At 50.6% G+C, this 140,915-nt stretch overlaps 2 protein-coding genes and 1 long non-coding RNA gene across 7 annotated transcripts; 2 read left to right on the plus strand and 1 right to left on the minus strand.

Annotated features, from left to right (window-relative positions):
* The first annotated feature begins 3,057 nt into the window (after nucleotides 1–3,057).
* LOC119872560 lies at nucleotides 3,058–8,060 on the plus strand. The gene is made up of 2 exons (XR_005362326.1): nucleotides 3,058–3,308; nucleotides 7,275–8,060. It is a non-coding gene; the product is annotated as an uncharacterized LOC119872560 (long non-coding RNA).
* A 12,215-nt stretch (nucleotides 8,061–20,275) lies between these two features.
* TP53BP2 (tumor protein p53 binding protein 2) lies at nucleotides 20,276–76,218 on the plus strand. 5 transcript variants are annotated; one of them, XM_038542892.1, is made up of 19 exons: nucleotides 42,695–42,829; nucleotides 45,281–45,390; nucleotides 45,977–46,039; nucleotides 49,384–49,497; nucleotides 52,414–52,496; nucleotides 56,118–56,219; nucleotides 58,493–58,667; nucleotides 59,345–59,526; nucleotides 59,836–60,000; nucleotides 60,267–60,495; nucleotides 61,659–61,769; nucleotides 62,273–62,421; nucleotides 63,150–63,609; nucleotides 64,925–65,700; nucleotides 68,220–68,357; nucleotides 68,989–69,122; nucleotides 70,775–70,941; nucleotides 73,717–73,916; nucleotides 75,518–76,218. In XM_038542892.1, the coding sequence occupies exons 3-19, from the start codon at nucleotides 46,006–46,008 to the stop codon at nucleotides 75,557–75,559; spliced, it is 3,261 nt and encodes a 1,086-aa protein (XP_038398820.1). In that variant the 5' UTR covers nucleotides 42,695–42,829; nucleotides 45,281–45,390; nucleotides 45,977–46,005; the 3' UTR covers nucleotides 75,560–76,218. The 5 variants fall into 5 exon arrangements, with proteins under 5 accessions (XP_038398818.1, XP_038398819.1, XP_038398822.1 ...); XM_038542890.1 differs by lacking the exons at nucleotides 45,281–45,390; nucleotides 45,977–46,039 and adding an exon at nucleotides 20,276–20,515 and having other exon boundaries at nucleotides 42,682–42,829; XM_038542893.1 differs by lacking the exon at nucleotides 45,977–46,039.
* A 3,559-nt stretch (nucleotides 76,219–79,777) lies between these two features.
* On the minus strand, nucleotides 79,778–117,887 carry CAPN2 (calpain 2). Its single transcript, XM_038542895.1, has 21 exons — nucleotides 117,574–117,887; nucleotides 113,366–113,435; nucleotides 98,188–98,306; nucleotides 97,006–97,139; nucleotides 95,976–96,144; nucleotides 95,155–95,238; nucleotides 93,593–93,678; nucleotides 93,019–93,093; nucleotides 92,380–92,540; nucleotides 91,024–91,193; nucleotides 90,247–90,258; nucleotides 89,181–89,392; nucleotides 88,030–88,066; nucleotides 87,006–87,071; nucleotides 86,195–86,252; nucleotides 84,559–84,623; nucleotides 83,790–83,858; nucleotides 83,218–83,296; nucleotides 82,081–82,197; nucleotides 81,789–81,847; nucleotides 79,778–80,596 (listed from the first exon to the last, which is right to left on the minus strand). The coding sequence occupies exons 1-21, from the start codon at nucleotides 117,808–117,810 to the stop codon at nucleotides 80,573–80,575; spliced, it is 2,103 nt and encodes a 700-aa protein (XP_038398823.1). The 5' UTR covers nucleotides 117,811–117,887; the 3' UTR covers nucleotides 79,778–80,572.
* Between the last annotated feature and the right edge of the window lie 23,028 nt (nucleotides 117,888–140,915).

Here is a 140,915-nt window from a genome sequence, read left to right on the forward strand (position 1 = left end):
CATCAGAGAGAGTGCATTACCTGTCCTTGGAGACTCCCTCCCACCCTCTCTGTCCTCCCTGTCCTCACGAAGGTGCTCCCTCCCCGACTCCTGCCCCATGGTCAGCATGCTCCCGGTTGCCTGCTGCAAATATCCTCTAAATGCAGTGGTCTCTGTGCTGTGTCTGGAGGCTTTGGTCCAACACCACACGTGGCCCTCGCCGAGGTTGGGTATGCTCTTCTGCTCTTCTTTCCTGTTACACTGTTGCTGGATATTTGGGTCCTTCCTGATTCCTTGTTACGAATAGATGCATTCAGTGCATCTATCTGTATGAATTAGAAGACAAAATTCACACCTGCAGGCACAACCTCTTTGGAAACATGGCAAACTGAGGGGGTTGTATGCACAGCTGTGATTTTTCCACCTAATTCTTACTGACAGGCACACTTACAACTATGCTACTCCAAACAACAGGTTCTGCAGGAAACTTTTTTCCTTGTATGTTCTAGGTCAAAACCATTTTGTCACTGTGGTTTAGACCTCGGGGCCTTTTTTACTTTCCGTGAAGTTGGGTTATAGTCCCTGGAGGAGGCTCCCGGATTCATTCCTGGCAGCTGTAATGGAATTCTGGCTTGGCTTATTTATGTCTTTTTTTAAAAAAGATTTTATTTATTTATTTATTCATGAGAAACACAGAGAGATAGAAAGAGGCAGAGACATAGGCAGAGGGAGAAGCAGGCTCCATGCAGGGAGCCCGACGTGGGACTCGGATCACGCCCTGAGCCAAAGGCAGATGCTTAACCACTGAGTCACACAGGCCTCCCAGTCCTGGTTTAATATTAGATCTCATCTACACACCCCCAGGCCACAGGGATTTGCATTTTGTGTTTACAGAGTCAGTAAAGGTCTATATAGCAATCCCAATCAACCTGTTCATAAACAAAAAGTCATGAATGATTTTCAACTAGAAGGATATTTGTGATGAGAAGCCACCACAGCAAGCAGAGGGGAGGCCCAGCTGTGGAGAGAAAGAACACCAATCTTCTTCTTCCATCCTGGAACAGTCATGGTCATGAAAAGGAGCTCAGCACTGCCTCTCAACTCCAGGCTGGGCAGGGCCTTGGAGGTGGCCTGTGGGTCTCAGCTCCCTGCCATTTGCACACAAACCTTATTTTCAACTTAACTTTTAGTGTTTTTCTGATGAGTGTGGTAGCCATGGAGCTGGGTCCATGGCCACTGGCTTATAAGTCAGACCAAGTATTTATTTATTTATTTATTAAAGATTTTATTTATTTATTCATGAGAGACAGAGAGACAGAGAGAGAGAGAGAGAGAGAGAGAGAGACAGGCAGAGGGAGAAGCAGGCTCCATGCAGGGAGCCCAACGTGGGACTTGATCCTGGGTCTCCAGGATCACACCCTGGGCTGAAGGTGGCGTTAAACCGCTGAGCCACCCAGGGATCCCCTAGACCAAGCATTTTTTGTTAAGGTTTTTAAATTTTATTTTTAAGCAATCTCTGCCCCCAACCTGGGGCTTGAACCCATAGCCCTGAGATCAGGAGTCACACGCTCCACCTGCTGAGCCAGCCAGGCACCCCCGGGCCAAGCATTTTTATCATACAGGGCTCTACATTTAGTGTGCATAAAATTTACTTTATTTTTTTTAAAGATTTATTTATTTATTATTTATTTTAGAGAGAAAGAGTGAGCATGATGGGGGAGGGGCAGAGGCAGAGGGAGAAGCAGACTCCCTGCTGAGCAGGGAGGTCAATGTGGGGCTCAACCCCAGGGACCCCAGGATTGTGACCTGAACTGAAACCAAGAGTCAGATGCTCAACCAACTGAGCCAGGCAGGTGGCCCTAAAATATATTTTATTTATGTGAATGACATTTCACCTGGTCCTTAGAGTGTTTTACTGATACTGACAACTGGTATCTGTTAAAAACAAGGTTCTAGATAACCATTCTGATTTGTGTAATTACAAGAAAGACTACAAAGCAGCATTCTCATGTGCTCACCTCACAAAAATAGATTTGTTTTTTCATGCCTAATATTGGAGCTAAGTAACTAAGTGACTGTCCAGGGACTTCTCCCCTGAGTGGCAGAGATGCCTTCCTCTGACCAGCCAGAACTACACATAGACTCAAATATCGGCTCCGGAGAGAGGTCGTTCATCTACTCAACAAAATACTTAGAATGTATTGTGGCCAATGTACCATGCTTCCAGGCTGAGAGGGAACTAAAGATGAATTAAAAATAAAACTTTTATCAAAGATGAATCTTCGTATGTGGGGAGGTGTTAAGCCAAGTGCAGAGAAGACTGTAAGTCTCCAGTGACGAGTGTCTGGGGTGGTGGTGGGTGGGTCAGGTGTGTGGGTCCACGTGGGGGGCTTCTCGTTGCTCCAAGGGCTTGGAAAGGATTTGTGGAGGAAATGGTGCCTGCGCTGGCCCGGGAAGGATGGGGGAGCTCGGACATGTGGGATTGATGGGCAGGGGCTCCTGGCACGTTCCTGGTGCCAGAGGGAGCGGGAAGGGTCTTTCAGCCTGAACTGAAAATGGGAAGTCTTCTGTGAGCATCAAAATGTTCAGAGAGGGCAGGCAAGTGGATGCTCACTGGTAGGATCCAGTGGGGGGTGGGGGGTGGGGTGGCGGGGCAGGGGGTGTGTGTGTCTTGAAAGGTGATGAGGTCCCACCGGTCCTGGATGTGACCACCTGTTGGACTAGAGAGCTGTTGGGGCTTTTGTGTCTGCTCTTCTTTGCTGCCCTTTGGGGCTGTCAGCGTCTCCAAGGGACTGGGTTTGAGGGAAAAATGCTGCCCGACTGCTCGAGGGAGGGGACGTGTGAGCCAGGGTCTGAGGGGTGCGTTGCCTGGGACCCGCCCAGGGTGCAATGACATGGAGGGAATCAAGAGGCGAGCCACGTGGATGGTGTTCTAGGGTGAAACTGCAGAACCTTGATCACCAGGCTAAGTACTTTGGACGTTTCTTCCTGAAGGCAGTTGGATTCCTTTAAAGGCAAATCTGACATGTGCCAGGGAGACTGTCCCTGCCCACGCCTTCAGCTGTTTTGGAAAGTCCTTGCAGCCAGAAGTGCTCATTAGCTGCGGCTCTCTGCCAGCCTCCTCCTGGGAGGGACATTGTCCTGCTTCCCGGCTCCTCACCATCTGCGGACCCACCCCAGGGCCCAAGTGAGAAAGAGGACCTGCTGGGTGAGCACTTTCCTGGATGCAGGAGAAGGCTGGGAGCCGCGCCCTGACAGAACCGGGAGCAGCAGGACATGTCCGCGGGCGGGAAGCCACAGCAGAGCCAGGAGGACTGTCACTCTAGGAGGTGGGATGGGGGCCTGCTGTGGGCAGCTGGACTTCCGCGGCCTGAGGGCTGAGAGCAGGGGACAGCTGGGTGACCAGGCCTGCCTTGAGTCATCCATGGTGTGGTCTGCCCCATGGCACTGTGCCTACAGGTGGGAGTTGTGGCTGAGACCATGGGTGATGCTTTGAGCACCTGATTTTGGCCCCTGGTGCAGAGACATGTAAACATGGTGGTAAAAGGAACAAGTCAGGAAGAATGAGCACATACACACATACACATACGTGATCTGTGCGTGTACATACACATAAATACATGGTAGGTACTTAGTCCATGGTGGGGGGAAGGGAAACCATCAGATATTTTTGTGGGCAACCAAATACTTAAAAATTGTTTCCCAGCAAGACTTTCTCAAAGGATTCCTCATGATGCAGGCGTGACTTCTAGGAATTCTGATGTGTAAAGGGTGTTTTTTAGGGGAGCATGGGGGTTCTCACTCATCGGAATTCAGTGGTCTCACACGGCCCTGGCACCTCCAAGGTGTCCCTGAGCTCAGGGCTTACCGTAGCTCAGTCCTGGGATTTTTAGGGCCAGCACCTGGATTTTCTTTGTCCACTGAGGGACAGACTCCTGTTCAGTAGAATTCCAGCAGAATGATTTGCAGGAAGGGGTTTCCTTTCCAGCAACCAGAATGCCTGGGTCTCTGATTTGTGCCTGCAGGAGAGCTGCCGTCCCCAGTGGTAGCGGGGCTCTCGGTGACTGCACTGGGAATCAGAAGACTGTTTCTGAAACATAGGACACAGGCAAGGAAACATGGCAGTGAGGAGTGCTTCCCCCATGTTCTGGAAGCCTGATGGACAACAGCCCCTTCTCAGCAGAAGATACTTTTCAGGGACGTGCAGGATCCTGGACAGAGATATATGCCATTGGCTCCTTTTGTCCCCCTGGACCCATGTTTTCCTCTGAACTCACCTATTCTCTGACACTTGGTCTTTGGGTGGCTTTAGTATTGCCGATGGAAACTACAGTCAAGGTCTGTTGGCTGGCGGGTGATGCGGGTCCAACCTCCCAGAGTTTGAGGAGTAGATTACTGTTTCAGCCCATTGTGTTTATTAAATCAGTAGTTTGGGAAGGATGTCAGCTTCTCTGAGTTTTTCCCACGTTGACAAATGTGTTATTTGTGTAGGGAAATCAACATGACCCCCCCTTCCCAGCAGCCTTGGCCGCGCCCTCTCTGCAGCTCCAGGAAGAGGGGATAAAGGCCAGACAGACAGAATATTATCGAGTCTATGCAAACTCCTACAGCACACCTTGTATTCCCCTCCAATTATGTGCTATTCCTTCATCTGTGGCAGGAGTAGGTAGCTTTGCTAGGAAGAGTGGGCCAGGACGCTTCTCTGGAGCACCGCTTTCACTGTGAATCTTTAGCTTCTGACGAACCCCTAACCTTGAATGACCTCTGGCACTCAGCCATGTTGCAGGCTTGTGTGTATGTGTGGACGTCTTCACCAAGAAAACATAGGAAGTCACATAGTGGGGACCCCCTCTCAGGCAGCAGGTAGTGAGCCCACAGGGGGCACTGGGCGGGAGGACTTACAGGGGGATTAACCCAGAGGATGGAACGGGGCATGGCTCAGGGAAAACAGATGTCTTCAGGGTTGTTGGCCGGCCCATATGTGGGCGAGTCATCTCAGGAAGCATCATACTGTGCACACTCATTTTAGGGTTGACTTAATAGTATTGATCCACAGGAATTTAGCAAACTGTTTGCCTCTGTTCTCTGGAAGGTAAATATGGAAAACCCCATGGAGGTCACAAAAGTGTTAGGGGTCATCTACACAGGGGAAATAGCGCTGGCCTGTCCTCTCCATTGTGGCATGTGACGCTTTACCTACCGAGCCTGCGGGTACGTCCACATGACCAGTAGAAAGAGCAGGATCTGGAAGCGGGGAGGCCAGATTTCAGCCACAGATCATCACTCACCCACCTCAGATGGCTGTCCCTTCTCGAGGATGGAGATCTGATAACTAGGACATGGAGTTGACATGAGAACATCATGAAATAAGGTGGTGAAAGTGCTCAATTAATTGTAAGCCCTCAAAAAATGAGAGAGCCCTCAGCATTTGACCTAGAACACCACCTTGTTTTCTGAGGCAGCAATGAGAAGCACATTAGCTGAGCCTCAGGGCTTCATCTTTGGTTCTGTTGGCATTTGGGGTCTTAGATGTCCTTTCTCTTTCCACATAATTGGGATTAAGTTAGAAAGCTACAGTCCTGCTGGAAGCTCAGAAGAGACACACTGTTTGCTCTGGTTTGCTTGCAGATGAAGGTGAGACTACATCTTGCATCTTTCCGTCCAGGGAGGTAAGCTGTACGTGGGTTCTAGAAGGTTGTGAGCTGTCAGGTGACGGGAACATGGGTCAGGCAGAATCGCATGGGGCCACGGCCCGGGAGGCGATGTGACCACCACAGGCAAAAAACCAGTAGGGCCCATGTGCCCAGAGCTGCTGGTAGCCTCTGGGACTTTTGTCTGCCCCCCACCTCCCTGCCACTGCCACCAATAACAATGGGCATTTTTGACTTAGTGTTTTATGACAAAGGACAGTGGGGTAGGGGACGTAGAATACGAGAATACGAGATTACTGATGATGTATATTCTTGATATTGGTGTAAATGTTGGTTCAAGGCCACACATCATACGTTTCCACCCCCCGCTTGCCTTTTCCTGCCGTGACCCTTGGGTTTATTTATTTATTTATTTTTATTTATTTATTTTTTTAATTTTTATTTATTTATGATAGTCACACAGAGAGAGCGAGAGAGGCAGAGACACAGGCAGAGGGAGAAACAGGCTCCATGCACCAGGAGCCCGACGTGGGATTCGATCCCGGGTCTCCAGGATCGCGCCCTGGGCCAAAGGCAGGCGCTAAACCGCTGCGCCACCCAGGGATCCCCCGTGACCCTTGGGTTTAAACCTGGTGCGCTCCCAAAGGTGCTGCCTGTGGCCCACCGTTTCTGTGCCCCCTTCTCGTCCGCAGCGCCAGCTGGGTTGGATGCTCTTGCCTGAACGAATGCATGTGGGTTTTCCCCACAGCAGAGCTTGATCTGAAGACCTGGGTGCAGGGAAGAAGCAGAGAGATGGGGAAGGAGGAAGAGCATTACCAAGAGTCCACACTGCTTTGAGCAGTACCGGCATTACTCCCCCCGCCCGGCCCCTTTCAGGAAGCATCTAGATGCCTCTAGAAGACAGATATTTCTTCAGTGCTTCTGTCCCCTGTCACTGAAGGGACCTGCACTTGCCGGGGGCCTAGTGGGCCCTGAAAGACCCCTGCCTGTCCCCTGGACAGTGGTGACAAGTTCCTGATATTCTTCCTGCCTCTGTGTCTGCCTCCAACCTGCCCTGCGTGTACTGTCGGAGTAGCCTTCAAAGGAACTCCTGGCTCGCAAGGCTTCATGATGTCACTGAGAAGAGATTAGCTGCTCGGGATGGCTCCCCAGATCTCTCCAGTTGACCTCAGACTCCTTGCAGGGAGCCTGGCCCCAGGCCAGCACCACTAGCACCCCCGGGCACCCAGACCTTCCTACCCCCACATGTGGTCTTGCTCTCGCCTGCCTTCTTCTCAGCATCTGGAGCCCTACCTGTCCCTCAGGGACACCTGTCACCCGTGTCAGCTTTGCATCTCTGTGTATACTCAACGGTGTGGCCCTACAGCACTGCAGGTGATGTGGCTGAGCAGGTGGGAGACCAAGGGGGCCACTGGGGGACTTTCCCCAGAGGGTCTGGGGTCACCCTGCTCTGCAACTCATCTGGGTTCCCCACCAACTTCATCTCCTTGCTGTCATGGAAAGGAGGCCCCTTGTCTTTTTTTGGGTGGCGCTCAGCTCCTGGAGGCTGCTCTCAGGCCCTTGCATATGGCCCCCCATCTCCGAAGCAGGAGGACCCCCTCGGGTGAAACCGCCCCAGTTCAAGTCTCTGCCTTCTTCCCGCAGAAGACTCGGTGCTTCATCCTGGCCTACGTGGAGGAGCTCCCCTGTGCCAGAAAAGGTAAAACCATCACGTGGATCATCCCACCCACACTCAGAGGAGATGACATCATGTAAGGGTGAGAGTCCTGGAGTCACTGAGGTGGGACTTCCAGAGTGCGCTGTCCTTCCTCAGAGCCTCATAATGACGTGGTAACAAATTCACTGGGCTGCCCTGGTGTTGCTGTGATGTCCTCCCCCCTCCTGCTCCCGGAGACTCAGGCCACTGGCCCTGCTCACCTGCCCCTTGGCTTCTTTCAATTTGTTCCCAAAGTCTCTGAGTTACTTTGGTGCCAGAATGTCTTTTGGAAAAACACATCAAGGACAGAACGTGAAAGGAATGGTACAGAAATAAATAAATGAAGTTCTATAGAAGAGGGAGGGAGCAGTTGCCAGGCACTCCTCGCCCCTCCAGCATCGCACCAATGGTGGCGCTGCCTTTGCTGCCCACCAGTGACATCCATCAGAGACTCAGCAGTGCTTCGGACATGCATATCCTGACGGCCTGGCGGTCTTACAAGTGTCATGAAAGTGCACACGAAGGTTTGAACCTCCTGATTCGCATGATTTTGTGGGAATTTATTGGTCCATTGGATGGTGAACCATTTTCAGAGATCATGTCTGGTAGCTTCTGGGAAGAGGACCAGTAACTTATTCTCAAGTGACAGTTTGGTTGGGCTTAGGACTTTTTGTTTTTTAAAGCTGTTTCACATAAAAAAAATAAAATAAAATAAAAACTTTTTTTGTAAAAAAGAATCAGACATTTAGAAGAGGGGTGTGTGGTTTCCGTAAGTTGTATATGGGACAAATCTTGTTCGCGGGATTATTGTGAGCGACGCTCACCAGGAAAGCACTTTGATGTATGGTAAAAACTTTATTCAGACTTGCAAAAACAATAATGTTAAAATATAAATCTAATTCCGGGAGCCCCTGGGTGGTTTAGCCGGTGAAGTATCTGCCTTCAGCTCATGTCATGATCTCAGGGTCCTGGGATGGAGCCCGGGGATGGAGATCTGCTTCTCCCTCTACCTGCTGCTCCCCCTGCTTGTATTCTCTCTCTCTCTCTGTCACTCTCTCTCTCAAATAAATAAACAAAAATAAAAATAAAAATTTACATCTAACTCCTTTACAGAGTTCACAATCACACAAAAATTTGTTTTTAATCCAAAGGAAGTTTGTTTTCACAAACATTTTAAGTTAGAACTTAATTGCTAATTCCATTCCTTATAATCCAACTGAGCCCATTTGTAGGATCTGGGACCATTTGGAAAGTGTTTCTATGACAGTATTAGGTATTTCCCTGGGATCCTCAGCCTGGGGACTTATCATAAGTCTGCTGCCCCCTGGGGCCATCGCATCAGCCACCAGGTCCTGCACGGCCGAGGGGCCTTTCAGCTGCCAGGTCTCTGAGTGGTGCCCCATAGGGCCCTGGATTAGGTTGGTACTTGGTGTTGTTACCAGTACAGTAATCTGAGAGCCAGGTGTGGCTGGCTGGCCATTTACAGATGAGGACACTGAGGCTTCCAGAGATTTAAATTAATGGTCCAATGCCACACAACTAGTTAGTGGCTGAGGTGGCTTCCTCTGCAGTTCTGTGACACCGAGTCCATCTGCTATGCTACTTTTTAGAGACTGACCAACGAAGTTTTATTTTCTGGGCAGACTTTGGCAGGTGAACACAGGCTTGTTGAAAATTCCTTCTATTCATTATGCCCTGCATCTTTTTTAAAAATTTATTTTTATTTTAAAAAATATTTATTTGAGAGAGAGAGAGAGAGAAAGAGAAAGAGAGAGAAAGAGAGAGAGAGAATGAGCAGAGTAGAGGGGCAGAGGGAGAAACAAACTCCCCGCTGAGCAGGGAGCCTGATGCCGGGCTCAATCCTAGGATCCTTAGATCACGACCTGAGTTGAAGGAAGATGCTTAACCCACTGAGCCCCCCAGCCACCCCAATAGGTATCTAAGAAAGCTTATTGTCAGACTGATGTTAGATTTGTGGCTTAGGCTGCTAGCATGACCCTGAGGGAGTCGTTTACCTGATGGCGGCAGGCAGGATCGGCAAACATCTCTCCCCACCCCGAGGTCCAGCCAGTGTCAGGTACGCAGGCCCGCCTGCTAGCCTGGTTCCGTGGTTTGGTTCAGCACATCTCCCCAACGTCCTGCTCTCTGAGTCACATGCACGCCCCAGAGGTAACAGTGTCAACGAGTCTGCTGCTTCTGAGTGCAGCTGTGAGGCTCAGCTCTGGGTCAGGTGTGGCACCCAGAGCAGCCAGGCAGTCATGTGGTTCAGCAAACCTGTCAGCCCCAAGTCCAAGGTGATACTGGTCCCTTGTTCAGACCCACAGGACATGTCTGGGTCCTGCCTCAGGACTTTGTGATGTATGGCACTCTCATGGTCTCCTGGAACTTCCTGTGTGAGGTCAGCTAGTTAGTGGACACCTGTGCATTGTGTCCAATAGGGAACCAGATAAGCTGCTTCCAGTCCTCGCACATTCTATGTTTTAGATGTCTTCACAACACACAGTACAGGGCTGTCTCTGAGATATACATCTCGTTGGATCAGTCCCATTTGCCCTGTCTGGGGACAACTTGTGGACTTGCTGTCATCAGGCAGGGCCCAAATGAATGAGCGTGGGTGCCTCTTTGAGCTGGGGAGGCTGTTTTGCGGCTTGAGTGGTGGCTGGGGCAGGCAGGGTACTGCAGGGAGGAGGTCACGAGGGGCACAGGTGCCGTGACACCTGGAAGCCAATGGGACAGTGTGGACTGCCCAAAAGTAAACCCACAGGTACATAGCTAATTGATGGTGGACAAAGCAGCCAAGATGATTACATGGGGGAAGGATAACCTAGTTCACTGGAACAAACTGGATATCCATCCAGGGAAAAAAGAGCTATGACCTTATTTCATAGATCTTGGACTTAAACCCAAAAGTTACAATTATAAAATTTCCATAAGAATATGGGAAAAAAATCTTTGAAATTTTGGGTTAAGCAAGATTTCTTATGACACCAAAAGCGCAAAGCGAAAAAAAAAAAAAAAAAAAGCTACACTGAACTTCATCGAATTAGAATTTCTGCTCTTTGAAAGACACCAGTAAGAGATAAAAACGACTCGAGGCACCTTGGGGGTTCTATCGGTGAAACATCTGCCTTCGGCTCAGGTCACAATCTCGGGGTCCTGGGATCCTGATCTAGATACTTACCAAAGAGAAATGAGAACAAATGCTCAGAAAGGGACTTGAGTCCATGAACGTTGATAGCAGGCTTATCCCTAAGAGCCGGGCCAGGGAACAACCCACATGCCTATCAGGAGGGAAAGGTGTAGACAAACAGCGGATGCTGCTCAGCATTGAGGAGGACCCATCAACAATGTGGTCCCGTGAATACTTCTCAGGGGTATCATCTGAGAAGTTTGCAGACACAAGAGACACCTCAGGTTCGTGCTGTCTGATTTCGTTTTTTTGGCACCAGGAACCCATGAGAATCGGAAAGTAGATCAGTGGTTGCCAGATGCAGGGAAGATGGTGTAGCTCAATCTGGTGGTACTTGTGCGAGTTTATACACTTGTCTGAACTCAGAGGACTGCCCGCATGAGGCATGTAGCAATGCTGCCTGTGGACCCCACATCAGGAAAACCCGGAGACCGCATACCTGGCCCTGCAAGCAGGCTCTCCTCTGCATCTGCGAGCCCAGGCTACAACAGTACCCCTTTCACAGGGTTGTTGGGACAATTTAATAAGACACCACATTTTGTTTTGAGGCCTGGTGCAGACTTAAAATCCAAGCTAAATTCTATACCTGCATTTCTGTTTTTTTTTCCTTCATCATATCCTGAAAGAACATGGTTTGGGGTTTATCTCATTCCAGAATTGCTACTTCTGCAGACCCCAGGGACTACGTGCATGCTCACAGGTCACATGTCACACACCCTGGAAAAGCACCTGCTCTTGTGCCAGCTCTTGGCTGGGAAGTGGAGCTGAATCTCCTCCCCCTGCAGAGCTGCCACGTGACCATCCCTGTACCTGCACACACAGAAGAGGCCCAGCTCCGTGGGCCAAGTGAACTTTCTCTGGGCCAGGGCTGTGCTGTGAATTCCTGACTGACCTGAATGAGAACGGGCTCATTTGAGCCAACGAGCTGTCAGAACAATACATCTTAGATTTCTGCGAGGAGTCCCCTTTCACCAAGTTTTTCTGCCCTCCCCGTCCATGATGCCTGCCTGCCACTGTCTAGCCTCTGCCACTTGCCTTAGATTACTCTCCCATAACAACTCCTCTGCACATGGCCCCCACCTCCTTTGTGCACCCCCGTTACACAATGCCTGGCCGGCCACCCCGCGCGGTCTCCTGCAGAGCCTCCCGCCCGACAGCTCTTCCCACTGAGAACTCAGGGAGCAGATGGCCTCTGGCCTGCTGTTCTGTGCTGGCACCTTCGGGGAGCTGGAAGGTTTTGGCGTGAGGCTAATCTAAACTCCTAACCTCAAGTGTCAGAGCTGCGTGCCCTCAGTCCAACAAGAGGTTTGAACGAAGGGTGCGTACTGGATCGGGGTGAAGGCTAGGGTGGGACAAAGGTGGATTTGGCACCGCTTGTGTGAGATGGGGCTTCATTTGTCTTTGTGTCTCTCGCCATCTGGAAGCCTTTCTGCTGGCAACTCTTCTCTGTGTCGACTTTTCATTCCATAGGTTCCCCTCCTCTGAGTTGTGCTCAAGTTAACTTGAGAACACACAGGTCTCTGACAACATGTGGAATGTTCTATTTGTTCCTTTAGGCAATTAGCTTCACAGTCCACCGTGGCCTAGACACATGGGGATCTGACCATCATCCCTACTGTTTATCAGCTATAGGACTTGGGGTGGGATGCTCAGCTCCAGCCACCACCACCCTGGCCTTTCCTGTTGGGGGAACCAAGCTCATGTCTCCCTCAGGGGTTTGGCATTTGCTGCTGCCTCTACCGGGCCTGCTCATTTGGAATTTCTGCAGGAGGTTCCTCATTCACATCTCACTTTAAACGCCATCTGTGCAGGGGCGCCTGGCCAACTTAGTTGATGGGGCACAAGACTCTCAATCTTAGGCTCGTGAGTTTGTGCCCCATGTTGGGTGTAGAGATGACTTAAAAATGATAAATGAAACCAATGCCATCCCTTCAGATAGAACTTTCCTGATCACCATTTCTGAAACACATACCTCATTGAGTACAATTGCACCATCTTCTCTTAATTTCTTTGAAGCATGTGTCCTGTTTATTAGCTTCTCATCTGTCACACTCAATGAGAACAAAAGCATCCAGAACGTGGAGCAGGGCCAGAGCTGCCTATTGTACCACGATGTCCCCAGAGCCTTGGATTGTCCCTGACACATTTACAGAGTTCTTCATATTTATTGAGTGGATCAGAGTTAGCCCCTCTATCTATCTGTAAAGTGGAGATAGTAGTACCTCCTTGTAGGGTTAGTGAAAATCATAGGACAAAAAGTTTATAAAGGGTTAGCCTGCTGCGTGGCATAGGGTGAGTGTGCTATAAACTGTGGATCTACTCACTGTCATTTCTGACCCTGTGGCCCCCTCCCAGCTGTATGAGCTGGTCCAGAGCACAGATTACGTCTTACTCGTCTATTTCACATTGCTATGCATGTAGTACACACTCAATAAAACATTGTTTATTTTTTTATTTTTATTTTTTATTTTATTTATTTTTTTTTTTTAAGATTTTTTTTTTATTAATGATAGTCACAGAGAGAGAGAGAGAGAGAGAGAGAGAGGCAGAGACACAGGCAGAGGGAGAAGCAGGCTCCATGCACCGGGAGCCTGACGTGGGATTCGATCCCGGGTCTCCAGGATCACGCCCCGGGCCAAAGGCAGGCGCCAAACCACTGCGCCACCCAGGGATCCCTTATTTTTATTTTTTAAAACATTGTTTATATGAAAAAACTTCCTCCCAGTAAATCAAGGCCTCAAGCAAATAAAATAGAAAACACATCAACTTCATGGAAGCTCATCTTTAGTTTTTAATTTGTTTAAAAATTTATTTACTTATTTGAGAGAGAGAGATAGAGTGAGCAGGGGAGGGAGAAGGAGAAGCAGACTCTCCGCTGAGCAGGGAGCCTGACACCAGGCTGGATCCCACGACCCTGAGACCATGACCTGAGCTGAAACCGAGAGTTGGATGATCAACCGAAGGAGCCATCCAGACACCCCACGTAAGCTCATCTTTTATACTCAAGTGAAGAGCCCTTGTCCCTGTGTGGACTTTCCAGACTGCCTGGTCCTGGAAGGGCTGGGGGATAGTTCCTGTGTGGCTCCCGTTGGAGCATCTGCACGTTTGCCGTCACTCGTGCTCATGGATGCGCTTTTCTCCACGAGGCTGCTCGGGGTTTGGACCTTATTTATCCTGTACTCTGGCCAGCTGGCCCTGTGCCCCCAGCACTCAGTGTAGACATGTTTAGCCCTGAAGGGACAGCGATGTGGGGATCAGGAATGCAGACCTTGGACTCAGAGCCCTTGGGCTGCAATCCCAGCTCCAAGTCTCACCCACACTAGTCTGAACCTCTCAGGCCCCAGACTGCTCTTGGCTCCCACCATATGTTCAGTAGTGTTTACTGAATTAACCTGAAAAGTTGTACATAAATTGATTTTTTTTTGTAAATAAAAGCATATTTAAACAGACAGGGAGAACTTGTTGATCCTTTGTAATATGTATAAGCATGCCTGATGTGGGGTGGGTTTTTTTTTTTTTCTGATGTGGGTTTTTTTTTTTTTTTCTGATTTCATATTTATCCTATGAGATGTGGTAAATGTGAAGTACATTTGAGAAGAGATCTATACTTTCCCCAGAATCAATTTATAAACACTTTGAGAGAACAAAGTACTGAAAGAAAAACAAACTTCCCTGGCTAGAGCTTGCAGCCTCATCAATCTGAAGCGAAAATTCTCTTTAAACAGGGTATTTCCCGTTTCAGGTTTGTCTTATTTTTTTTTATTTTTTTATTTTTTTTACCAAAGGATTTTTTTGTTGTTGTTGTTTGTTTTTTTATTCATGGGACACAGCAAGGTAGAGACATAGGCAGCGAGGTAGAGAGAAGCAGTCTCCCCACGGGGAGTCCAATGTGGGACTCGATCCCAAGACCCCAGGATCACTCCCTGAGCCAAAGGCAAACGCTCAACCACTCAGCCACCCAGGTGTCCCAGGTTTTTTTGTTTTTTTTTTTAAGATTGTGTTTATTTATTTGAGAGAGAGTGAGAGCACGAGATTTTCCCTAATTGTTTATCTTTGGCTACTGGGAAAAAATTTTAATAGTAGCAACATGATGGCATTCTTGTAATGATTAACTGCTGGTAAAACTGTGTGCTGGCAAAAAAGAATGTCAACAACTTTAGGAATTGGTCCTTTCCTCAAAGGACCTGTGGCCGTTTATCTACAAAACCAGTGTGGTTTTCACAGGTACTCTTGAAAAATATTTGAAGAAAGCCCATTTAAAAATGGTTTAAAATGGTTTTTAAATGACTAGAATGCAATTCACTCCAACTTAATATTTAATAGAGACCAGGAAGACATGGGTGCACATTCCTCACTGTGGAATAGAACCCCTTTTGTGTGTGTGTGCCACAGCAGCCTCTGATGATGGCTTGTGGCTGTGGTGACATCTTGGCACTTGAAAGTCTCTATTGTCAGTATATTTGGTAGATTTCTCTTCATTATCCATAGTGAAGCCTCAATTCAACTTTTTGAAATCTATCTCATCAAGTAGATTTTCTTGACTTTCAAGAATTATAGAGTTCTTCATGGATGCTGACCCCATGCATCCAACCATTGGAAGGACAAGATTTGTATTCTAGCAATGAGTTTGGGTTCCAGAAATCATTTTACCCTTGTACAACCTGTAGCTCTCACAGGCATTTAAGAGACACTTGTTGGGGTGATAGATATAATCTATGGCCGTAGGATAGGACAATACACTGGCTGCGGTGGACCTAGTGGTGTCCCTTCAAAATTCGCATGTTGAAGCCTTGACCTGCAATCTGATGGTCTTTGGAGGTGGGGCCTTTGGAAAGAGTTACTTTTCTGTGGGGTCATGAGGGTGGGGCCCTCAGATTAAGATAACGTATGCATCCTTTATAAGTAGAGACTCCAGAGAGCTTGCTTTCTCTCTATCTGAGCACATGAGGATATGCTTTGAAGATGGCAGTTGTTCTGCAAGGAAGAGAGCCCTCACCAGGGAGCAAAATTGGCTAGCTTCTTGACCTTAGACTTCCTAGCCTCCACACCTGGAAAAAATAAATTCCTGTGGTTTCAGCCACATAGACTGTGATATATTTTTTAAAAGATTTTATTTATTGAGAGAGAGAGAGAGAGCACAAGTGAGGGGAGAGGTAGAAGGAGAAGCAGACTTCCCGCTGAGCAGGGAGTCCGATCGATGCAGGGCTCAATCCCAGGACCCTGAGATCATGACCTGAGCTGAAGGCAGACGCTTCACCAACTGAGCTCCTTGGGCACTCCCAGAAACATGGTACTATCTAGAATTTAGAGAAGGCACAAGAAGACAGAAGAGTGTAATAAATGTCCATGTATGACTCACCGCCCTCATGCCCTTTCACCGTCCACGCTGCTCCAACCACATGCCTCCTGCTTCACTGCACATGTGGAAGCATCGAGGGACATCTGACACTTCTGCTCAGAAGACCTTCTAAAGGCTTGCTGGGGCAGGAGCAGGCACCTTCCCTGTAATGAGCCACATGGTACACATTTCAGGCTTTGTAGGGCATACAGTTGCTGCTGCAGCGTGAAAGCAGCAACCAACACATCTCAACAAGTAAGTGAGGCTGAGTGCCAATAAAACTTTGCAAAAGGATGCTGAAGTTTGAATTTTGTATGATTTTCACATGTCACAGACTCTTCCTCTTCTTTCTGAGGCCCCTTCCCCCACCCCAACCATGAAACAACGTGAAAATCATTGTTGCTCATGGGCAATACAGAAACAGACAGAGGGCTGGATTTGGCCTATAGCTTGTCAACCACAAGGGTGGGGAACAGATCAAGGGAGCAGGAGGGCACGCAGGGAGACACCCTCCACCCTCGGGGCTGCTGCAGGGGTCAGGGACCAAACTTTACCAAACCTGCATGGAGGACACAGAATGGTAAGTTTGCCATTATTATTAGTACTATCAACCCTGCGTTTATTGATTTCGTCTTATGCCCTGAGCACAATGTTGGGGCTGAGCATAGACAAATAAATGAGTTACATAGTTTTTGCCACTTAGTCTAGTTGGGAAGACAGATGCATTTTTTTTTCTGTGTCATGTGGTAAGTACCATGATAAATAAAAAAAGCAAATGGGACGCCTGGATGGCTCATTCTATGGAGCATCTGACTTTTCATTTCGGCTCAGGTCATGATCACAGGGTCCTGAGATTGAGCCCTATGTGGGGCTCCTCGCTCAGCAGGGAGTCTGCTTGAGATTCCCTCTCTCCCTCTCCCTCTGCCCCTCCCCTCACCCCCGTGCATGAGCACACTCTCTAAAATAAATCTAAAAAATAAAATAAAAAGTAAATATAAAAATGCAAATAATATACATGTATGTATACATGTATTTATACATTCATGCACATGCACAAATGGCTACAGAATATAGATGACATATGAATTCAAACATGATTCCAGTGCAAGTGCCTTCCATGAAGGTAGGCACTTCACACAAGAGTAGGAGGGTTAAGGGAAGGTGTCTGAGGCAAAGGGGAAAGACGGGTAGGCGTAAAGAGGCTTCCCTTCCTGGCGGGAGGCTTCTCCCCATCTGTCTTCTGGATGACTGATCTCTGGAGGGGAACATGGGAGAAGAGGGAGTCAATTTGTAGGCTGAGAAGCCTGTGGAAATGGAGCATCTGAGGTTTCCAGAGGGGGGATGATTTGTGGGATGTCACGTGGTGCTTGGTGATCCAGACCTGGCTACCTCTTCCATCTCTGACGACTCCCCTCCGTGTTCACTGGGCTCCAGGCATGCTGTCCGGCCTTTCTGCTGTTTCTTTAAGGTGCTCCTGACACTCCTGCCCCAGGCCCTTTGCGCTTGCTGTTCCCCTGGGCTGGAGTCCAATTCCTCCCTCATTTGTTCCTCAAATGTCCTGTCCGACCACCCTAGCCAATACTGATCATGGTCTCTTAGGTTTGCCTTGATGCTTTCCCCTCTGGTGATTATGATCTCCTCCTTTTACACTCTAACTCCACACTAGAACACAAGCTTCACGAAGTCAGAGCATGTGTTTTGTTTAGAGTTTTATCTCTAGAGTCTGGGACACTGCCTGGTAAAATACAGACATGTAAGAATGTCAGTGACATGAATCACCAGGAGATGTGGGAAGAGTGGAGGGACACAGGATGGGCTGTGGGCAGAGGGTCAGCAGGTCGACCCCACAGGTTGAATGCCCCAGAAGGGGAGAGGCAGGAAGACAGGGAACAGCTGAGGGAAGTGGGAAAGGAGGGAACTCGAACACTGGAACTCCAGCCCAACAGATAAGGAGTGAGTCTGTGCCTGGGGGTGAGCTGGGATCGGGGCACCCCACCCCGCTCTGGGCCTGTGGCTTATCTCTCCCGGAGTGGCGTGCAGATTGAGAGAGAAGAGAGCAGCCTTGCCAGGCAGGGTGAGGGAAGCAAACAGCCCATCCCAGAGCTGGACATGAAAGGCACAGCCATCACATGGGATGTATTTGGTTTCATGCTTCTAGGGTTAAAAAAAAAAAAAAGGAAACAAAACAAAACCCTCAACCCAGGCCTACCTGCTGTTTGGCACCAGAGCACCTTCTCTCTTGGGCTGGATGTGAGCTCCAGGATGGGGGCCAGCTGCTGCCCCCTCCCTTCTCGCTCCTGCCCGGTGGTTGTGAAAACAGGCAGTAAAGAAACAGAAGCAGGCCATCCTCCTGACTTTTTCTCTCCTTGCTTCTATTTCCATTATGATCATTTTATTAATAAGCCAGGGTGGCCAGTGTTCATGTGAAATACAAGGTACAGCGTGTGACCAGCTTCCAGGTGGTAAAGAGACGTGTTTTCTATTGCCCAAAACTGGAAGTTTGGTGGATCATGATATCTCAGGTTGTTTCTGAGATTTTTTTGTGTGCAAGAAAATAATGAAAACCAGTGTAATACAGGGCCAGTTTTTTTTTTTAGGGCTAAATGGTCCCTCAATGAGCTGTGTGTTGCCAGGAAGGATTCTTGCTGTCTGTGTATGCGCTGGCTTTTGGGATGGGATGCCCGCTGGTGGTCTTCTGCAGCCTAGCTGATGGCAGCTTCATTCTCCGGCACAAACTTCTTAGACTTATCCTTGACTTCTTTCTCTCATATTCCATAGCTAACCTGTCAGGGAATTCCGTGGGGTGGGCCTTCACCCCTTCGTCAGGCCACGGCTGCTGCCTAAGCCACTCCCGTGTCCAGCCTGGCTTACTGCAACAGCTTCCTGCAGGTTCTCGGCTAAGGCCCAGTGGGTTCTGCCCAGCAGGCAGGGGGTCCCAGAGAAACGGTGGTCAGATCATCTGCTCCAAACCCTTCCAGGGCTCTCCACTTCGCTGGGAGTGTGGCCAACGCTCTCGCATGGGCCAAGTGCGCCCGTGTCACTGTGCTGTCCTCCTGTGGTCTCTGCAGTTGCCTGGCTCCCAGGCAGGCTTCCTGGAGGAGGGGTCATGTGCACATGTGCTCCTCCAGCTCGGGGGCCTCGGGTCTGGGTCCTGGGTCTGGTGGGGTCATCTGCTTGGACCACCCTCCATAGAGTTGTACCTGCAGGCTCCTCCCCCAACTTCTTTTAATTTTGTCTTTGTACCCCTACTGGTAATTTGTGTAATTATTACTAATACGCTGCGCTATTACACTGCACTGTGCCTCCAATTTTTGTTCTGTGCATCAGTATGAGCACTCCCCATGCGCGGCAGGTGTTTGATAAACGCTGAACCAACAGCCGGCATGGAGCCCCTGCTAACCTACCTAGGCGTCAAACCGCGGTTTTGAAGAATTTTGCATTCTCAAGGAATTAGCCCTTCTTCATCTTTTCCAGGTACGTGGCCAGGGTGCAGGTATTTGCTGGATATCTGGAAAAGGGGGTGCCTGTCCTGGAGGCTGGGTGCTGGCAGTGCTGTCCTCGTCTCGCTTCTCAGCCTCCCTCCAGAGGACGGCCCCCCCGAGTGCCCCCCCCCCCCCCGCTCTTCCCCGGAGTGTCCCTCACGGGATCCGCCCCCCCAGGGCCCCCATCCCCCATCCCCCAGCACCCAAGGGCCCCTTCCCCCAGCACCCGCTCCTCTCTCCCTCCTTCCCCTCCCAGGGCCCTCGCCCCCCCACCCCGCCCCGCCGCCAGAGTTCTCTCCTCCTCCCTCCCCCACCCCAGTGCCTGACAGGCTCGGCAGCCGCCTTCCTCAGAAGGCTGCTGGGCACACTTTTTGTTTTTTGTTTTTATTTATTTATTCATGAGAGACACAGGAAAGAGAGAGGCAAAGACACAGGCGAGAAGCAGGCTCCATGCAGGGAGCCCGACGGGGGACTCGATCCCGGTCTCCAGGATCAGGCTCTGGGCTGAAGGCAGGTGCTTAAACTGCTGAGCCACCCGGGCTGCCCTGGGCACACTTGTAACCGTTTTGAAGGCTTGTTTATTGTGCCTGTGGCAAAAATATGTACGACCTACCGTTGAAGTCATTTTTAAGTGCATTCCTTCATTAAGTTAAAGCGAGTCAGACCGGAGCGTCGCACCGGAGTCCCGGCGAGTGGCCGCGAACCGGCGCCCCCCGGACCGCCCCGCGGGTCTCCCAGCCCGGCCCGCGCAGGCGCGCTCCCGGCCCCGCCCCGCCCCCCCCGCCCCCCCGCGCGGTCCCCGCTCCCGCCCGCGCAGGCGCGCTCCCGGCCCCGCCCCCCCGCCCCCGCCGCGCGCCCCGCCCCCGCCCGCGCAGGCGCGCTCCCGGCCCGCCCCTCCCCGCCGCCGCGCGCGGTGGGCGGAGCGCAGAGGGCGCGCGGGCGGTCGCGGGCGCGGAGCAGACAAAGCGGCGGCGGGGCCGCGGGGGGTAGGCCTGCGGCTCGGCGGCGCCCCCGCCCGCGGGGAGGGCTCGGAGGACCGCCCACGCCGCGGCCGCCTCGCAACAGGTCGGCCGCCTTCCGGGAGCCTCGCCCTGCGCCGCCGCCCCCCGCTCCCGAGACCTGGGCGCCCCGCTCGGCTCGGGCCGCGGCTCCATGCGGTTCGGCTCCAAGATGATGCCGGTAAGCGCGCGGACGGGCGCCCAGCCGGGGGCGGGGGCGGGGGCGGGGGGCGGGGGGCAGCTCGCGGCGCGGCCGCCCCCTCCGCCCCCCCCCGCCCCCGCCGCCCGCCGCAGCCCCGAGCCCTCCGGGCCCCCGGCCCCCGGCCCCCGCCCCGGCCCCCGCCCCCGCCGCGGGCAGCTGCGCGCGCACGGCCGCCGAAACTTTCCTGGGTCCTCGGTGCGGTCGCGAGCGTCGAGAACTGGGCCCGGGAGTCGCGGCTGCTTTGTCCTTTTAGAAAACTTTTTGTCAGAGCGAAATAGGCACAAAACTTGCCCTTGCCTTAGTTTTGCTTGCGTTTCGCTCTCTGCGACGGCAGCCCGACTGCGCCCCGGGCTCCCCTCCCCCACGGGCTCCCCACCGGGCCCCCCGCTCCCCTGACCCTCCTCCCCCCAGGTCCCCGCCCCGAAGCCCGGGCTCCCCCGGCCCGCGAACCCCACTGAGCCCGGGACCCCCTACCCCTGAGCCCCACTTCGACCCCCCAACCCTACAGAGCTCCCTATCCCCCCACGAGCCCCCCCACCCCCACGCCTCCTCCGGACGCCCCACCCTAATCCTCCGGGTACCCTGAGACCTCCTGAGCTCCCTGGCTCCCCGAACCCCCAGCGCCGCGAGCCCCGGCCAGGGCAGGGCAGGGCCCCCTGCGGCCGCGGGCAGACACGGGTGGAGTGGGTGGAGCGGCGCTTTCCTTCTCAGCGCCCGCGCGCTGGGGGGCCCGAGGGGCGCTGCGCTGCTGGGGGCTCGTGCACGCCCCCCAAGCTGTGCTCGCGCCTCTCCCCCAACCCCGGGTCGCTCCGCGGCTCTTGGTGCTTTCTTAGGGCCTCCTGTGCGGGGAGGAAGCAGCAGGGAACTTTCAGCCCATCTGTGGGCTCCCCGATAGGCCGTCACAGGTGGAGAAGTTTGGTCCCTGGTCCCCGCCTCTGTCGTGGGGGGGAGTCCAAAAGGGTCAGGGTCCCAGCCGACTGGTCTAAATTGGAGTTGTGCAGTTCCGCTGGTTTGGGATATTTTGTCCCGCCAGGATTAAGGGATTTGGGAAGTGTTAGTTATGCATCCTGTTTAACACCTAGTTACAAAGTAAATTTTGTGATGCACATACCCAGTGTTACAATATGGACCTGGATGAGGGGAGTTTGCTATTAAAATCTCTATCCCTTGGATTTGCATTTCTCTCTCTCTCTTTTTTTTTTTAATTTTTATTTATTTATGATAGTCACAGAGAGAGAGAGAGAGAGAGGCAGAGACATAGGCAGAGGGAGAAGCAGGCTCCATGCACCGGGAGCCCGACGTGGGATTCGATCCCGGGTCTCCAGGATTGCGCCCTGGGCCAAAGGCAGGCGCCAAACCGCTGCGCCACCCAGGGATCCCTCTCTCTCTCTCTCTTTTTTAACATTTCTTTCTCTTGAAATGACTTTTGCAGATTGTCTCTAAATTTTCCTAAAAATAGAAGCAAGACAAGTATTGGTTGCAATGTGATTTTTTTTTTTTTAAGATTTTATTTATTCATTCATGAGAGAGAGGTGGAGAGGCAGGCATCCTGTGGGGAGCTCAAAGTGGGACTGGATCCCAGGACCCCAGGATCACTCTCTGAGCTGAAGGCTGACACTCAATCACTGAGCCACCCAGGTACCCCTGCAGTGTGATTTTTTAAGGATAGTTTCATGTCAAGGTATCCTTAAAACTAAGGAGTTTTCCCTCTCCCAGCGATATTACCGGATGATCAGAATTTATAAAAAAGTTATGTTGCTCTTGAGACGTTGTGGTTCTCATTGCACTGAGCACAGACTCAAAGCCACCAACAACAGCCAGAGCTTCACTATTTGTTCCACTATGACCTTTGGGACCAGAACTGCCTTCTTTTAAAAAGTGATGTGTCTCAGACTCAGCATCTGTAAAATGGGGGTGATGATCATACTGGCTCTTTGGGTGGTGCTGAGGATCAGGGCTGCTGGTTCTGAAGCAGCGAGTCCAGTGCCCAGCTTGTAAGAGGGACGACGTAAGACCTTTTCTAGAGTTTGCAATCTTGGGATCCATAAACACGTGAAGCAAGTTTTCATTTAGTGGCATCATATTATATGTGTCTTTATCCTCTCATATCTTGGGTACTTGAAAAGAAACCTGTTTTCTTAACATTTATTTCTCATCTTTGGCTTTTAATATACTTGGATTTTAATTTTAAAGTTGAGTGAGGTTTCATATCTTATTACTTTGAAAATTCCTAACCAATTTATTGGGGAAAGCAGTGTGCTTCATATGAAAAAATGGATCATCTCAGGATGTAGACAGTTGCCTTGATATGCTTTTATTGTTGTGCTGATTAAAGGTACCTAACAAAAATTGCTATTTTAACCATTTTCAAGTGTGTAGTTCTCTAGCACTAAGTACATTCCTTGATTTGCCTTTAAAGGCATTCTAAAGATAACAGCTTGCTATTTAGACAGCATTATATACAAAATGTTTGTATATTTTCTCACCAAATGGTAGAGAATCAAGTGATTTTTTTATGTGGGACATGAAGTGATAATTGGACCCAAAACCAGAAGGAAAAGGTGCATTTTAGTAGGCTAACTAAAAATAAGTAGGCAAACAGCTGAGTATCAGGGTGGAGGTAATGATAGGGTGCGGCAGAGTGGCTGTGATAATTAACACTCATTTTCAGATACCCACCAAAGCATCTCTGATTCTCTGATATTTCTACAACTTGGTAAGAAGAAACTGATTAACCTCTTCTACTTGGCACCGTATTTTCCTTTATCGAAGAATGTGTTGTTTGCAGGTTGAGAGTATGGCTTTTTGAGTTGAGCCATCCTTATTGTACTTGGCTATCAAATAAAGGGAGGTAAGTATTAACAGCAAAATTTCTCAGCTATTTAAAATGATATCAGATATCTTTTTTTATCGCTTTCATTTTGTAAAGCATTATACCGAAGCAAAGCATATATTCAAAAATATTTTTATGAGTTCAGCTAACTCTAAAAGGATTCACTGTACTTTTGGATGTAGTTTTATACAAATTTCTGTACGGCTATTGAAATGGTAAATTAAAAACAAAACAAAACAACACATAAAACCACATGGTATTGTGCAGGGCCACATGGAAGGCCAGAGGACTTGAATTTGCCTGTCTGGCAGGTACTGTGTGTTAGGCATACAAGGTCCAACTGTGATGGAGATGCGCTGTGTCATGCTGTCCCGTATGGCAGCCACCAGCCACCTGCAGCTACAGCACTAGAAATGTGGCCGGTGGGATGAGAAACTGAAATTTTAAGACAATTATTTAGTTTTGATTACATCTAAATAGCCACATGTGCCTGGTGGCCACTGTATTGATACTGTAGTCACTTTGACAAAGTAGCACACAATTGTATGTTGGAATTGCACATTTGCAGCCTCGTGTTTCCATTAATACTTTAAAATGAAATTGTAATGGCCTGTTTACCCCTGATGACTTGGGAAGTGGGTTTTCCAGTTATTTAGTTCAGCGTTCTCTTTGAACCAGTCTCTTTGGGTGGCCCTGATACAGATAATGTTCTCAAGAAAATGATAGCTTACTTTAAAAAGCTCAATTGACCTGATCGTGATTTAAGTTTTAAATTTGTGGCATTTTCCCTTCTAAGGCCGCAGTATATCATAATTATTTCTAGTTATTCCATGATGCTGTAGGACAGTATCTGATCATGAGAGCTGCTAGTTTGGGAAGTCTAGGACCAAAAAAATAGATTCTTGCAGTATCTCCTTTGGAAGTCTGACAGCTGGTGGGTAGGATTTCTGTATTTCTAAAGGAAACTACCTGTGCAGCTCACAGACCAAAGGCATGACTGGCTTAAATACTTGCGTTATTTCTGTAAAAGGGTGGTATTACTTGCATATATTTTCCAAACTGAAATTATGTGTTGAAGTTAAAAAGCTGTCAAGTTGGGACGCCTGGGTGGTTGAGCGGTCAAGCGTCTGCCTTCAGCTCAGGGCGAGATTCCGGGATCTGGGATCGAGTCCTGCATTGGGCTCCTTTGCGGGGCACCTGTTTCATCCCTCTGCCTATGTCTCTGCCTCTTTCTCGGTGTCTCTCATGAATGGATGAAATCTTTAAAACAAAACAAAATTTCAAGTTACAGCTTTAGAACATTGTGTTTATATGATTATACCATGTGGTAAAAGAATTTCTTCTTGTTGAATAGTAATGTAGCAGGTTAATTTAGGTTTTATTCCAGAATAAAGTTTAAGGTCGGTTGTCTATCTTTATAGAATTGTGATTCTCAAAGGCTGTTAAATCCTCTATTCTTTAAAAACATGACAAGTACCTCACATTTTATGTGCTTGTGACTTCTGCTATATTCATTAAAAGCTGAAAAGTATTAAAAATTTTCTGCATTTTTACCTCTTTCAGGGAAACAGTTTAGACTTTATAAGGAACTTTAGCACAAGCATACAGCTGCTTGTGTTTTAACACTTGAAGATGATTTTAAGTATCTGGAGGCCATGAGAACAGAGGGTCATTTACTCGTGCTGCAACTGTTTTCTCTCCCACATCCCCTGCCCTCCAACAGTAGAAAGTGGAAACAGTGGAACAAAACCTGCTTTTTTTGTTTTTCCTGAAGCTTTTAAGGAATACTGTAGACCTTTATCTGTTGGTAATCTGTCACTGTGTGGGGCATTCCTTAAAAAGTCTGTTTAAAGCAAACTCATCACTGAGTCCTTCTTGGTACTCCTGTGTCATGGAGGGCCTCTTACCAGCTCAGAGAGGGGACTGTCCACCAGTGCCTGTTGGTGTGATTTGCCGTCTTGGGTTGCGAACCTCTTACCAGCCTCTACTAAGTATCAAAGGATAAGGAGAGTGGGGTAGGAGAGTTTAGGAATCTGGAATGTTCTTTTCCGCTCATGCCACTCTACCAAGTCAAACATGATTGAAATACTTGCCTTTTGGTGTGCTATGTTCTGAAGAGAACATTTTTCTTTAATGAGATGTAATTGAGAAAAGGAAACAGATGACAGACCGTGTATGAAATATATACTTATTTTGGAGTGCTGAGTGAGACATTAACATTTTACATTCTACTGGGGAGAGTCAAGAAGAGGTTGTAGTAGATAGGGGATCACCAGGTGACATGGTGGCAGGGCTCTGAAAACATTTTGTGTACTATCTCAGCAGAAGAAAATTATTTTATGAAAGAAATGTGTATTCTAAACAGAGATAATGTGTAGGAAAAGTAGCTTCCCAGACTCAGCAACTTGTCATTTTTAGATTTCTTTTTCTACCTAAAATTTATCCAAAACCAAATGATGTATTGAGATGATAAGAGAACTAAGTTTTCATTGAAAATATTCATTTGGCCAGTAAATACTGAACTTTTATTTTTTTTTATTTTTTAACTTTATTTTTAAAGGATTTTATTTATTTATTCATGAGAGACACACAGAGAGAGGCAGAGACACAGGCAGAGGGAGAAGCAGGCTCCATGTAGGGAGCCCGATGTGGGACTCAATCACGGGTCCCCAGGATCAGGTCCCAGGCCGAAGGTAGGCTCTAAACTGCTGAGCCACCAGGGCTGAACTTTTACTTCTTACATGCCTACTTTAGTTGTTTCTTTAGAAATACATTTTTAGCTCAGTACTACTTTTTTTTTTTTCCTAAAGATTTTATTTATTTATTCATGAGAGAGGAGACAGAGAGAGAGGCAGAGACACAGGCAGAGGGAGAAGCAGGCCCCATGCAGGGAGCCTGACGCAGGACTCGATCCGGGGACTCCAGGATCACACCCCGGGCCGAAGGTGGTGCCAAACTGCTGAGCCACCCAGGTTGCCCTAGCTCAGTACTACTGTATTTACATTTCAAACACTACAGTAAAAGCCTCTAAGACACAAGGTTAGAAAAGTAGTAGGAAGCCATAATGAGTAAATGGGTCTAGAACTCCAGTTTAAGGCGCTAGTGCTAGTAATGGAAGAGGGACTGCACAGTGGACTGACCTTGCACAGTGGAGGGGAACACTTCTGTGCAAACAGCTGTGGGCTCAAAAGCCCTGTGCTCTGGGTTCTCTCCCGGGGGAGGGCGCAGGAGTTCCTCCTGAGACCCCACCTGTGCCCCCCAATCCCATCCAATTTCCCCATGACCTTGTGAAGCCAGTCTTCTCATCCTTGTTCCATAGATGAGGAATTTGAAGCTCAAAAGGTTTTAGGAATTTGCTCCTGGTCACTCAGCCAAAATGAGATATGAACCAGGTCTGCCTGCAGACAAACACTCTCTGAGGCAGCAGTGCCTATATCAGGCTCTTTCTGTATGCTCTTGGCCATGGTGTTCTTTTGGTGAATGAGAACTTCAAGCAGTGCTCTTTAGGACATAACTACAATTGCTTAAGTCAGGAAAGGAAAAGACATTTTTCTGTATTTAAACCCAAACTGGGTGAGAAGATGAGTGTCGAATGACTCGGAGGAGACCACCTTGCCCAGTGCAATGGAAAAATACTTAGTGCTTGTTGTCTGTGTGCCTTGAACGCTCGGTGGAGATCTCAGCCCCTCCCTGGCATTGGCAGGAGGAGAGAAGAGGTGGGATGGCTACCATTTGTAGGAAGCGTGTGAAATCCTCTTCTCTGGAGGGTGTTCTTAAACAGGGCTGGAAAGGCCACGATGCTGGAAGAAAGGATCTAAGTGAATGGGTGTGTAGGGAGAACAGAAGGATGGGAAGACTTAAGTCACGTCTGCAGGGGTCTGGGTGCTGTCCCCAATCTTTGATCTTCAGCTGGTTCCAGAGGCATGAGTGGTACAGTAGTGACCTGACCTGTGCTTGATTGATCCCAGGATCCTGAGACCATGACCTGAGCTGAAGGCAGCTGCTTAACCAGCTGAGCCACCCAGACGCCCCCAGAAACTGATTTTGGATGAGATCACCATAAATCATTCGTCCTCTTTAACCTGTTGATTGTATTTGGATGGCTGTTTGGGCCAACATCAGTTTAGCAGAGACTTTGAAACTGTGTGCTGTGTCTCGGGCACTGTTCTAAGTGACATGGAACCAGGAGAGGAGAAGACTGTGGCCAGGGGGCTTACCTTCCATGGAGTGGAATGGGGAGGGGTGGGGGACATGGAGAATAGGAAAGAAGGGGGTGAGAGTGGGATTCCAGTAGGATCAGTTGGCTGGGATGTCTGCTTTAGATTGGGGGCCAGGGAAGTGCCAGTTCAGCTGAGACCTGGAGTTGGAGTTCAGCACAGGAGGAGCTGGTCCTGTGCGTCACGTGGACAGAGTCTGAGCTGGGGGCATAGGCAGGAGGAAACAGTGCAGCCCCGGAGCACTGGCATTCCGTGTATAGCGGGAGCACTGGTGGGGATTCGGTAGCCCTGGGGGAGTGACAGCAGGGCCTGCAACTCATCAATTCTAAAGACCTTGGAGAGCCAGTTGTGCAGGAGCCAGAGGGGATCAGCAGGAGAGGCGGGGAGTGGGAATGCGTCTCAGGGCCTTAGGAGGAAGGTCCACAGACAGCAGTGTAAAGGGAGCAAAAGCCATACCTTATCACCCCAAGGGCCCAGCCGATAGTGTGAACTGGTGGTGAACTTGTTATCTTAAATAAAGCAGTCACTTTACCTGCAAAACTGGGTTTATTGGGAATAGCAGAGAATGGCAGTTTGGGACCTGCGAGCTGCGTCAAGACCATGGACAAGTCCAGCCAATGAAGGAGAAGAACATTGTTTTATGGGCAAAGAGGAGAGGAGGCTGGGAGGGATTGTTCTGAAGCAAAGGCCGCTGGAGAAAAGGCAGAGTTGAGGGTGATGGTGACTTGTCACTGGCTGAGCTGCAGGGGTGCTCACTTCTTGCGGGAGTTGTAGCGCCCATCTTTCCCATTGGGGCCTGGAGTTCAGGATTCTTCCTGATTGAGGGTTCTTCTCTTGGGTTTGACACTGACCCTGAGTCATGGGGCTGCCTCTTTCAGCCTCCCCTTCTGCACCCAGAATCCACCTTAGTGACCTTTCCCTTTACTGACTTTCACAGACTCGATGGACACAGTTTGTCTGCTCTAATGACACGCCCCCGCCGTGCCACTGAGAAACCCAGGGTGAGAGAAGCAGCAGGAGTACCTCCCAGGGTTGAGAATAAGACGAGGCAGGAGTGAGGGAAGACTGCTCCCGTACCCGCAAGCTTCTTCCTAAGGGATTAGAGAGAAACCAGACTTTATAGAATTAGGGAGTTCTGAAGAGCTCCAGAGGAGTGGTCATTCACTGGGGTTCTGAGTAGGGCAAATCCGGTTTTTGAAGGAAGCCCTGACCTTAAAAATGTTTTACAGCAACTGTACTTTGGACCAGGTGACTGGACCGCCTTGGCAGCTTTGCTAGGTTCACCTACAAGTCCCTTTACCAATTGTCTTTTAAATCAGGGATAGCTTCCTCTTATCAACAGATGCATAGAAGCCAGCCATCTAGGAAATTCAGGTCTACAGAGGGCCTCCTGACTGTTTTTCTGAACCACAGTTGCTAGCTAGTTTGTGATAGGTGGGTCATTTTGGTAATTTGCTGATTTCTAGAAAAAGGGGGCTATTTTGGATAAGACTTTATTTTAAAGGTAGAAAGGTCTTCCCTGGCAGGTTTTGCTTGTTGCTGCAAGCCGCTGGAGAGGTGGGGGTTGGCCCCCTTTCCTTTGGGTCTTGCATGTCCCTGCCATCCCATGCCATCCTTGTATCCCAGCCCCGCTCTGGCCCCGATGCTCCCGCCGCCTCCTGGCCCGGCTCCTGCCGTCCTCTCCTTATTTATCTTTCTGCTCTATTCTCTGCCCCTTTGGTCCATTCTACATACTGGTTACCCGGAGTTTTTCCTGAAATGGTCTTCCCTCTCCAGAATACTCCAGGAGTGCGGGATGAGCTCCCTAGTCAGGTGAAAAGGGTCTGAGGGTTAGCCTGGTGGGTTTCAGCCCTTCTTTGCCAACCACATGCTTCCATTCCAGAGTCCTGAGCCTCACAGGAGACGTGATGGAAAGATGCAAAACACCAAACAAGTCAGCATCCGCTCCCACTACAGTCTCTGGCCTGCCGTTGGCATTGCGTCTCCCTTCCAGGAGATGCGCCTCCTGCCTCGTCAGTGCCCCTGGGGGGGATCTGCATTAGGGCTGGTGGCGGGCTAGGCACTTGTGTTCTGGTGCTCATGGCAAGTTTAGCCCATCACACGCTTCCGTCCACAGCGAGCTCTGTGCCATCTGATTGCGCTGTGACCCTGTGTTTGAGAGAGAGACATCAGGTGTGCACACTGCAGCTTGGGTTGAGAATTGACCTGTCCATGTTTATGTGTCCAGTCTTGCCCCCACTGTCACATTTCAGCAGCTGGAGGACTGTGGTTATGATGCCACGCCTGTGCTTTCACGCCCCTGGGCCCCACACGTGATGTTCCTCTTCCTGCAGAGCCTCTGAGGTGTGGCCAGATGTTCACAGCCCCCTGGAGCTCCTGGAGGCCAGGCACATGCCCTTCCCTTGAGGGTTTCTAGTGCTTGGCGCACTCTTTGACACACAGTGGGGACTTAATATTGTTTGAGTGAATGAGTGTTTGAGTGTTCCTTTTTTTTTTTTTTTTTTTTTTTTTTTAGAGATTTTATGTATTAGAGAGAGAGAGCGCCCGTGAGCAGGGGGAGAGGGAGAAGCCTGAGCAGAAGGCAGACGCTTTCCTGATTGAGCCACCCAGGAGCCCCTGAATGTTCTTTTGTTTGGTCTTCTTGGTGTGGGGGTGGTTCTCACCCACCTATATTGTGATTAGCTTTTGAGCTTCTTTAGAGAGTTCACAGAGCTGAAACCTTTGAGGGTGGAGGAACACTTCATTGGTGTATGAGACAGAAAAGGGAGAACTGGAAACCCTGGACTGGTTGTCCTCATGGCATCATGGGTAGCTCTGAGAAATAGTGTGCTTAGTGAAGAAAAGCGAGAAATCAGATGAAAAGTGCCTTTCTGTGAAATCATCCTGCACACACGAAGCACCAGCGCCAGCGGTAGAGAACAGCGGGGTCTGGATGGGTGGTGACCTAGTTAAATATAGTTTTTAGTCCTCTTAGTGTATTTGGTGTTTGTGTACGACAGATATTGAAAGCAGAGTGGCCTCATGCAAGTTGCTCTGTAGCATATATTTGGAATTTGAGATCTATTTCAGGCCTAAGGCATAGTTGAAAAGGAGAGGACAGATTTCTTAAGTTACTCTAAAATAAGCAGAAAGGGAATCCCTGGGTGGCTCAGCGGTTTAGCGCCTGCCTTTGGCCGGGGGCGTGATCCTGGAGACCCTGGATCGAGTCCCATGTCAGGCTTTTCTTGCATGGAGCCTGCTTCTGCCTCTGCCTGTGTCTCTGCCTCTCTCTCTATCTCTTTTGAATAAATAAATAAAATCGTAATAAAATAAAATAAACAGAATGCCTTTTTTCCTCCTTTGAGCCATTGTCTGCTTTGGGAAAGCTCACTTTGAAGTTCTACCACACGTTTGTGGAGGAGCTCACTCTTGCTCATGCTCTGCTCTGCTGACTCTCCAGGCTGCCATGGAGCTCTGCGTGTCTGCCCCACAGCATCCGTGCAACTCCGTGAGCACGTGTTGTGGACTTGCTGTGTGTGAGATCTGAGATAGCATGGGGGGTGGAGGAAGCCTTTAAGGGTCAGAATCTCTGTCCTAAAGGAATTTGTAGACCAGTGAAGTAGATAAGACAGGTATAAACAACTGTGTGTGAGTGGACGTTGGAGAAGCAAAGAGAAAATTTTCTTGTGGCTGGAGGGGTGTGTGTGTATATGTGTATGGGTGGAGGAGGTGCTGACGGCAGTTTGAGGGTCTTTCAGTTATTCTAGAAGCATAGGGATGACTTGGACACTAAAGCGACAGGGTGTACCAACAAGTGAGCTAACCCAGGAGATGTGTGAAGAAAAGTATGGCTTTTTAGGTTTCTCATTTGGTGATTTGAGCCCATGACCATGCAACAGATCATGTAAACCAAGTTCTCTGAAATTCAAATTCTGCAAAGATAAATATGAGTGCCCGTGAATGTTTCAATACTGTTACCATGTTAGCTCCTGGTGCTGCGATGGTTTATGTGTGCTGGACAGGCCACTATGCTTGGTGGTCACTTGTTAGTGAGATAGCTCTGAAAGTGAGCTCTGTGTCCCATCCCTGCTCAAAACCCTCCAAGCTGGTGCTCCTCAAGCTGTGATGGAGTTGTGGGGCCCACCCCAACGGCTTCTGATTCAGGAGGTCTGCTGGGAGGGGGACCCCGTGGCCAACGCTTTCTGCTGTGACAGGTCCCTGGCTAATGCCCATGTCCTTGGTCTGGGGACCACAGTCTGGGAACCCCTCTAGTGACCTTTTGTATTAGAAAGCCTACTTGCTCTTGACCTTCGGGGCCCTGGTGAGTGAGCTTATTAGCACTGCCCCTTCTTTCTGTTTGTGTCTGCTGAGCCTTCTTATGGGATGTCTCCTCCCAGGGGTTCCAGGAGGCCCCTTGGGCCTCCATGCAGATGCCTCTCTGTGCAGATGCCTCTCTGGGGGGGCTGCGGGCCTTCCTGTCCCTGCCTGGCCCAGCCATGCCTGGGCTGGCTCAGTTGGTGCTTAGGAAATGCTAGTGGGTGCAGGTGGGAAAGATGTCCAGGTCAACAAGCAGTTGGGGCTGAAAGGGGACAGAACCAGGAGCTTCTTCAGAGGGATGGACGTTGGGAGGACACCAGCCCCGTGAGTCTCAGAGGCAGCAATGCTGTAGGCTTGCAGGCACGAAGCGGGGATGTAATAGACGTCTGGGAGCAGTGTGCAGCTTTCTGAGAGAGCATGATTTCTCCGTATGCAGAGTATGTTTCTCTCAAAGTAGCTGTTTCCTATTTGCTGTATTATTTTTTTCTGGAATGGGGGTTATCTTGGAAGATGACTGTTCTCTGGATGACACTGAGTGGTTGGCAATCTCCCTGTTTGATGGACTTCTCTTGCTGTCCAGATCATTGTTGAAACTTCCCATGTTGTTGATTTCTAACTTTGTTCACATGCTGGAGTGGCCAAAAGAGTGAAAAAATACCCATTGATTATGATTTTATGATGTTGCTTTAACTAACTCAAATGTGGCCAATGGAAGCTGATGGACTGATTTTAAAATATGCTGTAATAAAAAGCAGTGCAGTTAATGTTCAAGTGGGCTTAAACATCACTGACCCTTAATGGAGTGCTGGTTGATGTAACTCATGGTCTTCTATGAAGGATTGATGAGCAGCAGCCCAGTGGCCTTGAGAGTAAATTCTGGGCAGGAGTCAAGGCAGCCTGGAAGCAGTGGTGCCCTGATAGCCCAAACAAAGCTGTGCTGGTCTCTGAGGGCCAGGACTGGGAGATGCCAGTCCTGCACCCCGAGGGAGGCTCCCCACACAAGTGGATGTGGAGATCTGGGCGGAACACTGGGCTTTCAGGCTGGCAGCCTGGTTCACAGGGAAGCCCACCTGTGAGGAGGCGTGGCAGGAGATCCTGGAAGGTGGGGATGACCTGCATGTCATTTCTAGCCCTTCTGTTCTCCGCAGTCATGGCTGGGCTGACAAAGCTTTGGCTGATGCCTCCTGTTTGTTCATTCAGTCCCTGTTCTGTCTGATTGTGTTAGGGGAGATGTTTGCCCTGAAGGGCTTCTCTTCCAGAAGGCCACCCTGGGCCTTGGCTGTGGGCAGGGTGCAGCACAGTGTAAAAGGAAAGTGGTGGTTTGCATTTCTCCCTGCACAGGGGTGTGTCAAACCCCAAATGGGGCTGACTCCTCCCTGATCTCCCCACCAGCCTTGTTGCTAGCTGGCTGTCCTTACGCTGAGTCCCTGTGAGTTGTCAGGCTTGGGGAAGATTTGTGTCCTCCTTTTTATGGATTGTTCCTTTTCTTCTGAAGGACATTATTTCCCCCTTTCGTATTCTTTTTTTCTCCTAGGTAAACCCAGGGGATTTAAGTTTTAGGAGTCAGAAACTCCAGAGCTGTTAACACAGAGCCTTGTTTCCTCTGTGTAATGAGACCTTGATTCCTTTCTCTTTCTGTGGAACTTTACGTGATTTTTTAAATTAAAGGAATAAACTGTAGCCTCTGACACAAAGTAAATTTCTTATAACTGCCCTGACCAGTTTTCGGTTTGTGTGTGTGTGTGTGTGTTTCCTCTTGGAAGAGTCTTCCAAATTTTAATCTGAGATAATGCCTCTTGGAAAATGAGTCATTCTTACGTTAATAGCATAACATATAGTCACAGTGAATACATGTCCTCTAAAACGGAGCTCTTAAAAATAAATCTGCGACCCATTGTTTTTAATGAAGATAGCCTGTGACTTTGAAATTTTGGAAGGGCAAGTCTTCCTAGGCCCTGACGGGCGTGAGTCATTGCAGAATGCCAGGATGGTGGGCAGTGCCGGGCCAGGAGCCTTTCCTCTTTGATCAAGCACTTGAGAAGTCCATGCAAATAATCGTCACAGCCACCACGTTTGGTGGAGTATTTCCACATTCTTTTATCACAGTTACTTTTATGCTGAAATTATCATAAAAATCTATTAACATTGAGAACATTTTAAAGTGGTATCTGTACCTGCTCTCCTGTATGTGCAAGGAACTGTGCAAGCCAGTTCCTTTGTATGTGTGTTTTAAATGGTTATAATCTACAGCTTCACATAATTCTGCTTTGTGGCTTGATCTTAACCACTTTCCGGACACCGTACTTGTAGTAGTTGGCAGCGGGGTCGTAACCCTTCCAGCATCAGTTTTTAAACTTACTTTTCTGTGTTGCTAGATGTTTAGTTTTCTACATTACCCTTCGTAGATCTAACACAGTTGTGAAAATCTTACAGCATTTAGAGTTTTTCTTCATTTCAGTTATTTCTTTAGTTTAAATTCCCAGAAGTAAGGTCATGAGGTAAACATAATTCTGTGTAAAACACATTTTACTTTCCAAGCAGATTTTAGCAATGTATATAGTGTCATCATCATGTCAGGTGAAGCACTGTTCTATGGTCTCATTTCTGTTGGATCTTTTATTTTTATTTTTTTATTTTTTAAAGATTTTATTTATTCGTGAGAGACACAGATAGTCAGAGGGAAAAGCAGGCCTCCTGCGGGGAGCCCCATGCTGTACTCATCCAAAGACCCTGGGATCACAACCTGAGCCGAAGGCAGATGCTCAACTACTAAGCCACCAAGGTGCCCCTCTGTTGAATCTTTAATCAAATTACTAATTTAATTGCTGTAAGTAGGCACCTCATTGTTACACTTTAGTTAAAACAATGAATCCCCCCCCCCCCCCAGGTTTTGCAGTTTATTTCTGGTGACCTGCCTGTTATTCCCATGCTCTGAAGTATACTTTAGAGTTTATTGTTTATCGAGGGATCTCTTCTCCTTGTGGCTCATTCTTACAAAAATGAAGTTCCTGATTGACGAGTTGGCAAGGAGTTAGCATGTTGCCTCTCTCTGCCCCTGGGAGGGGCTGCTCCAGTCTCAGTCCTATGGAGGGCAAGAAGGCAGGAGGGCCAGAGGGCCGCCCCGCTGAGGTGTGTGCTTTCAGGTACCCCCTCAGTTCTTGGTCCTTGTGGAGCCCAGGCACATCTGTGATGCAGGTAACTCACCTTGAAGGTTCCCAGGAACAAGCTTGGAGCTTGAGTCCGTGAGAACAGGCAGGACTCTCATGACAGCCTCCCTGGGAAGTCCCATATTGTGTGCTTCCTTGTGGGCCAGGGAGCCGATGAAGTCATCTCTGGGTTCTTGAGAATATGGTGTTTTCAGATATATGTGGCAGGTGGCAGGAACAGATGACATATTTGGAAATAGGTTACTGGAGTTTTCTTATTCTCATGCTTTCCATGAATTTGTGTCTTTGTCCCAAAACCTCAGCCTGTCTCTGATCATGTGTATTTCTTTCATTTCTGATCTTCCATTTTACCTTCAGTCTCATTCAGTGCTTTGGTAGTAAATTATCTCATTTTCTACAAACACATTTCATCTCCCTCAAGAGATTTTTGTATCTTACACAGAAAGAAGGCAGTAGGCCTTTTAAATAGTGCTAGAATTCACGTTCCGTGAAATTCACCCTGTGAAGTGTGTGGTACAGTAGTTTTTTGTGACTTCATAGGGTTATGTAACCATCAGGACCAATTCTAGAAGTTTCCATCACCCTGACAGGAAGCCCCATACTCTCAAGCAGCAACACCCCACCCCCCACTGCCTTTAGCAACCATTACTGTGCTTTTTGTCTCTGTGCCCTTGAGTGTTCGGGACTTGTCCTGTTTGTGTCCGGCTTCCGTCACTCAGGGTAATGCTTTCATGGTTCATCCACGTTGTAGCATGTCTCCATGCTGCATTCTTTTTTTTTTTTTTTTTTAAGATTTTATTTATTTATTTATGAGATACACGGGGCGGGGGGCGGGGGCGGGAGGCAGAGACACAGGCAGAGGGAGAAGCAGGCTCCATGCAGGGAGCCTGACAGGCGACTCGATCCTGGGTCTCCAGGAACAGCCCTGGGCCGAAGGCAGTGCTAAACCGCTGAGCCACCGGGGCTGCCCTGCATTCTTTTTTATGGCCAAATGATACTCTGTTCTGATATAGTGAACTTCTAGGTCTGTTCCTTTTTTTTCTTTTTTCTTAAAGATTTTTTTTATTTGACAGAGAGAACACTAACAGGGGGAGAGGCAGAGAGAGAGAGGAAGAAGCAGACTCCCCGCTGAGCAGGGAGCCTGATGTGGGGCTTGATCCTGGGACCCTGAGATCATGATCTGAGGCCAAGGCAGACCCAGGCACCCTTAAGATCTGTTTCTTGATTGCTTGTTTCTCGTGGCCCCTGACTAAAGTTGAGGCAGCGTGGTGGCCCAAGAAAAGCACGATGGAACACATACTTGCCGTACACATCACAGCAGCAAGGCCCTGGGAAGTGGTGGTGTGTGGAGTAAAGTGGCATCTTGTGTTCATCTTACTGATTTCAGCCACTGGTTTCATCCAAATAACAATTTTATTATACACGTCATGCGTAATCATTCTAGAAAATGTAAGCGTAACTGAGCTCCTAGGAAGTTATAATCTTCTCACCAAGGCATAACTACTGTTAGTTTGGTGAATATAGTTCCAGGCTTTTTTCTATGCTTGGATTGCTCGTGTGTATACACATTTATGTTCCATCGTCCCATTTGTAGAAAAGGGGTGGTAAACTGTCTTGTAACAACACACTGCATAACCCACACGTTTTTGAAAATTTGTGCTTTATCCTTCTAAAATGTTTTGGTATCAGATGCTAGAAACTTCTAGATTTGACAATTTTATTTTCTATCTTTAAAAATTCATGAGTTACAGGCCAAAATTGTTCTCTGTGGGACTTATTTGATAGAGTCAACTCAAGTATTTTTTTAAGGCGGATTTTTCAACATGATAATAAAACTTAAACCAAATACAACTTCACCTTTTATTTCATTTCTTTAGGGAATTAAATTACATCTTGAAGAATTTTTTTCACCCTTTTGGAGCACAGCAAATTTGTGAAAAAAGATAAAAGTAACGTGGCCACATGAAGAATGTGTGCACCTGCTTTTTCTTGGGTTAATATGATTAATTTAGCCAGCCCTCTCTTTTGATCCTCTTTCTCATTTTTTTTTTTGCTACTCTTTTAAGTAAGAAGAGCATTGATATTTATTGAGAAAATCCCTGATTCACTTCCTCTATAAAATTTTAAGTAGGTATAAATTATCACAGTAAAGCCCATAATTGTGGCCAGATTATAACTTAAAAGATTTTAAATTATAAGTGATATATTAGTGTAAGTGATATTTAACCTTTATAACTTGGGGATATACTTATGTGTATACATTTAAAAGTGGATGAAATGAGTTTAAAAGTTTATTTCAGAGTTGGGATGCCTTTTCTTTGTTTTACTCATCATTTTCTAGGAGAGAGAAGCAGCAGTTACAAATAATGTGGCCAGTTGTGGCCGCTGGGACCAGGGGTGGTTCTCGTCCACCTGGAGGTGGCATATGGGGAGAGGGCCCTCTGTGGTCACTTAGTGTAAAGTGTCCTCGACTGGCTTCAGGCCACCCTTTCTGGCCAAGTTGTTGCCACTGTGCTGTGGTGGCCAGCTAAGAAATCCATCAAACTTGACAAATTGTCTTTGTGATATATAAAGTAGAATAATCTCTGGAACAAAGGACAGAGGTGAGGGTGGGACTGGCGGGTTGGCCTGGTGCAGACGGCTTGTGGGCTGTCTTGGCAGAGCCCAGGACACTGGGCAGCAGACAGTAGTTTAGAGAACGAGTCATGGTCATTATTGCCACCACCACTCTCATCTCTTTTGGGCTGGTCTCTGGCCTTTACACACCCCAGGAAGACCCCTCTGCTAGAATAGAAACCATACCCCTTTGGCTCAGGCTCCTTCTGTCTGGGACTCTCTCAGCTTCCTCTGCGCAGTGTTAAGGCAGACCATCTTGGGAGGCTTTGCTTTGCTGGGCCTGCGCCCTCCCCTCGGGGTCTCTGGTCTGGTCTGGCAGCCTCCAAGTGCCACTTGTGGGGCTAGGGGTTGGTTCTCAGGCATCTTTTCTTTATTGTTTTTTTTTTTAAGATTTTTAAAAAAATTTATTTATTAGAGACACACACACACACACAGAGACAGAGAGAGAGAGAGGCAGAGACACAGGCAGAGGGAGAAGCAGGCTCCATGCAGGGAGCCTGACGTGGGACTCCATCCCGGGTCTCCAGGATCACGCCCTGGGTGGAAGGCGGCACTAAACCGCAAAGCCACCGGGACTGCCCACAGGCATCTTTTCAAGACCCTAAGTTAACTGGATTTTATAGAGACACTATCTACTTTGTTTCTAGGGCCTGTTGCACGCCTTGGATTGAGTTTCTGTTTTCTTGTGGATGGCCTCTCTCAGTCCTTTGCTGAGTCTGTGTTCTCAGGGCCCCTGGACGTTGTGCAGCCAGCTCCAGTACAGCCCTCAGCTCTGTTCTGCATCTGCTGACCCTTGCTGATCTTGCCCAGCTTTGGGCCCATGGGCCTCCGTTCTCCTGTTGTATTTTCACCAGCCGCCAGCCGTGTGCAGTGAGCAGCCTCCTCGAGTCTGTTCTGGTATCTGGGAGACAGCTGCCCCAGCTGGCCCCCTTCTTACCTCTGTGTCACTCACCCAGGTGCCGAGGCAGCAGATCCAGGTTCACACCAGTCTCTCTGCTTTCACATCCACCTGATGCCCACCAAGTGTGTCTCTGGCTCTGCCTTCAAAATAAATCTATACCTAGCCGTTGTCACCACCTTTGCTGTCACTTGCAGTCTGGGCTGTCCTCCAGCTTGGGTGCCACATTTCCCCTGCACTGGGCTTGCATGCCCATCCCCTGGATCTGCTCATGCAGCAGCCAGAGTGTTTGAGATGACATCACTTCACTGCCCTGATTGGAATCCTCCAAGGACCATGAGATATGACTCACACACTACCATTCTGAAGTGTGCAGTTCAGTGGTTTTAGACTTTCCACAGGGCTATACAACCACCACAGTAATGCCAGCATGTTTCCATTGCTGCACACGAAGCCCCTCATGTGTTAGCAGTCACTCCCCCAGCCCCTGGCAACCACTTGTGTCTCAGTCTCTTAACAATTTGCCTCCAGTGGGCTCTTTGATTAAAATCCAGATTCTTTGCCTTGGCCTTTGAATAGTGGTTTCCAGACCAGTGGCATCCACATCACATGGGAGCTTATTAGAAATGCAGTCTCGGCCCCCTTCCCGGATCTACTCAATCAGAAAGTGAGGGTGGAGCCCAGAGGTCTGAGGTTAACAGCTCTCTGTCCATGCCCCAGTTTGAGGACCCGTGGCCTCATTAATCCCCTCTAATCCTTTTCCCTTGCTGCCTCTACTCCGACCCTGTTCTCCCACAGATAGAGCAAACTGGACCCTCCCCAGGGCCTCTATACATACTGTCTCCTCAGCCAGGCTGGTGTCTCATTCTGCTTACATGGCTGCCCAGGAGCCCTCCAGAATGTCCCTGCATCTGCATGTGGATGGGAGGACTGATGTGCTGAGCACCTTTTGCTGCCCCCCTCCCAGAGGTACTCTGCACCCTCCCCTCCCTGCCCTGTGCTCCCAGTGGTGGGCTTCTGCAGACCACAGTGCTGCGTCCCTTTCCACATGGTCCCCTCCGTTTTGAATTTTGTGCCTTGGGCTGTATTAGCTTTTTATTAAAGGTTATTTCCACATTGGGCCTTGGTCCGTGGAGCAGATGGCCTGTAAGTACTGAATGAGTGAAAAGAGTGTTGAAGTAGAGCAGGCTGGCTGGTGTGAGCTCAAGAACCACGAGGACGCAGCCTCTCTTTTCCATCAGAGTTCTGGCGGTTGCATGGGCCGCAGGCTCTGATGCATGTATCCACGCACACAGGGAGACTTGCCCTGAAAGTAAGTCTGAGGTGAGCCTGTCAGATGCAGGACCAGCTGCAGGAGTCGCTTGTTCATGAACAAGTACTGCGTGCTTGCTGCCTGCCAGGCCGTGGAGGTCACAGTGCTGAGGATACAGCACTGAAGGGACAGTCCACCAGCCTGTGTGGAGTGTACGTTCTAGAAGGGAAGGCAGGATAAAAACAAGTTAACTAAACATACAGCATGGTATGTGAGCGGCTGTGCCAAGGAGAGCACAAAGCAGGGAAGTGTGAGCTTGTGCACACGTGGCATTGGGATTTGGGGAAGGATGGCCAGGAAGGCCTCACTGAGAACGTAGCATATGAGTGCAGAACTACAGGGCCCAGGGATCCCTGGGTGGCGCAGTGGTTTAGTGCCTACCTTTGGCCCAGGGTGCTATCCTGGAGTCCCGGGATCGAGTCCCGCATCGGGCTCCATGCATGGAGCCTGCTTCTCCCTCTGCCTGTGTCTCTGCCTCTCTCTCTCTATGTCTGTCATGAATAAATAAATAAATAAATCTTTAAAACAAAACAAAACAAAACAAAACACTACAGGGCCCAGAGGGGTAGCCAAGTTGGCTGCAGACAGAGCAGGGCAGGTGGATAGGCTCCAGGGGCTGGGCCTGCCTGCTGTGTGCTGCGTGTGAGGATCCCAGGGAGGGAGCGGATTAGGAGAGGAGGCCCCCAAAGGTAATGGGGACAGGTATTGGTGGGCAGGGCAGGAGTCTGCTAATCCAGACCAGCTCCCCCTCCCTCCCCAGCTCTCACCCCACCTGACACAGCCACATGCCGAGCAGCCTGCATTTACTCCTCAGTTTACTCTGTGTCACCTGAGTTGTGCCACTCACACAGAACACTACCTCCCCCCTTCTGTCTCCAGATCCTGTCTTTTTTTTACAGAATCTATCCTTTCTCCCTGCCTTTGTTCAGGCCCTCACTCCGTGCCTGAAGGCTGGCTGCAGCGTGCAGAAAGGTTGGCTTTGACTCTGAGGCCCAAAGTCAGTGTCAGGTCTCGGAGTGGAAGACTCTTACTTTGAAGATGAGGACTGAGACTCAGGAGAAGTGACTTGGTTTCCCCAAGGAGGTCTAACTAATGAATCACAGAGCCAAGGGCAGAGCCCAGACCTCCTTCCGGGGGAGTCCAGAGTGGTGTCCCACTCACCCACCTGCTGGTGTGCCACAAGACTTCAGGACGGTGCCCACAGCCCGTCACCCTGAGTGCATCCTTGCACATGGAAGGTAGAAGTTGCTGTGGGCTTTCAGAACACATCTCTTGTTATGCTTATTTGTGATTGTATTTTTAAGTCCATGAAACTGATTTCCAGAAAGTAAAAGACCAGATCTCTACTAAAGTTTGGGTTACCATGGTTACCTAGAGCATTTCCTAATATTTTCCTGCTGTAAGGAACAGCCTGCAGAGTAGAAAATGGATCAAAAGAGCAGAATTGACCCTGTCATTTTAGTAGCCATTTCTGTGAGTCTTTTTCTTCCTTTATAAAGGAAGGTAATGACCCCATGTGCACGAGCTCTCCAGAGGGGGCTGTGGGCACAGGGAGGTGTTGGACCCTGCAGCAGGCCTGTCTCTTGTACCCTGTGTGCATAGCATACAGACTGTGTTAAATATTCCTGTAATGTGACAAATATCTCATGTCTGTGGTTTACAGTGAAAACACTGTGTTTGAAGCATTAAACTTGACCAAAAGTGTTGTGGGTGGGGAGTCCAGACAAGCACTGTGTGATACCAGAGTGTAAATGATGTAGCTCTGCCGTTAAATGTGCTGTGTGTTTTGTCAGAGCAGCAGCAGAGGGGATTCTGTGAGCTTAGTGAATCTTTGTTATTTTTTTCCAAGTGATTTTTGTCAAGGCTTTAGGATTTCTGTGTGGTTTTAAAGTGCTGCCTTCCTGTCTGTTTGAGGCCCGGAACTGAATGTCTTTATTAATACGGTTTGTCAGGATGGGAAGAACCGGGTATAATTAGCTTGAAAACTTCTCAGCTCACCCTGGGAAGCTGTACAGTTTTTCATGTTAATTTACCATTTCAACAGTACCCACAGTGTTAATTTTTCTGGGTTACTCCAATGTGTTCTCATGTTCCGGGTGACTTTCTATATGGCATGTGCTCACGTGAGTAGCAAGCATTGGCTGTAAGAAAGGAGGACTCAATGACCTTAAGAAAATGTGGTTGGGGTGAAAGACGAGCTGGAAGGTGCCTGGTGCTGAGTGTCCTTACCTGGGGGTGTGTCTTCCCCTGCATGGCTCCTCCTCTCACCCGACTGCACCCCTGTGGCACTGGGCCTGACGGGCTTACCTGTGTCTGTCACTGTCCCTAACCAGGTGCTGCCTTTTTGCACAGAAGAGCGTAATGCAGCTTTCTGCCCCCTCCTTGGGGGTGGGGTGGGTGAGGAAGTCCGAGCTGGAGGGGGAGGTGCGTGGCTGTGGGCAGGCCTATGTAGTCCTGAGGGCCCTGCAAATTCTGCTCATTCTGCTGTTTTATGGCCTTAAGAATCCCAGCTTTTTCCTGTGTTGGTGGCCCATTAATCATCGTTATAGAATATGTGCTGGTCCACAGAGTGGATGTTCCAAAGCCTTTGCATTCTCTTTTTGTTAGAAGAATTATTTTCATGGGATAGATGGCCACAGCGGGATTTCTTCCACATTGTTTGTATTTTATCCTGATACACGTTGACTTGCGTGGAGGAGGTATTCCCTGAGTTGAGTGAATGTAGGGTAAAACACAATCCCAGGTGGGTAAAGAGTGAAACCTGCCAGTGTGGACACTGACAGCTGCTGTCTCTCTCTGTTGGCAGATGTTTCTCACCGTGTACCTCAGTGACAGCGAGCAGCACTTCACCGAGGTTCCAGTGACCCCTGAGACGATGTGCAGAGATGTGGTGGATCTGTGCAAAGAGCCCGGCGAGAGCGAGTGCCATCTAGCTGAAGTGTGGTGTGGCTCCGGTATGGGACCTGGGCTCTTAGGCTGCTGCTTATTACTGCTGACGTTTGGACGTGACAGCGTGCAGTGCGCTTGTCCTCAGGGCATAGCTTCACTGTGACAGAGGGAGCCTCTCTGCTCTTGTCCTTTCCTACAGTACAGTGAGGACCCCGCAGTGTGAAAGGTCAAAAGACAGGCAGGTGGCACACCAGTGGAAGCTTCTGGGGCATACCCGTAAAATGCTCAAGAAGTAGTACTTTCTGTACGCTGCAGCTTGACTGAATTAGACATTTGAGGCATCCTGATTGCTTTGCCCTCCAAGTTTTTGTAGGTTTTCAGGGAAAGCTATTCAGTGTCGAGTTACCATGGTGGCAAATGGCAGTGCTGAAATCATAGGCATTATTTTAAGCTTTGAAATCAATCCCTCACTATAGTCCTTTGGAGCTCTAAAATGGGACAGCCTGGTCTTTTTCTGGCCTTTTAGGAGTTTGTAGATGTGTGAGTAATTTTCCATAATTTCTGCCTTGTTCCTTTACAGCCTGGGTGACCTCCCACTGCTTCTTTTCCTCTTCTGGGGGTGCCAAACGTTCCAGCATGGTTGCACACTGTGTTAATTAGGTCCACACCATTCGTAATACCTGCCCACAGCTGAGTGCTCCCTGCCTCCCAGGCCTAGGCCCAGGCCTCTTGTTCCTCTTTGGCTGACTTTCTTACCGTTGGGTGTTCTAGAAGGTCTTGTGCTCTCTCCCTGAATTGTTTACTTCTTTTCCCTTCACAAAAGAGCTAGATTAGACTATTCACATAAAGAAACCCACATGATCCTTTTCAAATGAAAATGTGATAGTCTGACCTTTCACTTCTCTGTGCCTTTCTTTTCTACTTAGAATCAAATCCAGACTTCTGATCTTGGATTGTGAAGTCTGTGTTGTCATCGGGTACCATTCTCCTCGTCTGCAGCTTTTCTGATGTTCCTAAGTAAACAAAGCTCCTTCCCACCTTTGGACTCTTGGCACTAGCTCTTCCCACTGCCTATGTTGCTCTCCAGGTTTTGCCGCCTGGACTTAAGCTGGAATGTTACCTCCTCCAGGAGAGACTTTCCTGGAGCATTCTGTTACAGTGGCCATGATGCCACCCTGATTGAATCCTCTGGTTTTGTGTGTTTATTCATTTATTGCCTTTTGAATCCACGTAGCCCCAAACACATGCACCTGAGATCATGACCTGAGCTGAAACCAAGAATCGGACACTTAACCGAAGCCCCTGATATCATTATTTTTAAAAATTTTTTAAAAATATTTTATTTATTTATTCAGGAGAGACCCAGAGAGAGAAAGGCAGAGACACAGGCAGAGAGAGAAGCAGGCTCCACGCAGGGAATCCAACACAGGACCCGAACCCGGGTCTCCAGGATCAGGCCCTGGGCTGAAGGCAGCGCCAAACCACTGAGTCACCCAGGCTGCCCTGATATCATTATTTTTAATAGTCACATAATTTTCCATAGTATGCATAAAGTGTAATTGATCTAACCACTTTTATGCCTACATTAATTCTACTCTTGTTTTTAATTTTTTTTTCTTGTTTTTAATTTTATTTTTAAAACATTTTGTTGTTTTAAAACAGGGGGAGCAGAGCAGGAGGGAGAGAATCTAAAGCAGATTCTGCACTAAGTGTAGGGACAACTGTGGGGCTCGATCTCATGACCCCAAGATTATGACTGAGCTGAAACCCAGAGTCAGAAACAACTGACTGAACCACCCAGGTGCCCTGACACTCCTTGTTTTTATACATGCTGCAGCAAAGGTCCTTTTAGGAGCTTCTTGATCCATGCAGCTGTTTCTCTGGAGTAGACACCACGAAATGAAATAGCTTAAAGGTTCAAACACTTTAAAATTTATGGTGCCAGATTGCCCTCCACAAAGGCTGTCTGCTCACACCCCTACTAGTTATTTCTGAAAGAATCTAACGTCAACACTTGATACAATAATATTTTAATTTTTGCTAAGGTTGCCCATTTTTTCATTTGTTTATTGTCCATTGGGGTATCCATTTTTATTAATTAAAAATTTTTTTTTTTTTTTTTTTTTTTTTTTGGGTGAGGAGACGCCTGGATGGCTCAGTGGGTTGAGCATGTGCCTTCGGCCCAGGTCACAATCTTGGGGTCCTGGGATCAAGTCCCTTGTCAGGCTCCCTGCTCATTGTGGAGTCTGCTTCTCCCTTTGCCCTTCCCTTTGTTCATGCATGTGCACTTGCTCTGTCTTAAATAAATAATCTTAAAACAAGTTTTTTGTTTTGTTTTGTTTACATTTTAAGGAAGCTCCACACCCACAATGGGGCTGGGACTCCCGACCTGAGCTTAAGAGTCTCATACTCCTCCGACTGAGCCAGCAGCCTCCCTTGAGTTTCCATTTTTAAAAAATCTGTTTCTCTGTAGTCTTTGTTCATGTTTCCCTTGGTGTTTGCCTCTTGATTTGTAGGCATTTAAAAACAAAAACAACTATTCTGGATCCCAGGCCTGTTTGTGTGATTTACAAGGATCCTTTCCTTGCTGCAAGGCTGTAAACCTACTCTCCTGTTATGTAATGCTGTAAGTTTGAAAGAATTTTCCTTCTCTCCCCCATTAATTTTGTGACTCGGGTGAGTTAGGGAGCAATAGTTGTTTCCCGAATGGATAGTGAATTGTCCCCAAATGGATAGTGAATTGTCTGAGGTCCGTCACTAACAGTGGTTTCTTTTTTTTTTTTTTTTTTAATTTTTTTAAATTTTTATTTATTTATGATAGTCACAGAGAGAGAGAGAGAGAGGCAGAGATATAGGCAGAGGGAGAAGCAGGCTCCATGCACCAGGAGCCCGACGTGGGATTCGATCCCGGGTCTCCAGGATCGCGCCCTGGGCCAAAGGCAGGCGCCAAAGCGCTGCGCCACCCAGGGATCCCTAACAGTGGTTTCTTACTAACATGAAACATCCCTGTATGCCACGTTAGATCTTGTGTGAAATTGTGCTTCTATAAGCTTTAGTCTGTTACTTTTGTCTTCTTCTTTATGGCAGAACCAAATGGTTCTGATTACTAGAGTTTGATGATAGGTTAAGTGTTTGTAAGACAAGTGGTTTTATTTCATCATTCTGCTTTTTCAAAAAATACTTGAGCTATCCTTGTATTTTTTCTTTTACAGATAAATTTTAGAATGACCTTGAAGGTTCCATGGAAAGTCCTACTGGGATTTTGATTGATTGTGGTGAATTCATAATTGATTTTTTAAAAAAGATTTTATTTATTTAATCATGAGAGACACACACACACAGAGAGAGAGAGAGAGAGAGAGGCAGAGACACAGGCAGGGGGAGAAGCAGGCTCCATGCAGGGAGCCTGATGTGGGACCCGATCCCAGGTCTCCAGGATCATGCCCTGAACTGAAGGCAGACACCCAACCACTGAGCCACCCAGGTGTCCCATAATTGATTTTTGAGGTTGGTTTGTATGATGCTCTGATTAGGAGCAAGGTCTTGGGCATCAAAATCCTGTCTCCATCGTTCCTAGCTTTATAACTGAAGATCTCTGTAACCCTTACACTGCCTTCGGAGCAGGCAGGGTTTGTAGGGGACTTGCAGGGCCTGTGAGGGGTGTTGCAGTGCGTGTAGCTGCATCCTGGCCTTTCTCCTCTGCGCTCCTGGAACGTGTGGCATCACCTCAGATTTTTTTTTTTTTTTTTAAAGATTTATTTATTCATTCATTCAGAGAGAGCGAGGAGAGAGAGGCAGAGACACAGGCAGAGGGAGAAGCAGGCTCCATGCAGGGAGCCCGACGTGGTACTCGATCCCGAGTCTCCAGGATCACACCCCGGGCTGCAGGCGGCGCTAAACCGCTACGCCACCGGGGCTGCCCATCACCTCAGATTTTTAAAGGAGTTTGTGTGCTTGCACAACCCCATGCATGTTTGGTCAGGAGGTGGAAGGTCCACTCAGACTTCTTTTGGGGGGTGCTTACCTGCTAGAGATATTTCCTTTTGGGGGTCTTAGCATTTCTCTGGTTTAGGGAAGAGGAGGGCTGCCTCTGTTACTATAACACCTGTTACTGTGCTGTGACTGGAAGCAGAACTGTACTTTGTTGTGGCTGAGCAGATTGAGTTCATGGCCAGTCCACAACCATGGCTGCTCTAGTCTCTGTCCTATTGGTGATGGCAGGGGCTGGCATAGTGGCTCTGATTATGGGCAGGTGCACTGCCTATCTTAGGCTCTTTCTGCATTCTATTAGAACTTACACATACAGCACTGGAGTATCTCTGATTTTAGCAGTTGTATCCTTGAACAGTAGGTTTGGTTTTTATATCCAGATCCTTGAGGTTGAAGATATATATATATTTTTTAAAGATTTTATTTATTCATTCATGAGAGACACAGAGAGAGAGAGAGAGAGAGAGAGGCAGAGACACAGGCAGAGGGAGAAGCTGGCTCCCTTCAGGGAGCCTGATGTGGGACTTGATCCTGGGACTCCGGGACCATACCCTGGGCTGAAGGCAGGCACTAAACTGCTGAGCCAGGCATCCCCAAGGTTGAAGATATTTTGAGGGGAGCTTAAGACACATGGTTTCTCTGGAAGTGCCCATCTCTTAGAGTATTCTGTGTCCTTCTTTTTGTCTCTAGAGAAGTTTGACAACTAACAATTTCACTGAAAGAAGGCTGAATAAATACAGGTGACCTTTGAACAATGTTGGGGCTCAGGGCACCAACCCCTCATGTAGTCAAATCCACATGGGACTTTTGACTCACCTCCCCCCGCAAACTTCACCACTTACAGCCTGGTGTTGGCTAGAATCCTTGCTGAGCATGTCAGCAGTTGATTAACATATTTTGTGTGTTATGTATTATTTACTGTGTTCTTTAATTGAGTTTGCTGGAGAGAAAAAAGTGCTATTAAGAAAATCATAGGGTACCTGGATGGCCCGTCAGTTAGGCATCCAACTCTTGATGTCAGCTCAGGTTGTGATTTCAGGGTCAAGAGATCATGCCCCGCATTAGGCTCTGTGCTCAGTGGGGTCTACTAGAGATTCTCTGTCTGCCTATCCCTGCTCACTCGCTCTCACTCTCTCTTTTTAAAAGAAATGAATCTAAAAAAAAAATTTTTTTTAAGGAAAAGAAAATATATTTCAGGACTGTGTTTATCAAAAAAACCTCCTATATATGTGGACCTGGGTGGATCACGCCGATGTTATTCAAGGGCCAAGTATATTTTCAGTGTAGTAAATAGCCTTTTCTTTGGATTTTTTTTTAACATGGTTTATAGAATTATAATTTAAAAATAGTCTAATAGATAGTAAAGCTAAACTATATGTAAAGATTTTATTTATTTAGAGAGCACATGTGCATGAGCCGGGGGAAGGGCTAAGGGAGAGAGAATCCTGAGCCGATTTTGCACCAAGTAAGCCCCATGTGAGGGCTTGAACTCATGATCCTGAGCTGACATCAAGAGTCTGCTCAACCGACTGAGCCACCCAGGCACCCCTGGGCTATTTATCTAGAAAGTTATTTTTAATTTTTCATTTATATTTAAAGAACCCTAGAATGTTTGAGTTGGAAGGGACATCAGAGTCCATCCTAATAGTTTACAGCGACTTCTGAAACTCCCTGAGTTCAAGCAAGCCTGTGGCCTGTCGGGAGCACTGAGTTACACTCCCATGCTCCTGGTATCCGGCCCAGATGCATTCTCCTTTCCAATGCCCATTGACTCTACACTGGCTGTGTGTGTGGAAAACTTGTGATGCTTTCTTTCTTTTTTTTTCTTTTTCTTTTTCCTTTTTGAAATTTTATTTAAATTTAATTAAAATATAATGTGTTAATAGTTTCAGAGGTAGAGGTCAGTGATTGATCAGTCTTATATAACACCCGGTGCTCATCACATCATGTGCCCTCCTTTATGCCCATCACCCAGTGACCCTGTTCCCCCACCCCACTCCTCTCCAGCAACCCTCAGTTTGTTTCCTGTGATTAAGAGTCTCTTATGGTTTGTCTCCCTCTCTGATCTCATCTTGTTTTCTTTTTTCCTTTCTTTCCCATATGACCCTCTGTTTTGCTTCAATTCCACATATGAGTGAAATAACATAATTATCTTTGACTTATTTTTTTTTTTTTTGAAAATTACTTTATTTTTTTTTATTTTTATTTATTTATGATAGTCATACAGAGAGAGAGAGAGAGAGAGGCAGAGACACAGGCAGAGGGAGAAGCAGGCTCCATGCACCAGGAGCCCGATGTGGGATTCGATCCCGGGTCTCCAGGATCGCGCCCTGGGCCAAAGGCAGGCGCTAAACCGCTGCGCCACCCAGGGATCCCTCTTTGACTTATTTTATTTTGCTTCACATAACACCCTCTAGTTCCATCTACATCATTGCAAATGGCAAGATTTCATTCTTTCTGTTGGCTGAGTAGCATTCTGTTTTATATATATACCAATTTCAAGGGCTCTTTTAGTGAGAAAACATCATGTAAGATGCATAGTATTTCCTACAGGCATAATTTGCATTAAGGATGGATAGTAAATGCTTCTTGTACCTGCAAATCATGTATTTCTGTTTGTTTCCTTTAGAACGTCCAGTTGCTGATAATGAGCGGATGTTTGATGTTCTGCAGAGGTTTGGAAGTCAGAGGAATGAAGTCCGTTTCTTCCTTCGTCATGAACGGCCCCCTGGCAGGGACACGGGTGGGTAGCATTATGTGAATCTTAACAGAGCTGTGGACTTTGACTCCCATGTTGGAGGAGCTGGGGGTGGTCAGGAGCCACGTAACGTGAGGGGTGCAGGACAGAAAGGGAAGTGGAAGCCTGAGGACAGACCAGCTTCTGAGTACCTGATTGTTGGGGAGGAAAGGATGTGGTTTTCTTTGATTTGTTTTGTTTGAAGAGGCGAGAGAAGCAGGTGGGAATGAGTCTCTAGAGCAGAATGCTGAAATGTGGGAGAGGGAATGTGTGCCTGAGAAGGTGTGCCCTCAGCCCCGGAGCCCTCATCTGTAAGCAGAGGGAGAGAGAACTGCCTGGGGATGATGGTGGGCGTGTGTGCTTTGTGGAATCAGGTGGACGAGCTTCTTGTCTGATTGTTTTCTCTGAGGTGGGAGGGTGTAGAGGCCAGTGTGAGCTATTGTGGGGAACAAGTGAGCCTCTGGTAAGGGTGTCAGGATGCTAGGGAGCAGGTGAGACCATGGGGCATTCCCTCCAGCTGGGCTTGGCATCCCGGACGGTTGTAAGATGGTTGGATTGACCCAGTCTTGGGGTTTTGCTAGCCTGATTCAGAGAAGGGTCCATGGACGGGGAGAGGAGGCCGTGGGCAGGACAGCATATGAGCTTGTGAGGAGGGGAGGAGGAGAGGGCTGTGGGGAGATAGTTGGCAGGGACAGAGACCACAGTCTCAGGCTTGGGAGCAGGTGTAGTGAGAGGAAGTTAGGGTTCAAAAGGGAGATATCTGAATATAAGATTCCAGAGGGAGACTTCTAGGTGATGAGGGCTCCATTTGGCCACGAAGCGAGCCAGAATTAGAGGCTGAGAGGCTGGCTTTGGATGGGAGTCAGGTGCTCTGTGTAGATGTAGAACAGAGGGAGAAGAGGAAGAGGAATGGTGGACTGAAAGGAGCCAGACCCCGAGGGTGCAGTCATCTCGGGGACCCTGGTGGCCTTGTTTCTAGTCAGAATGGTGGGGAAGCTCTGTTCCAGGGGAAGTCACTTGTTAAGCAGGATTACTAGGTATTTCTAAAAATGAGAGAACTTTTAAAATGGGAGGTTGAGGATTTGTGACCTCAGGCTCCTATTCTCGGGAGCAGGAATGTAGGTCATAGATGTTAATTATCATGTATTCTAACATCTCAATTTTACTGCACATGCATATGGTGCCCAGCAATTAGAGATTATTAAATGTGGCGTGTGTGTAGGGGGGCCCTAGAGTGACTTAGTGTGGACTCCTCCACTCTGCGGGTGAAAAGTGCTAGCACTCGGGTGACCTAACCTGTCTGATGTGCCCAAGATGGGGCCAGGAGTGCAGCTGAGTCCTCTCAGCCAGTCCGGCCACGTGCTTTTCAGCAGCACTGGTGTCTGTGATTTTGCTTTATATAAGCACTTATTTCTTTCCTAAGCTGCTGCCCTTGTAGTTTTAAATTGGCATCTGCATTCGCCAATTTTGTCTTTTTGTTTCTGTTACTGCACACATCCTCTTGGAAGAAGGAATTTTACCTGTTCACCTAACAGTTCGCGTATCTGGTATATACATAGTGGGTAAATTATTAAAGAGCCTCTCAGTAGTGCTGTCTCAGTGTGTCTGTAAGGTGAGAAATAGAGGCTGAAGATGAAGGAGCTGTTTCCATCTTGGCAAACACCAGTGCCACACGGTGTTTGAACTGGGATATGGCAGCAATTCGCTGGCTCCACAAGTGGGCCTTTCTGCGCAGACTTCTGGACTGCGGGTGAGGACAGGGCTGCCACACTCTTGTCTCCTTAGCCAGGGCCTGGGCCCGAGCAAGGATGGGAGCTGTTTCTAATTATGTCCTGAATATGCTCCCACTGGCTGAGTCCTCTCTCTTAGGCAGCAAAGAAGGCAATTAAATGGTAAATTCTTAAATGGTGGATTTTTTTTTTCTTGTAGAAATATTGTGACAGATTACCCAAGCTGTGTTGTCAGAGGATGGAACAGTATTTTAAAAATAAAGCAAATGCTTTCGAGTTAGGTGTATGTGTCATACCTGGTGCTGAGGACAGACCTTTATTTATTGGCGTGGGAGTCTGTTAAGTAGGTATCATAGACATTTAATTCAGAAGAAATTTTGATTCAAAACTTCTTGGGAGATAATGCGTTTTCTGATCTCTGGGAACTACAAGGAGAAGTTTAGTTTCATACATTTAAAAATGTTTTGACACTGTTAATTTCTAAAAATGTATCAGTTTAAATTAAGATTATTTTCTGATACAGCACGTGATACTGAGAGAGCTATATGTTTTGACTTGAAAAATTCTTTTTAGCCAAAAAAGAATATAGTGTTTTCCAGTTAGTACTTTTCTAAGCTAAGAAAATAGAAATTTTTCACTGAAATAAATGGGGACGTGCTTTGTACTACTTGTGAATTACCATAAAATGCCCTCAGTAAACCAAATATGCAGAGCCCCTCTTGTTCTGTCTTTAGTTACTACTATTCTGTGTGAGTTAGAAGCATGATTAATGAGCACAAGGATGGATTGACTTAATTTTCACTTGTTCCTTCCAGTGGAAGTTCTTGACTTTAGTACTCTAAGTAGCTAAATAGAGTCCCAGGAGCCTGCGAACAGTTGGTACGCATGACCCATCAGAAGTACACTCCTGTTGTCGGTTTTCCCTCCTCTGGTGTCAGGCTTGTGTGACTCTCGTGGGAGCAGCCAGCACGTGATAATTTTCTGGTCCTGACTATTCACCATTCCAAGTACGGTTTTCCAAAACAGGCAGAATTATGAGACTTTCTCCATTGCTATGAGAAAATACTTGGTTTACGGTATATTTCTACTTAAGATACCCAGGAGCAATAATCGCGGAGCTCAGAGATGAGCCAGTACTTGCAGTGTCTGCCAACTCTGGTGTTAATGCACTGTTTTTGAATTTTGTGCTTAGTGAGTGGATCACGGTCTCAGGATCCAAGTGTAAAGAGAAATGGCGTGAAAGTCCCTGGTGAACATCGAAGGAAGGAGAACGGGGTAAGTGATATGCATGAATGCTGAGAGCCTGCTACTCTTGTAACATTTCCCTTTGGCTCATTGCTGCTTCAATGCTACTTTGTTAACTCACTGCCTTATGAAGGATCTTAGCTTTTTGTTTTTTTTAAAGATTTATTTATTTATTTGAGAGGTGGAGACAGAGAGAGAAAGAGAATGCACAAGCAGGGGTGAGGGACAGAGGGAGAAGCAGACTCCCAGTTGACCAGTGAGCCCGACATGGGGCTCCATCCCAGGGCCCTGAGATCATGACCTGAGCAGAAGGCAAATGCTTCACTGACTGAGCTCCCAAGGGGCCCCGGATGGCCTGCTTTTTAAAGGGTTGTTTTAAATTTATTTCATAGAAAGGATTAATTTTAATGATCTTTACATAGCTGACTATTGAGAGCAGTTAGATGCTGGGCACACAGCAAATTCAGAACAAAACAAATAGTGGGCAAGTTTAAGGGAGAAATTTTTGCATGTGTATGATTTTATTTTTTGCTATAATGGCTTTAGTAAAATGAAAAGTTACATGTTAATGCTCTTGGTATTGCATATGAATTGTATCAAGTATCTTTAGGGGGGTACCTTGTAGACATTTTGTTTCCAGAGCTCAGAATTTTTAATACTGTTAGGGATTAGCTACCTCATCTTTCCCCAACCTAGAGTAAATTTATGGGAGAATCCAGGCCATTTGCTCCTGCTCTGCCTTTCCCCAAATTCTCCTTTTTCCTCTTCTGAGATCTTACTGTTACCTTACAGGGATGAAAAACTCATATAAGGATGACCAAAAACTCTTCTTAGCCATTACCAGCATTTGAGTGCATCTTGACACAATATATCTTTCTCCCTCACTGGGTTTCATTGAAGTATAATTGGCCTATAATAAACCACACATGTTTTGAGTATACAACTTGATACATACATATATGTTTTTACATACATATACACCTGTAAAACCATCACCGTAATCAGGATAGTGAGAACATCCATCACCCTCTGAGTTTCCTTGTGTCCTTCTGTAACCCTTCCCTTCATGCCTCTCTCTCCTCATCCTCACAGACCCTCTGGGGGGTCCACTTTCTGTCACTACAAATTACTTTTATTTTTCTAGAATCTTACCTAAATGGAGTCATGCCATATATAATCCTTTTGTCTGAATTTTCTCAGTATTCTTATTTTTATCCATTTCGTCGTGTGTATCAGTAGTTGGTTCCTGTTTATTGCTAAGAGACATTTCATTGTCTGGATATGGCACAGCTTGTTCTTCCATTTCTCTCTTGAAGGACATTGAGGTGCTTCTAGTTTTTGGTCACTCTGTATCAAGTTGTAATCAATATTTGGGTACAAATCTTTATATGGGCATATTCTTTTATTTCTTTTGAGTAAATAGTGCTGGCTCACATGGTAAGTGTGTGTTCATTTTTTAAGAGGCTGCCAGGGCTGCCTGTATGGCTCAGTGGTTGAGCGTCTGCCTTTGGCGTAGGTCCTGATCCTGGGGTCTGGGGTTTGAGTGCCGCTTTGGGCTCCCGGTGGAGAGTCTGCTTCTTCCTCTACCTGTGTCTCTGCCTCTCTCTCTGTGTCTCTCATGAATAAATAAATAAAATCTTAAAAAAAAAATAAGGCTGCCAAACTGTTTTGCAAAGTGATTGTTTTATATTACATTCATATCAGAGTTCCAGTCTTTCCACATCCTTGCCAACATTTGGTATGGTCAGTCTTTTCAATTTTGGCTAATAGGCATGTATATTGAGTAGTATATTGAGGCTTTAGTGTGTATTTCTCTAATGGCCCATGATATTGGTGTCTTTCCATGAGCTTATTTGCCATTTGTGTATGTTTTTTGGTGAAGTCTTTGTTGAAATCTTTTCATATTTTTCTTTGTTGGTTTGTTTGCTTTCTTAGTATTGGGCTCGAGAATTCTTCCGTATTCTGGATCCAAGTCCTTTATTCAGTATATGATTTGCAAATATTTTTCCTAGTCTGTGACTTGTTCTTAATTTTGGTAAAGTATAATTGCTCAATTTAGAAGTTTTGTAGTGTTACTTTACATTTCATTTTATTCATTTTGGGTGAACATGTGGTTGTGGTGTGAGAATGAAAGTTTTGTCTGTGGATGTATGGATATCCAGTTGACCAAGCAGTGTTTGTTGCCTTGTATCCAGGCAGGTCTGTCTGTGTATTCTCCGATCCTCTGTCTTGATGTTAGTACTACCTGTGTTGGCCCCTGAAGCCAGCTCAGTCATGCAGTTGAGTAGTGAGAGTTTTCCAACTTTATTCCTCTTGGGGTTGTTGTGACTTTTCTAGATCCTGTGCATGTCCATCCACTTGTCCATTTATCAAAAAAAAACCTGCTGGGATTTTATTCTGTTGAGTCGTAGATCAGTTTGCGAAGAATTGCCATCTTGACGGTACTGGGCATTTTGACTTGTGAGTGCTGCAACATACTGCCGTTTATTCAGGCCTCGTCTTGTGGGATTGAGTTTCTGGGGTGCAGGTCCTGTACATCCTTTGTTAAATTTATTCCTCAGTGCTTCATGGTTTTTATGCTACTGTAAATAGTATTTAAAAAAATTTTAGGGGCACCTGAGTGGCTCAGACAAGACAGTTCAGCATCTGCTCCTGGGGTCATGATCTCAGGTTCCTGGGATGGAGCCCCATGTTGGGCTCCCTGCTTAGCGGGGAGCCTGCTTCTTCCTCTCTCTCTGCCTGCTGCAGCACTGACTGCTTGTTTTCTCTCTCTCTCTGTTAAATATATAAAGTCTAAATAAAAATAAGTAAATTAAAAAATTTTTCTGGTTGTTAATATAAGAAGTACAGTAGATTTTTGCATATTGGTTGTTTATCCTGCAATCTTGCTAAACAACTTTTTAGTTCTGGTATCTCTTCTGTGGATTCAAGACCATTTTCCTTATGGGTAACTGTTGTCTGTCCTTTCCAGATAGGATACAACTCACGTCTTTTTCTTGCTCTACTGCACTGGCTAGCACTTCTTCTTTTTTTTTTTTTTTTTTTTTTTTTTAAGATTTATTTATTTATTCATTCAGAGAGAGCAAAGAGAGAGGCAGAGACAGGCAGAGGGAGAAGCAGGCTCCATGCAGGAAGCCCAATGTGGGACTCGATCCCGGGTCTCCAGGATCACACCCCGGGCTGCAGGCGGCGCTAAACCGCTGCGCCACGGGGGCTGCCCTGGCTAGCACTTCTAGGACCATGTTGAATGTAGTGGACATCTTGTTTGTTCCGGACAACTCCACACCTTGAATTTTTTAATGCTGGTGCAGTATTTCTGGGTTATCTGCCAGTGCCTCAATACCATGTTTAGTGTGATCAAATATTGTTTTTCTAATATAAGTTAACTCCAGAACAAGGTAGTTCTAAATTGTTCCATTTTGGTCACTGACTATTGAGAGTGTTTAGTTTTACATTTTATAACTTAAAAGAGCATTAGCATGTCTTCCATCTGAACTTAGTTGTTGTGGGGATATTAATATAAAAGTGGTCTCTTTAATGTTACGAAAGAAACATGAACTGTGTCCTAAGGGACCCAGGTGGGTCCAGATGGAGCTGACACAGGCCTCTGTGCTCATCTTGCAGCTGGATTCTTTCTGTTCTCACGTGTAGGTTAATAGCCCGAGGATGGATCTGACTCTGGCCGAGCTTCAGGAAATGGCATCTCGCCAGCAGCAGCAGATTGAGGCCCAGCAACAAATGCTGGCTACCAAGGTAAGGTCTTGTTTAAAGCCTGGACAGGCCTCTCTGTTGATCTGTGTGTAAAGCTGTTTATGTTCTACCCTGTTAAGCCAGTGACTTCAAGATACAAGTTGATACCATCACCCCACAGGTTATCTGCTTTGTGGTGCTTTCTTCTCTTTACCACAGCATTTTGTAGAAATCTTTAGATCATCCCAGTTGATCCAGGTCTCTTGACCTCTGGTTCTGATCAAAATTAACCACGTTATGTTGTGTATTAGGAAAACAGGAAAGGCATAAAGAATACTTGGACTTTGAGAGTAAGAACTGCTCTGGACTAGCCTTGTCCTGAATTATTACTACAGAAGAGGGACTTTAAGGTCAACTAATGCTAACTCTGTCCCCTTCTGCTGTGTGGCACCAGTCACAGACTGCTTGCCTTTATTTGAGCCATCCTGCCCCCACAGACTAATCCCCCTCCTGGCCTCAGGTAGAATATGACATGCTTCCCTGTTATTGTCTACACCAGTCTCCCTGCTGTTTCTCCTGCCAGCCACAGGCTGTGGTCTGAAACAGGTGTCACCACATGTCCTCCATAAAGACTAGTGGTCAATATTGTAGGCTGTGCAGGCCTCTCAGTGTTGTGGTCGTAGCACAAGAGCAGCCAAAGACATAAACTATGGGTGGCTGGCTGTGATCCCTTAAAACTTGATTCACACACATAGAGAGCAGGCTGGTTTCACCTGCCATCCCTGCTCTAAACACTTGGTAACTGCAGCTGACCACTGTCATGGTGACTGTCAGTCCACTGGAGCTGGGCTAGACCTTCAGCGATCTAGCGTGCAGGGTCCTCAGCAACACGTCCTGTGGCCCTCCATGTAACTCTTGTTGGGGTTCCTGTGTGTCTGTTTCCGTCTCTGACGCCAGGCACCAGCGTTTTCAAAATTAGGTATAGCATTGCTTCTCATGCATGCGAATCTCCTGGGGACTGTGTTACAAATGCATATTCTGGTTCAGTAGGTATGTGTTGGGATCTGAGGTGGTGGATTTCTGACAGGTTCCCATGTGATGCCAATGCACCATTTCCTGGGTATCAGGGACATAGATTCAAATAAAAAGGCTGATTAATACAATAAATCTTTAACCTCAGGGTCTTATTTTGAAACTATTTTTATGTTATTTATGTTTCAGGCATATTAGTCTGAGAAGTTTACCCCCGATTGTAAATTGTGTGGTTCTGTTACTCACTTTTAGTTAAAACCAATATACTGAGGGGCACCTGAGTGGCTCAGTCGGTGAAGCATTTGTCTTCCCCTCAGGTCATGACCTCAGGGTCCTGGGATTGAGCCCCAGATTGGGGCTTCCCAATTGGGGAATTGGCTGCTCCCTCTCCCTCTTCCTCTCTTTCACCTCTTGGGTGCATGCTGTCTATCAAATAAAATTAAATTAAAATAAAAAAAATATCCAAAAGCAGCAACAAAAAAAACTCTTCAGGGGATCCCTGGGTGGCGCAGCGGTTTGGCGCCTGCCTTTGGCCCAGGGGGCGATCCTGGAGACCCGGGATCAAATCCCACGTCGGGCTCCCGGTGCTTGGAGCCTGCTTCTCCCTCTGCCTATGTCTCTGCCTCTCTCTCTCTCTGTGACTATCATAAATAATAAATAAAAGAAAAAAAAAAAGCCCAAATTTAGAACAAAGTAGAAGGAGCCAAGAGGACATCATTGGGAAAAAAAAAAAAAATCTTCAGTGTACTAGAAACAAAATGTTATATTGTAGGTTTCTGAAGCTTGAGTAGCTCTTGAGCTCTTTGCTAAGTGTGTGTGCTGGATGTACACTAGCTGGGTGAGGTTCTGTATAGGAGACGCACCCTTCATGGTTCATCTGCTCCTCATTGTGGCCCCACAAGGCTGTTGATCCCCCCATTTTTAGACAGGGCGACACGTGTCCTTGGTGAGGGTAGCAGTCTGCCCAGTCTCAGAGCTTGTAAGAAGCAGAGCTCACTCACATTGTGAGTCCAAATCTGACTCCAGAGCCTTCTTTACAGTGAGCTCCTCAATATTTAGCTCCGTCCATGAGAACTAGCTCCAGATCCCTGTTCGCCTACTCTCCAAGGTCCACCGCTAACAGAAATGCTCACTCATGGGTCTTCCAGGGAGTGTGGGGTTGGGGCCAGGAGGCTGTGTCTTTGTCTCCTGTCCAAGGAGGTTTGCTGCTGTGGGCAGGACATCTGCTGTGCCCCAGCCCTGCCTCTACAGCCCTGCTCCCATCTATTTGCGGGGATGTGCCCAACGATGGCTTCTGTCTTCAGGAACAGCGCTTGAAGTTTCTGAAACAGCAAGATCAGCGTCAACAGCAAGAAGTCGCTGAGCAAGAGAAGCTCAAGAAGCTGAAGGAGATGGCCGAGAAGCAGGAGGCTAAGCTAAAGAAAGTTCGAGCCCTGAAGGGCCACGTGGAGCAGAAGAGGCTGAGCAATGGCCGCCTTGGTGAGTCCTTAGGGAACGGGTCCGGAGGGGCCCTGCCAGCGCTCAGGGCCCCACTGCAGGGGGCAGTGCGGTGCTCACAGCCCTCCGTGCTGAGTGCTGGCAGGATGGCACTGTGCGCATGCAACGTTCAAATCGAGGTTTTTCAGAACACAGTTCTGCGAAGTTTTGATACTTTTGGTTCCTGGGAATTGAGTTTCATTGCTGGGTGTTTTAGACAAGTTTTCTCAGTTACCTTTGGAAAAAATATACTAGTAGGGCTTTTTTTTTTCCTCTTTCTAATTAAATACTGCTTGACTAAAAATTGATGAAGGCTAGGATTTTTATTCGTGTAATTGGTCCCTCCATTACAATGCCATTTAATTAAAATTTTAGTGATTTAATACCCCCTCTACTACTATAAAACTGAGATTACAAGTTTTAAATAAATGTCATTGTTTCTAAAATTTGGAGCTTAATAATCACAATGCAGATTCTGCTAAAGGTGCATTCAGAGAGAGGCACAGACACTGAGAAATGTCTGTTGATTCCAGTTGCTTGTAAAAGAAGTAGCTTGGTTCTAGGACACTTCTGAAAACTGTCTGTACTCTGTTAGGAAGTTTGTTGCAAAGCCCGGTTGCCTGGGAGTGCTCCATTATTTTTCTTTTCAACCGTTGTTGCTGTTCTGGTTCTCACTCTAGTGGAGGAGATCGAGCATATGAATAGCGTGTTCCAGCAGAAGCAGAGGGAACTTGTTCTGGCCGTGTCCAAGGTGGAGGAGCTGACGAGACAGCTGGAGATGCTCAGGAGCGGCAGGATGGACGGCCGACACGACAGCCGGTCCGCCGCGGCTGAGCTCGACCGGCTCTACAAGGAGCTGCAGGTGTGTGCTGCTGCCAGCAGCCGTGAAAGTAGCTGGAAGGGCGGGATTTTGGTTTCTTTTCCTCCAGCGGGGGGATCTAAACCCCAGAGAGTCCAGAATAAACTTCAGAGCATCTCACACAGGAAATTGAGGCACTTCTTAAACAGCCACAGCTGGCGGGCTGACACTTAATTTTAAACCATGAGATGGAAGTGTGGAGGGGTTGGAGGGACCCTACGGTTTTAGAACTTATGTAATAGTTAAGCATGTGATTATCTGAGAAATTTTTTTTCCTGCTCCTTGACTACCCCCTCTCTCCATTTTATTCAGTTACGAAACAAACTGAATCAGGAGCAGAACGCCAAGCTGCAGCAACAGCGGGAGTGTCTGAATAAGCGCAATTCAGAGGTGGCGGTCATGGACAAGCGTGTTAATGAGCTGCGGGACCGGCTGTGGAAGAAGAAGGCGGCGCTTCAGCAGAAGGAGAGCCTCCCGGTGAGTGGCCGCTGGCCGCCCAGTGAGATCACGTGAGCCACTGCCTCTGGGGCTGTGCCCGGGTGCCCTCCGGGAAGAGGGCCTCCTGCTTGGGACAGAGCAGGGGGCCATCACTCCCTGTCGGATGGTTGGTCTAGGATGTTTTGTACACTCCAGGGCGAGACCCTGAAAGTGCTGATTTTTAAAAATTAGCAAGTGTGTCGGGCCTCTTCTGAGTTTGATGCATTCTGACTTGTGATGCTGAAGGATTTCTGTGTCTCCCTCAGGTTTCATCTGATGGAAATCTGCCCCCGCAAGGGCTGCCAGCGCCCAGTCGTGTGGCCGCGGTGGGCCCTTACATCCAGTCATCCACGATGCCCCGTGTCCCTTCAAGGCCTGAACTTCTGGTGAAGCCAGCTCTGCCGGACAGCTCCTTGGCCATGCAGGCTCCGGACGGTCCACTCAAAGTACACACGTTGCCCAACATGCGATCTGGGGCCACCTCCCAGACTAAAGGTAAATTGGGTCACTTCTGGCCCTTCCACGGCTGCTTCTCACCATTTCCCTCTGGGTTGGGGTTTAAAAGAATGTCTTCCTATCCCTTATTCTTGTTTAAGTCCTGAGAATCTCCTTGTGGTTTCTGCTTGTGCAGTGATACATTTTTTAATCCTAAATAATGCATTTCTGTTTGGGAAATGAGATGAAACATAATATCTCTGCAGTGAAGATTGTTTTGAATTCCTTCTTCTATATGTGGTAGTGGTTGACGTCATCTTCACAAAAGGTGAGGTGGTGAATGCATTCTGCTGATTGGTAGTGCTTACTATTCTTATTTGCTTATGTGTGAGCATTTGCTTGCTAGCACTTACAGAATAAAGGTAAACCTTTTGGAAGCTCACAGTGACCATAACAGAGGCTCCTTGTTAGGGGCCTCTGTATTCTGTGCACACCTCAGACGCACAGGGAGGTGCAAGCCAGAGTTGCGTGACAGGAGGAGTAGATGAAGGGAGGCTCGTAGGGAAAGCAGAGTGAAAACATCCTTTAAAGACCTTCTCATTTAGACCCCTGCAAAGAGAAATAGTAGCTCTAGACAATATTGTCTTTTTTCCCTAACCAATGTCGTGCAAAAGATGGCTAACTTTACAGTTGTGGTTATTTTGCTCTAATTCCCAGTGTGAAGCAGTAGTGCTACATGTCTGGGTTTTACTGTAGAAAGAACTACTTTTGTTTTGCTCCTCTTAGGGCAAAGGTATGGCTTTGACACTTCCATATCTGCATAGAGAAAACCCGTGTAGAGTGCAGTAATCTGTGAAAGACTGGTCGATGTCCACATTTTTGTCTTTTTGTTGTGTGTGCATTACTGGTGTGTAAGCTGCACCGTGGAATCCTTGGTCTGCAGAGTTGGAAATTGTTTTCTGAGTGGGATGGGACTGATTCGTACCAGTGAAAAGCAATGTGTCCTCGTTGGTTCAAGCAGATTTTTTGCTTACCATGATTAATCTTAAATAGTTAAAGTTTAAATTAGAAATCTAAAATCCAATATTTGCTAAATAAGTTTAATGGGATGGTTGTGAGTCTGAAATTTCAAGCTGTTTTCAGAGATTAAACTTGCAGCAAAAGGAACCATTAGAAATCTCTTTAGAATGCCAGGTTACCTTCGTTGCTTTTCTGCATTCTAGGGTCTAAAATTCATCCACTGGGCCCTGACTGGAGCCCTCCAAGTGCAGACATTTCTTTGAACCAAGCCTCCACGCCTGTGCCTGCAAGCTCAGGGGGTATCCCGGACCAAGGTGGGGTTCTGTTCTGGCATCTGAGAGGTGCTCCGCACTCTTTTTTTTTTTTCAAGATTTATTATTTATTTGAGAAAGAAAATGAGTGGGAGGGGTAGAGGGGGAGGGAGAGAGAATTTCAAGCTGACTCCATGCTGAGCCCTGACTCAGGGCTCGATCTCACGACCACGGGATCATGACCTGAGCTGAAACCAAGGGTTGGACACTTAACCGACTGAGCCACCTGGGCTCCCCACATTCTCCTTTCGATGGTTGGTTTCCTGGTATGTTAAAACTGGGGACAGTGTTTATTTCCAGAACACTTTTGTTTAGTGGGGGAGTTAAAGTACTAGCATTGTAGCATTTGGGCAGTTCTTTAGTCAACTTAATTTAAAAAATAGGGAAGAATGTCTTGTGTGCAGGGTTTTAAAGATAATAAAGAGAGAAAAAGAAAAACTTACATGTGAAACACAAGTCTTATTACAAACAGCTTGAATATCCATGTGATCTTTTTCTGTCTTCAGCTGATGATGGAGAGGTTCCCCTGAGGGAGAAGGAGAAGAAAGTCCGTCCCTTTTCGATGTTTGACACGGTGGACCAGTCTGCTGTCCCGTCCCCCTTGGGGGCTCTGAGGAAAAACCAGAGCAGTGAGGACATCCTGCGGGATGCTCAGGTGCTAAGAATGGCTGTTGTAACATTCGGTGGTAATTCTGTATATGCTCTTTGGAAGAGAGAGAGAGTATTCTGTTGAGGGAGACCAGGAAAAAACAAAATATATCTGGAAGATTAGAAAACACAACAGAAATCTGTCATTACGAAGTCTGCAGCTTGAGCATATTTGTGGTCTCACACTATATTGGAGGACGGCTGCCTACTTGCTGCTTGCTCACATTTTCTGTGATTCTCTGAAAAAAAGGAGTGTGTTGAAGCACATCGTATTTGTGTTACTCAGCTTGTTTCTTCACAGTCTGGAACGGAGGTTATGTCAGGAACGATTTGGTGGCAAATCTTTTGTAACTATTGGGACCCCAGCCTTTGACCATCGGGTGATGGCGGCGTGCTCCTAGTTAGGTGTTTTAAGCACAGTGGCATGATGTTCTCACGATCCAGGGTGATTTGGGGCTATTGAGGCCATCTTTGAATGTGTAAAGTGGCAGTTAATTTCCAAGTGGGCCCTCCAGGCTCCCATGTGGGAGAGGGGATGAAAAGAAAGAGGCATTCAAGGTGGGAATCCTATTGCATTCCTCAGGTTCCTTATTATATGTAGTTCAGTGCAGAGACCTGCAGGGTTTTTATGACTTGAAAATGTAGAGCTCATGTGTTCAGCATATGGTTCTCTAGAACATGCTGTGTTCCCATTTGGACAGTGTTTCAACTGCTTTATACATGTGTGTGTTTCAGGCTGCGAATAAAAATGTGACTAAAGTACCACCTCCTGTTCCATCAAAACCAAAACAGATCAATTTGCCTTATTTTGGGCAAACTAATCAGTCAGCATCAGATACAAAGCCAGATGGAAACCTTCAGCAATTGTCAGCAGCTGTTGCGTCCGTGGGAAACAAACCGAAAACGGGGCAGCAGCAGAGGCTCATGGGGTCCCCTGGCCCACCTTCAGCTGGCCAGGGCCAGGTCCTGTCTCCAGCTGGTAAGCAGGAGAGCCCACCCGCCGCCGCTGTGCGGCCATTCACCCCTCAGCCTTCGAAGGACACCGCTCTTCCACCCTTCCGAAAACCCCAGACCGTGGCGGCAAGCTCCATATACTCCATGTACACGCAGCACCAAGCTCCTGGAAAAAACTTCCAGCAAGCGGTGCAGAGTGCCCTGACCAAAACACATTCCAGAGGGCCGCACTTCTCCACTGGTAAGGTTCGGGGTCTCATTCTCATTGGGTCACAGGATAACAGCTTGGTCCTGTGCTGGAGCAGTCCTCTTTCCGCAAACGACAGCAAAGTGACTTTATAGCTGTGTTGATGGTTGCTTTTGTTCTAAGACAAAAGTTTAATTGCGGCTTTTCTTCTTATCTGGGAGTTTAAGCCGGTGTCTGCTAAATGTCACACCTGCGGTAGGTGTTAGAGGAATACAGTGAAATAAGTGTAGCAGTAGTAATAAGTGAACACCATAGATGAGTAAAAGCTATGGCGCAGACGCAGCCTCTGCTCCGTGGGTTCGTAGGAATCACGCTCTCTACTGTATTTTAAGTTGTTCTAATGAGGACACGAGTGCTAGTTAGCTATAAAGCATAGACTTATAGTCTGGTACAGTTGGGTTCTTCCTAAGAGTCATTAATTTAGAAAACTGGAATCAAGTTCACCCTGTTTCCATTTTCCAAGAAAATTGGTTTTCTTGTTATGAAATCAGCAAGTAATGGTGCTTTGAAATATCCCAAAAGTAACCCAGACAACAGATTTTTATACACGTGCCGTGGCTGACTCTCGACTTCAGTGAGAACTACTGACACAGTAATGTGGGAATTGGATAGTTCTGATAGAACCAGAATGATAAGGGGAATAGTTTTGGTAAATACAAGTGGTTTTCAATAACTTACACCAAGTAGTTTCCCACATTGACTGACTTTTGAGATGTAGGAAAGAGGATGGCTCATGTTCAGTTTTAATCTGAACACAGGAAAGGATTGCCCATTTCCATTGCTTTTACATTGCCTTCATATTTTGACACTTCAGCTTTGTGTGCTATAGCTAGTGATTTCTTACAGTTATAATTGAGTTTTTTTCTTATTGGTACATAAAATAGTGGCACGCATTCCCATCAGTGAGGGTTTTCATTCTGACAAGTTTACTGTGTGGAGATGGAAGCCTTGCTTTGTCTTTTGTTGTTTGTATGTATGTATTTAAAATATTTTACTAATTTATTCATGAGAGAGAGAGAGAGAGAGGCAGAGTCACAGGCAGAGGGAGAAGTGAAGTAGGCGCCATACAGGGAGCCCGATGTAGGACTCGATTCCGGGTCTCCAGGATCACGCCCTGAGCTAAAGGCAGGCGCTTAACCGCTGAGCCACCCAGGCATCCCTGTCCTTTGTTGTTTTTAAAAATTCGTCGTGTTGAAAGGTACTCTGTAGTAACTGAAATTAAAGGAGGCTTTAATTATTGTTGGCTGTGTTTGTTACTTGCCCGTTTGATTTAATACTAATCAGGGCTTTGTTTCTGTTTTCCAATTAGTTTATGGCAAGCCTGTGATTGCTGCTGCCCAGAACCAGCAGCAGCACCCGGAGAACGTTTATTCTGGTCCCCAGGGCCAGCTGGGCAGTCCTGAGCCTGACATGGAGCCTGCGTCTTCAGTTCAGGAGGGCCACGAGAATGAAAGAATTCCTCGGCCCCTCAGCCCGACCAAACTGCTGCCCTTCTTGTCCAATCCCTACCGGAACCAGAGCGATGCTGACCTGGAAGCCCTGCGGAAGAAACTGTCCAATGCACCACGGCCACTAAAGAAGCGTAGCTCTATTACAGAGCCAGAGGGTCCGAATGGGCCAAATATCCAGAAACTTTTGTACCAGAGGACCACCATAGCTGCCATGGAGACCATCTCTGTCCCTTCATATCCCTCCAAGCCGACCTCAGTGGCGGCTGACTCTGAAAGCCCAGTAGAGATCCAGAATCCATATTTACATGTGGAGCCAGAGAAGGAGGCAGTCTCTCTGGTTCCTGAGCCAGTATCCCCAGAGGAAGTGGAGAGTGCCAGTTCAGAGAACACGGACATGCCAGCTCCTTCTCCGGGCCTTGATTATGTGCCAGAAGGAGTCCCAGACAACAGCCCAAATTTCCAGAACAGTGTGGAGGAACCAAATGCAGAGGCTCCCCATCTGCTTGAAGTGTACCTGGAGGAGTATCCCCCATATCCGCCCCCACCATACCCATCTGGGGAGCCAGAAGGTCCAGGAGAAGACTCTGGGAGCATGCGTCCCCCCGAAATCACAGGGCAGGTCTCACTGCCTCCTGTAAGTAATGTGGTGTCTTGTGGTTCCTTCTGCTACCCCCCTGTCCACCCCCCCAGCACAGACTTCCAGGCAGGCAGTTGACTGTCAAGACACAAGTGCTCAGGGCCATTTGCAAAAGATGGTTTGTGTGTGAATTGCCTGTGGTTGCAAACATGTCTGCACTTGGCATTTTATTTTGTTTTACATTTATTTTCTTTTATTCTTTTATTTTTTCTAAAGATTTTATTTATTTATTTATGAGAGACAGAGAGAGAGAGACAGAGACACAGGCAGAGGGAGAAGCAGGCTCCATGCAGGGAGCCCGACGTGGGACTTGATCCTGGGTCTCCAGGATCAGGCCCTAGGCTGAAGGCGGCGCTAAACCACTGAGCCACCCGGGTTGCCCTGCATTTTATTTTATAGCCCTCTTAGCATACAGTGGATCTCATAAGTATTAAGAAATTTGGTGTATTCAGGATAAACATCATCTTTATTTTTTAGGAAGAACCCTTTTCTCTGCAAAGAAGCAGAGTTGGGTTCTCTGTGATACAAACCACGTGCTGTTTCTTCTCTAGCTGTGGTGGTTCCTGCTAGGGAGGCCCACGAGGCTGTGAAAGTAGAGCCCTGGCTCAGAAAATCACTCACTCAACCTCAGGTGGGGTCACTCACACTCCTCTTTTCCCTGCAGTGATGTGTATCTTTAATGAACGGTTCGGGGGTGATCCATCTTCAGGCTTCCAATGCTGGTAAACTTGGAAGCATTCAGGACAGATGGGGGCAGGATGAGGTAACAGGGCACCTACCGAAGCCTGTTCCTCTCCTCCCGTGAAGTTGGCAAGTCTGTGCAGGGACCTTGTGGTGCCCTTGAACACCAGCAGGCATCCTCCCAGGATGGGAGGAATGTGTGGGTATGTGTTTTGACTGGGCACCTTGTTAGGCCTTGTTTGCAAGTCTCTTGTGTCCCTTTGAGGTCCTGAGAGAGGATCAAAACCCCCCAGGTGTCCTTAAGTAAAGTTGACCTTTTCAGGTGTAACTGGGGTCATGTTTCAGTAGGATGCCAAACTATGAATTTTAAAGACCCATTCCAAAGTGTGAAAGAGCATATTATAAGGATTTTTTTTAAAGTGCTTTATGTTTGATCCCTTATTGAATCTTTGAGATGTGGTGGATTCAGACATAATGATCATCCCAAGTTGCTGTCTGGTTGCTTAGACATTTGCTTAAAAGGTTTATACGACACACATTGGATTCTAGGGGACAAGATTGACCTAGAGGTTACCACTTGAAACAGCGCTGTGCCTGTCCAGAGTGCAGAGTTCTCCGCAGTTGGCACTAAAACTCAGGAAAGAGACGATTTCACACCTGCTTGTGCCCCCCTGCTTTAGTTGTCAAGTCAAGATGATTCACGCTCTCAGAGACAGAGGAGACCTGAGTGTCCCAGTGTCACAGTCTGTTACCATCATCCTAGGAGAGCAGTTTTCTTCTTGCCTGGCTTTGAGTGGGACAGAAGTACAAGTGTGTGTGGGGCCCTGGCTGTCCTGCTTGTGGCTCCACGTCACCCCTATGTAACGTTTATCCTTTTTTTTTTTTTTTTACTTCTTTTTCCAAGAAACAATAGTTTAGCCATTGCATGTTTGTGAAATGGAGTGATGGCCACTTGATGTTTTCTAGACCTCAGTGGTTTTCCACAACCGAAATAAAATAAAAACCAGTCTGAGTAGCACAGCACACCTGAGGAAACGTTCCCACTTTGTTGGATGTGTTTAAGAAACTTATTTGATGGGGTGTTGGATCTGTCTTAATAATTTTGTCATATTGTTTTAAGCCTGGTTTGTTAACAGTCTAAGGCTTGATTACTTTGTGTATCTTGGAGTATAGTCACATTCTGAATATGAAACAGGGATAGCATTTTAACACTGGAAGGATTTCTTGTTAGTCTACCTGGGACAGGCTGATAATACTTACTCCCTTAATTATATGCTTCCCCCCCTCCCCTGAGGAGCCATTATGTTATAAACTGACTGAAAGGAAGGGGTTTGAAGAAGCTAGATGACTTGGATTTAAATCCCAGCTCTGATGGGACTGGCTCTATACCTTTACTTCCTTATCCGTAAAATGGGGTCATAGGGTTTTTGTGGGAAGTCCATGGATAATCATTCATTAAACGGTAGCCATAGTAATTCTGGTTTAATTGTGTGGGGTTTGCCATCCTAAATAAGATAGGGAACTTAATGACCAATCTTGGCTGATTGGAGGACACTCCACAGAAAACCCGCCTGCTGGCATCGCCTGCCACAGCCTTAGCCCAGCCCCAGCTATGCCGTGTCACCTGCACGTGACCTCAGCAGCTTGGGGAAAAGTCTCCCACTTTGTTACACGGGTGTATTCATGACACTGCCTCTTGTGATCTGTACACATTTCTAGATAACGTTACATGTTGATAAAATGCTCTGAATTGTATCTTTAAATTTCATTTTACTTCTTCAGTTGAGCTCGTCCTTCCCTTAGTCTCCTTAATTCATCCCTTTCTTCCTCTGCAGGGCAAAAGGACAAACTTGCGTAAAACTGGTTCAGAAAGGATTGCCCATGGGATGAGGGTCAAGTTCAACCCCCTTGCTTTGCTTCTAGATTCATCTTTGGAGGGAGAATTTGATCTTGTACAGAGGATTATTTATGAGGTATGATTTGATTCATAGATTTCTTAAACAACCTTGTATTTTGTTTCTGACCTCCACTTAGAAGGCTCGTCTGGGGGGTCGGGGGTGAGACGGTGCGGAGAGATGCAGAGGGATAGTCTGTGCTGTGCTGAGGGGTGGCTGAGGTTTGGGGGTGCGCCTCCAGAGTATTCTTTCCGGGAGATCCTCCCCCTCCATACAGTTGCTCCTGGGTGGATGCAGACTTGTACTATTTGGTTGCACATGTGGTCCTTGTTTGCAGAAGCCTCCTGTTTAAGATGTTTTTTAGTTGACCTTTTTTCCTTTCCATGGCAAATGCATCTTCTCAGACACTAATTTGTGGGGAGCTGGAGGGTAAAGAAGCAAAAATGACTCTGAGGGTATGGTTCCTGGCACCTCTTCATTTTCAGACCTCTTTATAGTGAGCAGCTATTTTGGCTATTCCGGCACTCTTATGTCTAGACTTGAAGTTGGTATAGTCGGCTCCTCGAGGTTTTAATTATGACCTAAGAAAACCCCTAAACAAACCACAGGAGCCTATTTCAGTTCTCTTGATCCTGAAGAGCCAGGTGATAAGTGACCCGAACAGTGATGGGGAGCGTGGGTGATGTCAGCCTTTGTCTCCATGTTACAGGTTGATGACCCGAGCCTGCCCAATGACGAGGGCATCACCGCTCTTCACAACGCCGTATGTGCAGGCCACACAGAGATCGTTAAGTTCCTCGTGCAATTTGGTGTCAATGTCAATGCTGCAGACAGTGATGGATGGTAAGGCCCTGTCATCTGCTGCCCCACAGTGTCACTTGGGTGTCCCTGGCACTGCCAGGCCATAAAAGCGTCCACATGTGTCTTCACGGGACACTCTTCTCACTCCCATTTTGGATGCACGTGGAATTCTTATAAAAGTATTGTCAGATGATAAGAAACGTCACAAAGTGGCACAGATCTAGGGACCTCCATGAGTTTGAGAGATGCTGCTTTGAGCCTGGTCCCCCGAGCCCTGCAGCATCTGTCCTTAGTACATAGATATCCACTGTTTATTTGCAAGAGGGAAGAGTTTGTAGCCTTTCCCAAGTCTCTTTGACCATGGAATCCATTTTTCATGGAGCATTTTGTAGAATGGTTATGTGCATAAAACACAAGAGATACTATTATAAATAATTATTCTTCATAGGATAGAAAGAAGAGATCCTTATAAAGTGCTGTCCACCCTCAATAACTATAATAGAATGTAATTTTTTTTGGAAAAGAACATATAAATTATAATATGCTGTTTCTTTGAAAGAATCTAGAAAACATACTTTTTGCTAATTTATTCAAGTTTACATACTTTTTTTTTAGCCAAATACTTTGGCTTAACTTTAACAACGTGGGTGAAATAAATTATTTTCTTTCTTTCTTTCTTTCTTTTTTTTTTTTCCTTTTGGTAATCTCTACATCCAGGGTGGGGCTTGAACTCATGACCCCGAGATTAAGAGTTGCATGCTTGATCCTGCCAGGTGCTCCGAAAACAAAGTCTTAACGTGTCATGAGGTCTTTGCCTATTATTAGCAGTTTAGATTACATATAACCTTTAACTATTAAAGCCATGCAGTTAAAAAATCTGCAGTAATATTCCTCAAACTCAGACCATAGTGTCTGGGATGTGAGATGGGGATATGTTTCTGGAGACTACACCTGAGAGGAATGAGATGAAGAGACGGGGGGAAGAGAAGGGTAAACACCTACATCTGTGTCATCCGGGCCTGGATAGCACTCTACACTTGTCTCTGAGTTGGGTGGTGGTGCTGGCTCTTCTTCCCCCTTTATGGGTCTTGGGTCCTTTAGAGCATTTGAGGTGCTAGAGGGATTCTCCGTCATGACATCAGTGAGCTCTTGCCAGCCAGGGGCCTTGCAGACCTAAGTGTATGTATTTTACAGTCTGCATTGGATTGACAAAGCTTTCTCTCAATTCAAAATCCATTTGGATTTTACAAGCTATTAGGTAAAGGTAGTTTCTCTCTGCAGCCCAATTCCTGCAGAAGTGGGAGTGGAAAGGGAATATGTACAGGCATCTCTTTGGAGGGAAGACCCGGGACGTAAAGATGGCTGTGCCCTCCGTGCTGCCCAAAGACATGGAGCAGGTGTTCCAGAATGCCTCACCCTGTTTTAGACGATCACACACATCTCAAGTCCTTGCTTTTATTTCTGTGATTCCTCTTGCACTGCCCCGCATCTGCCCAGTGTAGCTGTGCTCCACTGTCCCTCCTGTCATTCTCTCATGGGCTGTAGTATCTGTGTTTAATGACTCTTAAACACCATGTAAGAGGCCCAGAAGGAGGCCCAGATGGTAGACTTGAGGACATTCTGTAGAGACAGCCCAGCCCACCAGGGTTGCATGTCCAGGGCGGCCATTTAGCTCCACTGTGTGTTGCCCACAGGACCCCGCTGCACTGTGCGGCCTCATGCAACAATGTGCAAGTGTGTAAGTTCCTGGTCGAGTCCGGAGCCGCTGTGTTTGCCACGACCTACAGTGACATGCAGACTGCCGCAGACAAGTGTGAGGAGATGGAGGAGGGCTACACCCAGTGCTCACAGTTCCTTTACGGTTTGTAACCACCACAGTTGAACATGCTGACGACTGCACTCATTTGTCCTCTGTCTAGGGTACTGTTTGCTAAGTATATTCATTATGTGGAAAAACATTTTTGCATTGTGCAGAGCCCTAGGCAGTGAAAACAGGACAGCCTTGACGGTAGAGATGAATGCAGCTTTTGTGCGTGTGCCTGGGAGCAGCCCTGCCAGGGATGGCTTGAGCTGCCTATGCCTCTGACTCTTACAAGTTGAGGTTAACTCTTACCTGGGCTTGAGCAGAATTGAGAGGCGGTGAGCAGGTGCCAAGACTCCATGCCGCTCAGTGCTTTGGGAAGCTGCTCTGCCTGTTGGTGGAGAGGCCATGAGGCTCTTCGCATGACTGCGTCTGTTGGCTCCCAGGCTGCTCTCAGGCTTGGGGGGGTGGGGAGGTGCCCAGCAGCAGGCAGGGGCAGGCGAGGCGGCTTCCCAGCTCTTGACTGTCTACTGTGGACACTCAAGGTGACTTTGTTTCTGTTCTGAACTCTGGATCGGAGAATAATTTTGGTAAATACTTTATAATCAAGATATTAATATACACTTTGTTATTTGAAGTGTATTGGTCATCTTGAGCTTTACTTAATTATGAAATCTGATTTTTAAAAACATGTAGGGACATCTGATCAGAGGCTTTGCTTTATGGAACGCATCATGGCACCAAGAAAGTGTCTCTGCTGTAGATGCTGAAATGACAGTGGCTTGGCTTCTCCTTGCTTGGTAGGGCCTGGGGAGCTATAACCTTGGCAGCCACAGCCTTGACCTTGAATGTTCTGTTCCTCATGTTAATCATCTGTTGCTTTTAAAAAATATCTTTATCACCCATGAATGAATCTTGTAACTCCTGTTGTCTGGTTGTGCCTGGTTTTGCGGTTTCTGTAAAGGAAGTCATGGTGATTCTGTCCACTGTGCTCCTTGTGCCTCATCTGTGTGGTTGTGCTCGTTCTCACTGTCCGTTCCGCTTTGTGGCTGCATCCACCACGTCTTTCCTTCCATTCTGCCTTGGGGCAATGGGGTTTGCATTCCCTCACAGTTAGAAATGGTCGATCCGGAAGCAGACTTGTGGGTCACAGGGATGTGGCCCAGCTGACCATTCCTTTCCTGCTATGTCCGCCTCTGACCCCTGCTGGATGTGGGTTCATAACCCATGTGGCTTCAGCTCACATTTCCCAAATAATTCATGATACTTAGCATGTGCTCAGGCTCTTCAAAAATAAATTTATTTTAAAGATTTTATTTATTCATGAGAGAGAGGCAAAGACATAGGCCGAGGGAGAGACAGGCTCCCTGTGGGGAGCCCGATGCAGGACTCGTTCTTAGTACCTTGGGATTATGCCCTGGGCTAACAGTAGACACTCAACCACTGAGCCACCCAGGTGCCCCTCAAAAAAAAACTTTAAAACATAATCTGTAACTCTTAGTTTGGTAAATAGCAAAGTAAGGAAAAATTTTTTCTCATTCTTGATGATTTCTTGGAATTGGGACTCAAGTTATTTTTTTATTAGAGTATCATTTTCTAACTCTGGCCAAATATCTTTTAATTAATATATTTTACAGTCCTTTAGATTTGATGAGAATAATGTTACTACTACTTTGGAGAGGACACCACAGTGTCCAGGGTTTCTCTCCTGCCCCTTCCCTCTCCTACGCCAACCTGGTGTAGTCAGAGTTCTGGCAAGGCATCACCCTTGTGAGTGTCACAGTCACGTCTCATTTAAACAGGGAGTCAGAAGCGTGAACATCCCCATTAGTGGAAGAGCCCCTTATGTTGGCAGAGCCCCTGGTGGAATAGAGCAACTCCATGTCTTGTGTCAGTTTTGCCCAGAGTGGCAGTGAGATAGGCAGTGCTCCGTCATTGTAATCGGTAGATGAGTCCTAAGTTAATTGTTAAGTAAGTTAAAAAATCTGACAATTTGCCAAAAGCAAGCAGATACTTTCCTGCCTTTTCTAAACCTGTAAAGGTGAAACTGGTAATAACGTCTAGAGTGTTCGGGCCTCCTGGCCTGACTTCACTGCCCACTCACCCACAGTGCCCTGTAACCACCTCATGCCTGCCCCGCACTCGAGAGGGGGGAGTAGAGGAGTGCAAAGTGGGGCTGAATGTGCACGTCTGTTACTAACTCAGTGAAAGTGGACGTTTGTGGGTTTCCGTATCTTCTAAAACCTGGATTCTCATTACTTTAGACTTGGCTCTATGTAGGCTTTTATATCACATCTGAAATACTTTTGCCATCTAACGAATTTTACGATTTTTCTCCCTCTCCCTTCCCACATTTGGAAATGGGCAGAGGTTGTTCAGTTGACTGTTGTCTCGGCTGCTTTATGCTTTGGGTCAGGATGGAAGTAATTTATGCAGACTTCCTCGGTCCCCACGCCCAGAGGCAGGCTAGAATTTGACAGGCGTAGTGCTCACTCTTCTAATAGCCCAGACGATTAGAACTAAAAACAGTTCATTTTTTATTCCTGGGCTTGCAGAAGTTTTTGTGCTCTGAGTAAGACTAGTTTCCGAATTGCCTTTGAAAAGATCGTGGAGGCCAACTGTGTGTGGTATGATCCCTTTCTGCCTCCCGAGCTCCCTGCCTACCCCTCTGTGCCTCCTTCCTGCCCGGGGCTTTATTCATGGGGTGCTTCATTCAGTATTCCTAGCATTCCAGCAACGTGTGCCCATTTCTCATTTGGTTCATGGAACCAAAGGTTTTAAGAATGGACAGTCTGCCTTACATGTCCTGTGGGTTTTTTCCTGTCATGATTTCAGGAGTCCAGGAGAAAATGGGCATCATGAACAAAGGAGTCCTTTACGCACTCTGGGATTATGAACCTCAGAATGGTGACGAGCTGCCCATGCGAGAAGGGGACTGCATGACCGTCATCCGCAGGGAGGACGAAGATGAGACTGAGTGGTGGTGGGCCCGCCTGCACGACAAGGAGGGATATGTCCCACGAAACCTGCTGGGCGTAAGTTATCAAACCTGGACGGCACTTCTGTGCGCACCGGGGCTTTGCAGGAACGCCATGTGCAGCTGACTGCCCTTTGTTCACATGACATAGAATCTTAAAGTTTGGATGGTGTTAGATTTACACAGAGTGGAGGTTCCACTTACAGGTTTGTCAGCCCCCACTGTCAGGGGTCCTGCTGCTTCACAGAGTATAGGTCACACGGGGTCATGTCGTGGGAGTGTGAGAGCATTCTGTACCAAAGCCATGTCTGCTCATGTCAGGGTCTGCACTGCTGGCAGAGTTTGACCAGGCATGTAGACAAGAGCCCCCAAAAACCTTTGGGGCTTAGACAGTGTTAACTGGTGTGATCGTAGTGTAAATTATAAAGAATAGATGAAAGTTAAAAAACAGTGAGCCATGGAACCCTTCAGAGAATTTTTCCAGTGCCCAGACCAGAGGGGTCTCGAGTGTGGAGCTGCTTCCACAGAGGCCCCAGCCCCCGAGATGCAGCCTGGCTTGTAACCGTGTCCCTGATGAACACCAACAGCACTTGTACTTTTATAGTTTCTTACCTGGGAAAACCTCTTAGAACCACTTGCTTACTTGAATCTTTCATTTTAATTTTCTAACAAAGAGGTTCCATGACTCATGAAACGGGAAGCATCACTTGTGGGTGTGGAGGCACTTGGCCTTGGGCACGAGGTTCTCAGAAGGCTCTGAAATCAGCCAGCTGGACCCAAGATTTTTGTGTTAATCCGGCATTTAAATACTCAGCCTTCTGGAAATCTCTTTGGGGTAAAATTGGCCTCTAAGTAACTTTTTTTGGTTTTCTTAGAGGTTCAAAAAATGGAAGTCACATAAATGCTGAATTTTTAATCAGAGGCTCAGATGGGAGTCTAGAAAATTGTATTTACTAATTATCTTTTGTGAGGAAAATCACTTTTTGTAGAATGCTGATCCACCAGTTTTTCAGTTCTGGCTGGAAGTCTGACTCCTTTTTTACAGTAAACCTTTTTCCCTTTTGTCTAGGCAGGAGGAGGAGGAGGAGGAAGGCTTTTGTTTAGTTTGCCAGTTGAATTACTAGTTTGACTCACCCTTGGCTTTAAGACTGCAGATCTTCCGACCTTCACATGTATTCCTCCCCAGCTCTTGTTATGGAAAACATAAAACCACAAAAATCCAACAACAAAAACTCCACTTATCCTCCCTTAAATCAGTAGCCTTTTTGTCTGTGGCATTCTGTGGCTGACAGTGTCCAGTCCCAAAACAGTGTTTGTAGGGCTGTTGTGAGTGAAGTTGTCCCCCTCCAGATGTAAGCCGGTGCACGTGGCAAGCTGCAGATCCCCACCACCACCTGCCGCTGTCACAGGCCATGCTCCACCCCCGGAGCAAGGGCTTAGGGGTCATGGGTTCACCTCTGTGTTGTCCCCGGTGGGGAACCCCTGTGACCTTTGCCAAGGAGTTGCTGAATGTGAATCTTTGTGTCCTCGGGCAGCTCTGGATGCCTCCCATGGCAGAAAGAATCCTTTCCTTGGTTTTTCTCCTGTGGCCCCCATTCCCTACCCCCATCCGTGTGTCTGTCTCTACAGCATGTAAATTATGTCTCCATTCTCTTGCAGCTATACCCAAGAATTAAACCAAGACAGAGGAGTTTGGCCTGAAACTTGTTTTTGAAGAATTAATCTTTGTTATCACAAGAAGTAATGTGATTGTTTTTGGTAAAAATTTCACAAGACCGACTTTAGTGACAGCGTAGTTTGAAAGCGGTGCAGGATGTCTTCTGGGAGAATGTGAAGGATTGGAGAATTTGCTGTCCTCGGGGGACGTTCAGCATGATGAACTGAGCTTACAAGTGAGCTGACCATACTCTTGGGAAATAGGTGTTCACGGGGCACTCAGGAACATGAAAAGTGACTGTTTTGGTTCCCTGGAGTCACAGGGCCATTCACTGGGCTCCTGGGAAGTCGCCTCTCCTGCACTTGCCCCCGCCAGAAAGGACCAGTGCCACAGAGGCAGCACCTCTGCCTGTCCTCCCGCAGGCCCCCAGGGGACCCCCATTGTGGGTGAAGAACTGTTGGTTGTCAGCAGTCCCTTTGTGATAGGAGTTCTTCAGAATTCTACATGTTTGAGATATTGGAGCCAAGCTGTAGCACAGCTCATTAGATTTAGAATCTTGTTTTTAGAATGAATTTGAATCTATATTTATTGTCTTTTGTATCTTGGAAATTGGAGACTTGCTATATAGACTTACTCATGATATTTGTCAAATCGTAGCTGACTTTAAAAACAATTGTAATAAAATTAAAGTTTTTGACTCTAACCTTTTTACTGGTTTAGTTTTTTGTGTCATTAAAAGCCTGTTTAAAGTTCACACGCCATTAGGACGGCTTATCCAGTGGGAGAATAATAAAATTTCTTTACCGGCTATGTGATGACATGTAAGAGGTGGTTTTTTTGTTTACAGAGAACTTGGTTTTGCAGTTCATGAGTTCTGTGTTGGCCCTCGATAGAGAACCATGGGGACAGAGGCCCTCACCGGCCCTCAGCCTCTGTGAGACAGGTCTTGTCCTCGTGCCACTTCAGCTCCCCCGTCTGCATGGGGGAATGTCTGCAGGCATTCATTGGGTGAAAACATACATACACAGGATCCCTATGTTGTGTTAATATGTTACCAAGTTTGTGAAAGACTTTGGAACCCATTCTGCTTAGTGGAACTATTTTCATTTCTATTAAGTGAAAGCTACAGAAGAAAAACCATTGCTCATTTTTCCTTATATGTTTTATGAGCAGCTAAATACCAGCAAGAAAGGTGAAAGACAAACCAACCCCGTGCTAGTCAGAGTAATAGAGAAATAGTGACCGTGGGAGCTAGCTGTCAGAAGACACGAGTGGTTTACAGAATTCTGAGGATGCCTCCCATCTTCCTGCTCTGAGGTGACGGTGTTTAGAGTTGGGGCCTCTGGCAGCTGCGGAGTCTTGTGTGACATCACCAGGTTAGAGAGCCCCCCCACACCCCATGAAGGAGGAGGAGGCCGTGGTCCTTCCCTCTGCCACAGGAGGACACTGCAAGAAGGCAGCCATCTGCATGCTGGGAAGTGTCCTGGCCAGATGCTGAATTGGCTGCACCCTGATCTGGTTCCTGAACCCCCAGAATGGTGAGAGATAGGTGTGTGTTGTGTGAGCCCCAGGCCGTGGGCTTTTGGTTTGGAGCTGCGCAGACTAGGAGTCCTGGTTATCCAGTCAGACACTGATCTGGGTGCTTCTGTGAGGAACTTTGCAGATTTCACTAAATTTCCTAATCAGCTGACCTGGGAACAGGAAGGTCACCCTGGGCTGCTGGGTGGGCGCAGGAGAGGTGCAAAGTGTGAGGGACTCAGCCCACCACGGCCAGCCACAAGGAGGAAAGGGTCATGTGCCGGGGAAGGCGGAAAGCCCCTGCCAACAGCTGGGAACCAATCCCCCCTCCTCGGGCCTCTGCTGGGACCAGCCAGTCCACGGGGCTGGGTGGGACTCCTACTACAGACTGGTGTGGTGATGGGTAGTTTTTGTTTTGTTTTGTTTTTTTTTTTTTTTTTATTTTATTTTTTAAATTTATTTATGATAGTCACAGAGAGAGAGAGGCAGAGACACAGGCAGAGGGAGAAGCAGGCTCCATGCACTGGGAGCCCGATGTGGGATTCGATCCTGGGTCTCCAGGATCGCGCCCTGGGCCAAAGGCAGGCGCCAAACCGCTGCGCCACCCAGGGATCCCTAGACTTTTTTTTTTAAAGATTTATTTATTTATTCATGAGAGACACAGACTGAGAGAGAGAGAGGCAGAGACACAGGCATAGGGAGAAGCAGGCTCCATGCACCGGGAGCCCGATGTGGGATTCGATCCCGGGTCTCCAGGATCGTGCCCTGGGCCAAAGGCAGGCGCCAAACCGCTGCGCCACCCAGGGATCCCTGTTTCTTTTTTTTTAAGATTTTAAGTAATCTCTGCCCAATGTGGGGCTCAAACTCATGGCCCTGAGATCAATTATCACACACTCCTCTGAGCCAGCTGGGCACCAGGTGATGCGTGTTTAAGCTGCTAAGCAATAGGAAATGCCAGGGACTCTGGACCTGGTCTGGCGCTTACTAATTGGCCATGCAGCCTTGCTCGGGACTCACAGTTCAGCAACACCACCTCTGTACACCTCGGCACATGAAGGGACCCACGCCAGGTACTGTACACAGGTCCCAGGAGACTAGAGAATTGCTCAAATGCATGGAAGGGAAGATGTGAAAATTAGGAGAACGCGATCATCTTGTTTCCTTTGTCCTAAACTGAGACCATTTGCTTTTATTATCCCTCTTTGTTTTTTACTTGTTTATCATCAGAGCATCCTTGTATCAGAGGTCCTCGTAGAAACATCTCCAGGCATGGGAAAGGGTCACAGAGTGAGGGTGGCAATGCCAGTGGGACCACTGCTAGTGCTTCCCAGCTTCTGCGCAGGGGTCAGGAGCGTGCAGCTTCAGCGGCTGTGTCGTGTGTGAGAGGTTGCTCAGGAGCATGATTTCTGATGGCCGCATGACACCCGCCACATGAGGGACCCAGGATCTGACCTGGGTGTGTGCTGGTCCCCAGTTCCTGTAGGGATGCCCATGAGCCATCTTCACGGTGCAGTTTTTAGATTTTTGAAGAAGGGGGAGTAGGGCACCTGGAGGATGGGCCCTGCTGAAGAGGGGCTTATGGTGGGGGCAGGGGGGGTCATGGAGGACAAGGCAGAGAGCAGAGGTCACCCTGGCAAAGGCACAGAAAATTGGTAAGATGCTGCTGGTTCTCGGTAAGTCTGGGCACTGGGAGGTAGGTGCTGGTCACAGGAAACAGCAGTTACAGGAGGGCCCAGGGAGCCCTGGGAGGTGTGTTGGGGGGGGGCGGGGAGGTGAAGAAGAGGGGAAGGGAGGGGGGGGAGGTGATGAGGAGCGGGGAGTGAAGGGAGAGGGAGGGGTGGGGGAGGAGAGGGCAGGGGGCAGGGCGCCGCTCAGCCTGGCAGCTGCAGTCCCTGTTGGAGAAGCAGGTGCCCGCGCTCAGACGTGCTGGAATGCCCCACGTGGGCACAGCTGCAGACTCCCGTGCACCCAGCGCGGACTTGGGGGCCTTGGGCTGCGGCCCCTTCCCTCTGGGTCAGGAGGTGGAGGGTGTTGACGCACTGGCTAGCGTCTCCCTGTGAAGGTGGTGCTGGGAGGGTGGCACTGCTGGGAGAACCCGGGAACTCGGTCGCTCTGCCCTCTTCGTCCTTTCCCAAAGCGGCTATTCCTTGTGTGGCTCTTATTTCCGCTGGGACGGAACCAGCCGGTGCCGGGTAAGGTGGTGAGCCGGGTCAGCCCAGCAGGCGCAAGGGGGCCGAGCCCCTGGCACAGATGCGGGTTGCTGTGGCCTCTGGGGCTGGGGAGGCCACCCATCCCGTCCCTGCGCCTGGCACGAGGGCCCCCAGCCCCGGCCCCCTTGCCTGTGCTGCTGAGTGGAGGACTCTCACCACTCCTCCTGCCTCCCCTCGGCTCATAGCCAAGTCTGGGGGATGCACTTCCTGTCCCGCCCCATCCTGCTCCTCTCCCGGGTTGTGGGGCTCCTCCAGGGTCACCAGCAGCAGGCCAGGCCTAGGTGCCTGTCCTGACGGTCCCGGGTCTCGTCCCCACACCTGAGGGACTTGCCTTAGAGCGGGGCCTGCTCCACGGCCACTTAGGAGCTTCTAAAGTGGATTAGGAAATCGTGTACTTCCACAGGGAGGGGGAGTTAAGCTCCTTTTTCCCCTCAAGACGGGAATTCAGAGATAGCGACTTGCGGAGGTGGACACAGGCTGTGGCCAGGTGTGCGCACAAACCACCGCCGGGCCCTCCAGGAAGGACAGCACCGCGCCAGACTGCCTGGGCGACTCTTTATTTAACAGCACATTTGGAAGAAGATAAGGCAACAAGGCGGTATTTTCATCATGCGGCCAGCGTTTTCCCAGGGTGAAGCCAAGGAACAAGCTTCCACGACAGTCCCTCCCAGCTCCACACATAAGCATGGCAGGGTGTGGTGTCCGGGTGGCAAACGGTGTGTCTTTGACTGTCATTGGCTCGGACACCACTTTGGTGGGCTGCAGGTGGCTGAGCAAGAGCCGAACCCCTTCAGTACCCGGGATGCTCCTGAGACCTGGAGTGCTCAGGGTTGGGTTAAGACACACGTGGGTAACCGGTCGCCCGAGTGCCGCCCCGACCAGGCCCCTCAGCCACGCATCCTGCTTCCCCTTTCCTCCGGGACACGGACCGCTGGCGGGTCAATGTCAGGGCTGCATTTTTAAACCTGACGTTGCTTTAAATATTCCCCGCAGGGACCTTGTGTCCTTAGCTGCGGAGACACCGGCCAGCATCGTTCCCCTGGCTGAATATTGCTATAAACAGGAAAGTGTGTAAAAGTAGACTAGTGACAGATTTCAGGTTCTCTTTGAGTTGACCAAGGACTAAGTGGCTCACTGGTGTTTAATAGAACGATATGTGAATCTTCTACTCTGAAATCTGGAAGTTCTTGCTATCTCAGAAGGCATCTTTATTTTCGGTTATAATCATTAGTTTGAGCAACTGTTCCCATAATTTCAAGGTCGAGAGAAAAAATGTTCTCTGGTGGCCCGGTGCTTGGCGGACGGTCTCCAGGCAGACGAATTACGACTTTAGAGGACGGAAAAGCAGAGCCACTGCGAGGAGAAGAAGAGCCAGTCAGCCCAGAGCCACGAGCAGGAGCGACACAGCTATTCCGGTGCCCGTGGCGCCTTCTGAAAGGCGGCCTGAGAGCCAGCAAAGCGGCGCACTCACGGCTTCTCTAGCCCACGGCCAGGGGGCCACAGCCTGGCTCACAGGCCGGCCGACACCGTGACACGGGCTCAGACAACACGGCCTGCGGCTCCACACGTCCGCCTCAGAGGCCAGGCACATGCGTGTCCTGCCTGCGGCTCACCCCGAAACCAGTGGCGTTCGCCCCTGGTCTCTGTTGCAGTGAAACGGGAACCCGGTCAGATTCTGACTGAGCTGCTCTGGGACGCGCCTGGACCCCCAGCCTTGGCCCAGCTCCCCGCCCCGTGTGTCATGAGGCTGCTGGCGCGGCGGCAAGCTGCCCATCCCAGCGAAGACCCGAGCCTCCGCTGTGGACTCGACCTCAGGGTAGGTATATTTCCCGGGTCCACACAGCTAGAAAAGCGACTTAGTAACCGGCACAAATGCATTTTCAGTTGGCTAACGTCCTTTATACCGCATCACAGCAGGTGGATGGCTGCTGGGTTGCAGCCTTCCTCCAGAGTTCAAAGTTCAAGGAAAGGAGTGTCCTGTCCCTTAAACCTGCCCCTCTTGCCACTTTGCTCCTCAGTGGCCTGTGCTGCCCCAATCTCGGTTCCCCTGAGAGCAGAGGAAATGTGCGCTCCTGCCTGGCAGTGCGAGAGTCCCCCCAGCCCGGGGGTGAGAGAACATTCTGGCATCAAGACGACCAGAGAACATCTCACACTTTGCTCTTCCCAGAACTGGCGTCCTGACTCCAGGTAGTGGCCTGATGACCACCCCACAGGTGGGCATGGCCAGGGTCCAGACACCGGAGCACAGTGACTACAGACACCAAGCTTACTTACCTTCGGCAGCGTTTTTAAAGGGGAAGGAAGTGAACTGATTTGTTTTGAAAGTATTTGAAGTAGATCTGCTCTAAGAATGACAGATCTTCCCAAACCCACTTGAATTTCATCAGGGTTTTGTTACACAAGCACCGCCTCCCGTGCACGCAATTCAGCAGTTCCTGCAGCCCCTTCTACTGCCTCCTCCAGGCAGAGCTGGGAGGGAGGACAGACCCCCAGCTGGGGGTCAGCAGCCCCCAGCCAGGGCCGGGCGTGGGAGCTGCAGACTTACAGAGATGAGGTCCAGCTCTATGGTTCCAGAGCCCTCGGGGTCCAGCTGCTTAAATATCCCTGGTGAAGGAAGAAGGGGCGTCCTGTGAGCGAGCGGGAACAGAGACTGCACCGTCCCCCTCTCTGTTCGTCCCACACTATGACTTCTGCTCCCCCGTGCCCACGCTGGGGCAGGGTCTTCATGGTCCACTGCACAGACGCGCCCCAGTTCAGGCAACATCACCCGTGGTGACGGGCAGGCTGCCTTCACCCTGACAGCACCCAAATGGGCCTCTCCCCAAACAGCCACTTACTGAACAGTGTTTCCAGTCGAACCAGACACCGGACGAAATTGTCGAAGTCGATGATGAGCTCGTCATCCGCAAAGCGAGCAACGATGACCTGGTGGAGCTGACAGGGCAGCTTGAAGCCTGGAGTACAAACAAGCACACAGCCTGGGCATGAGCATCAGACGGTGCCCGTGCTCACACCCGCGCCCGCGCCACGGACGCCCGCATTGCACAGCTGCTCTTGCTCCTTGGTGCTTTCCTGGGGGCTGCCGTGCGTTGCAAAGCCAGTGCCTCTGCCCTCACTCCCGACTCCAGACTCATCGCCTTCCTGCCTGTCTCCACTGGCTGACGCCAGGCTGCCCAGCCCCGTTCTCAATCCCTTCCTGTGGTTCAAGTCTTCGCCCTGTTGCTCATGCTTCCTCTCCTGCCTCTTAGCTCTGAATCACCCTGGAGTCTAGATTGTTCCTGGATGCATGTGGCAGAAACCATTCATCATAAACTAGCACTAATTCCCGCCCTTTCCACAGAACTAGAATGGGCCATGGCTGCCTGAAATCGAGACGTTTCCCACATCCCTTGCAGCCTGCCGAGGGCCTGTGACTAAGCCCTGCTAGTGGGACATGTGTCCCGAAAAACAAGGACCCGGTCTTTCCCTCCTGCCATCCACCTGTTGCCAGGACGTCGTGGTGGCAAGCCAGTGTAGTCCCGCGGGAAGGGGCACCACCTCTGGGCCAGTGGTGAGCGTGACCAGGGGAGCCAGCCTGGCAGCACGAGGCATTGCTCCTTGTGCTTGGACCGTTTGGGAGACAAAGATGGTTATTTGGGGTCTCTGTGGCAGGATTACATCCCACCCAATAAGTGGGGAGCCCCGTGTTGTGTGCAAGGCGCTTACCCAAGGGGGGCCCAGTGAACTGAGAACTGGCTTTGCCTGCTTGGCCCGCCAGGCTCTCGGAAGGAAACTTCAAGAGGGCCTGGTGGGCAGAGCATCTGGGACTGCGTTTTATTTCATCAGTTAACTTTTAAAAGAGGAATGGAAGGGACATGCTTGTGGTGAGCCCGCGGCCACCTCACTGAACACAGCTTCCTGCCCTCTATCGTACGCAGTAAACTCTGACATGTTCTGCACGTAAAACAGAAGGGAAACCAGGTAGGAGTTCTCACCTGCTTCCTCAAGTGCTTTCCGCATCTCGTAGGAGTTCATGGTGCCAGACCGGTCCACATCGATCTCCCGGTAAATTTTCTGGAATCAAGCAGAACAGTTACGAGAACCCTGACCCGAAGCCAGCAGGCACCCTGTAGGTCGCACTGTGTGTGCAGACAGGAGGCTCTTCTAGCTCTGTTCCCAGCCTGGCCTTGAAAAGCACCTGCGTCTCTGCCGTAAATAGCTAAGAGTGTCCACCTCACTCCACGAGCTGGCTTGTACCGTGCCTGTTGGTCAACTAGCCGGCCGCTGTGGGCTCGTGTCATTGTGTCACTTTTCTGCTGGAGCTGTCAAAAACCCAAATGACAGAAGGCTACACAGCCTCTCGAGGACACTCTGGGGGCAGCTGGAGGGGGACCCCGTTTCTGTCCACTAGCACTCAAGGGCAGGGAGCAGACCATGTCCCTCAAACAGGGTCGGTTCTGCTGTTCACATCTGCCCATCCTGCCTCCGGGGGTCAAGTGCCTGCCCCTTCACACACGCACGTCCCTGACAGAGCCACTCGCCCTGCCTTCCACCCCCGGGCGCTCACCTGGTACTTCTGGATCTTTGTCCAGAGAACATAGAACTCTTTCAGGCCCAGCTTCCCACTGCCATCTGACTGCCTGCCGTTAAGGAAGCTCCTGTGGTGTCTCCGTGTGGGCGCCCTGTCACCCGATGGCACCCACTGCGTTATTTACGAGGAGCTCCCGCTGAAGACTTTGTGCTGCACTCAGTGCCCAAACCTGCATGTAAAGGCTGGCCGATGCCCCTGGTGGCCCTGACTCTTGTTGGCTGGTCTGGGGTGCAGGGGCCCCTGACCCTACTGGGAATGAGCTGTCGGGTGACATGCAGAAGCCCTTTGTTGATTTTTGGAGTATTTCTACGGCCTTGTGTGGGACAGCTACACAGTGTTGTGAGCCCACGAGACAAAACTTTGAGCAGCTCAGACCATCCCTGCCCAGAACTTGTCTGCAAGCCAGGCAGGAAGACAGGCGAGCGCGTGACCTGGGGAAGGAGCCTGAACAAAGGGAAGGAGATGCCCACAGCAGGTGGGCCCCGTGGCTGCAAACTGAGAAAAAAACCACAATCAGAGAAAAGAGATGCATGTCGGAAATGGGACAGTCTGGGGGACGTTCTCCACATGCCTGGGAAACCAACCCAAGCTGCTTGGGCACAGCTTGGCAGGCATCTCCTGCTCGCTAAGGCAGGGGGCTTCTCACGTTGCCCCAGGAGGTGTCTGAACAGGAGAGGCGGTATGACAAATTCCCCAGGTGGGGGTCTCAGACGCCTCGTCTGTGCTCTGCAGCGTGAAAGGATACGTCCAGCATGTCCACCATGATTTTGCAGGTCTCGATGCTGAAGCCGTCTGACTTGATGTCCTGGCCTACAAGACAAAATGAGAGTGATGGGAAACATCCTGCAGAGCCTCGCCGTCCCTAGGAGCCCCCACGAGGATGGGGCGTGTCTGTGCCTTCCGGTACGGGGGCCACTTGACCTACATCCGATGCCACAGCAGGCTAGTGGCTGCCAGAGGGGCCAGAGTGGAGGGTGTGCTGCGTCCGCTGCTTCTTCGTGTATTTGCACATTAGCCTGTGTGTCCGCGGACTGAGAGGCCTGAGAACCAGAAGCTATCCAGAGCCCTGTGCTCTACTAGGTGACTCAGGTACAGCAGGGGGTGGCAGGTGGCAGGAGACCCTTGTCACAAGCTGGTTCTGGTACCCCACAGACCATGAGAGGCCCATCCTTTGTCACATCCTTACAAAGGTTGTGGCTTAGCCTGCCTCAACGCTGCCGTTGTGGGCTTGGACTCCTTCTTGGGCCCGGTCAGAGCCTGGGGTCAGTGGCAGCCAGGGAGGTTGCATCCCTGCGCAGCCTGGCTCTTCGCCGCCTGCCCAACCACCATCTGTGTGGGAACAAGGCAGCTTTGACGGCCACGCGCCTCAAAAGCTCTGTGACTTCACTCGTGCCTGGCAGCCTCCAGGGCAAATACCCCCTTCTTGTCCTCGCTCAGGCTGCCTGGAGGAACCAGCTGTGTGGATCTTGTGCTGGGCACGCCGCCCACATTCTCTGGGATGGATGACCCGACCAGCCCGGGTGCTTCTAGAGAATTTGCTTCTGTGTCGTGGCTTAGGCCAGCTTCTAGGCGGTCCACAGCTCAGGACAGGGCGGCCTTCAGCCCTGAAGGGTCTGACATCAGCAATCCCGCCCAGGGGCAGCATCTCTTCCAGGGCAGTGCGGCTCTTGATAAATTGAGGTGAGAAAACGTGTCCCCCGGGACTGGCCCACATTTGGGGTGAATGAGCCTGAAGGTCTGTGGGAGGTGCTCCAGCTCTGCCCCAGGCCCCTCTCCCACCTCGCTCCTTCTTCCAGGAGGCCTGGCAGCTGCCTCTGGGGCCTTGCAGTCGCCGGCCTGGCTCGTGGGCTCAAGCAGAACACTGTACAAGGCTCCCTGCCACGCATGCTGGGGAGATGCTTTGTGAACTGTTCCCGTGGTGTGAGTACAAGATGGTCTGTTTGTCCTTCCACCCTGACTATGCAGTGAGATGTCGACCCCATCGACAACCGCACTAAATACAGTGGAGTTCAGGGTGTGGGGGCTTTCTGGCCAGTGTTCAGGGCTGACTCAGCCCTCCTTACCAGCAGAACATCAGAGTGACCGCCCCGTGGTGCCCCTCACAGAAGTTAGGTAGTGATCTGCCCACTTTCCAGGTGAGTAAAGAGCCCAAGGGGTCCCACGTTCCGGCTGAGAGCAACAGCTGTCAGGGGTGAGAACGAGGATGAGACCTTTGCTGTCCACCTGGAAACCTTTGTTCCTCCTTTATCGGGCCACACAGAGCATCCTCAGCCCAGTCTGGTGGTGGCAGTGGTGGCCGGCACGGGTGTTTAGGTGGGTGCAGGGGTGGCTGGAAGGGCGCGGGGAGGAGCAGGACCAGGGCCCGCTAAGAGGGCACTTACGCTTGGCCAGCACTCTTCTCAGGATGGTCTGCAGCTCAAAGGCAGAAATCTCTGCGTCCTGTGGACACGAAGCAAAGCGTGGTTATACCGTGGGCTGCAGGAAGTGTGGAGGCTTGTCCCGTGCCGGTGCACTGGGTGGGCACAGGCAGGGTCTGTGACGTCATTTCTAATGCCCCCAAACCCCAGACTGCAGGCGAGCCCCATGGCAGAAGGCCAAGATTGGCCGCAGTCCCTCCTGCCTCCAGGGCATGGGGGTGGGGACCCGTGTATGGCCCGGCCAGTGGCCAGCGGGGAAATAAGTCTCTGTGATGCCCCCTTTCCTGAGAGACAGGGATGGAGGGGCGCCTGCTGAGCACTCTGATGGGAGGCCCAGGTGAGCCGGCTTCGTGCGCCTGATGGAGAAGGGTGCCGGGCAGGTGCTGGCTGGGAACGGTCTGCAGCAGCCTGAGGCCCACACAGCGCAGGGCAGCACCCACCACGGCCCTAAGTCACTTGCATTGTCAAGATTCAAAACCCTTCTGTCCGTCCGGGATATTTTTGTGGAAATCAAAGAAAAGGCCCCACATCCCAGCAGGAGTGGAAGACACAGGAAAAGAGCTGGACGCTAAGGTGGGAGGAACACAGGGCCAGGGCTGACTGTGAGCCAGCAGCCCCGCTGCATGGGCAGGACGTGGGCAGGAGCCCGAGTTCCCTCCACGATTACCCTCCGCCTCTGCTCGCTATCCCTTCTGCCCCTCTGGAGTCTCGCCAAGGACGAGTCTGTCCCTTTGCAGGGACCAGAGCGTGTGACGGAGCCCGCGTGGACACCCACCTCGCCTGCCAGCTGGGCAAACAGCCTTCTGAAGCCGTCGTCAATGTCGTCCTCGCTGGCGTCTATCTGGAGGGGGAGGCAAGGGGTGGGAGCAGGTCAGAGCCAAGAAGGGGCCTCCCCCATCTCCCCCGCCTCCCGCAGGCCTGAGGGCCAAGTTGCAGGCTTGAGACAAGGACGGTGTGAAGAATGAATGAAGAACTTTTCTAGTGAAGACATGAGATGGATGGAAACCATGTGAAGGGTTGGTGAGCTCCTCATATAGCATCATCTTGAACCCTCGGCCAGAACGGCCCTCTGATCTGCACTAGTGGGGATTCAGATGCAGAGCCTAGGGGATCCCTGGGTGGCACAGTGGTTTGGCGCCTGCCTTTGGCCCAGGGCGCGATCCTGGAGACCCGGGATCGAGTCCCACGTTGGGCTCCTGGTGCATGGAGCCTGCTTCTCCCTCTGCCTATGTCTCTGCCTCTCTCTCTCTGTGACTATCATTAAAAAAAAAAAAAAAAAAAAAGATGCAGAGCCTAGTTGGAATGTTCTAGAAGGCCTGCAACGGTAGCCCCCTGGAACCGTTGCGTCTCTCACTAGGTCTCTCGACAAGCACGGAGCGGCTGAGGAGTGGAGGGTTATCAGGTCCAGGGGCAGCAAGAGGAGCCTCCCAGCCTGCTGGTGGCAGTCCCCTCCCTCCACTGGATGTGTTGTGGGTGGGTCTCGTTGGAGCCCACGAGCCCCCGGGAATCACACCATCTCAGCAGCACCTCAGGGGCCTCAGGAATCTTGTCATCTGGAGACTTCATTTTACAGATAAGGAAACTGAGGCAGAGAAAGGGGAGTCACAGGAACCCCAAGTCCTGCACACAAGGGGTGAGGACCACATAGTGGCAGGTGCAGGTGCAGGACAGAGTCTAGTTTCGAGCTGTGGGCATGAAGTCCTGGGGCCTCCTAAACCCTAGCGGTTCTCTGGTGATTCTGGGCCCGGTCATCTGGAGCAGAGCTTGGAGTTAGCAAGGTGTCCCAGGGCTGCAAGTACCTCCTCAAGGTCGGCCTCGATCTCGTCGTCCACGACCCTGGGGACAGAAGGAAATCATGTCATGGCCCACATGTAAGTGTGACAGGTGGGCTGGGGGCTTGCGACTGCGTGTCCCCACACAGCAGGAACCAAGGCAGGAAAAGCCAAGCCGGAGGCCCAGCCGGAGTGCGGGGAAGCAGAGATTTCGTGCTCCTGTCTGTTGGCGCAGCCTGCCCGCACAACCCGCTTGGGGCCTGCCTCGGGGACCCGCTCTCCGGTCGTGCGTGATCTCTGCCACCATAAACCTCTCACACGGGGAAGCACGCCAGGTCCCCACTGCCAACACACTTTGCTTGGGGAAGGTAGTGGCAGGGAGGCCGGGAGTGGTTGCAGCTGAAGCTCGGGCAGCGTTGGGTCCTCCACGCCCAGTGCCGTGAGCAGGGCTGGGTCCTCCGCAGCGAGTGTACTCAAGCCTTGAAGGGTCCTTCTTGGGCCCTGGATCCCACGCTAGGCCGCTGAGCATCCGACCCACTGGGGCTGCGCCTCCCAGAAGCTGGCAGGCCCACTGGACACATGGTCCTGGTCTTGGATGGAGCACATGGCAGTGGCTGTGTCCGCTGCTTCCCCTCAGGTCAAAGTCCCTGTGGTCTCTCAGTTAATCCCCTTTTGCTTAAGCTGCCTGAGGCGGATTACGTGTCCTGCCATCAAGTGCTCAACTGATAGATGTGGTCCAGGAGGTAGCCAAATCGGCAGAAGTGGGGCCATCCCGACGGTGGCGTGACAGTGGCATCAGCTGCACAGGACCCGGTGGGGTCCAGTGACCACTGAGGCCACCACTCACGCCCTGGCGTTTGCGGGCTGCTGGGCAGGAAAGTGGCCCAGGCTCTCCGCTGACATGACTAGGTTCACGGGCTGATACGTGTTGTTACAACGAACATAACAATTGGTGTTGCAGACACACGACTATCCTTGCTCCGCAGCCTCCCTGCTCTAACCACTAAGACCCCAAAGCCCGAGGGACAACATTGACGACCTTCAAGACCCCACGTCCCTGTGCTGAGCCCTGGAAGCAGGCAGGTGTCGTCCAACAGGAGTGTTCAGAGGATGCGGCGCGCCAAGGGTCAGGGACAGGCCGCGGGGACAGGAAGGGTGTGATGGGCAGAGCCACCTACTGGTAGTCGGCCTTCTTCTCTGAAAAGACCCGGACACAGAAGTCCCCGTCCTTGTTGGGCTCGAAGGTGGAGGGCACCAGGATGTACTCCCCCGGGGGCAGCTTGAACCGGTTGAGGACCTCGCGCAGGTTGATGAAAGTGTCAGAGCGCTCTCTTGCTCTGTGCGTCAGGAAGAAGTTTCTGCTGAGGTGGATGTTGGTCTGTCCGGTCATCTGATGGATAAACAGAAACAGCGGGAAGTAGAGGGTGGGAAGAGCCCCGAATCAGCATCATTTTCTCTGGGGTTGGCGACTATGTCTGGGTCACTCCGGGTCAGGAGAACGAATGCTCTGGGGGGTGTGCCGGGGGGGTCCAGGCACCCAGCTTTGCAGAGAAGCCCCATCTGCATATGGAGGTCCCTGGCCTCCTCCTCCTTGAGTCAGGGACGTGCATGTGCGGGGCACGCAGACGGAAAGCAGCCCAGCTCAGGTGTGGCCTGAGCACAGCAGGGGGAGCCCAGCGGGCCTTGGGCAGCACGGCTAGGGCAGGGTGTATGGCCGGGGCCCAGCGCGCCTTGCACGCCCAGCGTGATGGCCTCAAGGCTACTGCTGCCCTCTCGTCAGACCCACTCATGCCGGCTGTGGGCCTGCTGTGCTCTCACGCCCTTCGGCTCGCTCCGAGAGGTACGTGATGGACCAGCTCCACTGAGGGAGAAACCGAGGTTCAGAGAGGACGCGCAGCTCATCTGAGGGCACATAGCCTGCACGTGGAGCCTGGGCCTCCCTCTGCTCCTGCGCCGCCTGGCAGTTCATCTCTGAACTGGGGAGAGTGCAGGACTCTGTGAAGAGCCTCTGTGGCCCTAGGCCCGCACACCGTCCACCCGGAGCAAAACCACAGGCACTTCCCAGAGGTCTGGCCTTGAGCACAGACCAACAGGTCCATGTCCCGAGTGACCTCACCAGGGCCCAGGGGGCATGGGCCTTGTCCTGTGCAGCCGCCAGCCCCTGCCCAGGCCTCATGAGACCCCTGAGCCAGCCGTCCAAGCCTGCGCCTTCGGTGACCCTGAGCCAACGCGTGCTGGACGTACCTCCTCTGGGACCTGTGGGGACAAAGGGAGGAGAAGGTGCTGAGCCCCGATTCTGGGAGGAACGCCTGAAGGCCCCTCGCCCCTACAGCTCCAGCAGCACTACAACCACTAGGGGATTATTATCCCATGGGCCCCTGCTGTTCCCATGCTGAACACAAATGTCATGACCCAGTGACAATGCCGGCAAGCCCTTCGCACCATTCCTGATTTACAAAGTATAAAACTGAGGCACAGAGCGGTGCAGGGCCTGGCCTGGGGTCTCCCTGCCCCCCACTCACAGAAGCAGGGCTGTGTCCTGGAGGAAGAGGGCAGTGAAGGGGGTCCCACTGGGCTGGGAGCCAGCAGGGTCAGCTCCCGCTCCTGCCCCGGTCTCTTATCTCCAACACGCAACTGAATGATCCCTGGGGTTTCCCAAACCTGAGAGGTGGGGGCGCAGGCAGGAGGGTCGTGGGTCACATTTGAGCGTGCATTTTCCTTGGGTTACTCTGTCCCAGATCTGACATCCTCAGCTCTGATTTCAGAGACTGAGAGGCTTAGAGTTTGTACATTGTTTGAAATGATGGCGTTTGACCAACTCTACTTGGTGAGTGGCAGGCAGGGTCCCGTCAGCGGGGGCCACGTGTCCGGTGACGAGCGAGCGGGGCCCTGTCTCTGACCCCTCACGACCCCAGGTGGCTCAGGCTGCCCCCATGACCTTGCTCTGTCCCTGACGGGCAGGGGGCCCACCTCCTGTCCTGCCCTGGGGCTTTCCCTCCTCGCCGGGCTGAGACCACGCACCTCGTAGATGCCGAAGCCGATGGTGTGCATGTCCTCGCCCATCTTGCGCTGCCGCCGCCGGTGCTTCTGGATGAGGCCCACGAGGAACGTGCAGCCGCGTTCTCCATCCTCCTGGTCCTCGTCCTCCTCTTCCAGCTTGATCACGTACTGAGGGTTCATCCAGAAGGTATCTGTGGCCAGAGTGGGACTGGACTCCGTCACTGGGGACCGGGAGCCCTAGCCGGGAAGGGGGTGCGGGAGGGGACGGCACTGGTGGGGGCGTGGAGAGAGCCAGCCCGCGTGCGCCTGGACACCACGGGAACCCTTATGTTACCACGTGCCCTGCAATCCTCTCCTGCCCGCTGCCGGGCAGGCTTATCTTGGGGACAGTTAGTCCCCCTGGAAGAACGTGGCTAGAGCTGAGCTGCTGGCCTGTGGCACCTCTCCCTCCCCAGGTCCAGTGGCTGGCCTGCACCCCCTCTGCAAACCCTGAGGCCAGGAACATCCTCTGCCCAATTTCAGCCTCTTTTTCTGTGTCCTCGTCCCCAGGCCTGTCCCATTGCCCCCAGGGTGTCTCTGCCCTTCCTGCTTCCAAAACGAGACTCATTCAGGTTGAGGGACAATTGTGTGGGTTGCCTTCCCCTCCCTGATGGGATCAAACTCTTTGTTGGGGAGATAAAGTGCAGGGCTTGGTGGACCACAGCTCCTGCCTGTTTTTGTCAATAAAGTTTTATTAGAATACAGCCATATACATTCATTTAACGGCCTTCAGTCAGTAGTAGAGCTGTGTGATGTGACTGAAACCAAGGGCAGACAGAGCCAACGTCTACCACCGGTCCCTTGAGTTTGCTGACCCCTCATCTAGCAGGTGGGAGAGTCCCGTCTGGCACTTCTACAACTGCCACTTGATGGCCACATGTCTGAGGTGAAGGATTAAGAGCACGGGAGCTAGAAGGACCCGTCAGCTTGCCCGATGACCTGCTCTGCAGCCTAGGATGCCACTGGGACCCTCAGTTTCCTCTTCCGTGGCCTAGGATCCACACGTGACCAGGACCTGCCACCACAGAGAGTCTTACAGACCAGCTCCCCACAGCCAGGCTGCCTGCATGCAAATCCCAGCCAGCTTGCAGCCCTCCCCAGGACTCCGCCTGGATGCTGCTCGTGCAGACTGAAGGGGTAGCATCTCTTCAAACCACTTGGGACAGTCCCCTGGGCCCAGCATGTGGAGTCACGTGGACTCATTTTTGCCACGTGGAGGAGAGCAGCTCCAAGACAGGGAAAAGGGGTGCAGGATCGCTGAGGGAGGGACCAACCAGGGAGCTGCGTGAGCGGGCCCTGAGGTGCGGGGGACAGCGAGGGCATGCGGGAGGGCCTTACTCGGGTAGTTCCTGCAGCCTCCAGCCGTGGAGCCCCGTCTCCAGCTCCCATCCATCTTGGTGAGCTTCCACTTCTTATAGGACTCGCTGGTGAGGGTGTCGGGGGTCAGGTTGCAAATCTCCACTCGGGAGTAGTGCCTCAGGAAGTCACTGAAAGACATCCTGGCCGAGGCAGGAACAAGGACGACCAGGTTACACGAGGACGCTGACAACGGTGACCTTCCCCCTGCAGCTGGGCCAGGAGCCACCCCCAGGCCCACAGGTAGAGGTGCAGATGCCCGGCCTGGCACCGCACTCGGGCGCTGTGCTGCTCAAAGCACTGAGCCAGGCAGCACAGACGCAGGTGGGCAGACACAGCCGCAGGCCCAGCCCTGTTCTCCAAGGGACTGTTTCTTTCCTGAGGTGTCAGGCCCACTCTGGGAGCTGGTTGGGGAAGGGCTCCTCCTCTCCAGTCTCCTCGTGGGACCTGAACCCTCCTGGGCCTTTGAAACCCCATCGTTGAGATGGACAAATGGGAGAGGCTGAGGAATAGTTTCATCGGGGTCTTCTGGGGAGTTTAGGACTACAGAAGCAGCTCCCACGCCCCTGTGCCCACGACCCAAGGACAGAGCCCTGGCCCTGCGGCCACTAACAACCTTACCAGAACTCCCCGTCCTCGTGCCGTCTGGTCAGCCTCTCCCTCACCTCTGGGTCCACCGTGTTCCAGTTGGGGCAGCTGAGAAACCAAGGGACAGGTGAGGACCGTCCCCACAGCCCCAGAGTGGGTACCCAGGGACATGCTCCCGAGCCTCCAAGGGCCAGACTCCACCGGGAGGAGTGACACGTATGCGGGCCGGAGCCGGGAAGCAGGGGGGTGAGGACAGGGAGCCCCCTGGGTGGTGGCGGCAGAAAGAGCGCAGCTGTCGGGGGAGAAGGGGTAGCACAGGCGGCCTACGCCCGGCCGCCCCTGTGAGGGGAACTGAGAGTCCCACGAGTGGCTGCCCTGGCTGGGAACCTCTCTGCACCTCCCACCCTGGGAAGGCCCGCCAGCAGGGGGACTGCACCAGGGAAGGCGTGGACTGTGAGGTGACGGATGGGTTGTGCGTCGCCGGAGCCCGGGGCTTGCAGGAGGACACACACACGCCCTAGTGGGGCAGGGAGGGGGACCTGCGGCCTCCGGGCCTGACCCCCCAGCGCAGCCCCCAGAACCTCCCAGGGGAGGGCATGCCGCTCACTTGTCATTCCACTTCCCGGTCCACTCCACTTCGCCCCAAGGGTTGCGGATGCGGATCAGCTTCTGCAGGCTGCCCCCACTTTCGACCTGAAGGTGGGGTGCAGGAAGGAGAGGGGAGCTGCTGAGCTCAAGCCCGGCCTGGGGGGGCTTCTCCATCAGCTGAGAGGGGTCGGGTCCGGGTCATGAAATGGGAAGGGCTGACCCCAGGCCCCCTGCCACTGCCAGTGTGGACCACTCCTTGGGTCCACTCTTGCAGGACGCAGCTCCTTGATTGGTCTCGAGCCTGCGGCAGCAGTGTCCTCATTCTCCTCATTCTAGATGCCATGGCATGGGGCCCCCAGCCTCCCGACTAGAGCGGGACCTGCTGTGGTCCCAGGGCGAGGGCACCTTCCCACCTGCGCAGGAATTCTGCAGATGCAGAGTGGTCACGCTGCCTAGACCTGGAGCCCTGGGCGGGCGCTACAGGGGACATGCTGTCGAGGTGGGAAGATGTGTGAACACGGGCTCTGCGTGAGATGCTGTCATGGGATGAAAACCTGACAACAGCACTGATGTCACATGAGAGCCTGGGAGGCGAATGTGGAAGTCTCGTGACGTATGTGCCTGACCTACCAACGGCTCAGAAAACAGACGTGCAGATACTGAGTCTACAGAAGCAGTACCTGGATGTTTTCTTTTTTAAAAAATATTCTTATTTATTTATTTGAGAGAGAGATAGTGAGAGAGAGAGAGCATGAGTGGGGAGGAGAGAGAGAAGCAGACTCCTTGCTAAGCAGGGAGCCCCCCATGGGACTCGATCCCATGACCTCAGGATCACGACCCGAGCCAAAGGCAGACGCCCAACCAACTGCGCCACCCAGGAGTCCCAGTACCTGGATGTTTATGATTGTTCTAGCCTTTCAACCTTTCCATTGACTTGAGCTTTTTCAAAATAAAAAGGTGTCCATGTCTTGGGTGTGGTGGGCTCGGGAATAAAATAAAAATTTAAGGTTTAAAACAGAACGGAGCCATGGACACGTCTGAAGACATGGGGTTCTGTACTCGCCCTGATGCCGGCTGCTGACTGGGGCGTGTGGCGTTACTGTGACACTGGGGAGCCGCGGCGCCTGCCACCACAGCTCCCTGCAGACATCACCCCTCTGACTGGAGGACACTCCAGGCCAGGGAGTTTGAGAAATGTGCCCAGGCCATGCAGCGGGCCAGAGGCGGCCAGACCGGAACAGGAATTCAGCACTGATGCTGCGGTGACATCAATCGCAAAAGCACCATTTTGAGAATCTAAAACACTATATGGATGCGATCCCTGTTCCTTTATATCTAGCCGGTCGGGAAGAGCAAGGCGAGTGTGAACGAAGCATAGGGAGCACGCCAGAGCTGGCCCGTGGCCCACAGAGGGCAGACATGGGGCGCAGCGGCCCTTGAATCGCTGGCCTCGCTCCCTTGGCTTCAGGAGTTCAAGGCCTGGTAGAGGAGGGGCCGTGGGAGTGCAGGACCCACTAAGCTGGGGGGCAGTCCTCTGCGGTGTTAGGGAGAAGACACCCCTGCAAACTCTGCCGGCCTTACCTCCTCGGCCCCAGTGACTGAGTACGCGTGCCCCTTCACCAGCTTCTGGAACGTGATGGCCTCTGAGTCTGCCATGCTGGTGATCTGGAAAGATGGGAAGAGTCAGGCTGCCCACCTTCTTTCATAGAGGGTCTCTGCTACTTGCGGGATGGGGTGCCACCCAACTCACGGATCACCTGATAAAGGCAATTATATCTTCACATTTACTAGACTGAATTTTGTTTTTTAGCAAGTTGGACAGAAATTTTGCCCGTGGAAGCTGGGGCCTCCCTCTCTGTCCCCACAGGGAATGAGTCCTGGGTAGCACAGGGTTGGGGTGGGGGTGGGATGCTCAGCCTCTGTCCAGAGGATGCCTGGGGGCAGGACGTGATGCACACCTCCCAGCTTCTGGAGGAAAGGGCCCCTCCCGAAGTCTTTCCCAGGGCCTTGGACCCTGCAGCAATGAAGGGTAAGGTACCTGGCTCCAGGCCCATGCAGGCCCTGTCCACAGGGACAAGTGTCTGCACAGGGTGTTTCCCCCAGACCAGCGGAGGACAAGGGGCTCCCTGGGCACTAGTGGAGGGCAGGGGGTTCCCGGGGGACCAGCCGAGGGCAGGAGCTTCCCTGGGGACCAGCCGAGGGAATGGGGTCCCAGGGCCTGAGGTCCAGGCTGGTGATGCACAGGAGGTGGGTGTCGGAAGTGGGCTGGGGCCACCTTCGCCCACCAGTTGTCCCCCAGACAGCCTGGAAGTTGCTGACCAGCCATGGGTTCCAGGTGAGGCACAGTGTAGTGGACCGGGACGGACGTGCCAGCTATAGCAGGTGGTGGGGCCTGGACTCACGTCTATGGAGCAGCCGAGGAGGGAGCCTTTCTGCAGAGCCTTCTGGATGATCCTGAACAGGTCAGGGGGGGCCTTCCTCAGCTCGTACCACTCCGCGATCCCCCCGGTAAAGTCCTCAAAGCCCTCAGTGGTGGCACCCCCCGAGAGTGCCTCGTAACAGCCGTTGATCCTGAGGGAGGACAGATCCTGCTGCCACTGCTGCTTCCCTTTACTGGATGCTCCAGGGACCGTCCACTCGGGATCCCCTCGGCTTGGGCTCCAGCAAATCTAGTCTTCCAGGTGGAAGGACCGGTGGTTATCTGGTCCGACCCCCCGTACTCATGGTTTGGACATCCTCGTAGCAAAGGGCAGGGCTGCTCATTGGCTGTTTGGCATCTAAAGCTTAAAGGACAACAACTCCACAACAAAAGCAATTCCAGGTGCACACGCACAGTGCTGCTCCTCCCACCCTCCTGCCCCACGGCGTCCCATGGCTTCTAGCGGTGCTGTTGAGGCAAGTGACTGAGAAGTGGCTCCCAGACCCCCGACTGTCACAGCTGGGGGGGCTGGCCCTCCTCCCCAGCAGTGGCTGCAAGGGCCAGGAGCCCTCTGGGTGCCGCAGAGTCTGGGCGGCACAGTCGGGATGAGGTCATGGGGTTCCCGCCCAGGGAGGTCATGGGAAACCACATCTCATTGCACACCGTAGATTCTGCACAAGCTTCCAGACTTCTACCTCTGCACTGGACGGTTCTGCCCAGTAGTAGAAACTCTGTGGTATTTAGCTGACAAAAATGTGATCTGACCTGCCAAGCACGTAGGGGTCCTTCTCAAGGCCAGTCTGCGCCACACCGGCTCCTGTGCGTGTGTCTACGCAGGGTGAGCACGATCACCCGTCCAGGCGCGATGCGGCCAGGCACCCCACCTGCATTCACTCCTTGAATCTAGAGCGCAATTCTGGAACAGGTAGTTCCTGACCACCACCCGTCTCTTCCAGAATGCAGGGCAGTTGGGGCAGGCTGCTGGAGGGAAGGGCACGCTCACGCTCACTCACTTGGCGTAGGCCTTCTCCAGCAGCGCGCTCCAGAACTCGCTGCCCTCTGCAGAGTGCACGAAGAGCAGCTCCCCGTTCTTGGTGGGCAGCCTGTCGTCCACCACCACCTCCACCCACTCACCGTACTGCCAGAACTGTGGGTCGGGGACAGAGACAGGACAGGGTGGCCCGGGGTGGGCTGCGGGAAGGGCCAGTGGGCGGGCTGCCGCCTGGGGATCCCAGCCTCAGAGGCACCGGCTCCTCCCTGCCCGGCCCCTGGCACCGTGAGCCCATCCCGGGAGGAGACCTCCCACCCTCCTCCTCCTGGCAAGTCCTCGCTGAGAAGCCCAGGGCAGAAGCTCCTGTCCACACTCGCCTCTCGGGCACCCTGCCTGCACCTCATGCTCTCAGGATAGGACTTCTCATTTACCAGCCTGAAGGGAGGACAGTGAGTGGTACCTCGCCATTGACTCAGACACCCCAGAACAGGCTTGAAACTTGGGAATTAACTCGAGTGCCTTGCACTACGTCCCTCCTTGCCTGTCTCAAGAGGCTCCCCACTGCTATTCCTGCAGGGTCTCCCCGTCAGGGACAGGGTCCCTGTCAGGAGCAGGCCAGAGAGCTTGCTGCAGCCTCTCCAGGTCCTCTGTAGGACAGCACGGTCCTAGGGGTTTGCAAACCCCAGGATCTGATAAACGTGGCTGAGCCAGGGAACCTGTTCCTAGCTTCTAGGATCTATTCTAGCTCCTCCCGCCGGGACCTGTCCTCAGCTGCCCCCCCAGGACCTGTGCTCAGCTCCCCCATCCCGGGACCTGTCCTCAGTTCCCCCCACAGGACCCATCCTCAGCTCCCACCCTGGGATCCATCCTTAGCTCCCCCACCCTGGGACCCGTCCTCAGCTCCCCACCCCGGGACCCGTCCTTAGCGGCCCCCTGACCCATCCTCTGCACTCCCCCGGGACCCGTCCTCAGCATCCTCCAGACCTATCCTCAGCACCCCCCACCGACCCGCCCTCAGCACCCCCAGGACCCATCCTCAGCAATCCCCCTGACCCATCCTCAGAACCCCACCAGACCCATCCTCAGCAACACCCCCAGCCCGTCCTCAGCTCCCCCCCACCGGGACCCAACCTCAGAACCCCCCAGGACCTGTCTTAGTCCCCCAGGACCCACTGGGGAGAAGTGTGTGCCAACATTAACTCACCTGGAAGTGGAAGATCCCTGCATAGTTTTCCTGGAAGCTCTGGTTCGGGGGCACAACACGAGCCAGGACCTCTTCGTTCAAGGTCAGGGAGGCAATGGCTGCCAGCAGCCAGCAGTCACCTGTGGACACAGCACAGAGCTCTGAGCAGGGGGCTCAGTGCCAGGAGGATGCTGGTGCTGGACACCTCGTCCTGCCTCCAGGAGCTTGAAGCTGTGGACAAGCCACCAGGGGACAGGCAGGTTGGAGGGTTTGGGTGACCCAGACGGAGGCAGGAGAACTCACTCTTGGAAAGACCTGTGACAGTCATGCTGTCCTCCCAGCTCAGCCACGGAGGGCACGGCAGGGGCCTCTGAAATGATGAGGGACACTTCTGGAGCACGGGTGGAGGTGGGGAGCGGTCGGCAGGGAGGAGGGCGTAGGGGCAGGGGAAGGCGGGCCAGCAGGTCCCACACAGGGTGTCCTGCATGTCCCTGAGTGGGTGGGAGCAGGTTCCAGGGTCAGAGAAGTGCATTGTCGAGCTGCTCCCCTGGGCAAGAGCACATGGATGGTCACTTCTGAGGTATGGGAGGGCACCGCACAAGGGGCACAAGAACAAGGACAGTCAGACGGGCCCCCCGCAGCCGCAGTGCCCCCTGTGGCACACAGGACCACGCGGTCACGGCAGCACGGCAGCAGGCAAAGCTCTGATGTGCCTGCGGCTCCGGCAGCAGGTGCTCAGCACGCAAGCACCGCGACCCTGTTGCACGGTTAGAAGCGAGCCGTGGGCAGCAACAGTGTGCCGTGGGGGGCTCGCATTTACCTCCCAAGGCCACCGATGGAGGCTCCGGGGGAGGCTGAGGAAATCTAGTTTGTGCTAAAGGAGTGAGCACCCTCCTACCACTTCCCAAGGCGGTAACAGGAAACAGCCTTGGATGAGTTCATGTGCATCGCTGGATTTACGTTTACTGAGGGACGGGCCTCTTGCAGGTGCTACTGAAGGTCACGGAGCTCTTTTCTCTTCTGGTCCACCCCTTGGTGTCCTGATGATTCCTAAACGGGACTGTCCTGCTGATGCTCAGAAAGGATGGTGCGCACAGCTCTCTGAGGCCCCAACCTGACCAGGGCAAACGAATCCTCTGGCTCCTGCGCTGAGTGGGTGCAGCGGTGCTGGGGACTCAGCTTTGGCTTTCCTGTGCTCCTCCCGGGAACCCCACATCCCTCTGTGAAACCAGCTGCCCGGCACACTCAGTCTGCAATGTTTCCATGGTGTGGACCCTGTCCCAATTCCAGAGGCAGGCCTGTGGCCACCCAGGCATCACATTGTCCCACCTGCAGTGGTTGGGTTGGAGAAGGTTCTGTGGCCCAGCCAGAGCCTGTGAGGTGCCACGAGACCTTTACGGGGGCTTTGGCAAGAGTGGACAAATGTCTGCTGCATCGGCTCAGTGATGTACAGTCTACTGCTGCCGTGGGAGGGGCAGCCCGCCTGAGAACGGGCCATCTCAGAGGAAGAGGGGCTGGGAGGTAGAAGGAATTTAGAAACCAGGTCCTGCTGGCATCACTGGAGACCCGAATCAAGCCACACCTGCAGCCTGCTCTGCCATGGACTTTCCTGCCACTTGAATGGATGACCTCCGTTTCCTGAGTGCCCGGGCAGTGTAGGCACCAGCCCTCACTTGCTGAACCTTCTGATGTGCCAACCAGTCTCCTCGGAGCTTCAGGGTCATTACCCTGAAGAGGTCATTACCTCATCTATTCCTCTCAATGCTCTGTGAGGAGTATGGACGTCTCCGCGTCAGTAGGAGTAGGACATGGCTCAGGGGGTGTTTCCATCCATCAGATCTCAGAGACAGCCTTTTGGGCCAAGCAGGCCTTTATGGAAATCAAAGTAGAGACCTTTGGGTGTGTTGACAACACGGAGCTTGCAGAGAAACATGGCAGCGGGAGTCTTTAGGAGTCACAGGGATGTAAGTGTACGCAGAGGGGCTTCCCTGTCCTGAGCCCACATGCTGCCTGGTCAATAAAACAGACCATCTTCTGGACGTTTTTGAGCATCTCGCTCTCCCGCCTAGAGGATGGACCCATCACGTGTTGGTGGTTCCTGGGGTCACGAGATCCCCTCCCCTAACCTCTCATGGCTCTGGGCCTTCTCTGGAAGCCTGCAAATGCCTGTGATTCTTATTCTTCTTGAGTGAATTTGAGATTTTTCTGGGCATCCTGCAAAACGCTGGGATTTGAGTCTGTCAACTCGAGGAGGAGGAAAGCCCTGTGGACAAAGTGGACCCAAGTGTAGGGATCCTGGAGACAGAGTCCCAAAACTACAGCTCCCACACTTGCTGTGCAGTCGCCGAAGAGCTGCCCAGGGTGCTGGGGCTGCAGGCACAAGGTGGCCACTCCAATATCCTCCTGGTTTGCGTTCCCTGGGTCCCCAGCATCAGTGCAGGACCGGTCACCTGCTCTGTGGCCATGAGGTCACAGCTGTTCTTGGGCCATGACTAAATGCAGGTCATGTGGCTTCAGGTCGTGTTTATCAGGACCACACATCTAGGTCCGTGCTGGCCATACACCCAGCTCGGATTACCGTTCCCCAGCAGGCCCAGAGATCAGTGGCCTCGTGCCGTGGTCTCGGTCTCCCCTGGCTGCCCCTGCCCTGTGGATGGCTGCTCTCCTGGAGCCTGGCTGGTTCAACCTACGGGCTCCTCTGAAAGGGCCCATCATCCCAGAACGTTAGCTGGATGACAGAACCATGGCTTTGAGGGGTCGAGTTCCTTGCTTGAAGTCGCGTGTCGTGGGAGGAGCAGAGTACTCACGGGCCGGTCCCCACCCCCGCCTCTGCCCGTAGCCACAGCAAGCAGCTAGCGTTCTGGATGACGCTCCATAGGTCACAGAGAACGTGCTGCACCTTTGTCTGTGAGCCTCTGACACGACTGCCCTCGCCGTCATCGCCTTCCTGGGGTGAAGAAATTGAAGCTGGGGGGCGGGGCATGTACACCCGGTAACTGGCAGGTCTCGCCAGCATATCATCTAAGTCAAACCCTGGATTTTGTCTCAAAACTGAACCTTGCTGGAGATTTCTTTTGGTTCAAGGGCGTCCGATTCCTTTAACGAAGGAGAGACCCCACTTGGAGTATCCAACTGCAATTCAAATGTCAAACTAAGGGGTACCCGGCCTCCTGGACCCCTTCAGGCCATGGGCTCATGGGACAGAAGAACTCGATGCTGCCTGACGCACCGTGATTCACCAGGACAAGGGATGGTGGCCTGTCATCACACCATCAAACCCAGGCCACCAGAAAAACAGCCAACAAGCAGGAACGAGAGCCAGAGTGTTTTATAGCCAAAGACCTGAAACAGTTCCCATCGGTGCTCCAGGCTGTGGGTTCAAGGTTGGGAGGTCCCCGAACAGCATCCTGATCTGATGTCCATTAAGCTGGAGGCACCAGAAATCCTACTTTGTACCCTAACTCCCTGACTCTCCCTTGCAGAGTGCACCTGTCTTCCTTACTCACCCCTGCTTGAGTGAGCTGCTCAGTATCAAGCACTGGGCTAGTCCCATCCGTGAGGCTCACTATGAGTTAGGCCCCAAGCTCTACCAAGATCCCTGCGTGGCCCTCTCGTTTCATCACAGAACACACAGGTGGGTGCCGTCAGCCCATCACACCTGAGGACAGGAGGCCCAGGGAGGCCTGTGACTCACCCCAAGACCCCGTAACACGTGGCCGTCAGGTGGGTCTGAGCAAAGCTCTTACTGTGTGACCCACACAGTCTCCTTTGCAAACAGGTGCCAATTTCCAAGGCACCTAATTCACAGGATTTGGTGGTGGGGACTCTGTCTTTGAGAGGAGACTTGGTTGTTTCAGTGTCTGGCTGCACAGTGCGCTCACTAGCACCCTGCTGCCGCCTGGACACCTCATCCACATGGGGCCTTCTCCCCACCACCCCGGGATACCTGTCCCAAAACCTCCTGCTCCAGCCTCAGATCCTCCATCCCCTCTGTCAAGGTCAGCTCCTATCTGCCCCCAAATGACTCAAATAGCCCTCCCGCCCTGGACGGTCCTGCCTGGACTTGCTTCTGGGGAGGTGACTTGGGTAAAGTCCCTGGAGCCGCACCCAGAGAGCCCGTGCAGGCCAGTGGCATCAGGATCTGGGCACAACCCGGCTGGTTCGGGACAGGAGGGATGGTGACGCACCTGCCTGCCACTCTACTGGTGTAGCTCAGGAAAGCCTGCGAGGGTGTCCTTCAGTGACCAGGACTGCCCGGGAAAGCTGCCACATGGATGGGCTTGGAAGGACGCCGGTGTCCCCAGTTCTATAGGGTTTAAATTATCTGACTGCAAGAGACAAGTGAGGGCAGGCAGCCCCCCAGACCACACGGGACTGTCCCTGAGCAGCGCACCATAAAGCCTAAGCCAGCTGCAGTGTCTGCTTACATACACTCGGTCACCGCTGGTGACCTGTCCTCACTTAATCCATTGTCTCAGGGCAGAGGTGACCGTCTTGAGGAGTCGTCTGCCTCCCCATGTCCAGTGCACACCCTCATTCTGCCCTCTACCCCCGAGCTGGCCCCCCTGGACGAGATCATGGGCTCCCAGTGCCTCTGGCAGCTGGTGGGTTTGGCCAATGGAAGTCCTGGGGAGCACAGGGAGGAAAGAGGGTGTGGGGAGTCACAGGGAGGGAGGAGGGTGTGGAGAGAGTATTTCTTCCTGGGCTGGACTTGAGCTGTGTCCCTTGACCCCGGGCACGGCTCCCTCGAGGTGGCATCTGGGCATGATCCACTCACACCCAGTTCTAGAATTCTAACACCGACTCCACCTCCTAAATCAGGGCCTCTCCTGCCAGGGAGCTGGTTATGCTACCTCACTGGATCTCAGAAGGCTTCCAACACACAGCGTGTATGGCCAGAGGTGTTCAAGACTTCACCAACTGCCATCTGTCTCTCATCAGCCATTCACCCCAAACTAACTCAGAGGGCGCCATCCTGCCTGGAGAGGCTCAGATAATCATTTACCCCATTTAAAATGTGGCCCAGATTCCTGGCTAGAAAGTCATCATCGTAAAAATGCCATTTCCTCTTAAGTTAGTCTATAAACGCAATGCAATTCCAACAAAAATAGTGAGAGGATATTTAACATTGGGAACTTAGCTGTTCTAAAGTTTTTAAGGAAAAATTAAACATCAAACACAGAAAAAAGTCTAGAAGGAAGAGAGTCTAGCTCTAACAGGTATTAAAACAGGCATAAAGCCACAATAATTAAAAGAGTGCAAAACTTGTGCATGAGAATACAGATACATGGCATTGAACAGAAAGTTCAGAAATCATTCCACACACAGGAATTTAGTGCAGTCACTCATTATTCACATGTGGAATTGGAACAATTAAGTGGCCACCTAGAAAAAAATCAAGTTCTAGCTCATCCTGTCACAGGGATAAATTCTAAATGGAATAACATTCATGTTTAGGCGTTTAACATTATATATCTTAAGTATATGCTTAAGATATTATTTACATATTCCCACATAAATATGGAAAATCTAGCCATTTGTTTTATTTACATGTTTATTGCCTATGTATTTATACCATATATCTTATCTGCATTTTAGTATGTTTACATTATGACAACATTATACATACAGTATTTTTATAAATCCATAGGCATTCTGGAAAAGACAACGGGGGAATTCCAATATAATCTGAGTGGAGACAGGCTATCACATTGTAACCTGGAAGCCATAAACCTTTTAAATGATAAACTTAACTATGCTAAAGTAAAAAAAAAAAAATCTACATGATAAAAAAAAATCATGATAAAAAAAAATCAAAGGAAAAAATAACGAGGAAAAATATGTTACTCAGATCCCAGACATTACATGTAAACGTTTCTAGTAAATAAAGAGAGCTCCATAGTAAAATGGACAAAGATATAAAACATTCATGGAAAAGGGAAAAACCAACATCTCAAACATACTGAGGGGTGCCTGGCTGGCTCTGTCAGAAGAGCACAGGACTCTTGATCTAAGGGTTGTGAGTTCGAGCCCCACATTGAGGGGTAGAGAGTATTTAAAATAACTAAATAAATAAACCCCAGGCATGAAAAGGTACTCACCCTCACTCATCATGAAAGAAACATGAAGTGGACCCACAGAGCACCATTTCTACCTTTTGGATGGCAAAGAACAAGATGTGGGACCCCCAGGCAGCTGTGGGAGACTCACTCTCACACCCATCCGCAAGCACGGAGGGGAAACATAGAGCATGTGCCCCCGTGGTTCCGGGTCAGGAGTTGGCCCTACAGACACACTCCTGTGAGCAGCAGGCAGGTGAGCAGCAGGTAGGTGAGATGGTTATTTCCTGAACCTTGGTCGTACCAGAAACAGCTACATGTCGTCCGCAGGTAACTAGGGGAACAAATTAGGGGCCACCTCTAGGACGAGACTCTCCGCGGCCACAGAAGAATCAAAGACGTTCTCCGCTGCCTGGGACTAGGTGCTCAGTAAGACAGCCTGGCACATTACAGGATGTCGGATGCGCCAAAAAAGGAGAAAACCAGAGAAATGGGAGCAAATATGGGGGAGCATTGCACTGGCCCATCCTGCGACTCCTGTCTTCATCAACTGAAGCTGCTCTTGGAGGCTTGTTTTATGTGTCCTTCGACTGTGCTTCTCCTACCATCAACCCTAGCTTACTGTCCTCAACGGACTGCTCAGCTATGTCCCCCCTTAGAGTGAGGACAACAGCGTAATAGCAGCTATTCTGAGTGAATATTACTATTTTACGTAAAGTCCCTGTCAGAATGGGTCTGTCGTCAATAAGAACAGCTCATCAGCTGTTCTGATGGACTCCCGTGACCCCCAATGTGTGCTAGAAACTAACGGCTATCCCCTGAGAAACATTTTCTACAGAAACGTGCATTTCCATGGGAGATGCAGAGCGAAGCAGGTCAAGAGTGGCGATTTCTCAGAGCTTCCCAACAATGATGTGGTGACTTTGGGGGAGAGGGGCACGGTTTCCGTGGACTCGGCCCTGGAGTCCTTCTGGGGTCAGGAAGGGTGCATCTGCTGCCGGCCTGGCTGCCCAGGGTCTCCCGGCGCTGGACTGCGCAGAGCCAGATCTTCCCTGGGATTGGGTAAAGTTCCTTCCCGGCCGTCCGGCATCTGCCCTAAATGCAGAGACCTCCTCCGGCAGCTGAGGTCCTGTGATAGCATCTGTGTCTTTTTTCTCTCTAGATTTTCATATCATTTTCTCTTTAGAACCATGGTTTTTCTTTCTTTTTTTTTTTTTTTTTTTAAGATTTTATTTCTTTATTCATGACAGACACAGAGAGACAGAGGCAGAGACACAGAGGGAGAAGCAGGCTCCATGCAGGGAGCCCAACGTGGGACTCGATCCTGGGTCTCCAGGATCACGCCCTGGGCCGCAGGTGGCGCTAAACCGCTGAGCCACCCGGGCTGCCCAGAACCATGGTTTTTCTTTACAAGACATGGCTTTATTGTATGCACCCGGGGAGGGTCACTGAGGTGAGGCGTGCATCAACGCCAGCACATTTCTGCCGTCTTCGTCTAAAGCTCGGATGCCCTGTGCACCTGCTGCCTGCCTCAGTTCGCCCAGCAACCCAGACATGGGCAGGGACAAGGGTCAGAGCTGCCAGCCATGCTCGTCATCACAGGAGATGAGGCCCTGCCCAGAGGTTTCTGAAACACCCACTGCAGGTCTGACCATAGGCTCCAGACTGGCTGTTCCCACGTCTGGGCTCCCCCCACACACCCAGCTGGACTCCTGGTTCTTCTGTTCTGTGCTGGAAGACATTCAACTGGTATAGGCCAGAGAAGCCAGGTGTGTGTGTGGGGTAATTTTCTGCCCTGCTTCCTATCCTAAAAGCCCACCTGGTGCCCCAACAGCCGTGTGCTTGGTCAAACAGGAGCTGCGTACAGGAGCTTGCATCCCCCACCCAAAACCCCACACTGCACCTTGACTTAATTCCCATAGCAAAAGACAGAGTCCCCATCCTACATGGAGACCAGACTTGGACTGGGAATTCTGGAGAGGTTCTAAGTGTCTGAGGCCGGGTGGGGGCAGCTAGGAAGCTAGCAGTATAGAAATCGCCCGGGGCGGGGTGGGGGGTGTCCAGGGCCAAGACAGACTCGCCCTCTCTTTCACTTGGGTTGGCACAGAGGTCCCCCCCTTCCCCAGGTGTTCTGAGCAGGGCGCTGGTCAGCCTGGGTGCACAGGGGTCCCAAGTAAGGCTGGGGCTGACGAAGCAGGCTCACGGGGGTGGAGCTAGCCGTCCCCAGCTTCAGGCACAGGGCAAATCTAGCAGCCCCAACCGGAGGTGGTGCATATGAGCACAGGACGTGTGCCAAGAGGACCCGGATCTGAATCCCCATCCTGATTGTGATGTGTAAACCTGGATACATTTCTTAACTTCTCTGACGCCATGCCCTCTCAGCTGTGAAAGGAGATAGTCCGAATGCTGTTAGGATCGGATCAAAGCCAACATGGGCTTCAGAGGTGGCGAACCCCAAACTGCAAATTCTGCACGAATGTGAACATATGCATTTTCCTAGGGGGAGCAGTTAGGGTTAGGACCCAGGACGGGTGAATGCTCAGGCTGAGGTGTGTGTCCCAGACAGGAGGACAGCTGACAAAGCGTCTGGGTGGTGGTGGTGGGGGTGCCCGCAGAGGGGAGGGAGCTGCACTAGCACCTTGCCCCAACTCAGCAGGTGGATGACCACTTGCTCCCTGTGTGTCCTGAGGCGCGTGTTTGCACAGAAGTTACACCTATGTATTTTGTGTCTAAGGCAGGGAGAGGTCACGTATTAGTTTATTTCTTTGTTCAACCCCTGCTGAGCGACATCCTCTCAGCCTCCCTGTGCCCGCCGGTGCCCACTGGGATCACGAGGTCCCTGGCGCTCATGGGCCCCAGGGAAGCCCGTCCATGTCCAGACCTGGACCCCCCTCTCCCCTGCTTGGGAAAAGGAGGAACAGGTAGCCTTCTGGGGCCATCAGGCACCACCTTGCCCTCTGGACCAGCCTCCGGGACCTAGCCGGACAAACGTGAAGTGTCTCCAGCGGGGCTCACCCTCCTCCTGGCCTCGGCCTGAACACCCGGGGCACACAGCAACCCCCCCTGACACACACACACACACACAGCATGCCCGGTGGCCTTATGAATGGCTCTTTAGAGGTGCAGAGCCTCTTCTGAAAAGGTAGATTCATACAGAGCCATGTCAGTAAATTTCCAGGGCTGTGTACCCTGGGCCTCTGTCTGCGTCCTGGAGGTCAACCTTGGGTGGGGGTGGGCTGAGGTCACCCGGGGCCCTGCAGGAAGCTGGACAGGCTGTTTACTAGTATTCGTGGCCATGGAGTATTTCCAAGAGGAGAGCACAGGAACAGTCGTGTGCTTCCTCCCACCACAGTGTCCCTTTGCCAACAGGAAAGTGAGGTGGGAAGTCCAGGAGCCTGTCTCCAACCCATGACCCCTGGTGGTGCAGCTCAGGAGAGCGTGGCTGCCCGGCGGGTCCCAGCAGGGAAGATTCAGGAGGGCAGGGCCCATGTCACAGTGGGGCATATGGTGTGGGCCACGCGACCTCTTCATGGAGGACATGGCTCAGACAAAATGCCACCACTTTCTAGAGGACCACTGTGACTCTGTGTCCCCTGTCTGGACACCTGCCTTCCACCTCTGTCACCCTTGGGGCTCAGTCCCAGCTTTGGGGGCTCCTCTTCACCCCTTGCTGTCTGCCTCCAATGTCCCCACACTGCAGCCAGGGAGCCCAGCCAGCTGAATGCCCCTCTGTCCTGCATGCTGGGGGGTCCCTGGGAACACAGCCCCCCAACCATGATGGGCAGGTGTCTGAGCTGCCTTGGGTCACCACAGGCAAAGGACAAGGCCATTATTTAAAGGAGGACCTGTGGCATCTTCCAGAAATGGAAGCCACAGCATTTCTGGTTTCACATGCTCTCCTAGGACCTGGGCCGGCCTCGGGGGGTCTCAATGGAGAAGGTTTGGCAGAAGGGATACTGCGTGATCTCTGAAGCTCCATCTCAAAAGGAGAGGCAGCTTCCTAGGGTGTCTCTCAGGACGTGCACCCAGAAGATCTGCTAACTGGAGGCCTCTGCAGATGAGGCCACATAAGGGGCACAGGGACCCTGGAGCCCCAGCTGACCCAGCCTCCAGCCCAGGTGCCAAACATGCGACCCCAGCCCCAGCCTAGAGGCTGTAAGTGCAGGAGGATCTCTGGGTCACCGGGCTGACCCTGGTCATCCTTCAAGCCTGTGGAAGTGAACAGGAAAATCCTGTTTTGAGCTGCTGATTTTGGAGTGGTTATGATGCTAGACACAGGTAGAGCAAGACAGCACCCCTCATGGAATCTGCTTGCCTGAGATCTAGGCAGTAAGATGCACCTGCTGGCTGTAGCGGCCTGCCCTGTTGGGAGGGTGCCCAGTCAGTCTGCTGTGCCCAGGGCACCCCAGGGCCCGGGATGCGGTCCACACACCTGTGCCAGGAGGCTGATGGGACAACCAGCCCTGCAGAGGAGCACCCTCTGAGAAGCAGGGACAGCCCCTCTTCTGCTGCAGCAGTGCCCGGGGGGAAGGGCGGGAACCCCTCCCACAAGTTCAAACATCCCAGCAATGTGCCCTGACTGCGCGCCACTGGTTCCTCCACCTGCCTGCCTCCATGAGCCTGCCTCATTTACCCCCCTTTAATACCCACCACTGTCCTCCCCACCCTCCCCCTGCACACTCCAGCGTATGATGGCTTTCCACCACTGACTCCCCCACCCCAGGATATCTTGGTGACGTCTGGAGACATTTCTGACTGTCAAGTTTGGGTGGGGGCTGGTGCAACAGTGGGCAGAGGCCAGGAATGCTGGTGGAAAGCCCTGTCCTGGGTCCTGTCCCGCTGGCCCCGGTCTCACTACGTCAGTGCCTTGTTCCTTGTCCTTCCTGGCGACGCTACATCAACACTAAACAGACCAAGATGCTGAGGCTGCTTTCGGCCACACCTGACCCTTCCTGACACACTGGTGTTTACAGGTCTCCAGCACAGGGGACAGGCTTAGGCAGCCTGAAGGAAGGGACAGAAGCCCCAACGGGTCCCAGACCAGCAGGAAGCCCCCCAACCCCAATGCTGGTTCCCTGGCTCCACGGGCTGTGGCTCAGTCCTACCCATGGCCTTTCGCCCCCGACCTCCTGTGGTCGGGGTGCCTTCATGCACCCCCAGGAGGAGAGCACCAATCTCCTGACTTGCTGGTGGCATTCGTAGTGTTGAACTGTGGACGAAAGTCTCCCCGTGGGAGGCAGCCGGGGGCAGGAGACCCCTATTACAAGGTGGCCCAAGAGGAATGGGCTCTTCATGCTGATCCAGACCCCAGATGGACAGAGAAACCAAGTCACACAGTTCCCCAGCCACGGGAGAGGGATCACCTCTGTTTCCTGTGTACAGGGGGGTGAGGGAGCTCTGGCTGAGGGCATGTTGCAAGAGCCTCTCGGGGGAGGGCAGGCGCAGGAGTCCGCACGGTGCCCCTCCAGCTCCTGTCTCCTGTCCCTCCCACACCTCCGGGGGCTGCTGAGGGCAAGGCCCAGAGCCCGACCTGGCCGGTACCAACAACGGGCACTGCACCTGCTACCCCTGTCCCCTGACCTGCTCACGGGACCAGAGCTGGCAATGTGCAGCTATTAATAGCTGTTCTCAGGTGCGTTCACCTTCAGCCTCAGCCCGGCAGCAGGTGCCCCTCTCACCCCAGTTCGTGGATGAGACAACGGAGGCTCCAGGAGGGAGCCCAAAGCCAAGAGCCAGGATGGACACCCACGTACATCCTCACTCTGGCCCCTGCTGTTTACAGGTGGGCCCAGGCTGGCTCTACTGGACACACGCAGGCCTGTGAGGACCGTCCCCCCCCCCCCCGCTCCGGAGACTGCAGGGAGGCTGGACTCCCATGCGCCAGGGTCTGAGGTGCCGCCCCTGCTGTAGCCACAAGGCACACAGAGCTCCTCACATTTATATTTACATTAGAAATTCGGTTCCTTGGTTGTACCACTCCACACGTGGCCTGTGCCACCACGTGGGAGTGAGGACACCACTTCCTTCTCCGTTAGTGCACGCCTGCTGGCCAGGCCCCCGACGCGTGTGGACCACCCTCCTCCTGGGGCCCCTCGCCAGCAGCTGGCCAGGTCCCCCTGTGGCTGACACTCCTGAGGGCTGATCTGAGCAAGGCTCCCCCAACACAGAGCAGGGACAAACATGAGCGGAGCCCCTCAGGGGGTGGGGGGCTGCCAGCAGCGGGTAGCATACTTCAGAGTCACAAAATGTCAGAAGCAGTGGGGCCTTAGGAAAATCTGATCCAACTCCCATGTCAGACAAGAGGCCAGAGGAGTGTGGCCTGGCTCTGGGCTCAGGGAGCCCCTGGACAAGTCACAGCGTGAACCAGAGGCCATGGAGAGTGGAGGGGGGGAGCCCCATAAACCCCTCTTAGCATTCCTGGGCCTCAAATACAAATATATGCAACAACGGGGGTGGTCTTTAGGGGGAAGATTCCTGCTGCTTCTGCTCTCTGGGGACAGGAGGTCAGGCCTGTGTGCCGGCCAAGGCTGGGGCAGCCAGGGCAGGACAGGGACCCGGGGAAAGCAGCAGGGTTCCAGGCTTCTGTGAGCTCTCAGAGGCAGTGGAAGGGAGCGGGAGGAGAGCGGCGAAGGAGTATTTATAGATGGAAGGAAGGCTAGGAGGAAATGAGTCATGACGGCCACGTATCTGTTGGAGAGACCACGGCGGGCGGGGAGGATGGGGCTGGCCAAGAAGTGACTGCAGTACAGAAGAGGATCTATTTACTTTCTCCACCAAACAAGTGGGCACTTAACTTTCAGACCTGTTTTCGTTGTTTTTTTTTTTTTTTTTTTTTAAGTACAAGCACTATTTTTTTTTCTATAGGCACCTGCAAATTCCAACAGAGGAACATCCTACAAGAACCATAAAAAGCAAGGAGACTCAGCAGCTGCCACAGCCCAGAGGAGCCCACACAGACAAGACAACTAAACACAGCGTGGTCCCTGAATGGGACTCGGGAGCAGAGACAGGACAGTAGTACCAGCTAGGAGATCTGGACGGTGCTGTGTCAGTGCTGGTTCATGAGCTGTAACAGGTGCTCGGCACTGTCGCCAGAGCCGAGTGAGATGGTGGATCTGGCTGTGGGGTGTATGGGATTCTCTTACTGTCCTCACTTCTTCTGTAAGTCTAACACTCTACTATAAAATAAAGCCTGTTACAATTTTCAAAGCCATCCACTATAAAAATGATTTTAAAAAATTATAATATAAATAATCTAAAAGTCACTTACAGGGGCACCTGGGTGGCTCAGTCGCTTAAGCATCTGATTCTTGGTTTCGGCTCAGGTCATGATCTCAGGGTTGTGGGATTGAGCCCCGTGTCAGACTTCCTAATCAGTGGGGAATCTGCTTCTCTCTCTCTCCTTCTGCCTCCTGCTCCCCCAGCTCGTGCTCTCTCTCTCTCAAATAAATAAGTCTTTAAAAAACAAATAAAAATTATTTACAACACTTATTAGTAGCTAAGTTGGGGAGGAGTTGAGTTACATGCAGATTTCCGACTGTGTGGGGCTTCAGCACCCCTAACCCCCACGCTGCTCCAGGGTCGACCGTAGTGCTATTTGCATTTATGGAGGAGGAGATGGAGTCTCAGGGAGCTTGGGTAACCTGCCCAAGCCCCCCACCCCCATACACATTGGCTAGTGAGTGGTGGAGAGAGCAGGTGCTTTTCCCACTGGTCATCCTGCCTGTCCCCACTCTAGTGTGCTTTGCTGTGGGGGCGCACCTGTAGCCAAGTGGGGGAGGGCACACCTGTAGCCAAGCGGGCCAGGCATGGAGGGTGAGCCAAGTGTGACAGCTGCTACCTCTTTGTCTCCCCCAAGCCCTCTGGGTTGGCTAAGGCTTCTGTCAACTTCCAGGCCTGTTAACTCCCATTACCCTTGGGCTTCTATTGTCTGTGGAGGAGCAGGAAGGAAACAGGGGTGGGTGGGGGGATTCTCTGCAGGTAAGAATGTGCATCTCAGGCATCTGCACACGCAGGCTGGGCTCAGGCCAGCTGGTCCTGCTCTCAGAGAGGTATTTCCTGTGGGCTCCCAGAATGCCCAGCCTACTGATTCACACAGCTGCCCCCGACATCGCTCAGGGACTCCCCAGGCCCCCCTTCTACAAGCAGCCCAGCCCTGGAGTCACGCTGTCCGCACCGGTATGCCAGACTCATTTCCACTGCTGTTCCAGGACCTCAGTGTCCTCATCGATTAAATAAGAATCATCACAGCACCATAGAGATGTCGCCATCATAGTGTCTGGCACACAGTATTTGCTCAATAAATATTAGCTGTTATTATTCTGAGTATCGGAACCTGTGCAAAGCCAGGAAAGGAAGTCCGATTCCAGGTGATCGATTTTGTTACTGGTGGACTAGTCTGGGGAACAAAGTGAAGCTGATGGCAGGACACACATCTCTGGTTTATGGGAGCAGATGATTTACTCCAGGGGCCACAGGCTCATATTTATCTCAAGTGGGTTCTACGAGCGTCGTACTTAAGGGTTCCAGGCCCACTGCTAAGACTTCACAGAAGCCCTGGGAGATTTCACAGTAAAGCCAGAAACCCTGCAGGTCCAGTCTCAGCGGCACTGTGTCCAGGAGGAGATAGGAGCTCGGCTGCAGATGCCCACGGTTCAGCCTCCCTCATACGTCTTGTTTAAATGAACATCACAAGCACCTTTGCGATGAGAAGCACTGCTCCCTGCTGTTGTGATACCATGGTGAGCTTGTCTTGCAAACACTGACAACCTGGTGCTCTGACTTCCGCTTAGCAGCGGGCGCAGAGACTTTCCTCTTCCCTCCCACTGAGTCACCATCCCTGGGCCCCGGAGCCCCAGAGAACAGAGGTGTCAGTGCCGTCACTGGCCTGGGGAGTTCCTCTGCCCTGGCCCTCAGCCCACAGACTATCACAGGCTGCTCCCAACTCTGCCCCCAGGAGCTTCCTAGAGCAAGGGGTGGCCGGAATCCAGAAGCCCCTCCACCCTCCACCACCAGCTCAGGGGGGTGGGGGGAAAGGGGGCCCTCAGGGGAGCAGAAATCCCAGGAAGCTTCTGGAATTGGAAATCATCAGGCTGCCTGGGAGGGAGGAAGGCAAGCCCATTTCAGGTGCTGTCACTTACCCAGGGCTCCCTGGCAGATGTCCGTGCGGGTAGCGCCTCCAACAATGAACTGCGGATCATCGCAGATCTCCTGGGAATGAAACCCACTGTCAACCACCAGGCGCGGGCTTGTGTGGTTAGGATACCTCAGCTCCCAGGAGGTACACCAGATGCCTTCTCCCTGCCCCTGCCCCCTGGGGAAGGCAGTGCAGTTACAGGCTGCCATGGGGTCCTGCTTGCACCTTGCTCCGTGGAGCCCCAACGCCCCGCACTGCTTGCAGCCTACATCATTTCACTGCTATCTGAAGCCACAGAGGCATGGAGCTGCCTCTCCACCAGGTGTGTGATCCTTTCACCCCTGGGGCCGCCCCCTCAGCCCCTCTCCAGTCCTGCACATCAGCTGTTTTGTCTTCGTGGGATTCCTTTCCCACCCTGATCTCTCACCTCCTACCATAGTTCAAGACTCATTGCCACCTCCTCCAGGAAGCCCTCCTTCACAGCCCAGCCGTTGGTCATCTCTGGGATTCTGAGCCCCAGAACACTTGGACTCTGCACCATCTAGAGGTGCTGGTGAGTGAGGTATGCCTTCTGAATCGGTCCACCGGGCCAGGATACTGGCAGCATCTGTGCTTGGGAACCTGCTGCAGAGCCAGGCTGCGCGTGGTGCTTTATGTCATGGAACCCTCCCAGGAACACAGATGGGTACTGTCTCCATTTTATGGGAGAAGAAATAGGCCAAGGGATAGAAGATGTGAAACAATGTGTCCATGGGGAGCTGACCCTAAGTCACAGACAGCGGCGCGGGATTTGCGCTCACTGGCCTAGAGCGCGTACTCTTTCTGCTCCTGCACTGCCTCCAACTGATGAGTAACAAAACCCTAAGGGTGTCACAAGCAGCCTGCTGGCGGCCAACAGTGAACAATTCTGGCCCCTTCCACCACCCTCTCTCTCTGTTTCCTGATTTTGAAGCCACAGAGGAAGCCAGGCATAAATCTGGGCTTTCATCAGCTCTGGTGACCTCAGTTTGCAGGTGCTCCACCCCACACCCCGCGGTGTTCCCCTCTCGGGCAAGCAAAAGCCCTTCCCGGGTGGGGCCTGCCTCTGGCCTAGACCCCAGCCCTGGGCCCCGGCCCTGGCCCTGCACCTCAATCTACAGCAGAGCACATTCCTTTCAGGCTTCGCACTGTGCCTTCCCTGCTCAGGTTGCTCTGTTTTGGGGATAACGGGACAATGAGAATGTGTTTCTGCTGAGCAACTGAGCCTGCCAGCCAACCACCCATGCAGCGTTTTGACGGACCCACTGGGCTTGGTGCCGAGAACCCAAGAACATGCTGCCGTTCCTCCTTGTGCCAGGCTCATCCCCCAGCAGGATTTTCCACTGGTTCAGAAACCTTCCCGCACCTTGGGCAGCCTCTTCAAAGAAGGCAAAGCCCAGACTGGCCCTCTGAGGCCTGCACACAAGCCTGCACACATCCAGTAAACAGGGATGTGATGGGTTCAGGGAAGAGGGTGAGCACCTGGGCTCTGGGTTCTGGCAATGGGGTCTGAGCCCTGGCTCTGCCACTTGAACAGGTTTTAGCCCCGGGCAAGTCCCTCCACCTCTCTTGGCCTTGGTTTCTCAACTGTAGTATGGGGATGGTGTGACAAGTGTACCGACCACAGGGTGTTCTGGAGGTTCAGTGAGATGACCGTGGAGGTGGCTTTGGTAAGCACTCCACGGAAATCACCTGTTACCATAGTCACTGACAAACAAGGGGATACTAGTCCCTGAACCCAGAGGCAGGAGACGCAGGGTTGAGGCTGAACAAGTGAGTCACCACAGAGGTCTGGGCTCTCAGGGGACACTAGGACTCACATGGCCCGCCCCTGCCACCCCTGCCTGCCTCTGCTGCCCCTGCCCTCTCCCTGCACCCCTGCCAGAGTGAGACTGCGCCTTCCAGGGACTCTGGTCCCTTCTCAGTCCCAGGGCCAGTCAGCAGCAGCAGCAGCAGCAGTGAGATCAGGAAACACCTCTCTGGGGAGGAGCCAGCCCAGCTTGCCCACCCCTTGCTCTCCCTCCTCAGGACCCTGTTTCACCAACTCCTCCTGTCTGCCCGGCTTTCACCCCTTCCTCCCTGTTGACTCAACTCATGACACACCCCACAGCCTCTCAAACCCCACAGCCCTATCCACCACTCCCTGTCTCTTTTTAGACAGTCTTCTGAAAGAGATGATACTCGTCCCTTTGGGTCCCTCACTGTGGAGTCCACAGCATAGAGCAGTTTGACTCGTCACCACCTTCCCATGGTGGATCCATGAAAGTCTTGTGTCCAAATCTGGGGACATTGTGTTTCCCTTCCTGGACCCCAAGCACAGCAGTGTCCGGGAGGGTAGGACGGAGGCCGAGGGCAGCCATGAGCCGGGGGCTCTGTACACCGACAGGCTGGACAGAGTTCTGGCTCCTCCCTGGACACCTGTGTGAGCAAACATTTAGCTTCCGGGAACCTCCATTCCTCCACAGTGGAGTGGGAATGTAACAGCCTCCCCGCGTCCCCCTGACACTTGTACAGCTCACAGCATCTCCCCCTAAGCAGGGGTGGAAACCCTCCTGGTATTTCCAACTGTTGGATGACCTGCCTCCCGTCACCAGCCCTAAAGTCTAAGGAGGCAAAAACGAGACACACCATGCCTGGCACATAGTAAGTGTTCAGTAAGTGCTTATTTAGTAAATGAAAGAACAAGGGACAGAGTGTGCAAATTCACTCTAAGCTGTGAGGCGCTGTGCTCATGTCAGGTGAATACGCTCTCTCATCTGTCACCTTCACAACCACAACTTCCCTTAGGTGCACTACGACCTGCTGTCATTCATTCCGTTGTTCCACGGAGAATCACTGTTGTTCTGTTCACCGATGAGCCCAACACTGAAGACAGCACCTGGCATATAACAGACGCTCAGTACACACTGCTGGACGAGGTGGAACTGGCCTCTGGGGACACACTGGTGACTGATACATAGGGCCCAGCAGTTCAGGGAGAAGGACAGATAATACCTAACTATGTCTATAAGCTGCAAAAACACTTGAGGAAAGATAGCAGGGCTCTGTGAGGAATCGTAAAAGATAAAGAATAATAAATGAGGAAAATATTTAGCAACACCTCTCCTTTTAGATGAAGAAATGGAAGTAGAAAGGCTAAAAAGCGGAGGCAGGGCCACTCAGTAGGTTAGCAAGGAATGAACTCAAGTGCTGGGGACCCCGCCGAGGGCATTTCTACTGCGCCTGCTGCCTACAGGCTGGATGTAGGGGAACAGGTGGCCCAGGCGGTCCAGAGGCATGGACAAGGGGCAGCAATCCTACGCTCAGGTCAGGAATCGAGAGGCTGGGTTCCCAGGAAGCCTTGTCCAGGTTTGGTGGGGGAAGCCGGTGAAGTGTCAGGGGGAGCCAGCAGTGGTTCACAACAGGAAGAGGGAGTAAGGTGTCCAAGGCCTGTCCCGGCCCGGTGTGGGGGTGGACAGGGCAAGGGAGCTTGGAGGGGGCCCCCGAGGCTCCCCAGGGAGGATGGTGGCCCAGCGCAGTGAGGAGGAGCATCTGCCTCAGTGCTGCATCACCCCTGTCCTTGTTAATCATCAGGGCAAGTAAGCGGATGTCTGGCCGACTCCCAAGTGGAAAAATAAACCAGAAACTCTGATTGGGTCAATGTAACCACGACCGCAGGAGAGATCCTTCCTCACAAAAGGCCCAGAATGCGGATTTCCCTCCTCCCTGAGGCAGACGCAAGCCGAGTTGCAGCCTGACTTTTCCTGGTCAGACACTGCCTCCCCCTCCTTTCCCCGCGGACCCTCCTCCCTACCATGTCCCCCCCCCGGAGTCCAAGCAGCTTCCCCCGGGTCCCCCGCGTGGGGTGGAGGGCGGCTCCCCTGGCGGGCCTGCTATGGGCCCCGGCCCCGGCCCCGGAGGGCAGGGCGCGCCGGGCCGCCCCGGGAAGCGCGGGGGCAGGGAGGGGCCGGGCCTGCGCTGCGGACCGGCTAACGGGGAGGAGCGCGCTCTCGGGGCCCTCCGCGACCTGGGTGTGCTCCGCCCGCCAGGGGCCCGGCCCCGCACCCCGCGCCCCCACCCGGTTCCCAGCACCCCCACCCACGCCCGCCCCGTTCCCCGCGCCCCCTCACCCCCCCGCCCCCACCCCGTTCCCCGCAGCCCCCTCCCGGCTCGCCCGCCCGCCCCGCCCCCCGGGCCCCCCGCACCTCCCCCTACCGTGGGCCGCTTCCACTCGATGCCCTGGGTCTTGCTGGAGTAGGGCCCCAGCTCCTTGAAGCCCAGGGAGGAGGGGATGGCCGGGAAGGAGGGGTCCTGGAAGAGCGCCCCGGCCTCCAGGCACTCGTCCCGCAGCGCCTCGTAGTCCTGGTTGAGGTACTTGATGGCCCGTTCGTGCGAGCCCAGCCCCTCGGCTGCCTCTCGGTCCCTCACCAGCTTGGCCGCGATGCCGGCCATGGCTCGGGGGCGCTGCGGGGCGCGGCGAGCGGGGCCCGGGCGGCAGGGGCGCGGCCTGGTCGGGCGAGCGGCGGCGGGACTGCGGTCGGCGGCGCTGCAGGCGGTGCCCCCTCCCGGCGGGGGCGGGGCCTCGGGGGGGCGGGGCCTCCTGCTGGGGCGGGGCCTCCTGCTGGGGGCGGGGCCTGGGGCCTGGGGCCGCGGGGCGGGGAGGAGCGGCCAGGTCCCCTCGGCGGCCCCCGGGGCAGGGAGGTCCCTGACCTCGATCCGCCGCCACCACCTAGGCCCCAGCGCTGTGGCCACGGCTCCGCAGCCGGTCTCTCGTTTAAGGCCCGCGGCAACCCCAGCACAGGGGGCCCCGCGCTCCCGTGCCCCGCTGTGCCCTCCTGCAGCTGCCGGCCGCGGGCCTCGGAGAGCTGGGGGGACGCAGGGTTCCGGGCCTCGGGGCCTGCCCTCGTCACACGCTGCAGGTCACTGCCGGCTGGCAATCAAAAATACATCCTCGCCGTTCCATTTGAATTTCAGGGTAGCACCAATGTTTTCTCGGCGTTAAGTATGTCCCAGATTTTGCAGGGGTGGGTTGTGGGGCGCCTGGCCGGGTCAGTAGGTGCAGCGCGACCCGTGCTCTTGGCGTCAGGAGCCCCAGGTTGGAGGTGGAGATGACCAGAAAGGTCTTGCTGGTTACCTGAAACTCACCTTGGAGGGAGGCCTGAGTGACAGGGGCAGAGTGTTGGGGGGGAGCTTCCCCACTCCAGCACCCAGGCGGGGTCCCACCCACTGCTAGTGCACCCCCCCTTCAGGGGGAAACGGGGTGAATTTGCCCCCTGCACCTGGCCCGAGGGGACACTGGGCTTGTCTGGAAGACAATTTTCATTGTCAGGACTGTAGATGGGGGCCACTGCCCTCTCCTGGGTAGCAGGGATGCTCCTAAACTTCTTACTGCCTGAGACAGCTTCCACAGCAAGTGATCTGACCCAAAATATCAGCAATGCTGAGAATCCTGGATTAGAGCCCTTCTTCCCAGCTTGCTGGGTAGTAGCCTTTCACTGTTTGAGCTGCTGTGGATAGCCAGACAGTACACTGTAGAGACCCAAACTCATCCTGACCCGTGGAGGGGTTTCCCCAAGTGGGGGAGGTCAGTTGAGGCCATCTGCACATTCATTTAGATAGTCTTCATTTCAGGACGCCTGGGTGGCTCAGCAGTTGACCATCTGCCTTCAGCCCAGGGCGTGATCCTGGGGTCCCACAGACAAGTCCTGCGTCAGGCTCCCTGCATGGGGCCTGCTTCTCCCTCTGCCTGTGTCTCTGCCTCTCTCTGTGTCTCTCATGAATGAATAAGTAAATTCTTAAAAAAACATGTCTTCATTTCACATAAACTTGTGTTTCTAGGACTTTCCCTTTGAACCAGATGCAGCATCTGCTCAGTTGCCTTATTTAATTAATGAGTTAAATGAAATCTTTGACGTGTGTTCATTTTATAACTAGATGAGAGTCGGTCATAATTTGATTTTTTAAATTCTCTTTTAGCCTGAAGAGTAGGAAGAACAGATAGTTGATCTTGAAGCATAGTTTGAGATTTGAGCACTTAGAATTTGCCCACCAGTCAATGACCTGTCAGGAGACACTTGAACGTCTTTGGAATTAAAAAAAAAGAAAAGAAAAGAAAAAGAAAAAGATGTCCTGGGTGTTCTCTGCAGTGTTAAGTGAAGCCTGAGCAAACTTGCAGGTGTGAGGAGAGCTTGTGGTTGTGCACTTTGTAGTCTTCAAACTAGTTACCACTCTGTAGTTTTAGGAAATTGATAGTAATGCTAATAACTCTTGTCCATGTATATGCAAATAGACTTTCCCTGGTGCAAGGGGGACCCCACAGCCTCCCCACTCCTGCTTTACATCTATTCACAGACCTAAATTCTGCATTTCTAACCAGCTGCTCTTTTAAATTCTCCTTTTAACTAGATTTTTTAAAGATTTTATTTATTTATTCATGAGAGACAGAGAGAGAGAGAGGCAGAGACACAGGCAGAGGGAGAAGCAGGCTCCATGCAGGGAGCCCAATGTGGGACTCCATCCCGATCCCGGGTCCCCAGGATCACGCCCTGGGCTGAAGGCGGCGCTAAACTCCTGAGCCACCAGGGCTGCCCTAACTATTTTAAAATAAAAAATACCTACTGACTCCCTCCTTCATTAATGAGTTAAGTAAAATCTTGCACATATGTTCACCTTATATTTGAATGAGAGTCATTATTTTACTTTTTTAGGAAAGTAACTTTCGGTGTCTTTTTGTGCAGCAGATGCTAACTTCAAGTGTTTTGGGGGTTGCCATGGAGAATAGGATGTGTATTCATTCTGTGTTGCTCCGCAGAGGAAACAAGGGCCAGCAATGGGCTTCATGGGGTGCAGGTTTTAATTTAACAAAAAATGCTCACACTGGCCCGCATTGTGGCACTGAAAGTATAGCCCTGTTGGTGTGCTCCCGAGGTTGAGGCTTCCGATTTTGCTGAGCACCACCTGCAAGCATATTAAAAACACAGCTTCCAGGCCTGCACACCCAGGTGCCAATTCACTAAGAAGTCTCTGACGATCGAGGACCAACAGGGTTGGGGCTGTAAGGCCCAAGGGCAGGCCACCCTAAATTGTGCCCCTTCGGCATAGTGATTATTTTAAATAAAAGTCACTCGAGAAACAGCTAGTGCAAGGACCCTCAAATCCTCCTCTGTCCCCCTGAAAGCAGAAAATAAACCTCCCTTATGAAAAAAATCCTCTTAGAGGCACCAGGGTGGCTAAGTGAGTTGAGCATCAGACTCTCCGTTTTGGCTCAGGTTGTGATCTTGGGGTCATGATCTCAAGGTCGTGAGATGGAGCTCCACATTGGGCTGAGATTAACACAGAGTCTGCTGAAGATTCTTTCCCTCTCTCTCTGCCCCTGCGCACATGCTCTCTCTCACTCTCTCTAAAAATAAATACTTTTTAAAATAAAAAGGAAACGAAAAAAATCCTCCCGCTCTAAGTGACACCCTTATCTTCAGAGATAGAGACTCCAAAGCCCAGAAAGCTGCAAAAACAAAACTTGTTACTTTTTCACTCATCTCCTATCTCAGCCCTAATTCCACTTGGACTTCCTTACTCATTAAAGCTCCCAAGCATGTGTTTTCTGATTCTGTTGATTCCTCACAAATTTATCATCTCTTTGTCTAAAATGTGTAAAAACCACCTGGGTTTGTTGGTCATTTCTTTGGGTCCCAGTTTCATCCCTGAGCCTCTGTGAGCATGTAACACACCTCTAGGTCTTTCCCCCATGAAGCCCATGTGTGTACACTGAACTCTCAGTCCCGCAGGGGACCTGGAGGGTGGAGGGGCATTCCCACTCCCTGGGGTCCTACTGCCTGGGGGCCTGCCCAGCAGGGGGCTGCTGACCTCCCAGGCCTTGACAGGCCAGTGGTGGTGTCGCTGGCAGGAGGTGGGACTCAGGCTGGAGGTGTTACTCCAGTGTCGTCAGGGGGCCAGTTTCTTCTTAGCATGAAAGTCAGCATTGCCTTGTTCTCAGGGGCACTTTCATAGGTTTTGAAAGGAACGATTTCTCCGCCCCCTCAGAATTCTGTGGGGACTGCCTGGTATTTCCTCCCACTCCCTAAACTTCCCCAGAGAGGAGGAAGCAGCCCAGGTATTTATTCAGATTCAAGAACTGAGCCCCTGGGGCGCCTGGCTGGCTCAGTTGGGGGAATGGGAGCGGGAGACATTTGGTCTCAGGGTCCTGAGTTCAAGCTCCATGTTAGGTGTGGAGACAACTTTAAAAATAAAATAATAATAATAATAAAAGACGTGATCCCTTTGCACCATGTGTCTAGGAGTGGAGTCCATGGAATCAGCCTACTTTGGGGTTTGGGTTTGCAGTCTCTAATATTGCCCCCCCCCCTTGGCTCTTGCTCTTGATCAGATGCTCAGTTGCCTGTTTCTTAAACTCTGCCCCCTTGACCAAATTGTAGGCAGGTTTTTCTCTTTCTTACAAGGCGTCTGAACTCTGCTGCCTTCAGACAAACACAAAGTGGAGCGTGGTTCCTTTGTTGGCTTTTCCTGGGATAAGTCAGACCCCACTGGTCATTTCTCCTTGTTCGACAGGCTTCCCTGGCAAAGATTCTGCTTATCTCTGCCTGTCCTTTACCCTAAAGAGGAAACCCCTTTCTGTATGATGCTGAGATGCTTGCAGATTTCTGAGACTAGAAATGTCTCCCTATGCTGATAGTCGTTCTTTCTGATTCAAGTCTTGCCTACCTAAGCCTGGCTGTGCTTTTGTCTGAAATCTCCACACCCCCTTTGCAAGTCCAGGTGTGCTGGCCAAGGGACAGGAACCACCGCCCACTCCCAGGCTCTGCTTTTGTAGCCTTGGATGAAATGGCACACACAGGCCTTGGCTTCTAGCTCATAGGGTTTCTGAAATCACCGTAACTGGGAAGAAAGGGAAGAGAGTTCTTCCTGGAACCAGTTAACTGGCTTCACTGTCCGATTTCTACTGGGTGCACCAGATTCCTTCTGGGCTTTGAGCTCTTGGGGGAAACCGTGTCTACCTGGCCACTGTGACAGAGGGGCCAGGGGTGCTCACACTTCTCCTGCCAGTCTCCTCGAGGCCAGCTCCCTCCTGGAGGACGTGCCTCCTCCTCCCCGCCCGCCCTGGTGCAGCCAACACTTTACACGACTCTGGCCAGGGCAGGCCAGCCCCAGCAGCAGCTTCCTGCACCCCAGCAGCCGTCCAGCAGCCTCCCAGGGCCTTGGCACACAGGACCCCGCTAACAAAGAGCTTCGCCATCCGAGTGACTCAGATTTGTTTGTAGATGCACACAATGATTACTGCCCTCGCCAATGGACAGGGAGTGGTTTTTAAAACTGAAAAAAGTGTTCTTTATCCTTTCGGAGGATCTCACACGATCTCACACGATGCTATCTCACTGGATCTGGCAAAAGCCAATCTGTTTCTGACCCCACATCCTTTCCTCAGGATTCACACAGACGTCCACAGATGTGCACTCAGGGCCTCACCCTGGGGAACCTTCCTGCAGTGAGTCACCCAGACCCAGAGGCCAGTTGCGGGGGGGTGTCAGAGCTCTGGGAGCACCCGGAGTGGGTGGGGCCCCAGCCTGTGTGCCCATGCGTGCATGTGACAGAGACCCAGAGGAGAAGGAAACATCTCGACCCCAACATCCATGGTCCTCGATGTCCGACGGGGAGGGGTGGCAGAGGCACATTCTGTAGGGTGTGGACGTAGGGGTCCAGGCTCCTTTTCCCCTGAGCATCTCCAGGTGCCAGGCCCGAGCTCCACACTTTATATACATTAAGTCTTCGCAAGTGGTTAAGCAAGGCCTTGTTTCCTCATTTTACAGAAAAGGAAAACAGAGGCCCGCAGGGCAGCAGTGATTGGGCTCTGGCGTGAGCCTAGCCCAGGGCCGCAGACCGTAGACTGTCGGCCTCCTCTGGCCGGGCAGGACAAAGCGGCCGGCAGGGCCTAGGAAAGCCCGAGCCCCCCCACCCCCAATTTCTGGCCTGCGAGCTGAGTCCAGAGGAGCTAGGGGAGAATAGGAATTCCATGGCATTACAACAAATGGTTTTGCTTTAGAGACCTCTCCCTTTTGGAGCGCTTACAGGGCTTATTCCTTCCTTATGACTGCAGCTTGGGGGCTGGGCGGGCCTGCTGGATGCCGTTGGGTGGGGGGGGGGGGGGCCCGGGAGTGGGAGGTGTTCTAGTGCCTTCCAAGGTCTGAAGAGGAGCAGGGGTGGGCTGGTCCCTGGTGTTGCAAGAGGTGGGAGGTGCTGTGGGCAGGAGGGAGGAATGCTGGGAAGAAAGCACCAAAAAGCCTAGAGAGGCTCACGAGTGGCAGGGCCAATGGACAGGGGCTGGGGGCCATGGGGCCAGGACAGTGAGGGGGGACAGCCACCTGCCAGGCCCGCTGTGATGGAGGACGGCCAGCGGGCCCTGTCACGGAGGCGTTTGGGGCCTCCACGCTTCCTTGCACTCTGTGAGTGGGGTTTGGCAGTATAGACCTATTTCAGTACTTGTCTGTATGCTGCTGCGTTGCACTGGGGTCGGGCACTCATTGCTCTTTACAACCCCCAGACCCAGGGGTCAGCCCCCAGACTCCTGTAATTGCGGGGACCCCCTTCCCTGGGGCCAAGATCCCACCAGGGACGCCGGGCTCCCTATCCCCTGTGGTGGCCACCTCGTTCTCTGTCGATGTAACAGTCAGATGGACCGTGACTCAGTGGCTGTGCCAGGAACCCGAGAGTGGATCTGGGGGATGTTCACAACCTCTCCGTGCCTCAGTTTTTCCCTCTGTAAAATAGGAATAAGGACAGCACTGTGTCATCAAGGGTTCTGTAATTCTGATGGGTGGAGGCTTATACATACAGACTGTACAGAGTGGGGTGCTGATAAAAATCAGGCGAGGCTTTGGGGCTTTCCTTCTGTACCACGAGGCTCTGGATGTACATCTTGAGGTCTGTATGACGGAATCCCAGCCTTGCTGGAAATGTAGTCTTCTCATCCAGTTTTAGCCAAACTTTATACAGCAGATTATAAGTTCCACAAGGTGCTAAGGGATGTTCTGTGCTGTGTATATGGGTATGAGCACGTGGATGTTAACGTTTAGTCAATGAATTTGGAGCACACTTCACAGTATGTTCCTCTCAAGGAATCCTCATATGTATTATTATGTCAAAGGCTCTGACAAGTCCTGCAGTGAAGAATTCTATTTATCCTGTCTATCATTTTTGCATTCTCCAGGAAGCAAATGCCAACAGAGACTTAGAAGTGCAAGAGATTTATTGGGGGTCCTGCCTGTGAAAGATAAAGGGGAGGGGGAGCAGAGAAGGTAGGGGAGCCTTCAGACCACAGCACATGTCTGATACCTGTGAAGAGAGTGAGAAGGAAAGCCCCCCGGGTAGGAGGATCCCTGGCCTGCAGTGCTGCCCCGACAGGGTCTCAGCCAACCCCATAGGGAGTCCCCAGAGGTCTGCATGGGGTAGAAGCAGGGGGCCCGAGACGTCTGCTGTGGTGTCCCTGGCTGGAGCAGCGGGGGACAGCCTGTCCTCATCTTGAGTGTTCTGCAATATTTACTCATTTTTAAAAATTGAAATATAATTGGCATCCTACATTATTTTAATTCAGGTGGACAGTATGATGATTCGGAGTTGGTGTACATTGCAGGATGGTCTCCACACTACGTGTGGCCAACATGCATCGCCAAACGTAGGTACAGAAAATGTTTTTCTTGTGACGACTTTTAAGATCTACTCTCTTAGCAGCTCTCCAACATGCACTAGAGCATCAGCGACGGTCCCGACCCTGGTGCTGCATTCCACAACCTGTCTGGTCCATAACTGGAAGCTTGGACCTTTTGACCTACTTCACCCATTTTGCTCACACCCCAGCTGCCACCTCTGGCCACCACCAATCTGTTCTCCATATCTCGGTTTTGTTTTGTTTGACTCCACATGTAAGTGAGATTGTGTGGTATTTGTCTTTCTTGTCTGACTGATGTTGCTCGGCATGATGCCCTCAAGGTCCATCCACGTGCTTGCAAATGACAAGATCTCATCGTTTTTAATGGCCGAGTAATATTCCACTGTGTACATCTCGCCCATGGATCTATCATAACCACTAACTCAGGAAATGAGTGGGTAAGACCCTGGCACGCCGCCCCTGCCATCTACTCAGTGCCAGGGAATCCCGGGGAATTCTGAGGGGGCTGCACAAATCTGAAGTATGGCTCCAGGTTGGGTTTGCCAACACGGCCTCACAACAAACCAGATAAGCTCTCACAGCAAGAGAAGCCAGTAACTCAAGAGATGAGGGTTTGGAAATAAAGGGAGGGATTTATTTCAGGTGCTGGCAGCTGGGGGGAGGACACAGGTTCAAGCCTTAACAACTGACCTCTCAAAAAGAAAATCCTACAAAAAACCCCAACCAACCTCTCCAGTGGCAAGAGGAGCACCAGGAGTTTTATAAGGGGAGGGGGGTACATGCGAGGGAGCGTGCAGTGGGTGACCACGGGTGGGGGTCAGTCTGCCTTCAGCCCAGGATCACCGGCAGAGCAGGGGACGTGCTGGGTGTGGTCCTCGACACATTCCCTTGCTATCAGGGCTTTCCTGTTCTGGAATGTTCTGGTCATTGCAAAACGTCTTCATGAATGCCTCAAGAAGTAGGATAAGCAATAAGCACCCTGGTTTGAGTTAGAGCATGAGTTAAGTGGTCTTGTGTGTTTTTGTGGGGTTAACATTTTTTTTTTCAAGTAGGCTCCTTGTCCAGGTGGACCAACTCCAGATTTGAACTCATGACCCTGAGATCAGGAGTTGGATCAACGGAGCCACCTCGGCGCCCCTTGTCTATTTGTCGCCTTAGCTGACAGGGTCTGTGGTGGAGAAGAGGGCTCGCGGCAGACACAGCCCATCTCCTCACTGTTCTTCTGGGGATGGACTCTTGTGCTGCTTCCACGCCGTGGCTGTTGTAAACAGTGTTGCTCCGAACACGAGGGTGCAGGTGTCTGGGAGTGAGGGTGTTTTCATTTTTCTTCCTTAGACAAACCCTCATAATAACTCTGCGACATAGGTCTTGCTGTGTTTTCCACATTTACCGATGAAGAAACTGAGGCACGGAGCGTTTCTGTGACTTGGCCCGGGTCACCCGGCCAGTGGTGAGTGATGGAATCACAATCAGAGTGCAAGGCTGCCTTCGGGAAGCTTGGCCCTACAGCTGGGGCTGCGGGGATTGCAGGGCAAATGGGGAGGGAACACGGATGCTCATCTCTCCACACACCACACACTGCACACCTGCACATCACACACCCACACACCTGCACACTTCATACCACACACCCACACCCGTACATCACACACCGCACACCTGCACATCACACACCCCCACACGCATACCCACCCACTGCACACCACACACCCGCACATTGCACATCACACACCCACACATCACACCCACATAGTGCACACCACACACCCACACACCGCACACCCGCACACTGTACATTGCACACCTGCATGTCACACCCACACAGCACACACCACACAGCACACATCACACACTCACACACTGCACACCACACACTTGCACACCCACATACCGCACATCTGCACAGCGCACATCCACACATCTGCACAGTGCACACCCACACACCTGCACAGCGTACACCTGCACAGTGCACACTGTACCCTGCACACCCACACATCCTCACATTACACCCCTACACATCACACATCCACACACTGCACACCCACATCCACATACTGCACACACACATCCGCACACTGCACACCCACACATCACACACCCACACACCTGCACACTGTACACCCGCACACCTGCATTTCATACACCCGCACAACCGTACAACTGCACACTGTACACTTGCACGCTGTACACCGGCACATCACAAACCCACCCACCACATACCCACACACCACACATCCACACAGCCGCATACTGTACACCCACACACCCCCATATCACACACCCACACAACTGTACAACCGCACACTGCACACCTGCACGCCGCACACCCGCACATCACACACCCACCCACCGCACACCATACCCGCACAGTGCACACCCGCACAGCACACACCATATACCCACACACCGCACACCGTAGACCCTCACATCACACATCCACACACCCACACCACACACCTGCACAGCGCATACCTGCACAGTGCACACTGTACACCCACACACTGCACACCGCACAACCACACACTGCACACGCACAGCACACACCTGCACAGTGCACACTGCACATCCACACACCGCACACCTGCACATCACACACCCACACACCTGCACACACGCACACCCGCACACTGCACACCACACACTGCACACCGAGGGCTTTCCAGACCTCAGAAACAGCACCCCCATGGCCTGCGGCCCCTCTGCCTCCCTGCATCTTGTGAACCTTTCTTGCAGATGCTTCCGTTCTTTGCTCTTTCTCACTGCCCTTCACCAGCTCTTCTTGGGCTGTATCTTGTGTGCACAGGTCAGGCTTCTTCTGTCTCAAGACCCCTGGCCCACCGCCTCCTCTGCCTCCGGCTCCTCATCACGGAAGATTTTATTTATTTATTCATGAGGGACACAGAAAGAGGCAGAGACACAGGCAGTGGGAGGAGAAGCAGGCTCCAAGCAAAGAGCCCAATGTGGGACTCGATCCGGTGACTCCAGGACCATGCCCTGAGCTGAAGGCATATGCTCAGCCGCTGAGCCACCCAGGCGACCCAGAGATTGATTTTTTATTTAGCACATGAATGTGGGTTTCCAGGCAGGTGCCAGGTCAGCTCCAGACACCCCAGGTTCTTTCTGGGCCAGGAGAAGAGAGGCTCAGCCAGGACCATTCTCCAGAAAGAACCCCAGCCCCTGCCAGGCGCCAAATAAGGGAATTTGCCTGAGGGGCCTCCAAGCTGTGTCTGGTGTGAGTCACCACTCAGTGATGCAGCTGCACCCTGCCCCGTCTGACTCAGATTCCACAGCTCCTCAGGCAAGCTAAGAATCTGAGGCAGCTGCTGAGAGGCAGAGCAGAGGGCCCGACTCTCTGCGTCCACCTGCTGCAGCTGGGGAGTCAAAGGCAGAGCCGCAGGCTTGACAGCTGAAGGGGGCCCCCGGGCACGCACAGGGTCTAGACCAGGGTGACCCGGCCTGCTGCCCGCTGCTCAGGCTGTGCCCCGCCCCTGTCACTCTGCCTGCGGCCAGGTTATGCCAGGGACTCCCCAGCTTCTTGACTCAGAGGGGAGTGTCTTGAGGGATTTCTTTCCACTCCAGTGGTTCACGGACGGATGGAAAATGCAAGTCACATCAGGATGGGAGTGCTCCCTAAAGTCCACGTTGTGATGTGGATTTGTGGATTTGACTTGAAATCAGCAAGCACAACTATGATTAGAGCGGCTCCCTCAGCACTTTCTGTGGAGCCCCTGCGCATCTGCCAGGTGTCAGAACATTCATGCGTCCCGTCCCCTGCTGGCCTGTAAGGGCCTGGAGCTGACGGTCTTTCCTACTCACCTCATGATCCTGGCACAGCATGCGACACACTCAAGTCCGTGGGAAAGTTATTCAAGGAAGGATCACAGACAGCAGCTTGCCGGAGGCAAAGCCTGCTGGTCCTTCAGCGTTGAACTCCCTGGCACAGGTGGGGGAAGCAGCCTGGGGCCCGTGTCCTGTCCAAGGGACCCCGATGGAGACCTCTGAGTTAGTAACTTCCAGGACTGTTTCAGGGCTGTGTGTTTGCGGGTGTGTGTGCAATCCTTCTTTCCAGGAGAACCAGAAGATCCCTCCCCTAAGGTGCGGTGCTGCTCCTGACCTTTACTCCAGAGAAAGGTGAGACAAGGCCAGCAAGCATTTCCTTCTGCCCTCTTCCTCCCTTACCCTGGCAGGGCCGGTCCATTGCTCAGCTTCCTTTGGTGCTGGGATTGGGGTGGGGAGTCTGGGAAATCTTTGGGGAGTCTGCTTGGGACACACAGTCCAGTCTCCACCCCATGGCCACCCTAGAGGCATTGCCAAGCCATCATAGCACTGTAAGCCCAGGAAACCAGGGAACTCCCTCTGGCTCTGGAGAGTTTGTGGGTGGGGTTGGGGCCCTGGGGCTGGTGGTGGTGGTGTGAGAAGGCAGGGGGAGGTCAGGGGTGAGGCCAGGAGGGAAGGAGGGCCTGGATCTCCTAGGGCCTCCTGGGCTGTAAGGGAGTCACCCAAGGGTCCAGGCTTAGAGGGCTGTGTGGAGAGGGCCCCAGGGCTGGCAGGAATGCCACACTGAGGGCTTCCTCCTGGGAGCAGAGCTCCTGGCCAGGACTGCAGTTCCCTAACCCCTGTACCCTGGGTCCTGCTGGGAAAGGATGGGCTGAGGGAAGATGCCTGTCCCCTGGTTTCTCCCACTTGTCCTCAGAGTGGAACACAGGCCACAGGCCCACTCATGCTTTTGTGGAGCTGGGTGGTTTGTTTGAGTCTCGGGGGGTTCTAAAGACCACTGAGACTTCCAGAATGGTGAATGTGAGCCTGTGTACGCTCACCATCTCCACCCCTGGAAGCCCCTCTCCATTGTGGACGGCAGGGTGTGACCTGCTGAGGGAGGGAGAGCGGGGGTGGGGCAGGCCTCTTCCATGCTGTGTTAGCTCCACCACGCGGCAAAACACAGCATTGCTAGTTCGAAGCAAGAAAAACCCCAATTTAGCTGCAATAAAGGGTATCTCTGCCTCAAGAAGCCTTTGATACTGTTCAACATAAAGAACTAAAATTAGCAAAGTGTGTTGAGGGGATTGCAGGCAGCCACAGTTGCAGATTCCAAATCCTCTCGCATCAGTACTGACCGATCATTTTATCTCCTCTCTGATTGATATCTCTCTCCATCCATCCATCATCCATCCATCCATCCATCCATCCATCCATCCATCCATCCATCATCCATCCATATCTATCTATCTATCTATCTATCTATCTATCTATCTATCTATCTATCATGTATGTATGTATCAACTATCTATCATCTACCATCTTTGTCCCTCCCTCCGTCTCCCCTATCTGTTCACTTGTACCCAGCAACTGTTTAGTGATTGGTCAGTCTGTCCATCCACCATCCGTGTGATTTGTGGGCTGGTGTAGCCCTGGGCTTCAGCTGTGAGCCAAGCACAGGACAGTGCTCGCAGAGGATTTAGGCGAGTCAGTAGGTGACCATGATTAGCCCTGACTGTGGCTATGGCGGGAAGTGCATGTTGAGGACCCTCACCCAGACTTGGGGAGTCTTGGAAGGCTCCAGTGAGGAAGTCATAACCACGGGCGGGCCCAGAGCTCGTTCAGCTGGTGTGAGGGTGGGTGGGCTGATGGAGGCAGGAGGAGGTCAGCCAGGAGAGTGGGAGCCAGGACATACAGTGTGGTAAGCTAGCTGGACGAGTTTGGACCATAAGAATGGGACTTCAGCCAATGCTTTTAACTTGAGTGTGGCAAGCAGGTTGTCAGGGCAGGAGGACAGTCAGGAGGCTGGATGCCTGCAGGCCTTGTGTTGGATGAATCTCTGTCCTCTCTAGCTGACAGGCCCACTCAAGGATTTTCTTTTCTTTTGTTTTAAATGACTGTTTTATTTATTTGTTTATTTATTTATTTACTCATTCATTCATAAATAATCCTTACACGCTACATGGGGACTTGAACTCACAACCCCAAGATCAACAGCCACATGGTCCATGGACTGAGCCAGCCAGGCACCCCAGATTTTCTTATTCATTTATTTATTTATTTATTTATTTATTTATTTATTTATTTATTATTTATTTATTTATCTTTTGTATATTTTTTTTATTGGAGTTCAATTTGTCAACATATAGCCTAATACCCAGTGCTCATCCCGTCAAGTGCCCCCTTCCGTGCCCGTCACCCAGTCACCCCAACCCTCCGCCCACCTCCCCTTCCACTACCCCTTGTTCATTTCTCAGAGTTAGGAGTCTTTCATGTCCTGTCACCCTCACTGATATTTCCCACTCATTTTCTCTCCTTTCCCCTTTATTCCCTTTCACTATTTTTTATATTCCCCAAATGAATGAGACCATATAATGTTTGACCTTCTCCAATTAATTGACTTACTTCACTCAGCATAATACCCTCCAGTTCCATCCAAGCTGAAGCAAATGGTGGGTATTTGTCATTTCTAATGGCTGAGTAATATTCCATTGTATACATAAACCACATCTTCTTTATCCATTCATCTTTCGATGGACACTGAAGCTCCTTCCACAGTTTGGCTACTGTGGACATTGCTGCTATAAACATCGGGGTACAGGTGTCCTAATGTTTCACTGCATCTGTATCTTTGGGGTAAATGCCCAGCAGTGCAATTGCTGGGTCGTAGGGCAGGTCTATTTTTAACTCTTTGAGGAACCTCCACACAGTTTTCCAGAGTGGCTGCACCAGTTCACATTCCCACCAACAGTGTAAGAGGGTTCCCCTTTCTCCACATCCTCTCCAACATTTGTTGTTTCCTGTCTTGTTAATTTTCCCCATTCTCACTGGTGTGACGTGGTATCTCATTGTGGTTTTGATTTGTATTTCCCTGATGGCAAGTGATGCAGAGCATGTTCTCATGTGCTTGTTGGCCATGTGTATGTCTTTGGTGAAATTTCTGTTCACGTCTTTTGCGCATTTCATGATTGGATTGTTTGTTGCTGTTGAGTTGAATAAGTTCTTTATAGATCTTGGATACTAGCCCTTTATCTGATAGGCCATTTGCAAATATCTTCTCCCATTCTGTAGGTTGTCTTTTAGTTTTGTTGACTGTTTCTTTTGCTGTGCAGAAGCTTTTTATCTTGATGAAGTCCCAATAGTTCATTTTTGCTTTTGTTTCCCTTGCCTTCATAGATGTATCTCGCAAGAAGTTGCTATGGCCAAGTTCAAAAAGGATGTTGCCTGTGTTCTCCTCTAGGATTTTGATGGAATCTTGTCTCACATTTAGATCTTTCATCCATTTTGAGTTTATCTTTGTGTATGGTGCAAGAGAGTGGTCTAGTTTCATTCTTCTGCATGTGGATGTCCAATTCTCCCAGCACCATTTATTGAAGAGACTGCCTTTTTTCCCAGTGGATAGTCTTTCCTGCTTTGTTGATTATTAGTTGACCATAGAGTTGAGGGCCCATTTCTGGATTCTCTATCCTGTTCCATTGATCTATGGGTCTGTTTTTGTGCCAGTGCCACACTGTCTTGATGACCACAGCTTTGTAGCACAACCTGAAATCTGGCATTGTGATGCCCCCAGCTCTGGTTTTCTTTTTCAGTTATTCCCCTCGCTATTCGGGGTCTTTTCTGATTCCACACAAATCTTAAGATTATTTGTTCCAACTCTCTGAAGAAAGTCCATGGTATTTTGATAGGGATTGCATTAAATGTGTAAATTGCCCTGGGTAGCATTGACATTTTCACATTATTAATTCTTCCAATCCATGAGCATGGAATATTTTCCCATCTCTTTGTGTCTTCCTCGATTACTTTCAGAAGTGTTCTGTGGTTTTTAGGGTATAGATCCTTTACCTCTTTGGTTAGGTTTATTCCTAGGTATCTTATGCTTTTGGGTGCAATTGTAAATGGAATTGACTCCTTAATTACACTTTCTTCAGTGTCATTGTTAGTGTATAGAAATGCCACTGATTTCTGAGCATTGATTTTGTATCCTGCCACACTGCCAAATTGCTGTATGAGTTCTAGCAATCTTGGGTGTAGTCTTTTGGGTTTTCTATGTACAATATCATGTCATCTGCAAAGAGGGAGAGTTTGACTTCTTCTTTGCCAATTTGAAAGCCTTTTATTTATTTTTGTTGTCTGATTGCTGAGGCTAGGATTTCTAGTACTATGTTGAATAGCAGTGGTGAGAGTGGACATCCCTGTCGTGTTCCTGATCTTAGGGGAAAGGCTCCCAGTGTTTCCCCATTGAGAATGATATTTGCTGTGGGCTTTTCATAGATGGCTTTTAAGATGCTGAGGAATGTTCCCCCTATCCCTGGACTCCGAGGAGTTTTGACCAGGAATGGATGCTGTATTTTGTCAAATGCTTTCTCTGCATCTATTGAGAGGATCCTATGGTTCTTGTTTTTTCTCTTGTTGATATGATCTATCATGTTGATTGCTTTACAAGTGTTGAACCAACCTTGCATCCTGGGGATAAATCCCACTTGGTCATGATGAATAATCTTCTTAATGTACTGATGGATCCTATTGGCTAGTATCTTGTTGAGAATTTTTGCATATGTGTTCATCAGGGATATTGGTCTATAACTCTCCTTTTTGGTGGGGTATTTGTCTGGCTTTGGAATTTAGGTGATGCTGGCCTCATATAACGAATTTGGAAGTACTCCATCCCTTTCCATCTTTCATAACAGCTTTAGTGGAATAGGTATTGTTTCTTCTTTAAACGTTTGATAGAATTCCCTTGGGAAGCCATCTGGCCCTGGACTTTTTTGTCTTGGGAGGTTTTTGATGACTGCTTCAATTTCCTCTCTGGTTATTGGCCTGTTCAGGTTTTGTATTTCTTCCTGTTCCAGTTTTGGTAGTTTGTGGTTTTCCAGAAATGTGTCCATTTCTTCTAGATTGCCTAATTTATTGGTGTATAGCTGCTCATAATATGTTTTATTTCCTTGGTATTGGTTGTGATCTCTCCTTTTTCATTTGTGACTATATTAATTAGAGTCTTTTCTCTTTTGTTTTTAATAAGGCTGGCTAATGGTTTATCTATCTTATTAATTCTTTCAAAGAACTGACTCCTGGTTTTGTTGATCTGTTCCACAGTTCTTCTGGTCTCTATTTCATTGAGTTCTGCTCAAGTCTTTATTAACTCTCTTCTTCTGCTGGGTGTAGGTTTTATTTGTTGTTCTTTCTCCAGTTCCTTTAGGTGCAAGGTTAGCTTGTGTATTTGAGTTTTTTCCAGTTTTTTGAAGGAGGCTTGTATTGCGATGTATTTCCCTCTCAGTATTGCTTTTGCTGCATCCCAAAGATTTTGAACTGTTGTATCTTCATTCTCATTAATTTCCATTAATGTTTTTAATTCTTCTCTAATTTCCTGGTTGACCCTTTCATCTTTTAGCAGAATGGTATTTAACCTCCACGTGTTTGAATTTCTTCCAAATTTCTTCTTGTGATTGAGTTCAAGTTTCAAAGTATTATGATCTGAGAATATTACTTTTTTACTGGGGGACAATCCCAGTCTTTTGGTATTGGTTAAGACCTGATTTGTGACCTAGTATATGGTCTGTTCTGGAGAAAGTTCCGTGTGCACTTGAGAAGAATGTGTATTCTTGCATTTGAATGTAAAGTCCTATAAATATCTGTGAAATCCATCTGGTTTAGTGTATCATTTAAAGCTCTTGTTTCATAAATAAATAAATAAATAAATAAATAAATAAATAAATCTCTTGTTTCTGGGCAGCCCGGGTGGCTCAGTGGTTTAGCGCCACCTTCAGCCCAGGGCCTGATCCTGGGGACCCAGGATCGAGTCCCACATCGGGCTCCTTGCATGGAGCCTGCTTCTGTCTCTGCCTCTCTCTGTGTGTGTCTCTCATAAATAAATAAATAAAATCTTAAAAAAAAATAAAGCTCTTGTTTCTTTAGAGATGTTGTGCTTAGAATATCTGTCATTTGCAGAAAGCGCCGTGTTGAAGTCTCCCAGTATTAGTGTATTATTATCTAAGTATGTCTTTACTTTGGTTATTAATTGACTGATATAGTTGGTGGCTCCCACATTAGGGGCATAAATATTCATTATTGTTAGGTCCTCTTGTTGGATAGACCCTTTAAGTATGATATAGTGTCCCTCTTCATCTCTTACTACTTTGGAATAAACTTTAATTTATCTGATATGAGGATGGCTACCCCTGCTTTCTTTTGAGGACCATTTGAATGGTAAATGGTTCTCCAACCTTTCATTTTCAGGCTGTAGGTGTCTTAAGGTCTAAAATGAGTCTCTTGTAGACAGCAAATAGATGGGTCCTGCTTTTTTATTCAGTCTGAAACCCTGCGTCTTTTGATGGGATCATTAAGCCCATTCATGTTCAGAGTTACTATTGAAAGATACGAATTTAGTGTCATTATAATACATATTCAGTCCCTGTTTTTGTGGTATTTCTTTGAGCTTCCTCTTTCTTTTACAGAGTCCCCCTTAATATTTTTTGCAGAGCTAGTTTGGTGGTCACATACTCTTTCAGTTTCTGCCTATCTTGGAAGCTCTTTATCTCTCCTTCTATTCTGAATGACAGCCTTGCTGGATAGAGTATTCTTGGCTGCATGTTCTTCTCATTTAGGACCCTGAATATATCCTGCCAGCCCTTTCTGGCCTGCCAGGTGTCTGTGGAGAGGTCTGCTGTTAATCTAGTATTTCTCCCCATATAATTTAGGGATCTCTTGTCTCTTGCTGCTTTAAGGATTTTCTCTTTATTTTTGGGATTTGCAAGTTTCACTATTAAATGTCGAGGTGTTGAATGGTTTTTATTGATTTTAGGGGGGGATCTCTCTATCTCCTGGATCTAAATGGCTCTTTCCCTCCCCAAGTTAGGGAAGTTCTCACTATGATTTGTTAATATATGCTTTCTGGTCCTCTGTCCCCTTTGGTGCACTCTGGAACCCCAATTAAACATAGATTTTTCCTTCTGAGGCTGTCATTTTTTCCCCTTAACCTTTCCTCATGGTCTTTTAATTGTTTTTCTCTTTTTTCCTTAATTTCCTTCCTTGCCATCAATTTGTCTTCTATGTTACTCACTCTTTCTTCTACCTCATTAACCCTTGTCGTTAGGACCTCCTGTTTGGATTGCATCTCTTTTAATTGATTTTTAATTTCAGCCTGATTAGATCCAAATTCTGCAGTCATGAAGTCTCTTGAATCCTTTATCCCTTTTTCCAGAGCCACCAGTAGCTTTATAATTGTGCTTCTGAATTGGTTTTCTGACATCGAATTGTAATCCAAATTCTGTAACTCTGTGGCAGAGAGTACGGTTTCTGATTATTTCTTTTGTGGTGAGTTCTTCTTTCTAGTCATTTTGCCCAGTGCAGAGTGGCTAAAAACGAGTTGGAAGTGCAAACTCTTCTCTCTGTAGCATTCCAGCTGCTCTCTCTTTAAATCTCAGGTCGAATTCGTAGGTTTTCAGAATGATTTGAAAGTTATCTAGGTAAGTTGGTGGGGACAGGTGACTTGGGGACCCTACTCCTCCGCCATCTGATTTTCTTATTCCTTAGGGAAATGTATTTCTGTTTGATTTGTTATTTGTTGAATAGTGTCCAGACTCTATAAGGTTACATGTTAACATGTAGGTTTTTGTCTGCTACTTATGCAAATAACTTCTTTCAGGTAACAAAAGAATAAAACCCCAACCAAACAAAGCAGAAACAAAAGCTCCCCAATCCTAAAGGTCTCCTTGTCCTATATGACATTAACCAGTTGTGAATATAACCCAGAATTCCTATTTTAACATTCAGTGCAACTTTACCATCCTGCTGGTTCTCTTTTAATTAAGTAACCCAGAATTCCTATTTTAACATTCTTTAAACATTCAGTGCAACTTCACCATCCTGCTGGTTCTCTTTTAATTAAGTAAATAAATTGTAAAAAAAAAAAAAGGTAAATAAATACAATCTCTTTTCATGTTTATGAAAGTGAAGAAATGACAAAATTTTAACTTCTAAAAGGTTACACTTTGTCGAGGCGCCTGGGTGGCTTAGTTGGTGAAGTGTCTGCCTTCTGCTCAGCGTCATGTCCTGGGGTCAAGCCCCAAGTTGGACTTCCTGCTCAGGGGGGAGCCTGCTTCTCTCTCTGCCCACTGCTCTTCCTGCTTGTGAGTTCGCTCTCTCAAATGAATAAATTAAAAAATGTTTTTAAAAAAGTTATATTTTGTCACATGAGTTCACATTGACCTTTGCTTCCAGACGAAGAGCCTCTGGCTTGTTTCAAAGTTCTGTCTCTCCGTAGCTGTAGCGAACCTGTCCAGTGACAAGAAGCCTGGCTTCCAACATTCTTCATCAATTTCCTCATTTTCTTGCTCTAAGGAAGCACAGAAGTAGTTTCAAGTTGCTGGTCCATATTACTATGAAAATCGAAACTACTGACCAGTGTTCAGCATTTGTTTACAGTTCATTTGGATTTAGGGAGGACCAGCGGTCAGGATGCTGTGGACAGAGTGTTTTCTCAGCTTAGTTCTTCCCTGAGGTTGGGTGGACACTGAGTCTGCAGCATGGACGGCAGGATGTGTGTGCTCCATCACCCCAGCCACAGTGTTGTGAGCTGGGGGCTCCTTTCACAGGAAAACAGAGCCACTCTTTGCACAAGGGGGTCATTAAATAGAAATATCATATATACATGCAGCATAGTGTAAAAATAAGTTGTGCTTTGATCACCTCCCAGAAGCTGTGCATTCTTTACCAGTGACTTACGTTTTTACCAGCCTTTGGCTCCTCTCTTAACTACACATGAGTTCTTTCCAGCCACAAGGAAAATGATGGTATTGGCCCATTTTAATTGACTCTGGATACACTTCTCTCTTTGGAGCACTTTTGGAGACACTGGTATTCCTCCAGGGGCCCGGATCACGAGAAGCAGCTCCAGGCTCCGGGCTGGGGCTTTCAAAGCCAGTTCTAAAGAAGACTGTTCCTGATTGTTCAGTTTTCCATGTGGTGTTAGTGTACTTCCTGTGGCAAGGTAAATTTTTAATGATTTATATAAATGACATCTTCATTTTTAGCGTTCGATAGCTTGGCTGTGTGTTATGTTTGCATTGGGTCAGGGACAAAATTCTAACAAAGCCCCTCCCCTCCCCCCCTCTTCTCCCCACCCCCCCTCTCTCCCTGCCTACTCTCTCCTTCTCCCCCCTCCCACCCCCCTCTGCTCTGCCCTTCCGTGGACTCTGGAGGGCACCCCCTGTTTTCCATGTATGCAGTGGCCCTACAATCGATCTCTTCTTACACATTTGAAAATCTTCCATAAAAGTGCCTGCCATTCATTCACGTTAGGGTGTAAATAACGAATGACAGCTGAAAGCTCCACTCTTCTCTGGTGGAGCCCTGTGCACCAGGAAAGCTTGGGGATCAGGAGTCTCCTCCGCAACTCCCCGGGGCCAGCTGGAGACAGTGGGGCTCAGTGCAAATGCAAATGTGGCCACATTCTCCCAAACTCGAAAAAGAAGTACCATTGAAATATCAAGCTTATTTATGATGTACGTATGTATGTATTTATTTATTACAATTTTATTTATTTATTCATGAGACACACAGAGAGAGGCAGAAACATAGGGAGAAGGAGAAGCAGGCTCCCTGCAGGGAGCCCGATGTGGGACTCCATCCCAGGACCCCGGGGATCACAACCCATGCGGAAGGCAGACGCTCAACCACTGAAGCACCCAGGTGTTCCAAGCTTTTTCCTTTAATGATAATTTTTACTTACAAAAGATAGTAAGAATGACACAGAGTTTCAACATAAACTCACAAAACTGTAAAAATATGCTATTTCTGGTATTCTAATTTTATATGATATGATGAATGATATAGTTTTTTTATTAATTTGAATATCTTGATCGATCATAAGATTTCTGACTCATTTTGCTGAAAATTCACTTACTGAGCCATGGAAATGCAAGGTGGTGACCAAGGAGCGTCAAGGTAGCGTGGGCCCTTCTGAGAGTAGCTGGCCTGCCCAGTCTGCTGCTGCCTTCTCCAGAAGTGGACGCTGTGGTGGAGTTTCACATCCACTGTGTTTACTAGGGATCAACATCTGAGAGTCTTGGTCAGAGGGAGAAGTCAAAACGCCACGCACTTGGGCCAGAGTTCTGGCCAATCCCATGGGAGCCCTGGACTATTTGTGGTTTACCAGAGATGCATGATGGGCATGAATGTCTTTGTAGTCTTGTCTCTGTCAGGCCCTGGGTGCGGGCTGACCCCTCTGTAGGGACTTCTCAGCCTCAGGTCCTTTGGGGGTCTACTTGGGGCAGAACCACTGCCCTGAGGACACACCCCTCTCAGGTTGACCCACATCTCTCCTTGACTTCTGGAGAGAATGCTAGCTAACTGACTCCAGCTGTATACACATGGTAATGCTCACAACCAAGAATACAAGATAGGCGGAGGGGTGGCACCTGGAGGGATCACTTGGTGGAGAATCTGACTCTTGGTCTGGGGTTGTGGGTTTGAGCATCACATTGCATACAGAGATTATTTTAAAAGGAGAACATGAGATTGGTTTAACATCAGGGTATCAAGGACTCAGTCGGTGAATCACTGATCTACATGAACAGAATGATGGATATAGTATAGGAAGATTGAAAAAAAAATAACGGGAAAAGATTATGCGAAGGTTAAAGAGAAGGAAGCTGGCAAAACTATATTAATAATGGAAAAAAACTCTAGGGCAAAAAAGCATTATTAGAATAAAAGAGTCATCTTGTAATGAGAAAGGCTCAAATCACAAGAATATTCAAGGGAGAAGAAGTAACCCTGCATTTTTTTTTTTTTGGCTTGAACGTTTTGTTTTGTTTTTAAGATTTATTTATTTATTCCCTCCAGACTAAGCCATGGGCAGAGCAGCTCCCAGGCCTGGGGAGGCCTGCCCCCAGACACTGGGAAGCTGAGAGAAGGAAACTCTCAGCCAAGTTGAGAAGACTGAGGTTTACAGAAGTTAAACAACTTGTCCAAGGTCAGAGCAATGGACCCCATCTTCCGTGAATTTCAGTGGGTTGTACCAGTATTTCTTTTTTTTTAAATTTATTTTTTACTGATGTTCTATTTACTAACATACAGAATAACCCGCAGTGCCCGTCACCCATTCACTCCCACCCCCCGCCCTCCTCCCCTTCCACCACCCCTAGTTCGTTTCCCAGAGTTAGCAGTCTTTACGTTCTGATATTTCCTTTACGTTCCTTTCTGATATTTCCCACACATTTCTTCTCCCTTCCCTTATATTCCCTTTCACTATTATTTATATTCCCCAAATGAATGAGAACATATAATGTTTGTCCTTCTCCGACTTGGCCCAGTTGAGAGGAGTGGGAGCATCTCTCCCTTCAGCCTCCCTTTGTACCGTTGCATCTTGTCTGGAATGCAAGAGAAACAAAGGCTCAGAGAGGCAATTCTACTCTCCTTGTGGGGGCGTGACCTTCACGAGCCCATTTTTGTGATACAATCCCTTTTGACCGGCTCAACTCCTGTTGGAATCCAGGCACTCCCATAACCTTCTCTGGCTTATTTTGGCAAGAAGGTGGCTGTTGAGATGAAGATGGAATGTTTTCGTTTTGAGGAGAGGCAGTAGACACCAGGCTTTAATCGGTAGATGGTCAGAAGTTTTGGCACTGAAAAAAGCAATGAGGTTTGGAGTGGAAGCAATTGGCACAGCAGAGAAAGCCTTCCTGTGAGCATTGGGATACCAGGTCTGGTTTCAGATCTGATCCTTAATGAATGACCTTGGGCAAGTCCCCGTTCACTCGGTTGGCAACATTCTGTGTGCCAGGCGTCGTGCTAAGTGACCTAACATCACCGTGAGCCAAACTGGTGAGAGTCCCTTCCCCTCTCAAGCTTAATGTTTCATTAGTAACCACGAACAAATATATGATCAGAAACTGGGTGAGGAAAA

This window comes from Canis lupus, chromosome 7 (genome assembly GCF_011100685.1).
Source record: "Canis lupus familiaris isolate Mischka breed German Shepherd chromosome 7, alternate assembly UU_Cfam_GSD_1.0, whole genome shotgun sequence".
Lineage (NCBI taxonomy): Eukaryota > Metazoa > Chordata > Mammalia > Carnivora > Canidae > Canis > Canis lupus.

Bases quoted from the DNA above. Each gene is read 5' to 3' on its own strand.
- TP53BP2 (XM_038542890.1), top strand. From the start codon at position 20,489: ATGCGGTTCGGCTCCAAGATGATGCCG. The intron at 63,610-64,924 runs GTAAGGTTCGGG...TTTTCCAATTAG, and splicing joins AGGGCCGCACTTCTCCACTG to TTTATGGCAAGCCTGTGATT. The intron at 70,942-73,716 runs GTTTGTAACCAC...TCATGATTTCAG, and splicing joins GTGCTCACAGTTCCTTTACG to GAGTCCAGGAGAAAATGGGC.
- CAPN2 (XM_038542895.1), bottom strand. From the start codon at position 117,810: ATGGCCGGCATCGCGGCCAAGCTGGTGAGGGACCGAGAGGCAGCCGAG. The intron at 87,072-88,029 runs GTACTTGCAGCC...CTCCCCCTCCAG, and splicing joins TCGAGGCCGACCTTGAGGAG to ATAGACGCCAGCGAGGACGA. The intron at 80,597-81,788 runs GTAAGTCTGCAG...TTCTCCTCGCAG, and splicing joins TAGAGCTGGACCTCATCTCT to TGGCTCTGCTTTTCCGTCCT.